The sequence below is a fragment of the Neovison vison genome, chromosome 7 (genome assembly GCF_020171115.1).
Source record: "Neovison vison isolate M4711 chromosome 7, ASM_NN_V1, whole genome shotgun sequence".
In the NCBI taxonomy this organism is placed as follows: Eukaryota; Metazoa; Chordata; class Mammalia; order Carnivora; family Mustelidae; genus Neogale; species Neogale vison.
Window position 1 is genome coordinate 130,762,856 of NC_058097.1, and position 143,965 is coordinate 130,906,820.

The following is a 143,965-nucleotide window of genomic DNA, read 5'->3' on the forward strand; positions in this document are numbered from 1 at the left end:
AACCTGACAAGATGAGGCTCACTGAAAGGAGCCTCTCCCAGAGTCCCACTCCTGTCTCCCTCCCAACCCTGCCCTGCTCCTAACTGGAGGAACCCCCGTGGGAACCGCAGGCTGGCTCCCGGAGCAGAGAGGCCAGCCTGCTGGGCCACAGCTGGCGTGGGAGAGTAAATGTGCTTCTGGAGGGCAAGAGGGAATGCCTGGGGTGTCACCCGTTATCCAGAGTTAAGAAATGGTAGCATCATGTTATTTTTGGTTCTCATTTAAAAATGAATAAATAGAACTCTACAGACAGAAGTCTCCTTGGTCCCAATTCCCCTCCCTCATCAAAGATAGCCAATTTCATAGATTTGGTGTATGCCCTCTGTGTCCACAATCTGTTTTTCTGTTACTTTTATTACATGTATATAAATAAACGTGGGAGAACGTGATTTTGGCATTTTAAGATTTCTATAAATGTTCTTGTGTTGTGTATATAATTCTATGATTTGCTTTTTTCCTTCAACAGTGTGTTTTGAAGATATTTGTTGACTAGTATATATCAATATATTTCATTCATCTTAATTGCTGAATAGTATCCCACTCTATCTGTTCTCCTGCTGATGGATATGTACATTGTTTTCAACATTCACTCTTCAGGGGCACCTGGGTGGCTCAGTCGGTTAAGCGTCTGCCTTCAGTTGAGGTCATGATCCCAAGGTCTGGGATTGAGCCCTGCATTGGACTCCCTGCTCAGTGGGGAGTCTGCTTCTCCCTCTCCTTCTGCCCCTCCCCCTGCTCATGCGCTCGCTCTCTCTCTCTCTCACACATACACATAAATAAAATCTTGAAAAAAACAACAAAACAAAATATTCACTGTTCAAACAGCGCTGCAATGAGCAGCCTTTCTCCCTGGCTCAGAGGGTTTGACTATTCTCGACTTTACTATAAATTGCCCAATTACTCTCCAGGATGGTTGTACTAATTTATATTTTTACCAGCAACATGTAAGAGCTACTATTTCTTATCTTCACCAGCTGTTGGTGTTTGAGATTTTTTAACTTTTGCCAAGAGAATGAGTGTGAAGCGGTACCGTCCCGTCGTTTTAGTTGGCCTTTTCTGGGCCACTAATGAAGGCAAGCATCTCTTCCAGATAATTATTGGCCATTTGGGTTTCCCCTCCTATGACTTGTGTCTCTAGGTCCTTTGCCTACAATTTATTGAATTGTTTCTCTTTTCCTTTATGATTTGTGAGCCCATATGTTTATTGTGATGCTACCTTTTCGCATAAAATGTGACTCGTAACCAAACTCACTAGTTCAGGTTGAGCTTATGTAATCTCTGAATCAGCCTAACATGTACAATCATTCTTCAAGAAAAGGAAAAAGCCAACCAAAGACAAGGTCATATTTGCTCACTTAGGGGATTTTTTTTCCCCCAAAGTACTGGAGATGAACAGGAAAGCGTAGCAAATTCGAAAGGGCTACCCTGAGTGAAGGCTTGCCTTCTCTTCTCCTTGGAGTTGCTGTCCCCTTGAGCCCCGGCTTCAGATGGATTGCATCATGAGATGATATCACTGGTTTTGGCTTTGACTGTTCTGACTTGACAACGTCCTGCCTGATGAATTGATGCTGTCAGGGAAGCAGAAATGCACAGCATTTTAAGCCACGGAAGTATGTAAACTAAATCCCCCAGCTCGTCTCTCTCTGGAACAACTGCCTGAGGACAGGCTTCTTTCTGCAAACATCAGCTCTGATGACAACTTGGACCCAACAGAATGCTGCACCTTGTTTTAGAAAATGCTTTCACAGGCAGCACCATGATTTGGGGGAGGACACAGCCAGGATGTACTTGTGACTGGGGACAGGAGTGGGAGGCCACGCACACATCCAGCCGTTCACCTGTGCAAACTGTCTGCTGCTTCTACTCTGTGGCCCAGTCGCTGACAAGAACCACGGGCACACACCCGTGGATCAGACCCGGAGTCTGCTCTTGAAGAATGCTCGGTGTGACAGCGAGAAATATGTGTAAGCCAGTGGTCAAAATACAATGCAGTGGGGGTGCCTGGGTGGCTCAGTGGGTTAAAGCTTCTGCCTTCTGCTCAGGGCATGATCCCAGGGTTCTAGGATCGAGCCTCATATCGGTCTCTCTGCTCCGCGGGGAGCCTGCTTTCTCCACTCTTTCTGCCTGCCTCTCTGCCTACTTGTGATCTATGTCTGTCAAATAAATAAAATCTTTAAAAAAAAATAAAGTAAAAGAAAAAAAAATAAATAAAGTAAAATGCAGTGTTAGGTGCCATTTAGAGAAACACACCAAGTGTTATGGGATCCTGGAAGAAGGATCGACTAACCCTCCAGCTCCTCCCAGACTCGGTTGTGGAATCATCCTGACCCCATTTCTGGACACCTCCCCCCTCTCTCTACCCTTTTCTCATTACTTGGCATTATCTGCTCCTGGGTTTCTCCCCACAACTGGGCTTTAAACCCAAGTTCAGCACTATTCACATTTTGCACCAGATACATTTTTGATGGGAGAGGGGCTGTCTTGTGCATTGCAGGATGTTTAACAGCATCCCTGGCTTCTGTGCTGTACATGCCAATATCTCACCCCACACACACACACACACACACACACAACATACGCACATGCACACACGCACATACAACACACACCAGCTCTGACAACCCGGAGTGTCTCTGGACATGGCCAGATCTCCCCCGGGGAGCAAAAGTGCCCCAGCTGAGAATCCTGTTTTAAAACCTGGCACAGCAGCATCAATGTTGTCCCCATCTCTGAATTCCCAGGGCCAAGGACATGCCCGGCCCCGTGAACCAAACAGAACTTTGTTTGGAGGGATGTGGAAAGGCCTCTGACATGGATTTTGAAGGCTAAAAAGGAATATTCTGTCACTGCTCTCCTCTAGAACGCTCTGTGATCCTGCGAATGTCTTCCATCTGCCCTTTCCAACACAGCAGCTATCACCACATGTGATCTTTGAGCACTTGAGAATATGTGACCAAGAAACAGAATTTTTAAATTCCCCTTAGTTTTAATTACTTTACATTTAACTTTCAAAAGCCGTCGCTGGCCGGAAGCTGCCATGTTGAACAGCATGGCTCTAAGCACTGACTAGCCCACCACCGCATAAGCGAGTTTGGGTTTGGATAATTTCCCAGATACGCAGAAACATATTTATACTTTAAGTTCCTCTGACCGTGATCCAAGTCTAAAACGATAGAGACTGGAATAAAATGAGTATTACCACGATTCTCTGTATAGGGTGCCCATCGCAAAGCACCCAGGGATACGAAGGCCTCCAACGCAGGTGCTCGTGAAATTCTCAGACCTGCCCAATTCGAAAGCAGCCCATCCATCTGCTTATCCTTCCATATATTTACCCAAATAACACATAGAACCTACCATAGGCTTTCACTGAGATAAAAAAAATATATGCAGAACAGCCAGAGAATCCAATGTTTAAGCAAAAAATGTCAATACTTCGCCAGCCGAGCCAGGATGGAATTCTGTGCGTGGTGTGCCCTGAAGACAGACAGAGGGGAGCTCATAGGTGCCTGAGATGGGGAAAGAAAGCTTGTCAGTGTCGCTGGTGCTGAGTCTTGGAGTTTGAGAGAGAATTAGTAGAGTCTGTTTCCGAAACTTATCTGAACTGCCACCACCAAAAAAAAAATAAAAATAAAAATAAATAAAAATCATCTGGAGGCTTGTTAAAAAATAAGCTCTCAAGCTTCTTCCCCAGAAATCCCTAGCACAGAGCTTAGAGTTTGCACTTTCAGCAAGCACCTCAGGCAAATCTAGGGAACCGGTGTTAGGAGGATACACCCAGTAACTCCTGAGTGCGGAAAGGAACAGTATTGGGTCTTGACAATGATCCCCATGTCTGGCATGTGTCCATATATCACACCTGCAATATAATGGATGGCAGGAATTTGAAAAAGGATATATATTTTTTGTTATCAAAATAAAGATAAGGGGGGAAAATAAAGAAAAATAAAAGAACAAAAGAAAGAGGTACCTGGGTGTTTCAGATGGTTAAGTATCCGCCTTCAGCTCAGGTCATGATCCCAGGGTCCTGTGATTGAGCTCCACATCGGGATCCCTGCTCAGCGGGAAGTCTGCTTGTCCTTCTGCCTCTACTGTTCCCCCTTCTTCTGCTCTCTTGCTCTGTCAAATACATGAATAACATCTTTAAAAAAAAAAAAAAGGAACAAAAGAGAAAGTGAAAGCCATTCCCAATCCCACCATCCAGACTCAAGCATTGTCTGCTATTTCTGCTAAACATATCTCTTATCTTCCTGTTTTTACACACATACACACACACTCACCCACATACTCCCACAAAATTGGAATGATTCTATACCTATTCTGTTTAAATTAGCTTTTTCATTTTCGAGTAATTTTAGATTTAAACAGAAGTTGCAAAGATGGTCACAGAGTTCCCAAATGCCCTGCATCTGATTCTTCATGCCCAGCAGTCCCCACGTTTGTCCCAATGAATGGATTACTATTGATCCATTTCTGTTAACAAAATCCATACTTTATCCAGATTTCCTTATTTAGGTCCCAGTGCCCTTCTTCTGCTGGAGAAGGAAAACACACTAGACTCAGCGATCATGTCCCCTTGGGCCCCTCTTGCCCACCACAGTTTCTCAGCCTTTCCTTGTGTTTTATGAGCCCATCTGTGCTGAGGAATACTGGCCAGACCATTTATGGTGTCCTCTCCCTGGGATTTGTTTGATGTCCTTCTCGTTATTAGCCTGGAGTTTAAAGATGCACATATCCTCAAGCCAGAATTGCCAATTGTTACCATTTTTGTGATATTTGATCCATTTTTTAAAAACAAATGGAAATTAGATCCCTGTTCTGAGCATCCGTTACAGCCCCCAGAACACTCCCAGACTCATGGATGCAACCTTCTTAGACTCCACGTGTGACTGGCCATCTCCACTTTCCCCTTTTCCATTGTGGACACGTGCACCTGCACAACCAGGCAAACTGATGCTATGTTATGTGTATCTCAAAACTTCTCCATGAATGGCGTCATATACGCCTCACTCATGTTTCACCCAGCATCGTTTCTGAGAACCATTCAGGGAGATGTACACAGACCTAGCCAGCACCCCTGTTTTTCAACTTCGTATTCTATAGTGTGACTGCAGGATACGTTACCCATTCCCTCACAGGGCACACGCACCAGAGACTCTGCAGTGCACACGGGGACACAGAACTGCTGGTTTGTACAGTGCGAACCTTCTGCTGTGACCGAAACAGTTCACACTCCAGCAGCAACATTCCCTGCCCCATGTTCCCAGCAACATGTAGTTTGAGCAGACTTTCATGTTTTTTCCCAAACATACAAATGTGAAATTAAATCTCATTGGTATTTTATTTTTAATTTCCCTGATTATTGGTGAACTTGCACATCATCTCACGTATTCATTAGAGTTTGGGTCCGTTCCTGTGAATTGCTTGCTCGCTCTTTCTTTCTTTCTCCCCCCCCCCACCACTTTACTATTGGGTATCTTCTTTTTTGTTTGTTTGTTTTTTAATTAACTTGATAGAATTTTTTTTAACATATTTTAGGGAATAATCCTTTCCTGTTGGATATGTTACAAATTCACGGGGCTAGTCTGTTGTTTCTCTTTCAGCATGACTATTCTCACTTGTCATTCACACAAATAGATGGAAGACCATTCCATGCTCTTGGATCGGAAGAATAAACATTGTTAAAATGTCTATACTGCCTAGAGAAATCTATACTTTTAATGCCATTCCGATCAAAATTCCACCGACATTCTTCAAAGAGCTGGAGCAAATAATCCTAAAATTTGTATGGAATCAGAAGAGACCCCGAATCGCTAAGGAAATGTTGAAAAACAAAAATAAAGCTGGCGGCATCACCTTACCTGATTTCAAGCTTTATTACAAAGCTGTGATCACCAAGACAGCATGGTACTGGCATAAAAACAGACACATAGACCAGTGGAACAGAGTAGAGAGCCCAGATATGGACCCTCAACTCTATGGTCAATTAATCTTTGACAAAACAGGAAAAAATATACAGTGGAAAAGAGACAGTCTCTTCAATAAATGTTGCTGGGAAAACTGGACAGCTATATGTAGAAGAATGAAACTCGACCATTCTCTTACACCGTACACAAAGATCAACTCAAAATGGATAAAAGACCTCAACGTGAGACAGGAATCCATCAGAATCCTAGAGGAGAACATAGGCAGTAATCTCTTTGATATCAGCCACAGCAACTTCTTTCAAGATACGTCTCCAAAGGCAAAGGAAACAAAAGCGAAAATAAACTTCTGGGACTTCATCAAAATCAAAAGCTTCTGCACAGCAAAGGAAACAGTCAAAAAAACAAAGAGGCAACCCACGGAATGGGAGAAGATATTTGCAAATGACAGTACAGACAAAAGGTTGATATCCAGGATCTATAATGAACTCCTCAAACTCAACCCACACAAAACAGACAAACACATCAAAAAATGGGCAGAAGATATGAACAGACACTTCTCCAATCAAGACATACAAATGGCTATCAGACACATGAAAAAATGTTCATCATCATTAGCCCTCAGGGAGATTCAAATTAAAACCACATTGAGATATCACCTTACACCAGTTAGAATGGCCAAAATTAACAAAACAGGAAACAACATGTGTTGGAGAGGATGTGGAGAAAGGGGAACCCTCTTACACTGTTGGTGGGAATGCAAGTTGGTGCAGCTCTTTGGAGAACAGTGTGGAGATTCCTCAAGAAATTAAAAATAGAGTTCCCCTATGACCCTGCAATTGCACTCCTGGGTATTTACCCCAAAGACACAGATGTTGTGAAAAGAAGGGCCATCTGTACCCCAATGTTTATAGCAGCAATGGCCACGGTCGCCAAACTATGGAAAGAACCAAGATGCCCTTCAATGGATGAATGGATAAGGAAGATGTGGTCCATATACACTATGGAGTATTGTGCCTCCATCAGAAAGGATGAATACCCAACTTTTGTAGCAACATGGACGGGACTGGAAGAGATTATGCTGAGTGAAATAAGTCAAGCAGAGAGAGTCAATTATCATATGGTTTCACTTATTTGTGGAGCATAACAAATAGCATGGAGGACAAGGGGCGTTAGAGAGGAGTAGGGAATTTGGGTAAATTGGAAGGGGAGGTGAACCATGAGAGACTATGGACTCTGAAAAACAATCTGAGGGGTTTGAAGTGGCGGGGGGGTGGGAGGTTGGGGGTACCAGGTGGTGGGTATTATAGAGGGCACGGCTTGCATGGAGCACTGGGTGTGGTGAAAAAATAATGAATAATGTTTTTCTGAAAATAAATAAATTGGAAAAAAAAAAGAATGTGATTTTTTTAAAAGATTTTATTTATTTATTTGACAGAGAACACAAGTAGGCAGAGAGGCAGGCAGAGAAAGAGAGAGAGAAGCAGGCTCTGCACTGAGCAGAGAGCTCGATGCAGGGCTCGATCCCAGGACCTAGGCTGAAGGCAGAGGCTTTAACCCGCTGAGCCACCCAGGCGCCCCTCAGAATGTGATGTTTTGATATGGTCAAAATTATTGTTCTTTTCCTGTAGAATTTGTGCTGCTTTGTATATTGCTGAAGAAGTTTTTTTTTCTACCCTAATATCCTAAAAATAGTCCCTGTATTTTCTTCTAGTTGTTACAAGGTTTTATATGTTTTTAATGGGTAGATCTTTAATCTACATGAAATTCCCACTGTCCCCCTTTTATTTCTGCATAAGATGAAGATCTGATTTTCTCTGTATAGGAAGTCCTGCTGCCCAGGACCTTTCATTGAAATCATTCATCCTTTTCTCTCTGACCTGTAATGCCAGCTTCATTAAATGACAGCATTCATAGATGCAGTGACCTGTTTTGGAATTTCTCATCTGTTCAACTGATCTTTTATTGATGGACCAGCCAAAGCCACACTATTGTACTTAGCTTCACAATAAACTCTGATCTCCCGTTAAATAAGCATTCCCTTCTAGTTATTCTTTTTCAGAATTGCGTTAGCTATTTCTGCACTGTTTTCTGCCATGTGATTTTTAAAAACAGCTTTATAAAGTTTTATAGAAAACCATATTAGGGTTTTTATTGGAATTGCATGAGTGTTATAGACTTACCTATGGGAAGATTACCATTCTTACCATAGTGAGTCTTCCTAGTCATGAGACAGTACATTTTTAAAAAACATATATTTTTGATACAGTTTTTTAAATTATCTCAGCAAAAAATTTTACTTTTTTTGTTTTATTGATGCTTGTGCATTGATTACTTTTGTTGCTAGATGAGATTTTTTTCAGTGTCTTTGTGTAAATACTAGCTTATAGGAATGCTATTTGGTTTGGGGATGTCTGGGTGGCTCAGTCTGTTACGTGACTCTTGATTTCAACTCAGGTCATGATCACAAGGTCCTGAGATGGAGTCCTTTGTTGGGCTCTGAGGTGGGCATGGAACCTGCTTGGGATTTTCGCTCTCTCCTTCTCCCCTCTACTTCGCTCACTCTCTCTCTCTCAAAATAAATAATAATAATAATAAACCACTCCATCAAAACAAAGAAAAATCCATTTAACAAAAGATGCTGGGGTAAGGAGCAAGATGGCAGAGGCATAGGAGACCTAAATATCTTCATGTCCCAGGAGTTCAGCTAGATAGTTATCAAACCATTCTGAACACCTACAAACTCAACAGGAGATCAAAGAGAAGAATAGCAATTCTATGAACAGAAAAGTGACCACTTTCTGGAAGGTAGGACATTAAGAGAAGTGAATCTGAAGTGACCGGAAGATAGACCACTGGGCAGCATAGTACTAGAAGCCCTAGCCTCAGCAATCAGACAACAACAACAAAAAAATTAAAGGCATCCAAATCAGCAAAGAAGAAGTCCAACTCTTTGCAGATTATAGGATACTATATGTGGAAAACCCAAAAGACTCCACCCCAAAACTGCTAGAACTTATACAGGAATTCAGTAAAGTCTCAGGATATAAAATCAATGCACGGAATCAGTTGCATTTCTTTACACCAACAACAAGACAGAAGAAAGAGAAATTAAGGAGTCCATCCCACTTACAATTGCGCCCAAAACCATAAGATACCTAGCCAAAGAGGCAAAGAATCTATACTCAGAAAACTATACTCATGAAAGAAATTGAGGAAAACACAAAGAAATGGGAAAATGTTCCATGCTCATGAATTGGAAGAACAAATATTGTGAAAATGTCTATGCTACCTAAAGCAATCTACATATTTAATGCCATCCCTATCAAAATCCTATCCATTTTTTCAAAGACATGAAACAAATAATCCTAAAATTTATATGGAACCAGAAAAGACCTCAAATAGCCAAAGGAATATTGAAAAAGAAAGCCAAAGTTGGTGGCATCACAATCCCAGACTTCAAGCTCTATTACAAAGCTGTCATCATCAAGACAGTATGGTACTGGCACAAAAACAAACACATAGATCAATGGAACAGAATAGAGAGCCCAGAAATAGACCCTCAACTCTATGGTCAACTAATCTTCGACAAAGCAAGAAAGAATGTCCAATGGAAAAAAAGACAGCCTCTTCAACAAATGGTGTTGAGAAAGTTGGACAGCCACATACATAAAAATGAAATTGGACCATTTCCTTACACCCCATATGAAAATAGACTCAAAATGGATGAAGGACCTCAATGTGAGAAAGGAATCCATCAAAATCCTTGAGGAGAACACAGGCAGCAACCTCTTCGACCTCAGCCACAGCAACTTCTTCCTAGGAACATCGCCAAAGGCAAGGGAAGCAAGGGCAAAAATGAACTATTGGGATTTCATCAAGATCAAAAGCTTTTGCACAGCAAAGAAAACAGTCAACAAAACCAAAAGACAACTGACAGAATGGGAGAAGGTATTTGCAAACAACATATCAGATAAAGGGCTAGTATCCCAAATCTATAAAGAGCTTAGCAAACTCAACATCCAAAGAACAAATAATCCAATCAAGAAATGGGCAGAGGACATGAACAGACATTTCTGCAAAGAAGACATCCAGATGGCCAACAGACCCATGAAAATGTGCTCCACATCACTCGGCATCAGGGAAATACAAATCAAAACCACAGTGAGATACCACCTCACACCAGTCAGAATGGCTAAAATCAACAAGTCAGGAAATGACAGATGCAGAGAGGATGCAGAGAAAAGGGAACCCTCCCACACTGTTGGTGGGAATGCAAGCTGGTGCAACCACTCTGGAAAACAGCATGGAGGTTTCTCAAAAAGCCAAAAATAGAGCTACCTTACGACCCAGCAACTGCACTACTGAGTATTTACCCTAAAGAAATAAACATAGTGATCTGAAGGGGCACGTGCACCCTAATGTATATAGCAGCAATGTCCACAATAACCAAACTATGGAAAGAACCCAGATGTCCATCAACAGATGAATGGATAAAGAAGAGGTGGTATATATTTATACAATGGAATACTATTCAGCCATCAAAAACTAGAAATCTTGCCATTTGCAATGACGTGGATGGAACTAGAGGGTATTATGCTTAGCAAAATTGGAGTAAATTGGAGAAAGACAACTATCATATGAACTCCCTGATATGAGGAAGTGGAGATGCAATGTGGGGGGTTTGAGGGGTAAGGAAGGAAAAAGTGAAACAAGATGGGATTGGGAGGGAGACAAACCATAAGAGACTCTTAATGTCACAAAACAAACTAAGGTTTGCTGGGGGGAGAGGGGTAGGGAGAGGTGGTGGGGTTATGGACATTGAAGAGGGTATGTGCTATGGTGAGTGCTGTGAAGTCTGTAAACCTGGCAATTCACAGACCTGTACCCCTGGGGCTAATAATACATTATATGTTTATTTTAAAAATATTTTTAATTTTAAAAAAATAAAAAATAAAAAATAAAGATAGACCACTAGGGGAGAGGCCAGCTCCTGGCAAGCAGTGGAGCAGCAGAGCACAAAGTCAGAACTTTTAGAAGTCTGCTCCACTGAGGGACATCTCTCCAAAGGCTAAGTGGGGGTAGAACACTTCTGGAGACAGTGTGGTCTCAGGTCCCTCAGGGTCACAGAAAGACTGGGGCTGTCTAAGTGTGGCAGAGCTGCCAGGTATCAGAGTGGGGAAGCCGACTACAGAGACGGAGCTGAGGAGTGCACTCTCAGTTCTGGGTTACCTAAAACCGTGATCCAACGGATATTCAGGCCACTGCTCCTTGAGCTGCCACAAGTGGCAGATCCAGGGTCACTCACTTTCTCCTCTAGGAAGAGTGTCGCAGGAGCACGTGGCAAGAATCTGCTGGGCTTGGAAACTTCAAACGGGGCCATACGCCAGTGATAGAAACACTTGGTCACAGGCCGGGTGAGCTTGGAGTGGGGCCAGAGACCAGGGAGATGGGAGTGATTGAGCGCTTTTCTCCAAGGGTGCACTGAGGAGTGGGGCCCCGAGCTCTTGGATCCTCTGGCTGGAGATTGGGAGGCAGCCATTTTCATTTCCGTCCTCCAGAGCTCTACAGAAAGCGTTCAGGGAACAAAAGCTCCCGAGAGTGAACTTGAGCAGAGTACTTAGCCTGGCCCCTGGCAAGGGCAGTGCAATCCCGCCTCCGGCAAAGACATTTGAGAATCACTGCAACAGGCCCCTCCCCCAGAAGATCAGCAAGAACACCCAGCCAAGACCATGTTCACCGATCCATGAGAACTGTGGAACTCCAAAAGAGAAACCCTCCTACACTGATGGTAGGAATGCAAGCTGGTGCAGCCACTCTGGAAAACAAGTATGGAGGTTCCTCAAAAAGTCAAAAATAGAGCTACCTACAACCCAGCTATCACACTACTGGGTATTTACCCTAAAGATACAAATGTAGTGATCCAAAAGGGCATGTGTACCCCAATGTTTATAGCAGCAATGTCCACAATAACCAAACTATGGAAAGAAACTAGATGCCCATCAACACATGAATAAAGAAGATGTGAAACACACACACACACACACACACACACACACACAGGAATATTATGCAGTCATCAAAAAAAAAACCAAAACCTGCCATTTGCAACGACGTGGATGGAACTAGAGGGTATTATGCTAAGTGAAATAAGTCAATCAGAGAAAGACAATTATCATATGATTTCACTGATATGAAGAATTTGAGAGGCAGGGCAGAGAGTTGTGGGGGGAGGGGAGGGAAAAAATGAAATAAGATGGGACTGAGGAGAGAGACAAACCATAAGAGACTCTTAATCTCAGGAAACAAACTGAGGTTTGCTGGAGGTGGGGGTGAGGGATAGGGTGGCTGGGTTATGGACATTAGGGAGGGTATGTGCTATGGTGAGTGTGTGAATTGTGTAAGACTGATGATTCACAGACCTGTACCCCTGAAGCAAATAATACATTATATGTTAATAAAAAATTAATTAATTAATTAATTAAAAAATAAATGGTATGGTAAATAAAAGCAATGGTATTTGTTTTTGAAGGTAGCTTTATATGATCTATATTGTTGAATAATTTTATTAGTTCTGTAGAATTTCTTAGATCTTCCAAATAGACAATTATAGGAGAGCCCAGTGGCTCAGTCAGTTAAGTGTCTGTCTTCAGGCCATGATCTCAGGTTCTGGGATCGAGCCTGGAGTCGGGCTTCCTGCTCAGCAGAGAGTCTGCTTCTCCCTCTCACTCCCCCTCTGCCCTTCCCCCAGCCCTTCTCTCTCTCTCAAATAGTCTTTTAAAAATATATAAATAAATAATCATACCATGAACAAATAATGATTATTTGTCTCTTCCTCTTTTTAACTTATTTTATTTAAATTCAGTTAGTTAACATATCACATATCATTAGTTTCAGATATAGATTTCATTGATTCAACCATTGCCCTTAACACCCAGTGCTCCTCACATCACGTGCACCCTCCAATGCCCATCACTCAGTTACACCACCATTCCCACCTCCTTTCCAGCATGTCTTTTCCCTTTTCATCCATGTTTCTCCATTGCCTTATTGGCTAGAAGTTCTACCACAGTTCTGATAATAAGTATATTATCAGCACGGTAGCAGATATCTTTGTCTTGTTCCTAACCTTCCTAGAAAAGCCTCTAGACACTTATTTTAGGAACTTTGGTAAAATGTATCATGATATGATAGAGATTTTTGTTAGATGTCTTATTTTAAGTCCAGTATGTTCAAGTTCCCTTCTAGTTGTACTTTAAGGATTGTTTTAGTAAATCACAGTTGAGTTGTAAATTTTCCTGAATGCTTGGTAGAAATTACGCAGTGATCCTGTGGATTGCCTCTTTTAATCTGCTCTTGGTGAATGACATTGATAGATTGTCTTGCGTTCAAGCTTCTGTGTGTTCCTGGGATGAACCTTGGTCTTATTTTGAAAACGTATTCTTCCATGCTCCTAAACCAGATCTCAATCTTTTACTTGGAGTTTTTATATCTATGTCTATAAGTGAGGTTGGCATATAGTTTTCTATTTTACACTGTCTTTAACTGGTTTTGGAATCAAATTATATTTTCTCATAAAATAAATTGAATGGCATTTTCTCTTTGTCTACTCTCTGGAATAGTTTGTATAAGATAGGAATTATCTCTTACTAAGTGACTACAGTAATACTCAGCTGTGAATCTTCTGTTTTCTTTTTAGGGAGGACATTTTTTTAACTCTGATGCAATCTCATTATTTTGTTATTTCTGTATTAAAGATAGGTAACACACAGGGCCAAGCCCCTGTTCTAAGCTGTGCATTTCAGCAATTAATTCTTATTTAATCAACACAACAGTCTTATGACCTAGGTCCAATTATTATTCCCATTTTACTTATGAGCAAACTGAGGCAAAAGGGGTTAGCTAGCTTGCTCAAGCTCACATATTAATGGCAGACCCAAAATCAAACCTAAGCAGTCTGGCTGTAGGATCTGTGCTTTTAACCCCTACAAAATTGCATTAATTTACATATTCCTAGAAAACTATACCTTTCTTTCAAAATTTTACAGTTATTGGTATGAGTATTATAATATTCGATGATATTTTAAAATCTCTACTGTACTTTTTAAAAGAAAGATTTATTTAGGGGCATCTGGGTGGCTCACCAGGTTAAGCATCTGCCTTCAACTCTCATGATCAACCTCAAGACTCATGATCTTGGCTCAAATCATGATCCCAGGGTCCTGGAATCAAGCCCCATGTCAAGCTCCCTGCTCATCAAGGAGCCTGCTTCTTCCTCTCTCCTCTGCTTATACTCTCTCTCAAATAAATAAATAAAATCTTTTTTAAAATATTTATTTATTTATTTATTTATTTATTTATTTATTTGAGAGATAATGCGTGCACCCATGAGAGACCACATGCACCCATGCATGAGTGGGGAGAGGGGCAGAGGGAGGAGATAAATCCTTAAGCATACCCTCCACTGAGCACAGAGCCCAACTCAGGGCTCAATCCCAGGACCCTGAGATCATGACTTGAGCCAAGATCATGAGTCAACTGCTTAAACAACTGAGCCACCCAGACACCCCTCTACTGTACATTTTTTATTCCTAATATTATTTTATTCTAGTCTCCAATAATAAGTGAAATATATTCATACATGTATTACATATAGGTGAATTCTGTTTTCAAGTGTGTATGTACCATTCTTATCTGATGTTTCTGTTTACCCTTTTCTTTTTTTCTTTACTCTTCCTCTTCTCTTTTCTTGTCCTTTATTGAATTGATAGTATCATTTATCCTCTTTCTTCCCCTCTATTGATTCAGGGTAATGGGGTATTTATTCTTTTAGAAGATACCCACATGCATTTTAACCTTATCTTCTAATGAAATTCAAAGTTACTATGTCTGACCTCCTTCTTAAGACGAGAAGGACCTGTACATATGTTAACCTCCTGCTACAGACTCTAGTCTCTTTTGTTATGCATGTTGACTTCCAACCTTTTATTAACAGGAACAAGGAACATGTTTTGTTTGTTTCTTAAAACAGAAAAAATAATAGATCTCCAACATAATTTGTTGGTTTCTTTGCTCCTCCTTGCCTTCTTCAATGGGTTTGTTTTCTGTATTGCTGTCCTTCCTGTCTTGCTGAAGCACATTCTGTAGTAGTTCTTCCAGCAAGGGTCTGGGGGCAGTAAACACTTAGGTTATTTGAATTTATCACTCATTCTCCAAAAACCATTTAGCTGTGCACAGAATTCTAGCTTCACTCTTCTTTTCTCTTAAAACTTCAAAGATATTCTATGTTTTCTCACCAATTCTTGCAGTGCGACACTTCCAAACAGTGGATTTGGTTCTTTGCAGGCAGCCTGCAAGACTGCATTTCTTCCCTGAATCTTTTAGGATTTTCCTTTTATTATTGATGTTCCTCAGTTTCATTGCAATGTGTTAAGTATGAAATTTCTTTTTTATCCTACTTGTGGTTTTCTTATTTCACTGTAAGAATGTACATTTCAGGGGTACCTGGGTGGCTCAGTGGGTTAAGCCTCTGCCTTCGTCTCAGGTCATGGTCTCAGGGTCCTGGGATCAAGCCCCACATTGGGTTCTCTGCTCAGCAGGGAGCCTGCTTCCCTCTCTCTCTGTCTGCCTCTCTGCCTACCTGTGATCATTCTCTCTGTCAAATAAACAAATAAAATCTTGAAGAAGAAGAAGAAGAAGAAGAAGAAGAAGAAGAAGGGGGAGGAGGAGAGGAAGAATGTACATTTCAATCCAGAACACTCTTGGGCGTTCACTCTTTGAAAGTTGCTTCTGTCTCCCAACCTGTTCTCTATATTGTCTGTGTCTGGAATTTCCACCAAATGTGTGGTGGGGTGATTCATGTTACAATCTGTGTCTGTCTCTTTGAACAGCATTCTACATGATTTCCCAAAGGCTGCTTTCCAATTTATTAATTCTATGTTCATCTGTTTTTGGTCTTCACAAATCCATTGAGATTTTTATTTCAATGATTCTATTTTTCATTTATAGGATTCTTACCAGGTTCTTTTTCAACCCATCGATTATTTTCCAGAATTATCTGGGAAAAAAAATAGGTTAGTACTTACTTTACATTATGATAAAATCTGGATGGATTTAGAGTTCAATGAAAGGAAATAAAAACAAAAAAGATTTCTCAATCTCTAGATGAGGATAGATTTTCTAGGTTTCAAATCCCAGATTAGCTTTCACAATCTTAAAAAACATAGTGATAATTTTAATATATAAACTTTAAGTATCTGTTGCTAAAGAAGCTGCATAAACAAAATTTAAAACCAGGTAGTAAATTGGGGACATAGTTACAAAAGTATGGCAAGATATTACTGCCTTTAAAATATAACAGACTCTTAGAAGTTGATAAGAAAACATAAACAAAAATACAAATGGCTAAGAAACACTTTCAAATTGTCTTCCATTATTAATAATTAGTAAATAGTAATAAAATAACCCTCTGATATCTGCCACATTATTTTTTAAAGATTTTATTTATTTATTTATTTATTTATCTATTTATCTGAAAGAGAGAGAGAGAAGGAAGAGGAACAGAGGGAGAGAGACAAGCAGATTCTGTGCTGAATATGGAGCCCATCGTGGGGCTCCCAGGATGCTGAGATCTCAGTATGAGCTGAGCTGAAATCAAAGTTGGTTGCTTTATCAACTGAGCCACCCAGACACCCCTACCATACTAATTTTTTGAAGATTTATTTATTTATTTATTTTAGAAAGAGTGAGAGAGAGACAGGGGCAGAGGGAGAGAGCGAGAGAGACTCAAGCCAACTCACCACTGAGCTTGCAGCCCATTGCAGGGCTTGACCCCAGAACCCTGAGATCATGACCCGAGCCAAAATCAAGAGACTGATGCCCAACATACTGAGCCATCCAGGCACCTCTGACATCTACCATATTAAAATAATTTACTTTTAATAAGAATATAAAAAGCTTACTAGGGTACCACTGTGAGAGCATAAAATATGACAGTTTTGAAAATCATTTAACAATATGTACTAAGCAACTTACAAGTATTCTCTCTCTTTTTAAGTATATTAACTTATTAACTTCACTTTTAGGAATCTAACCCAAGGCACCAATTCCAAATACTGAGGAGAAAAAACTTCATGCTGTCGTCTAAATGAGAAATTGGAAACAACCTAGAGGTTTAATAAAGAGGGGAACAAGTAAACTATTACATCTATACAAGAAAATACTACTCATTCCTTAAGATTTATTCTTACACTGTAGTGATCAAAATAGTACGATACTGACACAAAAATGGACACTTAGGTCAGTGGAACAAAATAGAAAGTCCAGAAACAAACCCACAATTAAATGGTTAAATAATCTGATAAAAGGAGGCAAGAACACACTGGGGAAAAGATAGTCTCTTCAACAAGTAGTGTTGGCAAAACTGATCAGCTATATTCAAGAAAATGAAACTTGACCACTTTCTTACACCAAACAGGCAATTAAATGGATAAAGGGCCTAAATGTGAGATCTGGAACCATAAACATCTGAGAAGAGAGCACAGGGAGTGATTTCTCTCACATTGGCCATAGGAACATTTTTCTAGATCTGTCTCCTGAGGTAAGGGAAACAAAAGCAACATCAAATGGGACAACATCAAAATAAAAAGCTGCTGCACAGCAAAGGAAACAACCAATAAAACTAAAAGGCAACCTACAGAATGGGAGAAGATATTCGCAAATGACATACCCAATAAAGGGTTCATATCCAAAAGATATAAAGAACTTATACAACTCAACGCCCAAAAAACAACCTAATAAAAAGATGGGCAGAAGACATGGACAGACATTTCTGCAAAGAAGACATTCAGATGACCAACAGATACATGAAAAGATGCTCAATATCTCTCATCATCAGGGACATGCAAATCAAAACCACATGAGATACAACTTCACACCTGTCAGAATGGCTAAAACCAACAACTCAAGAAATAATAAGAATTGGTGAGGATGTGGAGAAAAAGGACTCCTTGTGCATTGTTGAGAATGCAAATTGGTGCAGCCATTGTGGAAGGCAGCATGGAGTTTCCTCAAAAAGTTAAAAATAGAACTACCATATTATCTAGTAATTGCATTACTGGGTATTTACCAAAGAATAGGAAAACACTAATTTGAAAGGATATATTCATCCCTACATTCATTGCAGCATTAAGATAGCTAACACGTGGAAGCAACTCAAGTGTCCATTGGTAGATGATTGGATAAAAAAGATGCAGTATATTTATGAAATAGAATATTACCCAGCCATAAAAAAGAATGAAATCTTGTCATTTACAACAGCATGGATGGATCGATCAACAGGGTATAATATTAAGCGAAGTCAGTCAGTTAGGGAAAAGCAAATACCACACGGTTTCACTCATATGTGAAACTGAAGAAATAAAACAAAGGCAAACAAAGGCCAAAAAAAAACACAAGCAAACAAAGGCCAAAAAAAGAGTCAAACCAAGAAATAAACTCTTAACTATAGAGAACAGAGGTTGGTGGGAAGGATGGATGAAATAGGTGAAGGAGAATAAGAGTACACTTGTCATGATGAGCACTGAGTTAATGCATAGAATTATTGAATCACAACTGAAATCAATAGAACACTCTGTTAACTATATTAGAATTAAAAATTTTTTAAAGACTCATGTTATAAAAATGTTTTAATAAAATATGAAAATAATCATGCCATATCATATGTGAAAGATGAGCATAGAAAACTATTTATTTTTATAATATAATATAAATATATTTTACAGTATAATATATAATATATAACAGCATATTATAGTTAAATAGTTAAAGCACTAAATGAAAAGTATATATCAGGGGTGCCTGGGTGGCTCAGTGGGTTAGAGCCTCTGCCTTCGGCTCAGGTCATGATCTCAGGGTCCTGGAATCAAGCCCCACAGTGGGCTCTCTGCTTGGCAGGGAGCCTGCTTCCTCCTCTCTCTCTGCCTGCCTCTCTGCCTACTTGTGATCTCCATCAAATAAATAAATAAAATCTTAAAAAAAAAAAAAAAGAAAAGTATATATCAAAGTGTTGCCAGTATATACTTCTAGGGAGTATTTGTACTGATGTTGTTGTTTTTCTACATCATTATACTTTTTTGTAACTTCCAAATATTCCATAATGCATATCTAGTATTTTTATAATGTTTAAATCAAAGATTAAGAAAGCTTTCTCAATAAATTGGAAGGAACTTCACTCAGCCATAAATCATTCAGTTGTACTGGGCCTCTCTCCCTTTGAAATGAGTCCTTATCTCATCTTTCTAGTGGGGCTGTTAAGTTATTCCTGGCCAGCGGACACTGGATCAAATTGAAAGGGAAAAGTGCAGGTTCGTCTGAGCAACAAAACTCAAACATTTGACCATAGTTTTCAAAAAGCAGTTGACATTCCACGTCTGAGATCTTTAAGTGTGTTAGAAATGTTTAAGAATAACTTGTCCCATGGAAAATTGCCAACTCAAAGTCCAATATTTAAAAGGTTGGAAGAGCCCTTCAAACTAATGGGCAGTTCTCAGACTGCCCTGGTTTGGTCAAACAGGAATACTCTGGCAAAGACTGCAATAGGGGATTCCCATGCTGGGCAGAAATGGCCCAAACCCAGTCAGGGGCTATGAGCAGCTGAGATGTGGGGGGAGGGGAGCGCTGGCGGTGGTGGGGTTGGTGACTCATACCTCATCATCAACACTGTGGTCAGTGCTCGCTTCGGCAGCACATATACATCAACACTGTGGTCAATCCCATCAGCCAGCTAAGGGACATTGGAGAGGGGCACCTCTTGGATACCATGGTAATGTATTTAAAGTATGTTCTCCTCAAAGTCTCCTTCTCACCATCAAAATAAAAACAAAATCAAACACCATCTCCATAAAACAACAAGGGGTAGGCTGTTTATATGTAGAGAAAATATTGAGCTTTCCTTTAAATGGGATTGTAGAAGAATTCAGTACCTAGGATGGTTCCTAAGCGCATTACAAGTACCCCTGAGATTTGTTGACTAGCTTGTTATTTGATCCTTTTTTTTTTAGTATAGTTGACACACAATGTTACATTATTTGCAGCTGTCCAACCTAGTGATTTGACGAGTTTATACTTGAGACTAGCTCACCACAAGTAGAGCTGCTATCTGTTTCATTACCTCACTATCACAGTATCATTGACTGCATTCCTTATACTCATTCCATAACTGGAGGCCTATATCTCCTTTTCCACTTTACCCATTTTGCCCACACCCACTCCCAGCAACCATCAGTTTGTTCTCTATATATATAGCTCTGATTCTGGTTTTTGTTTATTTTTTAATTCCATTTATGATAATCATATGGTATTTGTCTTTCTCAGCCTGACTTGCTTTACGTCGCCTAATACCCTCTAGAGCCATCCATGTCGCCTCAAATGACACGACCTCTTCCTTTTTATGGCTATATAATATTCCACTAGGCACCAGTACAGTGCCTTGCCTTCCATTATGTGTATATACCACATTTTTCTTATCCATTTATCTACTGATGGACACTTAGGTTGTTCCCATGGCTATTGTTAATAATGCTGCAATAAACACAGGGGTGCATATACTTTGAGTTAGTGTTTTCGTTTTCCCTGGGTAAATACCCAATAGTGGAATTATCAGATCCTATAGTATTTCTATGATTCTTTTCCTCATTATGAGGCATAATGATAGGCTGTTCTTAATTAAAGCCAGATACTTATTTTTCTAAAAGATTTTATTTATTTGATAAAGAGAGCAAGAGAGCACAAGCAGGGAGAGCAGCAGAAGAGGGAGGAGAAGACTCACCTCTGAGTGGGGAACCCGATGCGGAATTCGATCCCAGGGCCCTGGGATCATGATGGGAGGAAGGCAGATACTCAACTGACTGACCACCCAGGTGCCCCTAAAGTCAGATACTTTAGATTTGATATGTCTAATCCTTATAAAAACCCTACAATTCGGACATTGTTAGGTGTTGTTACAAGTTGATACACTGAAGCTCAGCGAGGTTAAGAACTTGACCAGGTCATACAGCTAGTAAGCAGTGGTTCTGGGTTCAAACCTAGTCCTGCTCCAAACCAGAAGTCTTCAACCCTGGCTAACCATCAGAATCACCAGCAGAAATTTAATATATTCAGATGGTCAGGCTGCCCATCAGACTGATTAAATCACTATTTTTGGAGATGGGCCTAGACACTTGTATTCTTTAAAAAAGCTTTTACGTGTGGGAATTTCTATTGTTTCCAAGGTTGAGCTGCCCTGATTTATACCAACCCCTTCTCTTATTACAGATAGGGTAACTGAGTCTCAGAGCAGGGAGATTATCAGATTCCAAATTCCACAGCTCAAAGTGTCTGAAACAGAGCACAAATGAAGATTTTCCTAATTCCATGTTGCCCTCTTGGCCATTACTTGACCATTCTCCCACTTATCCCTGCTACCACGTGGACAAAGAACCATTTGACGGTTCTTGTCTGCCCCCTGGTGGGCTAACACGGTATGGAGCCACGGTCTTGGGCAGTACTTCACGTGGAAAAGAGGAAGGAGCTCTCCAGACTTCGGTATTGCTAATCTGAACGCCCTGTGTTGATTTATATAAGGCAGCGGCTAGGTCGATGGCATTTTACAAAATCCCTTCACTTGGAAAGAAGGAAACAACAGCATCAAAACAAAAACACAACCACTCTGGACCAGTACAGTGCCTTGCCTCCGAAGACTTTGTAACTCCAACTTGAAATCACATGAGACGCTTCTTCATCCAAGAACTCGGGGAGAAATTTTTAAGTTCTTATAGAATCTGTTATTAAGGCAGTAGGCTGTGGTTCATCTCAGATTCTGGAGTCCAACATACCTGAGGACAAATTCTAGCTCTACAATTTATGGATTTTATAAGCTTTGGTGACCTCCGTGGTTCTCTCTAGTCCTGTTTTATCCCCTATAAAATGGTCATTCTAGCACCTGGTGAATTCAAGTGTTATGGAGAGTAAAGGTCTATGCAAAGCCTTCGGCTCTGGGCCTGCAGGGTCCTAACCTCCACCCTCAAGCCCCACAAAGGGTTTGTATCGCTATCACTGAAACTGACCCATGGTGGGCACCTTTTGACCAGTCCTGGGGAGAGCTCCCGAGGAGGAAACAGTGTTCTCAGGGCCATCTCATGGGATCTCACACCTCAGAGAGAACCTGCCGCCCTCCTCACGCCCCTGCATGAAAGTATTGTTTCCAGAGTCCTGTTCTCATTCCTGGGGCCTTCTCATGTATAAAGGACGAAAAGATAAGAAGCCAGCAAAGGTGACAGAGGGAGACTGAGGGACTGACACAGTAGAAGAGAAACCAGGAGCACATGTCCTCCTAGAGGCCACTGGAGTGTCGAGGGTGGAGGAAATAACCAACCAGGTCAAATGCTGGGATCCCTTAGGAGGGCAAGGCCTGAGAACCGAAAATCCGGTTTGACAAAGCGGAGGTAAAAGCCTTGTTGCCGTAGTGGGTGTGGTGAATTCTGACTGGAGTAAGGAATTTGGTAGATCAGCATCAACTACTCTCTGAGAACTTTTTCTACAAAGAGGAGCAAAGAAATGGGGTCATCACTGAAGGAGGAAGTCGTTTCGTCTTCAAGATGGGAGGAGTAACAGCATAGGAGGGGCGATGGTGCCGGCAATGATCCAGTGTGAGGGAGGAACGGCGGCCGCAGGAGGGAGAAGGAGAATTCCCAGAGCAGGAGCAGGATTTGGTACCCGCAGGAGCAGTGACAGGATTCATTTACAATGACAGGGGTGGAGGGGAGTAGGTGGGGTGGGGAGGTCCACACACAGCTGCCCAGTGGGGGCAGGGGATGGGGCCTGGGCCAGCCCTCTTCTTTTGGAATCCGTTTTCTCAGTGCGGTGGGAGGCAAGGTCATCAATGAGAGCACCGGCTTCTAAGTGAGATCAAGCACCTTCCGGAGAGCAGGAGGTGTGCTCCGGCTCCCAAACAGGACTCAGAGGGTGGTGGTGTGGTTAGTGGGTAAGTCTGTGCTGAAAACCAATCATGGGGTCTGCATGTAACTTCAACTGAAATTCAAACAACAGTAAACACATATGCAATGCTCTGAATTTTATTTTCTAATAACTATTTGAACCACTCTACAAAACATTCTACAATATTATTTAACAAAACATGAGCAAAATTTAAGGTGGGAATTAGACCCCATTTCCCTACCATCAAAAACACCTCCCAAACACTTATTTTCTTAGAGGATATTCAGTTTGTGGAATTACTTACAGACGATGGCACATTTTAATTCCATTTACCAGCATGGGGATTTACCAAAAGCATAAAACTCTTCAAAATAAAACACTACGCATTTCTTTTGAACCACCTCAGATTAAGCTGTGTTGGGTGTTTTTCCAAAAGTTGAAACTAAGTTCAATCTCCTTTCCCCAGTCACAGCCTCGCAGCTGTGGCAGGTCTGTACAAATCCACCCACTCCTCAGACGGCTCCTCTCGGGACGCTCGTAGTTCCCGTCATCACAGGTAGAAGAGAGAGTTCGCTAATTCCAGACTTGGTTCTTTGTGAATGCTCTGTGCTACCAGAAAGGTCAGCTTGTGTGCATATTGACAGGGGGCTGGGATGCTGATTAAGCCCTAAGGAGAAAACATATTGACAGCAATTACGAGGTTTGCCTGTTCTTTTTTTTTTTTTTTTTAAGATTTTGTTTATTTATTTGACAGAGATCACAAGTAGAAAGAGAGGCAGGCAGAGAGAGAGGGAGAAGTGGACCCCCCACTGAGCAGGGAGCCCGATACGGGACTCAATCCCAGGACTCTGAGATCATGACCTGAGCCAAAGGAGAGGCTTAACCCACTGAGCCACCCACGCGCCCCGGTTTGCCTGTTCTGTTAGAGTAATCTGTGTTCCTAAGTTTTATCCTCTGCTAATTCCATACACAGCAGAATGCATTCGCAAGTAAACCGCCTAAACTTAACCAGCAAAGGGCAACCGCACCACAGGGAGCACAGACTCACCAGGCGAGATGGGGTTGGGGGCCCGTCTGGCTCCACAGAGCTGGGAGCTGGGAGCCATCACACTTAGCACTCATCTAAGTTTCCTGTGACTTGAGGCTCCAAAGGGCTCAGAGCAAACCTTGGCTTTGGACTTTGACAGCAGCCCTCGGCTTCGTGCACGGAAACACAGAACAGATGCATCCTTACGTTCCCACCACACACAGTGTCTGAGTTGACTTCAATTTCCTCAACCGCAACTTGGAAATAACACCCTGATTTCCTCCCTAGTGTGCTTAAGACACTGCACAGAATAAGGTCCTCCGGGAATGATAAATACTAGTGCTAGAAGTAATAAATAATAAGGTTAACAGTTACTGCTGCTTCGTTTCTATGACAGACTGGGTTTCTCCTACTGTGGACTCAGGACTCATTCATTCATTCACGCATGCATGCATTCATTCATTCCTCCTTCGGGAAGTCTGGCGTTGTGCTGGGTGAGCTGGGTGACGACCCTGGGTGGGAACACCACGTGTCAGTGTCACACAGCGTCACTCACCGGCCAGTTGTAGTAGAGGTGGCACAGTTTGAAGGTGAGTCTCTGCATGTGGTCGGGCTTCAAGCCATTGTCGTCATAGATGACGTTATAGTGGGTGGGGGTAACTGTTCCCTGGCCAGCTGCCTGACTGATCAGGTAGAAGTCGTACCTGAGCGGAAAACAGGCACGCGTGTGAGAAAAAAAGGCCAACCGAGGAGGCCCAACGTGAAGAACAGGGAGCGAACACTTCGCGGAAAACTGGCTTTCGAACAGCACTTGCCATTCAGGACGTGTGGCCTCGGAGTCCACCACGGTGCCGAGCGGCGGGTTCTGCACCGACCGGTTCCCTTCGGTGAAGAATCGGGGTATGCACTTCTTCCTGACCACGATCACCGACAGCTTGGCGCTTGGAACCAGAAAGGCAGAAAGGGATATGCAGAGAGCCAAAACCAAGCCTGCAGCTTTCTAGTCATCTTTTTTGGTAATTTCTAAATAAATTCATCCTTTCATTAGAAAAACACTGCCAAATGAAGAAAGTAAAAATTATCCCCCACATCAACTCCCCCCAAGATACACAGTTTTCAAAATTAGAGGCTGTTCTTCCTTGTGGCAAGAGTGTGCTATGTCCTGTCACTCTGCTGGTTTCTATCCCTTGAAGGGGACAGGGGAGTATGTTTAGTAAGGCAATGAGCTTCAGCTAGTACCTCTAAAGGAAGACTTTCCAGAATTTTCCATGGAGACAAGATTTCCTTTTTCCATTAGCAATAACCCCCTTATTTCCCCTTCACCCTTCCTCTCAATTCCTGAACAGCAAAGAGACCCACAGGTTCCTCTTATTCCTCAAGTCATCGTTCCTGAATCCTGCAAGACACACACCTGGGGAGGATAGATGGATGGACCAACCGAATGTACATTTGGGCCAGATGTTGAATGACCAGGAATTAAAGTCCGGATTCAGTAAATCTAAGGCCATATCCAAATACTGGCCATCATTCCCAAAGGAACCACTGGGATGCAAAAATTATGGGGAAATTTCACTTTAATCATTTTATTTGAAAAATATATTGTTTCCAATGTAGAAACTTATCAGAGTTGACGTCATACTGAAAGAGAATCCCTTAGCACAGCCGGCTGCTGAATGTACTCCCACTGGCCCTCAACCACATGCTTGTGGTTGGGAGCAGACACAGTCCCCTGAGGTCAATGGGGAGGGACCTGGGCCGTGAGGGTCTGGACGCAGCGGCAGGTGACACTGCCCCTGCCCCAAGCCATTACGTCCTTCCCCCTGGCTGCCCCGTCCTGATGCAGCCAGGTCTCAGCTCCTCCAGAGCTCACGCCTGCACCTTTGGTGTTGATGGTGTTCTGGACAGATGAACGCAGGGCTCTACTTGGAGGAAGGTGCTCCCCAAATATTTTAAGAAGCCAATTTGAGATTATCATCCTCCCCGTTTGTCAGTTCTCGTGTTTTCCCTGCACCTGCCACTTAACGTACTCACTACCACACCCCTGAATCCAGAAGGCTGGTGACGGGGCGAGGCAGCCCAGCTGGCTCTGCCTTCCACTGCTGTCTGTACCTCCCACCCACCTTGCCCGTGTACCAGGGCCTGCACTTGAAAGGGCCTGAGCCCTGGCTGATTTGGGCCTTGAATTTCAAACCACAGCATGTTTAGTCCCGTGGCTTATCAATATGTGTGAAGCGTCTTCCCCCCTACCCGGACGAATCTCTGTGTCAGCCGTGCTGAAGGACACCTGCCTTCCTCTGGGTGCCCCCACCCTCCGCTTCACAGAAGCGCGTCCCAACAATGCTCCAAGCTGCAGGAGAGCGAACCATCGGCTGTACCCACATGATGCAGGCACAGAGCCAACCCTCACTGCGTGAAAAAAGAAGATGCTGGTGTCTATGAATTTTAACACTTCCAATGTGCTGTCACCGCGAGAGTGGGGAACGCACAGCGGTTGCCTACCTGGTATTGGAACTTGCCTCTGTCACACTGCTCAGCAGCTGCGGAACCTCGTATTCAAGCAGGGTCTGCAGCTGGCCATCCCCCACCCCGTCCCGGTACACGACCACCCGCGCAGGCAGGCCACGGTTGTGCCTGTGCCATCTGTTGAGCGCTCCTGCGGAAGGAGTAGTTGGTGAGAAGAGAATGGCTCGTTCAGCGCCTACAAAGAGTAACATCCCCCTAGAGCTCAGGGTTTTAGAGACCACTGTAAAAGAGGGTAATGCCTAGACCTGAGTTGTATCTGCAATAATATAAATAATATAAAAGCGGGTAACTTTAGGGAGACATTCGGCATCTCTGCTCTTGGAGGACTCATAATGGTTTCTATGGCATAACGTATTCTTGAACTTGGCGTGCCTCTTCTGTGACATTTTAATATTCAAGCAATCAACGAAGTCATGCAATAAACAAATTCCCAAAACCAGACGAATACTAATTTGGCTTCTTTGAGTTTTTAAAGGCTATCGATAGATACAGGCTGGATAACTCCATGTCATTTCCTTCCCCAATGAGCGTAAATATGAAGACATAAGGAAAGGATGTGGCTGCTCCTCTGAGAGCATCTCTTACCGTGGACTCACCCAACTGGATTCTAAGTTGCACCGACAATGTGAACTCTGAGAACATCTCCACCCACTCCAACTAGAAACTGCCCCAAGAGCAGAGACCAGACAGTAACTCCTAGCAACAGAAACTTTTCATAACTACTAAAAAAAAAAAAAAAAAAACAAGTTTTGATGTGAGGGCAAAGTAACAAAATACTTATTTTCATGTAGACATTGGGCAACTGCTTCAGAAGAATTTATTTTCTAGGAAATTTTAGTTCAACAGATGATGATCATATAGGTAAGGTCATAACCAACACATATCACCAAATTCACTTTTTTTAGGAAACATTTACAATGTCCCCCTTCGCCCAGAGTTTACGGATGGGAAAAGCACATCAGGAGAGGAAGTGAATTGTACAAGCCGCACCGCGAGGGAGCGCCAAGGCCGGGCACCGACCAGGGCTGGAGAGGAGACGGGAGCACCAGATGTTCCCATCACAGCCCACTACATAGAAGGCACCCTTCCCCGCCTGCCTTCTTCCCCATCTTCTCCTGCTAGGCCGCCCTTCATCTGCCAGCTTCCTATTCTACCCCCGCCCCACAGGCTTCCTTCCTGTTCCTAGACCTCCCACCACTCTGTCACAATCCTTGTTTCTCTGGGGTAGGTTCCTTTGGTATTTTCCCTGCTTGCCAGAGCCACCAGCAGCTAAAAAATGCCCTTCTTCTTGGCTTTCTGTTTATCACACACACAGGACACATGTAGCTTCTCCAGCATCTGTGAGCATGAGTCAGGACGTAGCATTGGAAATCTCTAACCAGGTGACGGTCTACTCGGGCAGGCTTAGGGCACCTGCTGCCCCGGTCTGGTCTGCTATGGGCACACGGACTCTGGGCCAGAGAGAATAGTGCTCTGCTCGGAGCCCACCCACACCACGATCCTTTGAGTACCGGTCATGAAAACTTTCAAGCAATCTGCAACATCTGTCGTCGCTCTCTGGAGGATACAGCGAGAGAACCACCTAAAGTGAGAAGGACACAAAAGTAAACTTCAGATTCAAAATGTCTACCCTAGACATGCATTAGGATTAAGTGAAGAAAAGGAAAACAACCGAAGTGTCTGTCGGTGGGAGAATGGATAAAGATGTGTGTGTGAGCCCGCACGCGCACACACACCCAGAATTCTATTTAGACACAGCAAAGAATAAAGTCTTGCCATCTGTGAAAACATGGAGATGGATCCTGAGGACATTACACTAAGTGAAATATGTCAGGCAGAGAAAGATAAGTACTGTACGTTCTCACTTATACGTGAAATAAAGAAAAAAAAAAAAGCTTCTAGGTATAGGAGGAGACTGGTGATTGCCAGAGGCAGGGGGTGGAAGTGGGGGCACTGGGTGAAGGAGATCGAAGGATACAAACTTCCTGATACAAAATAAGGAAGTCCTGGGGACGTAATAAACAGCTTGGTGAGCACAATTAATAAGACTGTTATTATATATTTAAAAGTTGCTAAAAGAGTAGATCTTGAAAGTCCTCATCACAAGAAAAATGAATGTGATGACTATGTGGTGATATTAACCAGACTCACTGTGGTGATCGTTTTACAATATGTACAAATATCGAATCATCATGCTGAATACTGAAACTGATGTGATGTCTGTCATTAGGCCTCAATCGAAATAAAAAGAAACAGACATTGTGAGTAAAACTTAATGCTCATGATTTTGTATATGCTACATGAGTACATTTAAATTAAGACCCCCCCTTCCCCAAAAGAAATTTGTTGGTAAGAGAAACTGAAGCATGGTACTGGCATCAGATACAGTTGGGTTCAAATCCTGGCTGGCACACTCACCAGCCATGCAAACCTAAGCCTCAGTCTCCTCGTAGGTACTAAGGAAACAAACAAGGCGGTAAGGTAGTTACTACCTCATAAGGTTGTAAAAATTAACTTAGATAATCTATATAAAGGACTTAGCACGGTACTTGGCACAAAATAAGCAATAATAAATATAAACCACTACATTATTGTTTCAAAGGAATTTATTAGTTCAGCAGATCTACTTTCAAAATACTCAAAGATTTCTCAGGCATAAATGTCAACTCCTATCAATGAGCCTTTTGGACTTGAAATCTGAACATGATTAACTTATTTAAATTTCAGAAGAAGTTCTCTTGCTAAAGTTACTAATTAAATAAAAGCACTTGAAAAATGAAGTCATGGCTTAGCGGCAAGTATGCACTGACATTATTATTATATAACCGACAATGACACAATGAGGAATGAGGTTAACAAACGGGAAATCCTTTATCTGCTTCATTAACGAAGTGACAAACAGGATCTCATACAAGCTGGAAGGAATTTGGCACCCCACCGCTACTTTTCCTGTTTCTCGCCATCATAAGTATACACCTGACCACAAATTTAATGGAGTAAACCAAATAGCTTACATCCGGGAATAAAATACGTCATGGTTCCTACAGCCTCAAAACACTCCGTCTCATTGCAAATAGTAAAACGATTCTAAGAACTACAGTTACTTAAGTACCATGACTCTATATTTAATGCGTTACCGCCGAACCTGTTTCTGTTTCCAACAGCTGCATGAACAACTACACCAACCATCTGCAAGTGTCAGTAACAAGAAGCACGTGCTGCGCGTACTGAGCCTGTGGTTTAAGCACTTTATCTCATGTTATTTCCACACACGCCCTATGAAACAGGCATTGCCAACATCCCCACTTTGCAGGTGACTATAGTGAGGTGCAGCAAGCTTAAATAGCCAGACGTCAAACACAGAATAAGTACGTGGCAGATCAGGATACAAATCCAAACAACGTGAAGCCAGAACTTAGCTGCTTGACGTAATGTACGTGAGATTTCTAGTACAGGACCTGAAACAGGGCAGATGTACAGATACGTAAGAATATCCATCATTCATCACTTTGGGAATATGATAGGTATATGAGTGGCAGCTTGTCCTGATGTTTGCATAAATACAGTTTTTCCATAAGGCTACCTGTTAATATTATCAAACACATTTTTATCTGTAAGTATAATTTATGACTAAAGTGTTCACATTTTTTAAAATGAGTGAAGAGGCATCTGGGTGGCTCAGTGGCTTAAGCCTCTGCCTTCAGCTCGGCTCATGATGCCAGAGTCCTGGGATCGAGCCCTGCGTCGGGCTCTCTGCCCAGCGGGGAGCCTGCTTCCCCCTCCCTCTCTGCCTGCCTCTCTGCCTACTTGTGATCCCTCTCTCTCTGTCAAATAAATAAGCAAAACCTTTACAAATAAATTAATTAATTAAATAAAATGAGTGAAGAACACAAACTGTTTCCTGCTCTATGGTTTCTAGCTAAACCACAAACAATAATTAGAGAATATGCTGGGGTAAATTGTAAAAGCACCTGGTGATTCCGGGGTTAGTACTGGCCACAAATCCAACCACCACCATTCCCTTGTTGAACTCATCTTTGCAGACATCAATACCGACCACCATCAGGGACTTTAACTGTAAAAGTAAATTTTTCATGGTTTAACGGAATGGGACATTATTTCCCCAAATGATGATTTAATAAGTTTTTTATTTTAACTGTCCTTAGTTATTAAATTATTTAAGTGAAGCTACATGCCAGCGAGACCAAGGGCCAGAGGAAGCAGCCTATTAAAACAGAAACCAAAGAGACTTAAAGTTGGAGGGATGGCTGTGGTACACACTTTGCTTCAGAGTCTCACTGTAGTGGCTACCATCCTTTGGGGAGATGGACAAGTGCCCGTGGTGACCCAAGAGGCTCAAGGTAACTGGTCCGTCATTTATCCGGGCCTCTGGGCTGCAGGGATCTCAAGGAGAAGTGCATTCCCCATTCTTTAGATTTCTGGAGGACCCCCCCACCTCGCTCCTTGGCTCTGCAGCCCCCAGGAAGCAGCGGGGGCTCCCCACATACATCCTGCTTATAGAAATGGAAGGCAATGGACAACATTCCTTCACTTCTCATCCCCTCCCCTCCTTCCACAGTGGCCAACAGTTAGGGAAAGAGAAGAGGACTTTCTCAGGTCCTGCCACAGTCCAAGATCAGAGGTCTGCCTGAGTCCCGGGGGAGCCTCCTCCAGGGTGTAGAGCTCCTCTGATGGCCAGCAGCTGCTGAAAGCTGATAAAAGCAGAGACCTTGGAGAAGCAGATTTCCTGTGGCAGCAGCAGGGCGGCTCAAGATTGAGACCCTCCAAGTCTCTGCCAGCCCAGCTTCTCAGTCATGAGACGTGCTGCCAACAGCTCACCCGAAGCTCCCGGGCAACAGGAACCACACCTCACCTTCTGGATGGGGTCCTGAGTCATGCCGGAGCCCAGCGCCCACGGACAGACGACAGACCCAACAACCACAACAAACACTTCTGGGATCATGGGAAAATACCTCCCACTTGATGTCATTGTTAAATTAAGGAAAGCATTGAGGGATTGCTAAGAGGAGAAGATTGCTCACAGGGATCTCCACAGCCCACAGCTCGCCTCCCAGTTTGCAGGCCATTTGCATCGCGATCCTGGTGGCAATGCTCATCGCCATTCCCTGTCTGTTCAAGGTCCGTGTGAGGGCGCACTGGCTTGGCACAGGGCAGACGGAGCTCAGGTATTTTTTAATGGAATCATAGTAGCTCTTCTGATAAGAAGGCAGGATACACATTACCTAAAAGACCAAAAAAAAAGCAAGGAAAAGTCACCTTACTTATGTTTAGAAGTAGCTTTACAAAAACTGAGGGGTGGCAGGGTGGCTCAGTCGGTTAAGTGTCTGACTCTTGATTTTGGCTCAGGTCATGATCTCAGGGTCACGAGATCGAGCCCCACGTCAGGCTCTCCCACACCTCGAGCATGTGTGCTCTAATAAACAAACAAACAAACAAGAAATGAGAGGGAGATGAACCATGAGAGACTATGGACTCTGAAAAACAATCTGAGGGGTTTGAAGTGGCGGGGGGGTGGGAGGTTGGGGTACCAGGTGGTGGGTATTATAGAGGGCACAGCTTGCATGGAGCACTGGGTGTGGTGAAAAAATAATGAATACTGTTTTTCTGAAAATAAATAAATTGGAAAAAAAAAAAAAAAGAAATGAGAAGGGGGATTCTCCAAATATCTTGCCCTTAAGTTCTGAAGAAGCAAACACTAACATATCTAAAGTTGTCTCAAATGGCCCTTAACCACTGACAACGGGTCAACGCTGCTTCAGATGCGCTTTCATCAGCCGCCTGCTCCACAGTCCCACTCCAAAGCTACCCATCCCTCTTGGCTTTCACTGCCTCACATCTCTTCAGATTTGATTCTATTAGGCTCCCCAAATTCCCTCCTAACCTAGCTCCTTCCCCAGCTTCCTCCCCACCCCTTGTCAGCCCTTCCTGTGGTTCTCCAGCTCTCACCCCCTCCCTCTGCTCCCCCAGCCTCACCCACACTTAGACCAGGAGGATTAGCTTGCACAGTAGTATTTTTCCCCCACTGGGTACTAGACAACCAAAATAAAAGAAACAAACAACAATATTTTATTGTTGCTATTGTTTACTGTGACCTGAGAGTGGGGATATGGGAGGAGGGAAAATAAGGAGAAAGAAGCTTCAGGTCCCCAGGTATTTTAAAATTCTGCCACCTCTGTCATCGGCCCTATTTCTGATCAGGTGCTTCTCTCCAAAGGGCCTCCCCTGACCTACCTGCATCTCCTTTCCCTCTTGTACTCCTTACTTTCAAAACTGCCAAATTATAGAAAAAATGGGCACTGTCATGATTAGCAGAGGACAAATAAAGTGATTCTTCACCTATAGATCTATTCAAAGTATCATCATGTCAAGGGATAAAATTATTTACATTTAATTACATAAAATAGGGGAATACATTTGTCAGAACAGTCCTAAGAGGAGTCTTCCTTCCTTCCATCCTATGAATTTGGGACCAAGCAAGGCAGGTGATAGAACAAGACAGTGGTCCAGCGGGGACGGGGACCAAAAGAAGGTGGGAGACAAGTGAGACTGGTGGTCACAGGGGATGGAGGCACAGGTGATACGTGAACAGCAGGAGCCGTGCTTCCCCCCAGAGAAGGGACTTACAAATACAGATGTGGGGGACACTTCCCTGTGCTGCTGGTTTGGAACTGGAGGTGTGAACACGTTTAACATGTGCATAGACACACATAGATGTATGTGTGTATGTATCTACAGTCGACCCTTGAACAACATGGGTTTAAACTGTCCGAGTCCGTGTCTATGCAGATTTTTGGATAAGTATAGTCCAGTATCATAAATGTAGCTCCTCTTCCTTACGGTTTTTTTTTTTCCTTACGGTTTTAATAACATTTTCTTTTCTCTAGTTTACTTTATAGTAAGAATATAGTATATGGTATATACAAAATACAAAATACCTGTTAATCAACTACGTTATAAGGCTTCCAGTCAATAATCAGCTAAGGAATTAAATTTGGTGGGAGTCAAGTTGTATGGAGATTTTTGGCTGTGCAGGGGTCTGTACCCCTAATCCCCACACTGTTCAAGGGTCAACTGCATCTGAGAACATAAATGTAGACCCACACTACACATATTCCTAGTTTTACCCATTGAGAAAACCGGGAAGCAGTGACACCCCAGTAACAAATGAGCACACCCAGTTGCCAGATTTTGATTTCTAAATACTGTTCTCTACCAAAAGGCATCATAGCTCACTGGAGAAATATCTAATTCCACAGCGGGCAGCAGAATTTCAAGATTAATTTGGAATATCTTATTGTGCCAGACAGTAAGGAAATGTCCCCCCAAAGATGGGGATATGTCAAAAAGACACAGAAGCCAATCTGAATGGGTCTTCCACTAACAAAATCAGGAACGATTTCAGCATCAAAATAGATAACAGTAGTAATAGACTGTAAGCTGGTAATAAAATAGGAAACTATGAATCCATAAGGATTTAAACAAATAAACAAAGAAATGGGGACAAGAGAAAGCTCTTCATTGTAACATAATGCTACCTACTAAATGTAGAAGGAAATACAATGCTACATACTAAATGTATAAATTAGAAAGCCACCATTTGGCAAACACCATAGTGATAATGGGTTCAGATTAAGAATTATCAATGGATTCTGAAACTAGCAGGTAAAAGTTTGATGAGAAACAGGATATTTACATACTCTCAAAGTATCTTGCTGCAAAACAAAAACAAAACCACCTGAAAATTACAAAGCAAACTGTAGACGTAAACAGAGAAACCTGGCAGATAGCACCTTAATTAATGGGGTACCTCCCAGGAAGACATATTAAGATCATTGGGATCATTGCTTGATACTCCTGCTGAAAGTGCATAACCTGAATTGAATTATAAGGAAACATCAGACAAACCCAAATTGAGGGGCATTATATAAAGTAACTGATCTATACTCTTCAAAGTTGGAAGGTCATCAAAACTATGGAACTATTTCATTAAAAGAGAGCTACCCTAATGACCCAGCAATCACACTACTGGGTATTTACCCTAAAGATACAAACGTAGTGATCCGAAGGGGCACGTGCACCCAAATGTTTATAGCAACAATGTCTACAACAGCCAAACTATGGAAAGTACCTAGATGTCCATCAACAGATGAATGGATAAAGAAGATGTGGTATGATGGAATGCTATGCAGCCATCAAAAGAAATGAAATCTTGCCATTTTGCGATGACATGGATGGAACTAGAGGGTATCATCCTGAGCAGAATAAGTCAATCAGAGAAAGACAATTATCATATGATCTCCCTGATATGAGGAATTTGAGAGGCAACGTGGGGGGGTTGGAGGGTAGGGAAGGAAAAAATGAAACAAGATGGGATCGGGAGGGAGACAAACCATAAGTGACTCTTAATCTCACAAAACAAACAGGGTTGCTGGGGGGAGGTGGGTAGGGAGAAGGTGGTGGGGTTATGGACACTGGGGAGGGTATGTGCTGTGGTGAGTGCTATAAGTGTGTAAACCTGGCGATTCACAGACTTATACCCCTGGGGCTAATGATACATTATATGTTAATAAAAAATTTAAAAAAATTTTTTTAAACTATGGAACTATTTCAGATTGAAAGAGGGTCCAAAGAGACAGCACGACCAAGTGCAATGCATCAGATCCTTTTACTAGAGAGGACATATTTCGAGGACAGATGGAGAAATGTGAAGGGAGTCTGTGGATTAGCTGGTCTTACTGTTTCCTGATTTTTATGGTTGTCCTATGGTTCTGTAGGAGAATGACCCTGTTTGTAGAGAACATGCACTGAAGTACTCAAGGACAATGGGGCATCAGATCTGTAACCTACTCTCAAATGGTTCAGGAAAAAAGAGGACAGACAGATAGATAGATATAGGAAGGAAGGAAACAATAAAGAAAAATATGATAAAATGTCAACTGGAGGATCTGGGTGACCGGTATATGACAGTTCTTTGTAGTATTCTTATGATCTGTTTTTATTTTATTTTTAACGAAAAGAAATACTCGTAGGGTTAGAATTCCTTTTGTTCAATATATCATCCTTATGGGCCTTTTTTGTGTCTGACTAGAAGAGAAGCAGACATGGCCAAGTTGCTTTGCGGGAAATACAGAGAGGGATGCTGGGAGCCTGGATGCATACATTGAACAGGTAAGACACTGCGGTGCAGCGAGAGGTGGGGCCTGGGAGAAGAGGAAGCATTTCCAAGAAATAGGGATGGCTGAGAGATTTCTCAGAACAAGGATTAACTTGTTAATCCAATTTTAACGTGTCTGCAGTGTTGGGGTATGCTCTAGTAATGCCTTGGTCCCAAACCCTCCGCCAAGTCAACTCACCCATGCACATGCGCAGTGCTCTGGGAAATGAGGCCGCTGTGGGAGCCGACGCAGTGCACGGGGAATGGCGCTCGTGAAAGAGGTGAGAATCTGGCGGCAGCAGCCATAGGCGACGCGGCAAAACCTAAACCCTCCAAGAACCCACTGAAACACTGGGGGCCCCAGCATTTATGGGATACGATGGGAGTCACTTTATCTTAAATCTTAAATAAATATGTAGACATCCAAGAGGATAAGATAGAGGTACAAACAAGTATTTTAAAATTAACATTAGAGGGTCCTGGGTGGCTAAGTCGTTGAGCATCTGCCTTCGGCTCAGGTCATGATCCCAGGGTCCTGGGAGCTAAAGGCCCCACATCAGGCTCCCTGCTTGCCGGGAAGCCTGCTTTTCCCTCTCTCACTCCCCCTGCTTGTGTTCCCTCTCTCTGTGTCTCTTCCTGTCAAACAAAATCTTTTTTTAAAAATTAAAATTAAAATTAACGTTAGAAATATGAAAAGGAAATTAAATGCTGATTAAAATTCTAAGATTAATACTTTCTTGGGTTCTTGGGGAAATGCACAGCCATTTGCAAACATATTATAGGAGAATGTGCTCACATTCCTTCTTCCAAGGAAAGAAGACTATTAGATATAAAGAAAAAAATAAAAATTACACATCAAAACAAAAATTATCCTATACTTACCAACTGAACATTAGGATCAACGTGTCTCTGTAGAGCGCTAAGGAATGCAGCTGGATTTTCTTGTACTTTGATGCTACATAAAAAGATTAATTTTGAGGATATATAGTTCCCTTTTTAGTAACACATAATCATATAGAGTTAAAAATAATACAGATTTTTATAATCTCACTACAAGACAACACCAAAACACTTACTAATCATTTTTTATTAGCTTAGAAAATAGTCTGGTGGAAACTGCGAATTTCTCAGCTGTATATATCCCTACAGTTAAAAATTCCATAGTCCAAAATGAGGTTGAACATGAGGTTTTGAAAGCACAAGTCTCAATACTAAGCATCTGAAACTGGTTTGAGTTAACCTGGGATTAAGGTTTCTTTAATACTGAATCCCCACAAGAACCTTAAAAGTCTCAAAAACATCAGAGGAGTGAGACCAGGCTATTCAGCTAATCTGAATGGTTCCGACTAAAAGATTATTATTTTCCTCAGTGACTGCTCATTTGGAGCCTGGACTATTTAGCCTGTACCAGTCAGTCAGCAAGTAGGTATCTGTTCTGTGCTCACATTATGTTAGGAGCCAGACGCCGTAGAAGTAATTCCCACACAGAGGACTTCACAGATTGTCTATGTAGAATCAGCTTCTGAGAGGCGGACAGGCTGGATGGTCCTAATGCCCAGCGGCCTTTTCAGCCTTGCCCAGCAGGTGGCAGGACCCCGGTTCCCTGTTCACTGATTCTAACTGAGCACCAGGGATGGCCCACAGCTTGGTTAAAACAACTAAACGTCCCTGACTTTTCCAAATCAATCTCTTGCGCACGCAGACTCAGCCTCCATCTACTATCCATTCTTTCCAAACTCATCAGGCAAATGTTTCAGATAGGAGGAACTAGGCATATAAATCCAACAACCAAAGGGCCCCTGGGGGGCTCAGTCATCTAAACACCCAGCTCTTGATTTCCGCTCAGGTCATGACCTCAGGGTTGTGAGATCGAGCCCCACATTGGGCTCCATGCTAGACAAGGACCCTACTTAAGATTCTCTCTCTCTCTCTCCTCCACCCCAAAATAAATAAATAAAAATAAAACATAAATGGAAAAGATAAAAGAATGAAATAAAATATGGGCTTTCAGGGCCCCTGGGTGGCTCAATCATTAAGCGTCTGTCTTTGGCTCAGGTCATGATCCCAGGCTCCTGGGATCTAGCCCCGCATCGGGCTCACTCCTCTGCGGGAGGCCCGCTTCTCCCTCTCCACTCCCCTTGCTTGTGTTTCCTCTCTCGCTGTGTCTCTGTCAAATAACTTTAAAAAATCTTTTTAAAAATAAAATTAAATTAAATTTTAAAAAGGGCTTTCAAATAAAACAGGCTAAGAAAAGAACACGGCACAAGCTTGTGCACGGAATTCATATAAGAAAGAGCTTGCACTGTCACCCCAGGGTCTGTGACTGGGGCTTCTTTCATTCATCTTTTCCTGCTTTTTTAGCTCCTAGGTTAGGAGAAATTAGAGCAGGTGAAACTGAAACCAGACGATTTGTTAACCGATGTGATAAGAGGACCATTCTAACTACAGTGTAAAATGAGACTTTGGGGCCATCAGTGGTTTTCAACAATGCTTGCACTGCTGATGCAATTAATTAGTAACCGCTTGTTTAACGAATAACTTCCCACCTTGCCAATTAGGACATTTGGCCCTTCACTATTGCAGCAGTAAAAAGAAGTAGGCATTCCTCCTTATGAACCGTACGAAGCTCAATAAAATGAGGCATGACCAACTCGATTGCTTTCCTAAAAGCAAACAAGATCCGATTCTGAGTAACTGGATATGTAGGGATCCCTTACTAAACTGAGAGCATATGCCATATGCTCATCCCCAGCAAATGGCACAGCCTCTAGTATACAGGAGACACTCAATAAATGTTCAAAGAATAATGCCCTTGGTTTTATCAGAGAACTATCTAAATAATCTTGGGTTACAGTAACAGAATCAAAAAAGCCTATTTCGGATCTATTTTTACATTAAAATTTTTTAGGGTGTATTTATTTAAGAGAAAGTGGGTGAGGTGGAAGGGCAGAGGGATAGAGAGAGAAACTCAAGCAGGCTCCATGCCCAGTGCAGAGCCTGATGCAGGGCTCGATCTCATGACCCTGAAATGATGACCTGAGCCAAAAGTCAGATGCTTACCCAACCATACTACCCAGGCGCCCCTCTTTCTTATGTTAAATTTTAAAACATAAAATCTATTAAATAAGTCAGGAAATGCAACTTTTATATCTTTCAATATCCTGTTTCCTGTTAAGTTTTATAAATAACTGATATGAAATAATAAAGGGGGAAAAAAGTTAATGGATTTATTAAGGATTTATGGCTCAACTAGTACTGAAAAGATCTTGGGGGTAATGAGACCATTGCCTAAAGCACTGTGAAAGCAGTTGTATAAAAACCAACATAAAATTTGTTTTAACTGTATAAAACTTCAGTCACTACAAAATCTATCTACTTATAACTTTTTTGTTAGTACAAGAAAACTATTTTCTCGGTATTAGGAAACTTTACTGAGCTAAAGCTTTTGTAGCTACATCAGCCATCCTTTCTGATCTTTAAACCAAATTAATAGATGAAAACAGCTGGGACAATTTTCCGTGTATTCTCACGTTTTGGGGTAGTCCACATTAAATCCCATGGAACTTCCAACTCTTCTCAAGCAGTGCAGAAAATCCTCGGTCACTTTTTCATCTCTGTTGCTGCATATAATCAGCCATTTATTCAAAGACCGTGCACTTAAAATCTTGCAATTTCGCATATCCTTGGACCACTCAGCAGCAGACCCAGGCTGACACTGAGAAAAATAATGATCATGAAAGGGTTGAGCGCATTTATTCACAGAGCAGCTAAACAAAAGTCGTGCAAAGATGGTCCACATTCGTCATAAGAGACCTATTTAGTACAGTTTGCTATTCACAGACTTAGAACACTGATCCAAGCACTGCACATCTGCACAGAGTACATGGGCCTCCTGGAAGGGGAGGCATCTGAGCATCACCGCAGGCCAGCCAGTCCCTGGCTGCAGAGAGCTGGGCAAGTCGCTTTACCTCGAACTGCTGCTGTGTGCAAAGAAAGGTGTCTCATTCAAAGATCTCCAGGTTCCCTTCCAGCTCTAAGATCGATGGTCTTTAATATGAATGCTGTAGGCCAGTGGGCTGTCTGACTCGGTCTCCTAAGGCAGAAAGCTATCTGAAGGGGAAAATGCTGACTACTCATACTCCAGGGCATCCAACTACAGCTCACAAACGCTACGGGGCAGTTAAGAACATGCATCACGCCCCAGGACGCCGTCAACGCTCACTAGCCACGACCACCGCTAGGGGGCACCTTCTCCCATTTTAGTGCCCCTTCTAAGAAAAACCAATTTCCACACTAAAGAAACGCAACAAAAAAGCTCTGAGAAATGATTTTGCTTACAGAGATGAGACAGACCATGTTAAATATTTATAACCTGCTTCATATGTGGAACTGACCTTCTCTCTACTGACTCCTGACTAAAATCTTAATGGGGACCTACTTTTTGTACTTTACACACTTTGGTTCTGTCTTGTTTTTAAAAGTAGTTTTCCCTCAGCTTCTCCAGTGAGGGTTTTGGTAACTTGGATAGATGACAGAAAAGAAATGCTGAAAAATTCCCGTGCCACCAGCACAAAACTTCCATTTCTCAGTTACATTCATTTAAACATTTTGCCTGAGAAAAATGAGAAGAGGGCCTTTAAAAATAAAATATGTAACTGGCTTTAAAAATGAGCAAAACTATGGGAAAAGCAGAAAAATAATGCACCATTTTGCATAAAATAGGTTCATTTCTTCAACTGAAGCCTGAAAGAGAAGTGTCTCTTCAGGTTTCAGAAAGCCCCTCTAACTAAGTGCTGTGTGGCTGGGGACAGGCTCTGGGCACATTCCTTCATGTTGATGCCAAATGAGCAGCATTTTACTTGGAGGAAAAGAAAGAACCCCGGTATCAGAAAACGTAGCCTATGGAATTACCTCTCACCAGTTAAAACATTTTCTCAGGTACTATGAAGTGAGTATGTGAGTGTGAGTGTGTGTGTATGTGTGTGAGAGAGAGAGAGAGAAAGACATACGAGAGTACTATAACACCTAATAACAAGTGGGCATATTTTAATTGTCATAGCCTGAAATACACATTTTCTAATGCACCTTTAAATGAGAAACCAAACCACACTGACCTAAATCACGTCCAGTGGGTGCTGATAAGTACTCGCAAGTATACTCAGATTGAAAAGGAAAACAGAGGGGACTTCAAGGTTTAGGACAAAGGGAGGACATGGATATGGACATAGAGAAACCAAATGACTATTATAAGCCCACTAGTCACCCCTGCATATGATCACACACACATATTCAAGTAAACACTTTTAAATGAAAAATAGAATCATAGTACTTACTACAAGGTCTTGCATTAATAATTTTTCTGAAGGCAAAACCCGCCCAGTCAGAGACATCTGGCATCCAAAATGCAGCCCCCAGGTCTCCAGCTCAAAACGAGCATCCTTGTTTCTGTTGATAGAGTTGAGTTTTAAATCATTAATAATTTTCTAAAGAATTCTGATCATTAGAGAGAGAAATATAACTTACTGAATTGTTCAAAGACTAATTTATCTTTTTAGGATTCCAGACTTCTATTTCTACTCACCATTTTCCCCCCCTCAAACAAATGATGGGAACAACCAAACCCATTTGGGACACGCAGAGATGAAGAAGGTTTCTGGTGTGGCACCCTGGTCAGCAAAATGGGCCTGTGAGCCGGACAGACCTTGGTTTAACTCCTAGTGCTGACATTTCACAATATGTGACCTTGAATAAGACTCAAACTTTTTATTATATGTGCTGCCGAAGCGAGCAAAAGACTCAAATTTTTTAAACCTACGGTTTCCTTATTGGTAAAATATAGGGATAATAAGCCTAGCAGCCTCCGAGGGTTGATGTTAAAGATCAAGCTGACGTGGAAACCACTACCACAGAACCTGGCACATGCTATGTGCTCAAAAAAGATGAGCCATTTCTCCCAATAATACACATGTTAATAAAGAGACATTATGGAGCCTCTGCGTGTGGAGATGTCTTCTGTGAATATCTGAACTGGTTGGCCTAGGAGTGGATGAAAGATGATAGAGGAAGGGAACATACACACTTGGGCTTTGGAAGGTTCACAGGATAGACGGCAGGAGGAAGATCGTGAGGAGAGTATTAGTGTCATCAGTAATCACAGCTTTATATTTGTATGGTACTTTCAGATTAGAACTAGTAAACCCTAATCGTAGTTGATGTGTGATCTCCTTGGATTATGATACATGGTCATCTCTAGTAAGCACTAAATTCCCTGAGGAGAGCAAGCATGCTGACTTTGCCTCCAGGCCTTCGACATGGCAGCCGGCACAAGGGGAGCCAGGCCCTCATGAGAAAGACGGATGAGACTCGTGCTTTACCTTGCAAAGCTTCCCCTCTCTCTTTAGGGGAGCTCAAACCTCCTTACACAGGCTCTCTGCAACAGCTCATTATTTCCACCTAGTAATGCTCTGTCTGGTCTGGTCACATGGAATACTTTGAATTAATTATTTGGCTTCAGATACTATCAGCTCAAAATGAGATGGGTGAAGTAATTGCCAATCAAGAAACTGGCTCCTGAAGCCGATGGGATTCCTGAAAGATGGCAAAAAGAGGCATCTGGGACAGTAATCCACAGCCCAGAATAAGGGGAGAGAAGCATCTCCAGGAGGTGTAAGTCTGAGGGATATCCAGGATAAATGACGTGAAGTGTAGCCTTAAAAGGGAAAACTATGAGAGTACAAGCGTAACAGAAATGCACATTTACCCTACAGAAATGTTCAAGAAAAAACACATTACAAAACACGATATACAGTACTTTGCTATTTTCCTAAAAAGAACATGATTATATGCAATTGAAAATATCAGAGACAATATACACCATTCAATTATGATTCATTCATGCATGAAATAAATGTTTACTGAGTGTGCACACACATGCATTTCTTTTCTGTTTGCAGAAATTTCCAAGTTCATTCTCCAAATTTTTTATCTTTAAAGAATAAAAGACCATTCTGCAATGTTGTCCAGCAGAAGTATAAACCATCCACATATATAAGTTTTAAGTTTTCTAATAGCCGCATTAAAGACAGTAAAAATTGCCAAGTAAAACTATTTTGAAAATGTATGTCCTTTAGCCCAATAAATTCAAAATGTGATCATTTCAAGATGTGGCAGTAGCCGCGTTCCAAATGCCCTGCTGTCGTGAGGCTACAGCCCTGGACAGCAACGTCTTCATAGGTCAGAGGGGAGAAACGGGAGCCGCTCGTTACTGGCATTCCAGGTGACAGCAAACTGTCAGAATGAGGACAGGAATGCAGTGTGAGGGTAGACCGGCTAAACCAAAGGGCACAAAGGTATTCCTAAGTTTAAAGATTGCACAGTAGAATCTTTCTAACGATGAGTGTGCTGAGGCCACCATATTAAGATCTGAACATTCTCAATCTCGAATATGGGGAGGGGGGTCTGCTGTGGTTCTGTTTTCTGTTTTTATAATCTCCAACCCTTTCCTTCATTCAAATGTTTATCCAAAACCTCCATGTATTAAACAGATGAGAGGAGGGTCATCTGGTTGAAGCTGGATGGTACTTCGGCCCGCGTAGCCTCCAAACTCCTCCCCTCCAACCACCCCCCCACCCCCGTCTGTGATCCCTGAGGCATCAGGGATGAATGTCTGTCTCTGGACCACACAACCCAAAGGTGCCTTGCCCTGAGTCAACAGCAAAGAGACATTCCATCAAGGAACGAGACATTCTGTAGACCATCCAATTCCATAAACCAGGCCTGAGGCAGGATACACTCTGGCCCAGTACCTCTGAATGTCGTCAGCGAGTCTGGCCAGGCGCTGCTGCCTTCCCATAGGGCTGAGACGCGTTTCTCCAGCCACGGCCTTCATCAGCTGGAAATCAGAGGTTGCCTGGCGGGTCAGCCCTATTAATGGAAGTGAAAACAAAGGGGAAAATGAACAGCATGCAATGTAACCCAGCCCAGCTCTGCCAGATTTTAAGCTTTGCACCTAAATTGACTCGGATCTAGCCTATGGATAGCATTGTCCCCCCAAAATGCAAGCCCTTCATGTCATTCTAAATTTTCTAGCAACCACGTTTTGAAAAGCCAAAAACAGGGGCAGCTGGGTGGCTCAGTGGGTTAAGCATTCGACTCCTGCTCAGGTCATGATCCCAGGGTTGTGAGATGGAGCCCCAGCCCAGCTCTCTGTGAGTCTGCTTGAGACTCCCTTCCTCTCCCTTTGCCCCCCCTTGCTTGCTCTCTCCCTCTAAAATACATTGATCTGTTTTTTAAAAAGCCAAAAAAATGAAGTAATTCGAATAGTATATATTACTTAATTCAATGTATCCAAAATGTTATCAATTCAACATGTGACCAATATTAAAAAAATTTTAATTTTTTGATTTTAATTTTTTAATAATTTGATTTTCCCTGTTTTCTCACACTAAGTCTTAGAAACCCAAGGTGTTTTTTACACTCACAGCCTGTCTCTAGCTGGCCCCTCAGTTGCACTAGCCACATTTCCAGGGCTCAGTAATTCTATATGGCCAGTGGCTGCCAAATGGGACTGTGCAGATCTAGAGTATGAGAACGCCATTAAGAATGAGCAGCGTCCCTCCCTTCAAGAATTATATCCTTACTGATTTTTCTAACTGTGAAATAAATATATACCCATTGTAACTGATAACAAAATGTAAAAGGTGGAAAGTCCTCCTTGCTTAGTCCCGCCCTGTTAATCAAATGAACATGATTAAAAGTGCTCGTATTCTACTGTATGGTGAGAATTCCCTTCTAGAACTCACGTAGAAGGAAAACAAGGGTCATTTTGGCATCACACAAACGATGTACCTGAAGAAAATCAAAGTCCTATTGCGTCCCACACTAATGAAGCTCAAAAATGCTGGAGAGAAGCTTGGTTTAATATGATCCAGCAATTCCACTACTAGGCATTTACCCCAAGAAAACGAAAACACTAATTCAAAAAGATACATGCACCCCTATGTTTACTGCAGTATTCTTTACAATAGCCAAGATATGGAAGCAGCCCAAGCGTCCATCAATAGACCAATGGATAAAGATGATGGGGGTGTAGATATATATATATATATATATATACACACACATACACATATATATACATGCACATACACACACACATACATACACACAATGGAATATTATCAGCCATAAAAAAGAATGCAATATTGCCATCTGTAACAACATGGATGGATCTAGATAGTAGAATGTCAAATGAATTAAGTCAGAATGAGAAAAACAACTAACATATGATTTCACTCATATGTAGAATTTAAGAAGTAAAACAAACAAACAAAGAAAAAAAGAGACAAACAGAAGTACAGACTCCTAAATTAAAGAACAAACCGGTGGACGCCAGAGGGGAGTTGCGGGGGTGGGGGTGAGCGAGGTGAAGGGGACTAAGAGCCCACCCATCGGGATGAGCACTGAGGAATGTACAGAATTGCTGAACCACCATATTGTACACCTGAAACTAATACAACACTGTACAGTAACTGCACGGGAATTAAAAAGATAAATAAATTTTAAAAAAGAATATTCAGGCACAGGGACAGCTAACGCAAAGGCAGTGAGGTAAGAGTACACGCGGTATTACCATTGGTAAACTAGTCTGGATTAGAAAACTTTGACCTTGAGAGTTTATCTCTTGTTAAGTTACTAGCAGCTCTAGAGTCTGTCCCAAATAAAGTAATTTGGACCGGTTCTTTGACTACTCCCTTTTAGCTCACTCTAATTAGATAACACCACTGTAAAGTTTTCTGGTTCTGGTTTCAATTAACTCCCTTGAATCCTTTCGCTCATTCTGAGATGAGAAGGATCATAAAAAAGAAATTAAGATCTGAAGTTGAACAGGTAAAAGTTTAAATCCCAAATTCTGAGGTGCCTGGGTGGCTTAGGCTGTTACCGTCTACCTTCAGCTCAGGTTGTGACGCGGCAGTCCAGAGTTCAAGCCCCACTTCAGGCTCCCTGCTCAGCAGAGAGTCGGCTTCTCCCTCTCCCTCTGCCCCTCCTCCCATTCAGGTCTCTCTCTCCTGCTCACTCTCCCTCTCCTTTTGCCTCTCCCCCTGCTCCTTCTCTCTCGCCCACTTACTCTCTCTTTCAAATAAATAAATAAAATCTTATTAAAAATCTTAAATTCTGCCTATTAAAAGACATGGGACTAAGAGCAAGCTGCAAGCTTCGGCTCCCTTGACTATTAAATGGGGGCAATAAGAATTATACCTAAATCACAGAGATGTCCATAAAGATTACATGGAAGTTAAATAGAATAGTGTGTCTCAAAGTAATAATAATAATTGGGGAAGTAAGAAACTTTGGGAGCTGAAGGAGAGGTCTATGACCTTGATGGTGATGATGGTTTTTTAAGTGTGCAGTTAACTCAAACTCATCCACTGGTATTCATTAAATATGTACAGCTTGTACCTGATTTTTTTTTCTTTACTAAGTACACTCCACACCCAGTGTGGAGCGTGGAGCCCAACATGGGGCTCAAACTCACAACCCCGAGAACATGACCTGAGCCAGTATCAAGTCGCTTCACCCTGAATGAGCCATCCAGGTGCCCCTAAATATGTAGAGCTTTGGTCATGTCAATCATTACCTCAACTAAGCGGTCTAAAATACATAAATAAAAAAGTAAAGACTGCACATAAAAAAAGAGAGGCTGGGGCCTGGGTGGCTCAGTGGGTTAAAGCCTCTGCCTTTGGCTCAGGTCATGATCTCAGGGACCTGGGATCGAGCCCGGCATCGGGCTCTCTGCGCAGCGGGGAGTCTGCTTCCTCCCTCTCTCTCTGCCTGCCTCTCTGCCTACTTGTGATCTCTGTCTGTCAAATAAATAAATAAAATCTTTAAAAAAAAAAAAGAGAGAGAGAGAGGCTTAGTTTCAGGAAAATCTCTGGGGGCCTATTTTATGTTGAAGTAACAAAGGGAATACATGAGCTAAGGAAAACATACAACTCTTCCTATGCCAAGCAATTCCCAAAGCGCTCTCTATCTTCCCACTTTGTCCAACACACATGGCTTCATGGGTCCACCCTGCACAGGTCAGATGAACGCTCCAGTCCCCGAGAGCTGGGGGAGGTCCCGCCTTCTGCCGAGTATGTCTGAAGCCTGGGAGCACGAGCCTGACTGACAGACTGTAAAGCATAAAGGTTACCTGTTAGAAAGCAGAGCTCGGGGATCAGGTGGGCCACCCGGGCCTCAGTGCTGTCATTTCTCTTGCTTTTCAGCAGACTCACAAGCACTGGCTGGTTTAGGTCAGATATAGTAATATCATATTGCTACAGAGTGCGAGATGAAGGAGGGAAAAGTTACTATGAAACACTGGAAAATGAGCATCCTCACTTAAAACCAACAAGCTCATCCCAAAATGAACAGATGAGCCAATCTTTTTAATAAAGACACCAAAAAGTCCCCACCAATCCTTATGGTTCCCCCACTCATTTCTATTTCCTGCCAAGGACTCATCTTTTCCTTTCTCAGGGTCTGTTTTATGATTTTAATTATTAGCCTTTATAATGCAACACTTTAAAAAAAGAAAAAAGATTTGTTCATTGTTTCATCCAGAGTCCAAATCGTCTCCAGCCACCTCCACACATTAACAGGCCCCCCTGGAGCTGAGTCAGTGTCATTATTTCCACCACTGATGACCAGCGCAGCAGCTGCTCCGGGCATAACCAGTGTGCTCATTCGGAAAATATCTACACACAGATTGGAGGCGACGGTTACATAACTCAGACTCCAGAGATCCCCCAAAAGCAGGACGGTCCCTGATTTCCAGGACTGCCTGACGTTAGTAGGGAAGCAGCTCTAAAGTTTGACGAATGGAAATCTGATCCCTGGCTTGTCGTCTTCATTGAACTGGGACACTGAGGAAGTTCTCACCTTTCCACAGGTACGAAATGGGGTGGGGGGGCAGTTGCTCAGAGGCATCTGCCGTAAACCACCAAGCACGCTGTCTGGTTTATGAGTCCTCCGCAATGGTCCACCCCATCCCTCCCCCTTTCCCTGCCTAAGCTGGAATTTCAAACATTCTCACCTGGCCAAAAGTTCATTTCCTTTCCAACGGCAAAGGTCCCAATTAACACTCCAGTATAGCTCACTCAACACTAATGACAGAACAACTGGAATTATAATTTACAAAATGTCTGGGCACTGTGTGATGCTGACATCAATAATTACAATTAAGGAAGTGAGAAACAAGAGTTTCCCTATTCAATAAGTACTTCTAGTCATTAAAATGAAAAACAATTTGGGAAATTGCAGTTTGAAGGGCTAATTGTCACTAATGCTCCAGATAAAAAGCTTGAGGAAGTCTTCGTAGAAGGAGAATTTTTATATGCGATGTCTTTAATTCAGTACATAGCTCATGTTTGTGATGTGCCAGGAGCTGCCGTGGACACAAGTATGAGAGGCACAGCCCCTACCTTACACCCAACTACACATCCACAAAGCAAAGAAAATGAGAAGCACCAATAAGGATATGCTAAGCACTTGCATTTTTCCTCATTTAATCTTAACAACACACCTACGAGTCAGACACTATCACCATCCCCTCCACAGATGAGGAAACCTACAAGAAATTAAACAATTTTCCCAAGGTCCCATAACTGGAAATTAGCACAGCCAGCATTTATCCCATAAGATTTGGCAACCTCTGTGTGTTATACCATTTAGTACTAGGTGCCTGGGGCGGGAGGTGGGGGTGGGGTATGGTGGTGGCAGTGAAACAATTTAAGGCTGATAAGGCTTCATGAAGGAGGCAGAATCCAACAGAACACCTTGAAGAAAATACAGGAGTACGAGGAGTCCCAGGCAGCAAAGCTGGGACATGTTCCAGGAAGAGGGTATTGTATTTATCTGTGACATGGCCAAGAATTCTGCCCCTTAACCTGTGGCATAGAGTAAACCTTACTCTCTCCCTTGCCCTAATTGTCTTAGCATTTGAAAATGCTTTTCACGAGATAAAACAGGGAAATATAAAGGCTAATATCAAGAAGACCACTGTGAGAGCTGGTTACATAGCAATTTTAGTGTTCCTTCCCTGAGACAGAGAGGAAAACATTCTAGAATTGGCACAATTCCTTTCTTTTTCTCCCTAATTACAATAAATATGCAGTAAACCACAATTCATTACAAAGACAGTGAGTGGGATTTTACCACGATTCCCTTCTCAGAATATCACAGATCCTAAAAATACCTCTGTTCAAGGAACACACTTACTCAGGCAAGAAAAACCTCAAATGTTCAACAAACTTGGTGTTTAATAAACAAACACTTATGGAGCATATCATGCACAAGACGCTTTGGTAAGCACTATTCATCTCGGGTTAGCCAAACGCCATCCCTGTTCTACAAGGAAGACATTCTAGAAGCAATGTGTGTTGCGTGGAACAAATGCTCAGAGAACGGCTAGCTCTCCTGTGGCTGTGACAGGAAGTGGGGTCAGAGAGGGCTTCACTGATGAGGCGACAGCTGACTTCGAAGCTAGGGTTTTAGCTGGTGCTGAAAGGGAAAAGCGCAGCGTGGATTTGTGCGGACGTCTAGCGAACATGAGCAAAGGCTGAGAAATGCTTAGCAGCCGCGAGTGGATGCAGGGACGGCAGCATGGGGTGCCTGGTGGCAAGGTGGGGAGCCGTGAAGCTGAAAGATGAGAGGAGATGAAAGGGTGTGACGCTAGAGAGGAAGAAGGGGAGGCTGGGAAAAGAGGGGCAGGGTCTCCTCCACGTGTCCCGAGCTCGCCACATGCAGGTACCGGGCTGAGAGGTCTGTAGACACGCTCACCTCACTCCGTGCTCATACCGCACCACGAAGGCAGATCAATGGCTCCCCTTTACATAGGACACTCCAAGTTCAGTGTTTTGCTCAAGGTCACGGGGCAAAGCCGGGACTACCTCACTCCACAGTCAATGCACTTAACCACCTTCCTGGGCAGTATTTCAGGAGGATCTCTCTGGTGGCAGTGAGGATGGTGGGTCACAGTGAAGATGGCTGGGGCAGGGACACCTTAAAGGGGTGACCCAAATCCCCCAGATGGGAATCTGTGAGGTGTCCTGCATTCCCGTAGGAATGCAGGGGTGGGGGGCCGGGTTCCAGGGAGAATCCAAGTGCAGAGGGGGAAGGGTTCATGTCGGTGACGAGTGAAAGAGCAGGTGAGGGTAAGAAGAGGAAGGCAGCAAGGGGCTGAATTCCCAAGGAGAAGTGGGAGTGGGGAAGACACGCATTCAGCACGCGTGATGCTATTCTGAGATCCCTGTGGGTCATCCATGCAAACGTGGTCTGAAACTGGAGATGAGTCTGTAATTTGAGAATGAGGGCAAGGAAAAGGTAGTCCATTTGCGAGGTCTCAAGATAAGAAGATCAGATCCCTCAGGAGGGAGCTAGGGTGGGTAACCGCATTTAACACGTGGGGAAAAGAAAGGGGAAACAGCTAAGGAGGCTGAGACAAGAACAAAACCTGGGGGAGAGGGGTGAGCCCCCCAGTCAAGGAAGGGAACAGCTCCAGGCAGGGCTCGCTGGTGTCAAGGGCCACCAAAAGCCCTTCAGAATAAGAACGGCAGCTGAATTTGACCTTCAGAGAGCTATTTCCATAGCAGCAGAGCAAATGCCAGACTACCGAGGTTTCAGGGAGGAAGAACAGGAGAGGTGCTTGCAGCGAGTGAAGATGACCTTCCAAAGGAATCAGCTAAAGAGAGAAAAAAAAAACCTTGGCTTAAAGGTGTAGAAAGGAAGAGTTCATGCTATGTGTTTGTTGTTTCCGAAAACATCTGTGAGATTTTGGAGACTGAAATATGATTATATGTCAAAGAGAAGGAGCCTCTGGAAGGAACTGTGGATGGAAGCTGGGGCAAAGGTCATGGAGAAGGCGCTGAATCCAGCTCCTGAAGGAGTCGACTCCATCAGCAAATGTCAGTGTACCTGCTCCGTGCAAGGTGCTGGGCTAGCCCTGGGTATCCGGAAATAGAGAGCTCCAAGTTCAGGAGGGAAGAGAGACTGTTCACATCCTGCCCATCACAATGTGATGCCGCTAAATGCAGAAAGGGACCCCTGGGGAGAGCACCAGGAGGTCGCTAAGAGCGGACAGCTGAGCCCAGGAGGGAAGAGTGGTGCGAAGGGGAGTAACTGACAGAAGGAACCTCAAACAAAGGGGAAACACGGCAGAACACACAAAGGAAGCAAAGTGGTGAGAGAGGAGGCTCAGGAAAGGGAGCGCCAGATCATAATGGGCACTAAGGGGCACTGCCGGGGAGTTCAGATCCAGCGCCTGAGGCACTAGAGAGCCACAGAAATATTTTAAGCCAAGAAGTGATATTATCAGCTATGCTTTGAAGGGAAATGCCCCAGGCTACAGGAGGAAGGGCAACAGGAGACAGGAGGAAGGTCTGAGCCAAGCCAGGGAAGGTGGGGATGGAGGGGAAGGGACAAGTCGAAGAATGGTGTCAGAAACAGACTCAGCCTGACGGTTCGGGAGACTTGTTTGATTGGGAAAGGACTAGGGAGACTTCTCTGAGCTAAGAGGAAGGGAGATAAGAGTAGAGTAAAAAAATCCAACCTGTTTATAGTAATCCACGTAGGTGACCTCAGTGCCGTCCTTCTTCCGAAAGGTGTGTGTGGGCTTCACCGACCAGTCAATGTCATCGATGCGATAGGTTTTGTTATTGTATCTGGGAAATGCAAGGAATCTTTCAACGTTTTCCCCAAATCATGCAAGACAAAGTGGCTATTTCACTACAGTTATAATTCAAAGTATTAGACTCCTAACTTTCAGAAATTACAATAGTAATACACGAATAGTCTTTTTTTTTCCCCCTAATGATCAGCTTTTATCTGAGAAGAGCATTCATTAACTCTTCAGAATACAGGAAAACCTCCATATTTCAACAAAACTGGTGAGAAAGTCATTAGACCACAATCTTTCTCACTGAGAGACACTCTAACATCACTATAAATTATTCCTAGAAGTTCAAAGGCTGAAGCATTGCTCAAAACTTTCCCATCAGCTTCTGGTGTCATTCAATTTTTTAGCTCCCAGATAGCTGTTCTGATAAAAAGCACCCAAACAGGGTAGGCTGGGTGGCTCAATCGGGTAAGGGTCCACCTCTTGATCTCGGCTCAGGTCATGATCTCAGGGTCCTAGGATCGAGCCCCACATCAGGATCTGCGCTCAGTGGAGAGTCTGCTTGGGGATTCTCTCTCTCCATGTCCCTTTCCCCCACCCTGCCGCACTTCAGTTCTTTCTCTCTTAAATGAATAAATCAATCTAGAAAGAAAGAAAGAAAAGAAAAGGAATGAAAAGAAAGAAAAGAAAGATACCCAAAAAAGGCTGATGAACCATGCAACCCAAGTACCCCACTCAATCTCCCATCTAGGCCTGGCTCTTAGTGGAACTGCCAAGGAGATTGGTTAAAATCCTTCCAAGCTCTCTCTCCTCTGCAGCTCTGTGTGGCATGTAGTGTCTTCACATGCTGCCCCAGCCCTGGGGCAGAAACCTCCTTGTCAGGTTTCTCTTGGGCTCTTGGTACTTTGCAAGGTTACTTTGCAACAGTGTGATGCACTAATTCGCGATGATCATGACAGGAGGCTAGGAGGACAGGAGGCTAATTCAACCAGTCCTACCTCCCAGCTGTATACCCCAGAAAAACAACATTAAGTGGCAATTCCAAGCCAGATTGGGAGAAGGCTAGCATGTCCTCTAAAAGAATGATCTGCGGACTAACAGCAGTACACGGTGACTTTCTGGTACTCAGGAATTAACCTAATTTGTGTTTAATTCAGTTCAATTTGCACTGTGGGCAAATTATATGTAGAAGAGTCTAGGGACTGGAAAGGTCTCAGCCTTAAAGATCTCATACTCTCCCAGATAAGAGGGGCTGTGGACCTAATGTTCTCTCCTGGTGATGTGATGAAACAAAATAAAGTGGCTGTGAAGAGCCGGCTGTAAGCAGCGTGCCACCGGGCACAGCACAGGGGAGGGAACGGGGTATTTTAATGGAGTGGCCGGATGAAGGCTGCAGAAAAGCAGTACTGTTGGAGCTGCGTTTTGTCAAGGAGAAACTTGAAAGTCAAAATTCAGGGTTGAAAATCCAGGCAGAGCTACTGAAGCAGCCAAATGCAAACTACCGGGGGTGGGGGAGGGGTGCAGCAAGTGGTAACGCAGGACCCTGTCCTATGGCAGAGGCTCCCCGAAGGCTGCTCCAGAAGTCCCAACCCCAGTCAACCCAGCACAGCCACATCTACACAGGTGGGTAAACTGAACAGATCTCAGGACGCAGCCCTGATGCTATTCCTGTTCCCAGAAGGCAGAAAGAATGCAATCCCTAGGGAAAAGCTTTCTGAATGCAGGCTTTTACCTTGTGAGGACAATGAGCCCAAGCAGCTGTTTTTCACACATCTGGGTAAAGCAGGACATACCAGTTTCCTGGCAGATGCCAGCCATGAATTCTAGAACAGTCTCATTCCGGAGTACTTTATAACTCACGTCAGCAGTAAACAGGAGCCTGCTTTCAAACTGTGACACAGAAATAGCAAACCCAGGCCAAAGGGACAACCTTCAAGTAAATAAATATAGAAAAATACGTATTTGAAATGTCATATCATGAAACAACCATTTTTAAATGCTGATTTTACATTCCAACTTTCTAGATTTTATGAAACTACTTTTCTTCAGTCTGATTCCTTCTAGTTGCTGATTAAAACATTAGCTATTTCTAGCTGGAGTGCCTTTTGAACATACATTTATGAGAATTACATGCCACCGAGGAGGAGGAATTTACCTTGGCACTACTGACATTTTGGACTGGATCTGTTCTATCCCAGAATGAAAACCTCTGGGTTCAGAAAAGCACACAGACTCGATGGCCTAGAGAGTGTTGAGACCTCATGAGAGTAAGCAATCACCTAGATGGTATCACGTACAAGGACACAAGGGACACTGTAGCAGAGGCTGTGGCTCCCGTCCATATTTAGGGCTATGACGGACCGAAGTCCTGCCTAAGGAAAACTTAACAAAAATGACATGAAAGAAAGAGCAAATATTTTTTTAAGAACTGCTTCAGTTTATTTTGTGGACTTCCTTCACGGTGCTCCTGAGCCAGCCTTCAGGACAAACATATGTCCTGTGCCAACTCCAGCTCACAAGAGCTTCTTGTCCACGGCAGGGGACATGTGACAAGAACGGACAGGATGCTTTACACAGACCGCTGTGCCACACTGACTTACCATACGGAAACCCAACCATGTCCCCCCTACCTGGCACAAGGCGAAACAGCCTGCCCCCTCGTTTTCTACCTTTCCCACTCCTGCCTGCGTTTACATATCTGTCTTTGGGTTACCAACTGCCTCTCTGTCTTTAGCTTGACCGCATATCTGGGAGAGCTAACAACCCACTCTAGACACAGCTGATGACCTAACCTGAAATACCTCCTTCCCATTTAGAGCGGAAATTCCAGTTTCATGTAGCTGACTTGTTTGTCTGACCTCTGCTTACCCAATGTCAACCACACTGGCTGTGCTAACTAACTTCCTGTCGGCAAGAAAACGGCTTCAACGACATGGTGTGTCACCATCCTGCTTACTCTGCCTTCATTATTACTTGTCACACGCAGAAAACGCAGTTTCTGGATTCCTTCTAGGATCGATGATAATGATCTAGCACGCTAATAGAAGAAAACGGGCTGCTAGCTTCACACTGACGTTCTCCATTCTATAAAAAACTTGAAAATTTTAAAAATCCTTATTTTTCATAACACACAGTCTCTCACAGGAGGGCATAATGTGTAATATTGCATCGTAAATTACGTTCTTCACATTATAACAATTTCAGGGTAACAGAAAATATAAATAAACGTACTTGTGCTGGGGAATTTCCACGGGCTCAGAAGGCTTATAGAAGTTCCGTCCAATTTGGTACATGGCCAACTTTTTTAAGATCCTGCAAGTATACATTTTTTTTTTTTAATCTCTGGTCAACATCAGTTAGTAACAGTACAATTCTAAGTTTGTCCCCACGCTGAATATATGATAAAAATATGTCAGAACTATAGAGCTCTCATTCTTCTGGCACTGGAGGGTTTAGATGCTAAATATACCTATGAGTGTGTATATATAAGAACTATGACTTCTTTCTATTTGAGAATGATAACTGAAATTATTTTTGTCTGTTTCCACTTAACTGCAATGATAAATATGTGGTCACAATATGACTGTGGTTGTAACATTCTCGTTAGCATGGAGGGGATAAGGCAAGCCATGTTTGAGGGTTTTCTGGCCTCTTCCCTGTTTTGAGATGGGAGGCTGTTTCTTTTTTTTTTTTTTTTTAAGATTTTATTTATTTATTTGACAGAGAGATCACAAGCAGGCAGAGAGGCAGGCAGAGAGAGAAGGGGAAGCAGGCTCCCTTGCTGAGCAGACAGCCGGATGCAGGGTTCTATCCCAGGACTCTGAGATCATGACCTAAGCGGAAGGAAGAGGCTTAACCCACTGAGCCACCCAGGCGCCCCTGGGAGGCTGTTTCTAATGAGGCTACATAGCATTGCTGCCTCCAGCCACTAAGCCTGGCCACCTCTGGAACAGGACACGTCACCGATCTGAGGCTGCCCATTGCATGGGGGAAGTGTAAGCCTTTCAGGTCAGGAAACAGGTTACAACTGCAGGATTTGGGCTATGAAATGTCATTGAGCCTCAGCCTCCAACACTGAATACCATCCAAAGCTATTTAGCAAGACGTCTGACTAGAATTAAGAAATAACATATCTGGTGGTGGGGGTGGATTCCTTTTGTGTATCCCACCCAGCAAAACCCAAACTCTCTGTCCAGAGGCCATTATTAAGCAAAGCACTGGCTCCGAAGTTTTTGAACATATCACCTTGCTGGTCCAACCAGGAGTGTGGAAAATACTGGTTTACAAGTCTCTGTGTTCCCACTTGTCATCCAGGAAATGTGCTAAAAATGAGAATTTCGGGCCCCACTCTTGAAATTCTCTTTACTAGGTCGAGTGAGGGGCCAAGAAATCCACATTTCATGGAGATCCACCCAACAACCCCCGAGATGACCCCCAAAAGGCAAATGACCCTCACATCACTTAGAAGGGCACTGGACAGTGATGTCACAACCCTCCTTCTGCCCCAGGGGTTCGCATGGCAGGGGGCTGAGGGGGAAGGGAGAGCAGAGAGCAGCGGGTGATGTTGGAGAATAACAGATCTTTCATGACAAACCCAGACATCCCTGATTTTTCAGCCTGGGTGGGAGGGCCGGAGAGGGTTCAGAAAAAGAAGGGAGAGAAAAGGCAGTCCCACCCCACCCTACCCCACTCCAGCCCTGCCACCTCTGAGACCCCACAGCCCTTGAGCTCGTTGTCCCAACTCAGCACTGGATGACGAGGCGGCAGCCAGTGAGAGGCTGCGAGGGACCGCGGGGCCCATCACCGCACAGCTACAGGAAAGCACGAGACTTGTACCAAATGGCATCGCTAGCCTCAACTAAAGTGCTGTGGGAGGCGCCTCACTTTCGGAAGATGATGCTGAAGACCTGGGTGCACACGGGGGAACTTGCCGGCAGCTCCCCTGTCAGAGTGAGAGTCATCCGCACAGTGTCGCCTCTGGAAGTTTCACTGGACAGTTCGGTGACCTGGGAAAAGAGGTACTTAATGTGCACGCTAGGTCACCCTCAAGTGTGAAGAATCAGAGACAACACAGCCGTCACAATTTAATATGTATTAACAAACAGAACTGCAGGTGTTAGCATGTAATAATCAGAACTGCAGGTGTTAGCATGTAATAATCAGAACTGCAGGTGTTAGCTTGTAATAATCTAATCACACTGCACTTGCAGGGTTTTCCTAGCTTGCTAATCCTAAAAAAGCAACACTTCTCTCTCCTTTCTTTTTTGTTTTTTTTTTTAAGGATTTTATTTATTAATTTGAGAGAGCAAGAGAGCGAGCACAAGCAGGGGGAATGGCAGGCAGAGGCAGAGGGAGAAGCAGGCTCCCTGCTGAGCAGGGAGCCCCACCCAGGGCTGGATTCAAGAACTCTGGGATCAAGACCTGAGCCCAAGGCAGTCAACTGAGCCACCCAGGCATCCCTCTCCTAACTTCTTTTCTTTTTTTTTTTTTTAAGATTTTATTTATTTATTTGACAGAGAGATCACAAGTAGGCAGAGAGGCAGGCAGAGAGAGAGGAGGAAGCAGGCTCCCCGCTGAGCAGAGAGCCTGATGCGGGACTCGATCCCAGGACCCTGAGATCATGACCTGAGCCAAAGGCAGCAGCTTAACCCACTGAGCCACCCAGGCGCCCCACCTCTCTAACTTCTTAATGGAGAATCAAAATCAGACTTAGGATACAGAGACTTGATCCAAAGATAAAGTGTTTCTTGACCTCATTTAGCTGAGGTAGGGGAGCAGGTCACAAGTTACTTCGAGAGTCTGATAAAAGTTATAGGCATTATCCCTTGAAAACTGCACATATGTATATACCACAATGATGTACCCATTTTCAGGTGGTTCACTGACACCCAGAAGCCTATTAGTGGACTGTCCAGCCCACCCTGGGTTCATGGATTCCAGAGGCCTCTCAAAAGTTTATTCATAAACAGAAAAGCAGAGGGGCACCGAAGTGGCTCAGTTGGTTCAGCAACTGACTCTTTTTTTTTAAAGACTTTACTTATTTATTTGGCAGAGAGAGATCACAAACAGGCGGAGAGGCAGGCAGAGAGAGAGAGAAGGAAGCAGGCTCCCGGCTGAGCAGAGAGCCCGATGTGGGGCTCGATGCGGGGCTCGATCCCAGGACCCTGGGATCATGACCTGAGCTGAAGGCAGCGGCTTAACCCACTGAGCCACCCAGGCGCCCCAGCAACTGACTCTTAATTTTGACTCAGGTCATGATCCCAGGGTCCTGGGAAGGAGCCCCAAGTCGGACTCCATGCTCAGTGGGGAGTCCTCTTGAGGAATCTTTCACCTCTCCCTCTGCCCTTCGCCCCACTTGCACACGGGGGGGGGGACATTCTCTGTGTGTCAAGTACATAAAATAAATCCTTTATTAAAAAACAGAAATGCAGAAAAGAAAGGTAAGGACAGGGAATTTGTAAGAGGGTAAGTAAACATGGGGAAGAAATCAGCAGACATTAAAACACACAGGGAATCTACTAACTTTTGAAAGGTCTAGAGAAATTTGTATGTTTCTTATAATCGGAAACAGTGTTCTAACAATAGAACAATTGCATGAACAGGTTTCTATACCAGCTACCCAACGAAATACAAAGTTTGCCAGACCAGACAGGACTTGGTACAGGCTTTTGGAATAAAAGAGTGATCAAATCAGACAATAAAAATCAACGACCAAGGACTTTTTAGGAAGGTAAGGAATCAGAAGAGGCCAATTCATTAGCCAGTATTTTATCTCTACTTTCTGTAGCTACAGTGTACTCGTAATCGCTTTCAGGCTGAACCAGAAATGTAGGGCAGGAATGGCTCATTGCATGGACACAGACAGACGGGTCCTTCCACGGGGGGTGAAGTATTCCACTAAGGTGATTTCTTACTCATCTTGTGAGAAGTCGGAGGTAGGAGAGCTGTAGAAGAGCTCATCAACACCTGGGAGAAGTCTAGCAGGCAAAAGAGGTGAGATGCTTTCAAACTGCTGTGGGGATTTCAGGACAAAGGCTTCAGACACCAAAGGACATTGGGCTGAGGGGCAGGCAGGCAGGTGGCAGCAGAGGTCTCCCCTCACACTGCCCTCCAGGAACTGCATGCCTAAGAGCCATCTAAGCAAACTGTCGGTGCTCCCTGCACCTCCCCCCACCCAGACACCAACTGCTCTTGGGTTCCTGTGTTCTTGCCCACGCCCTCCAGGCTTCCTGTCCCAGGCTGCGTCAGAGTGTGCTTTCACTTCTCAACCCAGCAGCCACCTCATGCTCGTCTGGTTGGCAGGACTTAGCACGTCTACACCAACAACGTCTTTCATCTGTTTCCGCTGCTCCAGTTACTTACCACAGGGCTTAGGAGGACATGATTGGGAATTGGACAAACCCACGTCCTCCGCCTCCTGCAGCCCGTGTGACACAGAGCAAGCCACTTCAATTCCTTAAGACCTTTCCCCATCTTTAAAATAGGAGGAAGTCTCGCCTAAGTCCCAGTGTTGTGAAGATTAAATGGGATAATTCACTGATCTCATCTTTATCCCACAGCACACGCACGCAGGAAGGTTAAATAAATTGCAGGGCTTTGTCCCTTGATTCAAGCCCCTTTGACTCCTGCCCAGATGACTCCAGTGGCTCTTTATTAATCTTTCCATTTTCCCCTGTCAACCATCCAGCAGGATGTGATCAGAGTAAATGTAACCTAGCAGAGATCTCATGGAAACACTCTCTCTGAGGCTTCAGTGCTCTGTGGAGGACGGTCCCTATCCCCCAGCAGGACATTTAAGATTCTCCCTACCTTTGGAGCTACAACTTCATTCCTTCCTAGCTAAACCTGAACAATCAGAAGTTTCTAAAATATGCCCCTCCCCCCCCAGCCTTCTATCACTGCACCTTTGCTCCTCCCCTTCCTCTTGTCTGGGGATCCCTCCTCTCCCCGTCATCCCCTTCACTGACCCAAATCCCGACCGAGGAGCCAGTATCAGCTCCCACTGAAGTATCCTGCTGGTCAGGATCTTGCCTTTGGTCAAGCTCTGTAGGAAGACCTTTGACAAGATACTTAACCTCTAAGGCTGGAGAGGTGTTGAGAGGATTAAGTGAGAGCCTGGAAGAGAAACGTAATCTTGAACCATATTCGTTTGTAAATAACCTTGCACTGTAGGAAATAACTTTCCTACTAAGTGGAAATGATTTGACGCAAGCCATGTTTTATCTGTCGTTGTTTCCTCAATGATGCCAGCACCTTGAAATCACACCGCAGGCTCTCTGTAAGGGCAGAATGAATGCTAGGCGTGGCAGCTAGATGTGACCAGTGAAAGCAGGCCACATGGTGGCCACAGATCCACAGATGGGGTCTGCAAGACAGCGGAAGGCCAGGAAGCAGCCGACTAGGACTTCTAGAACCGCACACTGGGGGGCTGTGATGAATGCATGAGTGCAGGGTCTCTCTCAACAAAAACAGGGATCCTACAATGTGTGCAGAAGACGGACGGGAATGCAGGATTAAGTCTGAGTCACTGTGAAGACCAGAATAAAAAGGTGAGCACAGTAACATGTTTGTTGTGACACTATTTCTGTTCTTTCTATCTCACCATCACTGGGTAGGCAGGCCATAGGGTGATAAGATATAAGACAATACTTTTTTGTTAAAACCTGGAAAATAAAGTCAACAACCCTGATTTGTGTCACAACTTTTCTTTTTAATATTTATTTATTTATTTGAGAGAGAGGGAACGCACAGAAAAAGAGGCAGGTTCTCTGCTGAGCAGGGGCTCGATCCAGGCACTCTGGGATCATGACCTGAGCCAAAGGCAGTCACTTAACTCACTGAGCCATCCAAGTGACCCATGATCTAACCGTGTTTTTACTCACCTGCCTCTTCATTAGATACTATGCCTAAGGTGCATACTACATGCTCATTTTGAATGAGAAACAAATAATATGTTTATTCTGAGCATCTGTAGAGTAAAATTTCTCCATTTTGGTTAGATACAATCGAAGAAAGCTGGACCACTCATGGTGAGTGTGGGGGGGGTATAATATTAACATATTTAATTCACTGTTACTACAGATGTATCAACAAGAACAAGATAATCCTTAATGATAACAATACACTCGAAATACAGCATTTAAGTACAAGAGGCACCATACTAGCATGCTATCGATGTCTGGTCATAGGACAAAACCCTGAAGGATCAATAAGGACTTACGATGAATTAAAATGTTTCTAAATTTATAGATCCAGATTTTCCAAGCCTCTGAATTTTAAGCCTATGGTATGATTTTTTAATTCCATATACAGAGAAAATAATCACTCAAGCAGCTCGTATAAATCTTAGACTCTCATAAAAAGATAAAGGCCCCAAGAGTGCTCAAGAACGCATTTCTTGAGGAAATTCACAGAGATTTATATGGAGTCTAGAAATTTAAATTTATGCCTTGGTACCATCCTGTCCAAAATGTTGAACTAAAGGATTAAGGTTTCTCAGGGATAGAAACATAAAGTTTTAATTCGATGCTCTACTTTAATTTTTTATAAAGACACTGGTTCTTTTTTCCTTGTAGTCATTTAAAAGTGCCTTAGGACATATATGATAAAAGCATCAAAAACAGTATATTTTAGGACTGAAAATGCTGAACATACAAAAACATGGATAAAGGAATATGAATCATGCGACCGCCGTAACCAGTGATCACACCATTAAAAAAATCCTTAGAATTGATATCAATAACTCATATTTCGTATGATCAAAGAAATGACAGCTTTCAAATTAGAGATTGATATAAAATTATTTAGACACACAGGTACAACTGTGCAGGAGCAAAAGAACAAATTTAAGGCTCTGAAGCCATAGGCTAAATGGTGTTTGTTGAAGTCTTGCCTGTTTTGGGAAAAGTTTAAAAAGGAGGCCCATTTCAAGGACACTTTGCAAAAAAAAAAAAAAAAAAAAAAATCGCAGTTTTAGGCAGTGTTTGTAATACAGCTCTTATTTTTTAAATGCCACATCATCAGCTTCTTAATTAAGAAATCAATTACTGATGAGATCTTAATTAGGAAGTCTTTTTGCTCTCAGGCATGGGACCAGAACAGAGTAAAGGAGTGAGACACTCATTCCAACTGTAATGACAATCGACTAACCTCTTAACTATACTCGGGTGAGTGTAAGTATATTCATGTGTGTAGGTGTAAAAAGTAACCATACTATACCTTTGCTTCCAGCTTTTGTGAGAGGAAAAGGACGACGCCATCAAATGCTTTTGCTTTGTTGGAAAGTACCTTATGACTGTAAAGCAAAGCAATTCTCAGCCTTCTAGATTCTATATCTGGAACATAGGCCACATGATACTGGTAGAGCTGCCAGTCCAGGGGCAGATCTAAACTAAAGAGATTTGTGACCAGTTTCACAGGTACTCCACTGGAACCTGAGAAGACAAATAAAAAACATCTTTTTTTCACGAAAATAAAATCACACCTTGTTAATATTAATTATACCATTTAAGATTTTTACTCACCTGTGCATTGTTGTTGCTGTAAAGCAAGGATTCTGGTTCAGTGACACAAGACAAGCTTTCATAACCTACAGCCCAGTAAACTTATGGAATCCTACACACACACATTCAGGAATTAAGAAGGGATCATGTGATCATGTGTAAAGCAGGCCTCATAAGAACCTAAGAGAAGATACTGACATTCTTTTTTTTTTTTTTTAAGATTTTATTTATTTATTTGACAGACAGAGATCACAAGTAGGCAGAGAGGCAGGCAGAGAGAGAGAGGAGGAAGCAGGCTCCCTGCTGAGCAGAGAGCCTGATGCGGGACTCGATCCCAGGCCCCTGAGATCATGACCTGAGCCGAAGGCAGCAGCTTAACCCACTGAGCCACTCAGGCGCCCAGATACTGACATTCTTGTCGTAGGATTTCTTCCAGAGCCTGCCTTCCAGCTCTGCGTCTGTGCAACGCAAATTGGCTCAAGCAGTATTTTTAGATGCTGCTCTGAAATTATGTTGCTCTTAGATTATAAAGACACTGTCCAGTTCTTACCATGAGCACAACCCCCAACCCCCTGGAAATCAAGACAATCAAAAGTTACTCATCCTTCTGACAATACTGAAATAGTTCAATCAGGGAAAAGTGGAAGGCCCTTTTGAGGGGAGAACGGGGGAAGGAAAGAAATTATCTTTTATGCATAATACATCTTTTATGCATGAAAACAGACAAGGCCTCTGGGCTTCTTTTCTGCAGACATGGGTAAGCGTCCAGAAATTCCAGCCCTTCAGAATTTTTTATTCACCTCTTCAAAGTGTATCAGACACATTCAGAGATGGCCTCATTATATTGGTTGTTCAGTGCTCAAGATGGCATCAGATCCCTCTAGGACAGAATCTAGGAGGGCACAAGACTTCTCCTTGTAGGGAATCATCCACTGTTTGTCTTATAGAAAGGAATTCTATTAGATGGGCGCTATTTTGCTTCCTTTCATGAAGGAAGTGGAAACATGAGCTCCCAAGGTGGTAAAGAAAAAGAGCATCATGTGTGCATTGGTATTTCCTCAGTTTCTATGTATGGTAGATATCTGTTAGGAGCAAGTGATTCTTACGCTATTTTAATTAAAGAAAAGCTTTCTTTTGTTCTCCTGTAGCTTGGGAAAAGGTAGTATATTTTAGCTACTCATATTCATGGACAAAGAGAAGTCATCCTAGAATGTCAGATCTGGCAAGACCCTTGGATATTACCTACACCACTGTTTATACACTGTAATTATGACCCATTAGAGCTGAAGTTATGACAACATATGACATGACCCAACACATCTTATGAAATGACTAGAATGCAACAGAATTGACCAGAGTGCCTTGTACATAGTAAGGGCAAGCATTTTTCATGAAACTTGGCTCCCATTTTTTGTGGTACTGTGTGTATGCTAGATAACAATGTATCTACTCCTTAATTTTTTGCATGGTTGTAAAAAGCTTGAAGAAAACTGATCTGCATCAGGGAGTCTTTCCCAACTTTTGGGAGGGTGTCACAAAGCCTTTCAAGAATCTATTGAAAACACCTAACTTCCTGAAGATGCATAGGCCCATAATTCTGGGTGTAATTTCAGGGGTGACTTTGAAAAATGGTTAAAAATTCCAAAAACTGACTAGATCTTTCTTTTTACAACTGAAGTACAGAGACATTATTGTTTCCCATAGGAAAACTGTTGGAAAAGAAACAGAGCCTATCCTTCAACCCCTACGCCAAGTGTAAGGAGAAAATCTTTTCAAAGAGTGACATGCTTAGGGGAAATATTCTTACCTCTATTAATAAAGGAGAGAATTAAGGCTAAAACAACTAGTGTCTAAATAATGCTTTAAATATAACAGACATTCAATAAATGTTTTTTAAGTCAATATATAAACTCGTTTATTTTAGATCTAGAAATTAAAATTCCTTAAGCATGATTTGGTAACATTTAAAAAGTAAGTAAACACGATTACTCCGTACCTCTTTTGCAATCTCTCACATGGGCCAATTTCTCTCTGGTACAGACACTCAGGTCCTTGAAGTCCCGTCTGATTTTCCCACCTCTTTCAGTGAAAGTACATCCAGCATCACCAGAAGATACAACATCTTGACCTAAAATGTGAAGAGAATGCCATGACATCTCATGTTTCATTCTAGTGATGCTGTTTACAACTACTATGTCAAAACTGAGTCTCTAACCGAAGCTCAGATTTTTGTGGCTTTAATGAAAACCAACCCACGCTGCTGAAAATAATCGTGACTATTTAGAAGTTTTCAGCCTAAAACCTGAAAACCGTAAAGGAAGCGTGATATGTGTTGTTAGAAAGAACATACCACAAGTTAACTCTACCTCATAATGTTTATGTCTAGTCTGATTCTCCTCTTTGTTAAGGAGAAAAAGGCCCATCCCCTATGCCCTCCTCCACACACAGGTATGGAGGGCGGCTGTCCCCTCTTCAGCTCTTGCATAACCCCCTGAACACTGAGAGATAAAGACTGTCCACACCAACTTCTTTACGCACTGGGGCTGAATCTGCTACGTCTCTCAGTCATGAGAAGAGAACTCCAAGAACACTGCTGTCAGTTTCTGTGCTAGTTCATTCCTTCGAAAATGAAAGCCAGCATTTCACCTTGGGGCACGTTACTTACTGTTAGGTTCTGGCAAATGTGAAAGGAAAATCTGTTTCCAAATGAACATTTTCTCTTTAAACAAGTATAGAGATGTTGTTTGTTGAGGTATGATGTGGCACGTTGAAGATAATGTGAAAATAGGAAAGTACAGAGTATTACTACAAAGCAAGGGTAGTAGTAGTATTACTACGAAGTAATAGTATGACCAATCTCTAGGACTCTGACCACCCTTTAATACAGCCACCGCAACCCCCTCAAATGACATTATCGCTGGCTCAAAACCGCGGCTCATACCGTTTCTGTGGAGTCTGAGTCTCCCAGGAAAATCACATTTATTTAATTTTTAAAAAGGTTTAAAAATTATTCGTACTATATTATCCATATCATTCACTGCTCTTGATTTCAAAATGTTAGGTGGTTTATAAAAAATCAATCTACCATAAGATGGTAGTTACCAGAGGGTGCCTGGTGGCTCAGTTATTAAGCATCTGCTTCCAGCTTAGGCCATGATCCCAAGATCCTGGGATTGAGCACCACATCAGGCTCCCTGCTCAGTGGAGAGCCTGCTTCTCCCTATCCCTCTGCCCCTCCCACTGCTCGTGCTCTCTCTAGCTGGCTCTCTCTCAAATAAATAAATAAAATCTTAAAAAAAAGAGAGAGAGAGAGAGATGGTAGCTGCCAGGGGTTCGAGGGAGGACAGAATGGGGAGTTAATTTTTAATGAGTACCGGGTTTCAGTTTTGTAAGATCAAAAAAAGTCCTAGAGGCGCCTGGGTGGCTCAGTGGGTTAAGCCACTGCCTTTGGCTCGGGTCATGATCTCAGGATCCTGGGATCGAGTCCTGCATCGGGCTCTCTGCTCAGCAGGGAGCCTGCTTCCCCCTCTCTCTCTGCCTGCCTCTCTGCCTACTTGTGATCTCTCTCTGCCAAATAAATAAATAAAATCTTTTAAAAAAGTCCTAGAGATGATGGTGGTGATGACTGCACAATGATGTGAGTGTTCTTAATGCCAAGGAGTATGCAACTGAAAACGGCTAAAATGCAAAATTTTACATTATGTATATTTTGCCACAATTTTTAAAAATAATCAAATAAAAAATTCTATGTCTGAGCCTTGCTAGTCACAAGAATGTTCATCAGGCGTGGAAAGGAAGTACCAAGAGCAGCTGGGCAGTGGATGGCACGACCTGATAACCCCCAGGACAGGTGTTCTGTGCGACCAAGTGCACTTCCTAGAGCTCAGAGCACACAGGCTACTTGCGGGAGCTAGAAAATCCCTAGTGAATAGACAGCCGAGAAGCAGATGATGGTGGAGGGACTGATGATCAGGAGTCTGGGAGACCCTAAGTGCTTAGAACTAACATCACATAACTTCATAGTCCGAGCAAGGGAGGCAGCTAACAGGTTTCAGCCATGGCTACTGGGTGAATTATGTGTTCCCCAAATTTACTTGTTGAAGATCTAAATCCTCATATCTCAGAATGTGACTGTATTTGAGACAGAGTTTTTAGTAAGGTAATTAAGCTAAAATAATGTCATTAGCATGAGCCCTAATGCAATATGACTGTGTCCTTTTAAGAAGAGGTAAAGTCACAGACAAATACAGAAGGAAGACCATGTGAAGACACAGGGAGAAGACAGCCCTCTACGAGCCCTAGAGAGAGGCCTCAGAAGAAACCAACTCTGCGGACACCTTAATCTTGGACTTCGAGCCTTCAGAATTATGAAACACCACACTTCTATCATTTAAGCCCCCAAGTCTATAGCACTTTGTCATGGCAGCCCTAGCAAACTAGGGTATGGGGCATACCACCCCACACCGTGATAGCGGCAACTTGCGGTAGCCCGTGGACAAGTACCCTGAGTCCCAGTCTGGATTTGCAGTGAAGACGGCTACCATCAAATGGTGGGAAAAAAGAAGAGAATATAGCAGCTGGGGTGGTAGATTTCTACCATCCCTTCAGGATGGGGCACGGACACTTCTGTGTCATAAAGAACTTCTGAACATTTTTCAGAATTATTCAATGAACAGAAAAAAACAGAAGACTGGATTCCTGGCACCTGTGGATGCCCAAGTGCCAAGGAGCATCAGGAAATTCAGTGGCAGACTGTGTCTTGGGATCCCAAAGAAACCGAACACACACAGGGGATCCTCTGAGAAGAGGTAAATGGGATGCCAGAGAAGTGAGCCTGCTGTGGTAAAGCCTAGCAATCACTCCAGTTCCATTCAGATGGGATGGGATGGGATGGGGTACAGGGGAGGGCAGATCAAACTGCACTTACAACTCTGGGACTTCCTGCTTGTTCCCACGAAGCTACTGGTAGAAGATGCTTCATTGTTGCCAGTATCAACAGATGTAGGCTAAAATGGGGTGGGGGGAGCAGAGAAAAGCTTGGTTAGATTTAAGATGTTAAGTCATAAACCAAAAGGTTATCACAAAATAAGAAGTGTATCATGTCCTACGTCTTCAATAACTAATGTTAACGAATGTCAGCTAATGCTAACTAATGTCCCTAAAATGCTAGAGAAGATGAGAAGACACTGTTCGTTCTAGAAAAAAAAGGATAAAGACCAGCTATAGTGTTCCCCATTTATCAAACTTTGGTTTTGACTGTGAGCCAAATAGGAGGTAGAAAGAGGCAGAGCTGGGATTCTCAAGCGCAGAGAGCTCATCAGAGGGCAGGTGGTGGAGATGAACACGGACCTCATGCTTCCACTCCCTCCCACAATGGGGCTCCAATGTAAACACACTTATAGCAAGAAAACAAATTGAGCCCAGAGGACCTGGACACCAGCTCAGGTGATGACTCTTTTGAATAAATGGGTCCCAAATTTGTTTATGAAATAGGCCAAGGGAACCATTGATATTTCCTCTTTTCACAGTAACTACTTCTGTTCACTCAATAAGTATATGTTGGCCTGCTAAGAAAGGCACGAAGTCAAGGGAAAACAATGACATGAAAGTGAAGGCACAACGAGCACACTTGAGAATTCTGGTCTAAAAGACTGCTCCAAATACTAGTAGGTCCACGTAACATCCGTCAAAAGTTGCTGATTCACCGGCCAGTTTAATCTAATCTTGCCTAAATGTAACCAAGAGCCCGATCCACGCCGGTTGGTCAAGAAACAGCGACTGAATCTAAACCACATCTGTGTCTGAGATTACTTATGCAGGCGTAGGAATTAGACAAATCATATTAGCTCATATGCCCTACAATGGTACAACAGTTTTTACCAAGAGACTTAAAACTGAGTTAAGTAATTAAACTCTCAGAAAGCAGAAGGAATGAGGCACTTGCCTCCAATCTTCAGTACTCTTCACTGGCCAAAAATATCTACATGACTCTCTTACCGGGATAAGCACCCCACCCCCCGGGAAGGGAAAAATATGAGAAACCCTGGAAGGACCCGAAGTCCAGCGGGAAGATACCCCACTCCTTCCCAGCAGAGCTGAGGAGGTAAAAGCAGAGGAAGGCGGTGTGCATGAAGGCCACCGAGGAGGAGAGCGCGAGGCCCTGTTGGACACGAGTCCTACACACCGATGGTGATGACGACCGTGACCGCGATGGCGGGGCACGGGTGCGACCGGCTTCCGCCGCGCTGGGGCTGCGGGCCATGCCTCTGGCCCTCACGCGGGCGCGGCCACTCATGTTCCCACCGAGCGCAGGGGTACCCTCCAGGCAGCAAGGTCTCAAGAAGAGTATTTTCCCCTCCGACTCCGAGGGCAGGAGACACGGCGGAGGCCCACGCGTGGGTGGAGGGGCCCGCACTGCCTGCTGCGATCCCGCCTGCTCCGGGGAGCACGTGACCGGGGGCGGGGCGGAGCCCCGACTTCCCTTGACTCGCCATCCCCCACCCCCTCCAAATTTGGCATCTTCCAACACACTGGGTTTTGCCCACGCTATGCCTGGAAGGTTGCATCAGACTCACTTTACTCCGGTGGTCTTCTCTGCTCACTAGTGTGGCCAAGCACCTTTTCTGTGCGTAATACCTGCAGAGCTTTCCATTCTCTGAACTGTTACTTCTGTTTCTATTTTAAGAATTGGGTTTCTCGTGTTTTTCTTTTGATTTGCAAGAAATTTTATCTTTTTTTTTTTTTTTAACATCGTAAATATCTACTCCCAATCTATCCCCTGTCATTTTTTAACTAGGAAGTCCTTTATCTAACCCAAATCCTTCATTTTGGTGTTGTCAAACCTACCTGGCTTGTACTTTGGGGGTCTTTTCAAAAGAACGTTTACCCGGCCCTAAGTTTACAAGGACATTATATGATATTTTATTTTATTGACTTTATAAATTCATTTTTCACATATTATCTTTTATCTTTCAGGAGTATATAAACTCGAGTTTAGAATATGTTTTCCTCTTCTCAGACAAGAAAAGATAGTTATGAGCCCCGGTAACTGTGTCCACACATGAAAAGGGCTGCTGGTAAGAACAGTGTGTTGACTGAGGCATTCAAATCATATTAGCACCTTCACAGGTATGGGCAAGGGTGAGGAATTCACTTCACAAGCCCCTACAGAGTGAGGTTCTTTAAAGATTCTATTTATTTATTTTATTTTAAAGAGAGAGAGAGCAGGGAGAAGGACAGAGGGAGGAGGGAGAAAATTTCAAGCTGACTCCACAATGACTTCAGAGCCTAACTCTGGGTTCAATCTCATAATCCTGAGATCATGACCCGAGCTGAAACTAAGAGTTGGTCACTTAACTAAGCCACCCAGGTACCCCCAGAGTGAGGGTTTTTAAACCCTGTAGCAGTTTTTCAATAATTGTACAGATGCTCTGATTCTCTTTCTCTCAAAAGGCCAAGCCTAATTCCCTCCCATTAAGCATGGGCTTCTCTTAGTGACTTTCTTCTAACAAATAGAATGTGACTGAGATGATGGTTGTGTCTTCTGTGAGTAGGTCATGGAAGATACACTGTAGCTTCCCCTTGCTCTGTCTTTCTTAAACCACTTACTCTGGGGGCTGTCAGCAGCCATAGCCTGAGGACACTCAAGCAACCTTAGAAGGAGATTTTTAGGGTGAGAAACCGGAGGCCTCATGTCAGCAACCAGCACAACTTGCCAGAAAAATGAATCTCATCAAACTTCTCGTCAGAAACCAAGCAAGCTAGAAGACAAAAGCGTCACAGTTTCTGAAGTGTTCAAATAAGAAAAACAGCAACTCAGAATTCTAAAGCCAGCAAATATACCTTCAAAATGAGGGTGCAATAAAGGCTTTCTCAGAGAAACAGAATTCAGAGCCAGCGGATCCATACAATAAAAAATGTAAAAGGAAATTCTTTAAGCTAAAGAAGTATGAGAGTGTAGAGAAACTTGGATCTATATAAAGACATGAAGAGTGCAGCAATAAATAAATGTAAAATAAAATCTTTTTTTTACATTTTTACTTTCTCTAAAAGATAACAATCCAAAGCCAAAAATAGTAGCAATGTGTTGTTCCATATATATATATATAGTTACATATAGCATGTGTAAAAATAAAATGTATGCCAATAGCCAAGGACAGGATGACTTGGGAATACATTATTATAAGGTAACACTATTCAGGAAGCACTATAACAGTATTTGAAGGTAGACTTTAATTAGTTATTGATATATTAATAAACCTTAGGGTATTCAATAAAGAATTATAAGGACAATTATAAATACATAATAAGTCAATTATGGAGGTAAAATAGGATCCTAAAAAATGTTTAATTAACCTGAGAAGGCAAAAAAAAACCCATGGAATAGAAAACACCTAGCCATATGGTAGATTTTGATCCAACCTTATCAATAATTATACTAAATATAAGTGGTCTAAATGTGACAATTAAAAGGCAAGCTATATGCTGTCTACAAAAAGCCTGTTTTAAATATCACACATAGGTTAAAAGAATGGAAAAAAGATATGCCATGTGAATCCTAACTAAAAGAAAAATGGAGTACCTGTACTACTATCTGTTATGGGTGAATCAAGTCCCCTATATTCATATGTTGACATCTTAGTCCTAAGTACCTTAGAATGTGATCTGATTTAAAGATTAGCTCTTTATGGAAGTAATCATGGTAAGGCGAGGTCATTGTGGTAGGGCCTACTCCAGTATGACTGGGGTCCTTGTAAAAAGGGAAAAGTTAAAAGAGACACATAAAGAGAAAGATGATGTGGAGAGACAGAAGGAGAAGGTGGGTATCTACAAGCCAACAAGAGATCCTGGATCAGATTTTTCCCTTACAGCCCTTAGAAGGAACCAACCCCTGCCCACACCTTGACTTTGGACTTCTATCCTTCAGAGCTGTGGTACTTTATTACAGTAGCCCTAGCAAACTTGTATACTGTTAGACAGAGTAGACTTTGAAAAAAAGAATATTATCAGGGATGAAAAGGGAAAACTTAAAATGACATTAAGAACATTCAACAACAACAGAATGTAGTTCTTTTCAAGTGTATCTGGGACATTAACCAAGAGGACCATATGCTGAGCTATAAAACAAACTTTAAAGGATTAAAAAAATAGAAATCATACAACATATATTCTGTGACCAATGTAAGACTCAATTAGAAAATGAAAACTGAAATATTTCCCAAAGATTTCATGTATTTAGAAATTTTATACACACTTGTAAATAATCCCTGGGTCAAAGAAGAAGTTTCAAAAGAATCTCTTTTTAATGATCTTATTTATTTATTTGAGAGAAAGAGAGTGTGCATGAGTCAGGGGGAGGGCAGAAGCAGACTCCCCACTGAGCAGGGAGCCTGATGTGGGGCTCCATCTCAGGACCCTGAGATCATGACTTGAGCTGAAAGCAGATGCTTAACCGAATGAGCCACCCAGATGCCTCAAGAATTTTTAAATTAGGACCAACTTAAACATATGCAAATTTGGGGGATATAGCTAAAGGAGTGTTTAGAGAAAAATTCATAGCATTAAACACTTTTTTAAAAGAGAAAGTTATCAAATCAGTAGTCTAAAAACTTCCATCTTAGGAATCTAGAAAAAGAACAAAGTACACTGAAAGCAAGAAGAAAGGGAATAATGAGGATGAAAGCAGAAATAGACACACAAATACAATAAATGGGTATTTGTCAAATTTTAAAGGCAACTCAATGAAGAAAGGATCATTTTTTCAACGAATGGTGCTGGAATGATTTGTTATTTGCAAACAAGGGAAAATCTACCCATACCTCACACTTTGTATAAAAATTAATTCAAAATGAATGTAGACTCAAATGTAAAATGTGCAACTATGAAACTGCCAGAAATTAGGTATAAAAGAAAGTATTTATGATCTTTGATTAGACAAAGCTCTTATATGCACTACAAAAAGTACTATCTATGTAAGAACAAAATGATTTGACTTTAACAAAACTATACACTTGCTCTGGGTAAGGTGCGGTAAGGACAATGAAAAGGATATACTTGTAAGTCACATTCTGATAAGGACTTTTTCCCAGAAGATATACAAAATTCTCAATATTGAACAGTGAGAAAAACAATTTTTAAAATGGGCTACGATGCTTGGGTGGCTCAGTGGGTTCAGCATCTGCCTTTGGCTCAAGTCTTGATCCCAGCGTCTAGGATCGAGTCTCACATCAGGCTCTTTGCTCAGGGAAGAGCCTGCTTCTGCCTCTGCCCCTCCTCCCCACTCATGCGCTCTCTCTGACAAATAAATAATCTTTAAATTGATTAATTAACTAATTAAACATGCAATTAATTAATTAATTAATTACAGATTCAAATGGGCAAAAGATCTGAATAGACGCTTCACCAAAGAGGTAGAAACAGCACCAAAAAAATATGTGGGAGGCAACACATCATATGGAAAATACTCCATGTCATTAGCCATAAGGGAAGTGCAAATTAAAACCGTGGTGTGATCCTTTTACACACCTAGTGCAGTATCTAAAACAAAACAAAACAGAAAACACCCCCAAAGCTGACAGTACCAAATGCTGGCAATAACACAGAGCAACTGGAACTCTCATGCATGTTGGTGTGAGTGTAAAATGATACAACCACTTCGGAAAACAGTTTGGCAGTGTCACATAGATTTAAACGTGTACTTACACTATAACCTAGCAACCCCACGCTCACTGATCTAAGAGAACTGAACACTTACATTCACGTAAGTTGCTGTTCTTGTAGCTGTAATAGTTATCATCAGCAACTGGGAGTGGTCCAGATGTCCTTCAAAAGGTGAATGGACAAGCAAACTGTGCTACATCTATTACTCATCAGTGAAAGGAATGAAATACTGGTGGTCACAACAAGGTAAATGAATCTCAAATACATGTTGCTAAGTGTTAGTAGCCAAACTCAAAGGGTGACACTTTGAAGAACTCTACTTCCATGACATTTTAGAAAAGACAAACGAGAAGGATGGAGAACAGATCATTGCCAAGTTGGGATATAACTTGATGAAATTTATGGGAGATGGAACTCTGCCATGTGATGACTATGGTAATGGACATACCCTCTAGGATTTGCGAAAACCCAATGAATATATCATGAAGATTAATTTTTTTCCTCTATATAAATAAAGAAGAGAGTAAGTAAGCTAAATATACCAGTTTAATGACAAAGATGGTCTGGCTAGATAAAGAAAAAAAAAACAGTACAAGCTTTTTAAAGGATACATTTTAAATACTCGGATGCAGTAGGTTGAAAAGAAGGGGAGTTAAAAAGATACCATGAAAAGCGAACCAGAAAAGAGCTGGAAATGCTCTCTTACTGTCTGAGAAGGTAGACTTAAGGCAAGAAGAATTATGACATATTATAATACATTACTGGCCACATAATAAGGACAATGTCAGTTTAATAGAAAGATACAACCCTTTAGTGTTCATCCAATCATTTAGCCTCTAAATATAGAAACACAGAAATCCATTCTCATGGATTTGTGTCTGGGGTTTAACCTGCATCTATAAAAGGGTTTGCCATGTGATATGTCATTCAAAATTCAGTATTTAGGAGCCCAGTGGCCTGACTGTTCAGCAGCTCCATCAGTGAAGGCCCACAAGACTGTGTGTGTCAGTCCATGTCAGCTTGTGTGCTCCGTGGCCAGTCAGGTAACTGCACAGAGTCTCCAACGCCGTGGGCTGTCAGCTCTCACCTTCCAAGCATGGATGGCTGCAGCATTCCTTTGGAGGTGCCACAATGGAACGGGCTTCCTTCTCAGGTGGCACGTCTGTTGTCACATCCCTCGGTGGCCAGGGATTTGGGAAAGCAGTGATGGGCACATGGGTTGCCCATCATCCCTTGGTGCAGATTGCTAAGGCCTCTTCATCTAGGCTTGGCCTTCAGGTAGACGTGCCATTTCCATTTCATGTGGGAGCTTTTGTAGCTTTTGTGACTTTGGTTCAGAGAAGACCTCAAGTGGGATGAGACGTCGTAACTTTTCCTTGGGCTTGGTCATTGTTATTCGCTAGGATTCGATTACACCTTGTCTCAAGGGGCTTACACTCCTCAGAGGTAGCGTATAAGACAGATCCCACAAAATAGCGGGGGCCTGTCACTGACAAAGGCTATAAACAGCCGTCAGTTTGATGAGAGACGCCCGTAACTTCACAGTCCTGAGGAGGATGGAGGACAAAGGCAGAACCTGCTTCAGATTTAACTGAACCACTTCTAGGGCCGCTGTCCAGATTTTGCTGCATTTTTGGTGAATTCGTTCAGAAAATGTGGGGAAATTCTCAGGTATGTAATTTGTGGTCTCCAGCACTAGAGAAGCAATGACATGGGAGCATCCCTTGTCATTGTGGATGGCATGAAGTCAGGGATTCCTCTGGGGAGTTTGTGTGTCCAGACCGCAGGCCTCACCTTATTTCTGTTTGAGAAAACTGAATAGTGCCTACCTAGATCCATTTTAGTCTCTGGAAATCAAAAGATGGCCTAGGGCCTTCTCTCCCCAAAACGCTCTTGCAAGGTGGGTCTTCTGATAATGGCAGTACAAAGAGGCAGAGCAAATCTCCCCACAGAAGGCAATTATGAAAACTGGACACAAATATTCAAAACAAATATTTGAAGTCACTGAAAAAGAAACACAGGCAGGTCAAAACACGAGAAACACTTTGATCTTGAATTACTTAAATCTTGAACCAAATGGGTAGGAGCTGCAAGTTGTCACCTTCTTACCTATGGGCATGTTCTCCTAACTCTTTTGCTCTCTTTTCTTGTCTCACTCTCTCCTTCTCTTTGACTATTGATAACTGCAGCCCCCGTGGCTCAAGAAGGCAGATGATGGCATTCACAGTGCAGAGTAATTGGAAGTTTAGAGGGAAAACTATGAAAGTGAGGGGCACCTGGGTGGCTCAGTGGGTTAAGCCTCTGCCTTCGGCTTGGGTCATGATCCCAGGGTCCTGGGATCAAGCCCCGCATCGGGCTCTCTGCTCAGCAGGGAGCCTCTCTCTCTGCCTGCCTCTCTGCCTACTTGTGATCTCTGTCTGTCAAATAAATAAATAAAATCTTAAAAAAAAAAACAAAACTATGAAAGCGAGGGAGCAGCAGAAGTATTGAGATCCCAAAGACAGGCTGCAACAAAATCTCTGGTTGACGCTGAACTGTGTGTGTGGTCGTGGGACCCTCAAGAGAAACTGCTGAAAACACAGTGAGAACCAGACAGATCCTGGTGAATTCTGCAAGTCCACACTTCAACTGATGAATTCTTCCGTTACCACAAAGCTTAGGCAGCAGAAAGCAAAAACCTTACTGTTTTGAGGTTTCTAAGGTCAGAACGTGTGGTTGGGGTCCATCTGGAAATTTTGAGGAAATACCAAGAATAAGGTGACCATAGAGACAGTGAGGGCCAAGAACAAGGCGACCACAGAGGCAGTGAGGCCAAAATGGGAGTAGAAACTGTTGAAATCCTTGGTTGGCCACTAAATTACACAGATGTAGGGATAGATCCTTGCTCAAGATTCAGGATAAAAATGCAGCAACTGGATACTCGAAAATGGAGTTGACCCACCAACCGTCGTCGCACATGGCAGGGGTTCCCATTTCACAGTGTGGTCCAGGCAGGTCAACCACTTTCTAGGAAAAAAAATAAAGGCAATCCTAAGAGAAATAAAATAGGTTCCAGATTTGCTAAAACATATCTCTGATGCCCACTTTTAAATTAAATATTATCAGATACGCAAAGAAAGAGAAATATGTGACCATAACAAGAAAGTCAACAGAAATGTATTCCCAGAAAAAAAAAGTATTCCCAGCATGTCCCAATATTGGATTCAGCATTCAAAGACTCCCACGTGGATCTAAGAAATTCAAAGAATTGAATGAAAACATGTTGAAGGAATTAACAGAAATCTTGGTATTAAAGAGTGAACAGGCAGGAAATCTGAATGAAGAAATGAAAAGTATAAAAAGTACCAAATAAAAATTCTCAAATTGAAATAAAAATTCAGTGGACGAGCACAAAAGATGATCTTGGGAAAGCAGTGAGGTTGAATAGAAGTCCACAGAAATTACCCAATCCAAAACAAAACACACACACACACACACACACACACACACACCCCAGAGAGAAAAAGGGAATGAAAAATAAATCCTTAGAAATCCATGGAAGAATACATAAAAGGCAATAATAGGCAATAGACAATCATTCAGAGTTCAAAAATAAGGAGGAAGGAAAAGAGCAGAAAAAAGTTTGAAGAAATCACATTTATAAGGCCCCAATTTTAACACACAGACCCAAGATGCTCAATACACCGAAAGAGACCACCAAGAAGACCACCCAGGCACATCTCTCTTCAACTTATGGAAACCAAGGATAGGGAAAAAAAATCTGGAAAGCAGCAGGAGATAATAATACCTTATGTATAGGGTGTGGTAGTTTGAAAATGTTTGCAAACTCTAATTTTACTCCTCTCCAGGGGTCCAACTACTTCCTTTCCTCTTGGGTGTGGGTTGTACTCAGTGACTCACTTCTAATGAATAAAGTGGATGCCATGTTGCGTGACTTTAGAGACTGGGTCATAAAAGGGTCTGTGGTCTTTTGCTCTCTTCTTTTTGCTCCTGTGTTTTCAAAGAAGCCACACGCCATGTCATAAAGATGCAGTCAAAGGCCAGGGCTTCCAGCTAAGAAGCCAGCAAGGAACCAAAGCTTCCAGCCAACAGCCCCATGTGTGAGCTTGAGCACACATCCATTAGCCCTGGTCAAGCCCCCTCATCATTGCAATTCCAGCCAACCTGTTAATAGTAACCCAATGAGAAGCCTCTAGCCAGAAATACCCAGCTAGACTGTTCTTAGAATTCAGACCCTCAGAAATGGATTGAGACAATAAATGTTCACTGTTTCAAGTTGTTCTTCTTTTTTATAAATAGCTTGTTACACAGTAGTAGGTAACTATTACAGGATTTGGTGTCTGGGAATGGGGCACTGTTGCAAAAAAAAATTAAAATGAGGTCGTAGCTTTGGAATCAGGCAGTACTTTGACTTCAAAGTCAGAGGCTGGACTTTGAAGAGAGTTTTTAGGAGAACTAGATTTACATAAATACCCCAAGTTTTCAGTAAAAGGTGAAAAGATAGTATAAGTGAAAGGAGTCCCGGAGAGCCCTAAAATTCTTCTGTGACTAAAGACTCGGGGCAGGACTGGGAAACACAAATACAGCTATGGGATGGGTGTAGGATAACCATTAGAGAAACTTCCCAGAGAAAGCAGGCTGAGACACTTGTGCGGCTGGTAACATACGCCATCCTTCATGGAACAAGATGGATCCCTAAACATGCAAAACTAAGATCCTAAGTGTGCCAAGAGCCTCTGGTCCAGGGCTGGGGGATGTCTAGGCTCTCCTTGTCCAGTCTTCTCTCTGGGCTCTCACATGGTGTTTTCTTCCCTCAGGAAAAAAGGAAGGGGCTTGATGCTCAGCGGCAAGTGAGTTTGGGTCAGGAGGTTGATCCCTGAGACCCTTACACCCATGGTCAGGGTAAGGTGGGGGAGGCTCGCCCACCCCATGGTTCCTTCTTTAGTTACCGCTCTGAGGTTGGACCACATCCCATTATTGTTCTAATCCAGGCAGTGACAGTGCCTAGGGCTCTGATGTGTGTCTAGGGTTCCTAAAGGTGAGACCCTGGAGGGCCCGGGGTATGGGAGGGGTTGGGACAGAGGGGACACAATGGTGTCATGGAGATTCTATTGAGTGGGACATTTTGGGCATTTAATGGACTGCTGAGCATGTCTACACTTGTGTGACTGGGCTGCCTGGGTAGCTCAATCATTTAAGCATCTGCCTTCAGGTTAGGTCATGATCCCGGAATCCTGGGATCGAGCCCAGCATCAGGCTGGGCTCTCTGCTCAGCGGGAAGCCTGCTTCTACCTCTGCTCTCCCTGGTCGGGTGCATTAGCACGTTCTCTCTTCCTCTCTCTCTGACAAATAAATAAATAATTCTTAAAAACAAAAACAAAACCCTTGTTGACCAACCTGAATTCGTTCGTGATTACTTTTTCCTACAGTATGAGACAGCTGCCTTGTGTCAGGCTGGTGATGCAAGATTTGTTCCTACTCCCAGCACATGACTTCCATATCCCCTGGCTTCTCTTTTTGCCACTGGCATCTGGACATGTCTGTGTTCCTATTAGCACGATGCAAGGAGCTAGGGAGACTGGCCCACCCCTGACCACGAGGACCCCCTCCCCATATTGACCTGCATGTTTCTTCCCTCATCAGCTTTCTGGTTCCAGCAGAAGAAAAGCTATTCTGTCTCCCTCCCTGTTTTTACTTCCTGTCCCACTAAATAGCCATGTCCTACTTCCCTATTTAAAATAAAAATCCATTGGGTGCCTGGGTGGCTCAGCTGTTTAAGTGACTGCCCTCAGCTCAAGTCATAACACTGGAGTCCCAGGATTGAGCCCTGCTTTGGGCTTTCTGCTCAGTGGGGAGTCTGCTTCTCCCTTGACCTTCCCCTCTCATGTGCTCTCTCTCATTCTCTCTCTCAAATAAATAAATAAAATCCTTAAAAAATAAAATAAAGGTCTGGATAGGAGTTTCTTTTTTCTACTTCTTATTACATGGGGTTGATGGGTTAATAAAGGAGAAGATTCATAAAGTTTGAGACAGGAGGTAAGGGGAAGCACTGAGAACCTTCCAGAATCTGCATGTTGGAAGTGCTGTGTTGCCAGTGGGGACAGGAGAGGCTGAAGGGAGCCCTAGCATGGACTAGGCCATGGACGAGGCTGAGTGGGCTTTCACCACGGTCACTCTTGGGCAGGGTGATCTTCTCTGCTCCTTCATCCTTGTCCCTCCAGTAGAACCTTGTCCCACTAGGACCTGTGATCAGAAGGACTAGGACATCATGGGGATCTTGTCCTGTTTCTAGGACCCTGAGAAGCAAGAGATTCATGTAGCTCGGTCAGCCTATGTTCAGGCCTGGGTCCAGCCCTCAGCCCCTCTTTGTGTCTTTATATTTTGCTTCTGTGGGTTCTTTTGGATTCTGCCTCTTCTTTTTCCTGTGTAGAGTTCTGGCCTCAATTCCTCTGGGCTTCCCCCATCTCTCACAGCAGGAGGAGTCATTCTGCCTGTGATTGTTCTTACCAATCCCAGGGAACCCCTGCCCACAGGCCTCTTGTAGCTTCAAGAGACTCATTTTCACATTCATCCAGGTCTTGCCTTCCTTCCAGGGCTAAGTCCTGGGTTATTTGTTCCATTTTTACCAACTTTTTTTTTAAAGAATCAGATTCTGGAATTAGTAGAAAGGAGGGATCCAACAGTTTTCATCTTAATTGAATTCCTCTTGGGTTGCTACCTTCTCGGCAGCTTGCCCCCTTCCTCTGCCCTTCCCTCCAGTTATTCAAATGCTGGCTCTCATGCAAACTCATGGAATTTTTTTTTTCTTAAGATTTTATGTATTCAGCAGAGAGAGAGAGAAAGAGAACACAAGGAAGGGATAAGCAAACTCCCCACTGAACAGGGAGCCTGATGTGGGGCTTGATCCCAGGATCCTGGAATCATGACCTGAGCCAAAGGTAGATGCTTAAGCGACTGAGCTAGCCAGGGGCCCAAACTCATGGGTTTATAAGAAAGAGTTTAATTTAGATTCACAGTTGGTTAGAAAATAGGACCCATAACCTAGGGTCATCTTTTCTGAAGAAAGAAATGTAATCCTGTGTGGTGCAAGAGGTTTGGTGTGTAGGGAGGAGCCTAACAGAGGGAAGGAAAGCAGCACTTTGAAGGCAAAGTGAGTGAATGGGTGCTGTGGCTGCCACAAAACAGCATTTGGCCTAAAGGTCACATTAATAAAGATATTATCTCTAGAGCAGGGAGGTGTTCTATACTGATTATTCATTCAACTGATATTTGTTGTCTGGCAGATATATGACAGACTCTCTGATGTAGGAAACCTCAGTGGAAAAAAACAAAACAGGTAAACACTGCCAGCCTTGTGGAACATAAGTTCTATCGCTGAGGGGCAATTTTGGCAGAGCCCTCAGAGTGGTGATAGGACTTGAGTTCACACTTCAGTGTTATTTTTTTTCCTGTGAACAAAAAGTCAAGAGAGTGATACATGTTGTTTTCTCTATCAGAGTACAGCCAGGTGGAAGATTTAGGAAGAAATTATCTGCTCAACATAAAGAAAATCTCTGAGTGGCCAAGAGAGTGGATCTTAAATGTACTCACCACAAAAAAAGAAATGGTAATGATGTATCTTGCAGGTGTAGTTAACCTTGGGACAGCGATCATTTTGCAATATATAAGTATATCAAATCAACAGGTGTACATTTTTTTTTTACACCTGTTGATTTGATATACTTATATATTGCAAAATGATCGCTGTCCCATCTGAAACTTATCCAATGTTCTATGTCAACTGCATCTCAATAAAACTGAAAAACAAATCTCTGAAACCCTGCTGAGACTATATCTTACATGAATTTCTCTTTTCAGTTCTTGGTGTGAACAACAGATTCCAAGTTGTTCTAATTGAGTTGAAAGAAAGAGAGAGAGAGAGAGAAACAAAGGAAGGAAGGAAGAAAGAAGGGGGGGTGGTTAGGGAAAGGAAGGAAGGAAGAAGGAAAGAAGGCATGCATACATACATATACACATCCTGTTTTATTTCAGGAACACCACAGAACAGGCTTGAGGCTACACAGCTGGGAACAGAATCCAGAATCACACCCTATGGGGTTCCAAATTTCTAAGAAGCCCTTGGTGCTGAACACAAACGTCATTGTCCACAGCACTGACTCCTGGGATGCCGGACACTAGAGCTGATGGTAAGGTTTGCTGACCACGTGCCAGTCTCTGATTCAGGACCACCAGAATGCTGGAACTTCGTGCTCTCTTCAACACAAGAATGTTTGGGAAGGTGAGTTTTCCTCTCTTAGGGAGGAAAGTGGGCTCTGCTTCCTACCTAGATTGTCAGTGTGGGATTCTAATGTGGAAGCAGGGTACAGGTTCCAGAACTGGAACTTGGAGGTAGGCAATAGAAAAAAGAATGGTCAATTCTAATTTTGGGAGTAATGATCTGAGATCTAGAACCTGATCTGGTACACTGTAGGCACTTTGGTGTGACTGGATGAATGAGCGACTAACAAATGACATCTTTCAACTTATTCCCTTGATAGTCTCTTATGGGGTCCCCTCTTTTGTCCACTCTGGTTTACACTCACAAATAAGTGAGTGGCAAATAAGCTGAATGATGAAACGATTACTCAGAATCTCCTTGCCTTTGTTGCTAAGATTAAAAAAACAAGATCTGTAAGATTTCAGAGAATAGTATATATATACACTGATTATTTATATTAACTTTTTATTTCTCTTTATGTGCACATATTTCTGGAGAGAGTATCCATAACACATCAGTTTCTATGTGGTCCTGGCAAAAGTCTAAAAAGAATTTCTTGTTTAGAAGTTATCCTACTCATCTCTGGCCCATGAAGAGCAGATCCACTGACATGATATAAATGCTCTTTTTTTGGGGGGGAGGATAATTAACAGTCTGGGACAAGATAAGGTAGAGGTTTAGTTGCTCATACACACTTTCAATTCCCGTCTGTATCTTGATAACAAATAGTTCACAAACCAGCACTGGCTTACTACTAAAGACACAAAGTAGCTTGTATTCCAGGACCTGTCCTGGTCCCAGATGAAAGAACAGGAGTGAAAAAATAGAGTGGGGAAAAAAAGAATAGGAGTGAAAAATAGTGAAAAAAATAAATGGGATTCCATGTCTAGTAACACAGTTGACTTGATTTTTAAGTTGCCTCTTCCATGAAAAATAATTGATAAAATGTAAAAAAATAAAAAAGTACAGTACAACTATCAAGAGAATAATCATTTGGCCCAAAAACATAAATGTGGGCAATAATCCAGAGAGAACAGTTGGCTTTAACCTTAGGGCATTTGCCAAATCTAGAAAAATCTTAGCTGTGGTTTTCTCAGGCTCATGAGTTGTAACAGACGGGAAATGATGCCCAGAGCTTATTCATGTGGGGAGCATGTGAGATATCCCCTCCCTGAAAATCTGAGAAAGCAAAATTCATTTTCTCAGAATAAGAGTGAAACAAAATAAAATCTTCTCTACCCTCTAATAGAAGAGTTTTTTTAAGAAAATTTCATTTGAGACAGAAAAAAAAAAAAGGAGCAAACAACTGTTTTGGGGGGATTTGCAATCATGAGCTAACCCATCTGTCATTTATAGTCTAAATTTGCTTTACTATTTGCGCCAAAATAACCCCAAGCAATGGTTTCATTTTATAGTGGCCCTGGATTTGTGATAACCCAAAAATTGGAAGAAAGAAACAAAAATTCCTAGAGAAATCTATATTTAACCTAGGTGTCAAAGAATTTACACAAAAAAATTCATAACAAAAAAGAGCAACTTACAGCAAAAAATGAATAAGTACAAATAGGAAAAAAAAAACTAGGAGAATCAGCATAAGGAAAATTTAGTAAAAAGAAACCCATAAAAATTCAATATTGAGGGGCACCTGGGTGGCCCAGTGGGTTAAAGCCTCTGTCTCCGGCTTGGGTCATGATCCCAGGGTTCTGGGATCGAACCCGCACCTGGCTTTCTGCTCAGCAGGGAGCCTGCTTCCTCCTCTCTCTCTCTGCCTGCCCCTCTGCCTACTTGTGATCTGTCTGCCAAATAAATAAAAACAAAATCTTTTTTAAAAATTTCAATATTGAAATTGTGAGACACAGAACATAACATAATCAAAATTCTATATAAATATGTAACATAATACATATTATAGATGATAAAAAGAAAAAAAAACTTTAAAATGCCTGTAATAAAAATGACAAAAAAGCTACCTGGAAAATAATTCAGGGGTGCCTGGATGGCTCAGCTGTTTGGGCATCTGCTTTTGGGTCAGGTGGTAATCTCAGGGTCCTGGGATTGAGCGCCACATCAGGATTCCTGCTCAGCAGGGAGTCAGCTTCTCCCTCTGCCTCTGCCCCTCTCTCCACTATGCTCACTTGCTCTCTCTCTCTCAAATAAAAAAATAATTTAAAAAAATAAAATAATTCAGAAACATAATAAAATACCATTAAATAATTTAAAATTATAGTATAAAACATCTACTTAATAAAAAAGGAGTCAGTAAAAGATGAAGGAAAGTACACAAGAAACAGAACACAAAAGGTAAAATAGCATCATAAATTCAACTGTATCAGTATTCACATTAAATGTAAATATAGGGCACCTGGGTGGCTCAGTGGGTTAAGCCGCTGCCTTCGGCTCAGGTCATGATCTCAGAGTCCTGGGATCGAGTCCCGCATCAGGCTCTCTGCTCAGCAGGGAGCCTGCTTCCTTCTCTCTCTGCCTGCCTCTCTGCCTACTTGTGATCTCTCTCTGTCAAATAAATAAATAAAATCTTTTTAAAAAATGTAAATATTAATTAAACAAAGTGAATCAAAGTGTACATTGTAAGACTGAAAACCAAACAAGAACCAACTATGCTGTCTATAGCAGACACACTTCAGATTAAATTACAAATAGATTAAAGTTAAAGGGATGGGAAAAGACATCCCACACAAAAAGCAACTGTAAAAAAAAAGCTGGAGTGGACAAAAGAGACTTTTAAAAAAATATGCATAGGGATAATGGAGACATTCTATACTGATAAAAGGATTAATCCACCAGAAAAATAAAATAATTACAAACACATATGCATCTAATGACCAAGTACCAAATACATGAAAACAAAACTGACAGAAATTAAGAGAGAAATAGACAATATAAGCACAATAGTTGGAGACTTCAAAATCCCACTTTCGATAATGGAGAAGACAAGTATGTTGAAGATCAACAATAACAAAAAAAGAGGACAGGAATAATAAATGAACCAACAGGATAAACTAACAGTCATTTACAAAACACTTCACCCAACAATAGCAGAATATACATTCTTCTCAAATGCATACAGGACATTCATTCTTCAGGATAAACCTTTGCTAGGCCACAAACCTCTAAAAATTAAAATGATAGAAATGATACAAAGTATGTTCTCTTATCACAGTGGCATGGAATTAGAAATTTATCTGTAACTGAAAGAAATTCAAGAAACTCACAAATATGTGGAAATTAAACAACATATTTCTATGAAACCAGGGTCAAAGAAGACATCAAAAGAAAAATAGATGGGGCGCCTGGGTGGCTCAGTGGGTTAAGCCGCTGCCTTCGGCTCAGGTCATGATCTCAGGGTCCTGGGATTGAGTCCCGCATTGGGCTCTCTGCTCAGCAGGGAGCCTGCTTCCCTCTCTCTCTCTCTGCCTGCCTCTCCATCTACTTGTGATTTCTCTCTGTCAAATAAATAAATAAAATCTTTAAAAAAAAAAAAAAGGAAATTAGAAAATACTTGAGATTAATGAAAATGAAAACACAACATAGCAAATTTTATGGGATGCTACTAAAACACTGCTGAAGGGAAATTTGTAGCTGTAAATGTATGCATTAAAAAAAGGGAAACAGGGGCACCTGGGTGGCTCAGTGGTTCAAGCTTCTGCCTTAGCTCAGGTCATGATCCCAGAGTCCTGGGATCGAGCCTAGCATCTGGCTCTCTGCTCAGCAGGGAAGCTGCACCCCCACCCCCCCACCCCTTCCGCCTCTCAGCCTACTTGTGATCTCTGTCTCTCTCTCTCTCTCCCTCTCTCTCTCTCTCTCTCTCTCTGTCAAATAAATAAATAAAATATTTAAAAAAGAGAGAGAGAGAGAGAAATATATCTTACTGTATGGTGACTAACATAACATAATAAAAAATAATAAAATAATAAAATAAACATCTCAAAACAATTACCTAAACTTTCACCTTACATCAAAGGAAAAAAAGAAGCTAACTAAACCAGAAATAAGCACAAAGAAGGAAAAAGTAAGGTTAGAGGGGAAATTAATGAAATAAAGGGAATATACAAGCAATACATGAAATTTATTAAATCAAACTTGGCCCTTTGAGAGAGCAACAAAACTAACAAGTCTTCACCTAGACTCACAGAGAGAGAGAAGGAGGAAGGAAGGAAGGAGGGAAAGAAGGAAGGGAAGCAGAGAGAGAGGGAGGGAGGAAGGAAGAGAGAGAAGACAAATTACTAGGTTCAACAATAAAAGAGGGAACATTATGACTAACCACAGAGAAATAAAGAGATTTATAAAAGAATATTATGAACAATTATTTGCCAAGAAATTAGATAACTTAGACAAAATAGACAAATTCATAGAAAGATGAAGTACTAAACTCACTTGAGGCGGTATGAATATATCTATAACAAGATAAAAGATTGAACCAATCAGTAACCAAAAACTATCCTCTCCCCCGCCCCCCCCAAAAAGCCTAGGATAAATAGCTTCACTGATGAACTCTACCAAATATTTAAAGAATTAATAATGATTATTTACAAACAACTTCCAAAAAGAAGAGGAGGGAACACTATCCAACTCGTTCTATGAGGAGTATTAATCAGACACCAAAACCAGACAAAGATATCACAAGGATAGAAAAGCCAATACCTGAGTAAAGACACAGAAATACTCAAGAAAATATAGCAAATTAAACCCAGCAACAAATAAAAAGAAATATACATATAACTAAGTGGAATTTATTCCAGGAATGCAAAATTGGTTTAACATCCAAAAAATCAATTAACATAATATAGCATATTAATAAAATAAATAATATAATAAAATAATAAAAAAGAAAAACCCATGCTTACCTCAACAGATGGAAAAAATACAGTATTTGATAAAATCTGGAACCCTTTTATGACAAAACACACTCAACAAACTAATAGTAGAAGGAAATTTTCCCAATCTGATTAAGGGCTTTTATGAGAAATACTATAGCAAGCATTATACTTCATGGCAAAACACTGGTTATTGGGGCACCTGGGTGGCTCAGTGGGTTAAAGTCTCTGCCTTCGGCTCAGGTCATGATCTCAGGGTCCTGGGATTGAGCCCCAGATTGAGCAGGGAGCCTGCTTCCTCCTCACGCTCTCTGCCTGCCTCTCTGCCTACTTGGGATCTCTGCCTGTCAAATAAATAAATAAAATCTTTAAAAAAAAATTCTGGATAATTTCCTCCTAAGATCAGCAATAAGACAGTTACTTCACTTAAAGCCTGGTTCAACATTCTAGTTTTCATCATTTTACAGACCCTTTCTTTTTTTTTTTTAATTTTTTCAATTTATTTATTTTCAGAAAAACAGTATTCATTATTTTTTCACCACACCCAGTGCTCCCTGCAATCCGTGCCCTCTATAATACCCACCACCTGGTACACCAACCTCCCACCCCCCACCTGCCACTTCAAACCCCTCAGATTGTTTTTCAGAGTCCATAGTCTCTCGTGATTCACCTCCCCTTCCAATTTACCCCAACTCCCTTCTCCTCTCTAACACCCCTTGTCCTCCATGATATTTGTTATGCTCCACAAATAAGTGAAACCATATGATAATTGACTCTCTCTGCTTGACTTATTTCACTCAGCATAATCTCTTCCAGTCCCGTCCATGTTGCTACAAAAGTTGGGTATTCATCCTTTCTGATGGAAGCACAATACTCCATAGTGTATATGGACCACATCTTCCTTATCCATTCGTCTGTTGAAGGGCATCTTGGTTCTTTCCATAGTTTGGTGACCGTGGCCATTGCTGCTATAAACATTGGGGTACAGATGGCCCTTCTTTTCACGACATCTGTATCCTTGGGGTAAATACCCAGGAGTGCAATTGCAGGGTCATAGGGAAGCTCTATTTTTAATTTCTTGAGGAATCTCCACACTGTTCTCCAAAGAGGCTGCACCAACTTGCATTCCCACCAACAGTGTAAGAGGGTTCCCCTTTCTCCACATCCTCTCCAACACATGTTGTTTCCTGTTTTGTTAATTTTGGCCATTCTAACTGGTGTAAGGTGATATCTCAATGTGGTTTTAATTTGAATCTCCCTGAGGGCTAATGATGATGAACATTTTTTCATGTGTCTGATAGCCATTTGTATGTCTTGATTGGAGAAGTGTCTGTTCATATCTTCTGCCCATTTTTTGATATGTTTGCCTGTTTCATGTGTGTTGAGTTTGAGGAGTTCATTATAGATCCTGGATATCAACCTTTTATCTGTACTGTCATTTGCAAATACCTTCTCCCATTCCGTGTGTTGCCTCTTTATTTTTTTGAGTGTTTCCTTTGCTGTGCAGAAGCTTTTGATTTTGATGAAGTCCCAAAAGTTTATTTTCGCTTTTGTTTCCTTTGCCTTTGGAGACATATCTTGAAAGAAGTTGCTGTGGCTGATATCGAAGAGATTACTGCCTATGTTCTCCTCTAGAATTCTGATGGATTCCTGTCTCACGTTGAGGCCTTTTATCCATTTTGAGTTTATCTTTGTGTACAGTGTAAGAAAATGGTCGAGTTTCATTCTTCTACATATAGCTGCTCAGTTTTCCCAGCACCATTTATTGAAGAGACCCTTTCTTTACATGCTCTCAAAATTGTACCCTGGGCACCTGGGTGACTCAGTTGGTTAAGCAACTGCCTTCGGCTTGGGTCATGATCCTGGAGTCCCGGCATCGGGTTCCACGTCAGGCCCTCTGCTCATCAGGGAGCCGGCTTCTCCCTCTGCCCCTTGCCCCTTTTGTGCTCGTGTTCTCTCTCTCTCTCTCTCTCTCTCTATCAAATGAATGAAATCTTTTAAAACAAACAAACAACTAAGTGTACCCTGAGTGAGGGCCTCACCAGTGGGTTTTGGTACCATAGTCTGTGGGACTCCTCAATCAGAGAATCCTGGGAACTTTTCTTCTCCACTCCCCTGACCCTGTGGTACAAAAGGCTTTGGGTTCCCAGCTGGAAGTTGAACAAAGGGCCCAGGCCCTTTGGTGACTCTTTAACTTGATTAATTGGCCTGTTGCCCCAGGGTATTACTGGTCTAGTTTCCTCATTGCAATCCCTGCCTTTTAACTTCCTGAGTTTCTCCAAACAGGGGTAAATAGAGTAGACTTGTTTGGGGCCTTTTAATGTTGGAAGAGCAGTAGGGAGTCCCTTTGTCCCACCCAACATTAGGTAGTGCTGTATTAAATTGTTTTAACCCCACAGATATCCATTTTATTCATCCTATTTTTTTTTAATTTACTTATTTATTTTAGCAATCCCTTCAACCCAAGGTGGGGCTTGAACTCAGGACCCTTGATATCAAGGGTCACATGCTCCTCCAACTGAGGCACCTTAAGATTCCCACCCTGAGGGGATGAGTTGAGTCTCCTGACCTACCCCTTTCAGTTTCCTCTTTGTTTCCCTCCGATCAGTACTTGGCTTTATTCGCTTTGTTTCTTAGTAACTGTTCTAAAACGTCCACCACTAGGCAAGGAGAAAGTTCCTGAATCACAGTGGAGCTTCACTGAGGGAGATTCATCAAAAGGGGGATGAGCTTTTAAGAGTGCACCCCAAATCTAGCAGGGTTTGTCTGCTTTATCTGTTTTATACAGTGGTATCTCACACTAAGTCTTCTTAAAAACTAGACTCTCCTCCTTAAAAAAAAAAAACAGGTGTGAGACTTAGTCTCTTTCTTTACTTTTGAGCAAGAAGCTACTTAAGGACTCATACACAAGCTGGAAGATTTAGAATGGCAATATTCCATCTCCCAGCACTCAAGACCGTGCACTGTGAAAACAAGTGGCCTTCGAGTCCAAGAGCATCAACCCCAGCTCAGCAGCGATGAGATGTGCAGCCCTAAGCAAGTAAGTGGCCGCTTTGTTATCTGCAAAATGGGGATCATAAAAGTTGACTCACAGGGTGTGTTGTGATTGTGAAATGCAGACTCTCAGAGATGTAGGAAAGTATCCGGCTTAGATGGCTACATAACAGGTTCAGTAAAATTCACCTTCTCTTTGCTGCTTTGCCCCCTTAGGGCAACCCCCACCTACTCTCCCTGCAAAAGGAATTTCTTTCCTATTCTGTGGTGCAAAACCTGTTTTCTCTTTGGGCTCCAGGAAAGACAAAAGATGCTGGGTATCATCCTGAACATCCTGAGCCCTCAGGTGCTATAGAAAATTATTTTATTTATTGTGTTACTTGTCCACTTTCCGTTCCCTCCATATGGTTCCACCAAGAGAACTTGAACTTCGTATGCTTGATACTTTATCCCCAGCAACTACTCTGGTCCCGGCGCCTCACAAAATTATTTGTTAGATGATTGAAGATGCTTGAAGACCAGGAGGAAACTCCCCATCGCTTTTTCTTCTCTGATTAATACTGTCCCATTGCTTCACTTTTTTTGTTGTTGTTGTAAAGAATTTGCATTCCAACTCTTTAACCTTGTTTCCCAAATGACTCAGCAATTTTGGCACGTATGTGTCAAGTTTTTTCCAGCGAGATAAACGCAACACCAGGCAAAGTGGGTGCAAGGCAAGATTTATTAAAAACGCTCTCTGGCAAAGTTTCAGGGCTCAGGAGAAGGGGAGCCAGGAAAGTTGCGCCGGGAGGAGGTGGGCACCCTCCGGCGAGGTTCCGTGTCTCTGGAAAGCAGAGTGGCTGAAGTCGCGCCCAAGGTAGGGAGGAGGGGGCTTTTAAGGGGTCTTGGGGCAAGCTCAGGGGTCTTTTGGCAAGTTTCCCTTATTCGGATATCCCGCCTGCTCGTCGGGATCCCATTGGTCCACAGGAGCCCGGGGCAGCGGTCTCAGATTCCTGCTTGGGCCTTTGTTCTCCTGTCCAAGCTCAGGTCTTGTGGTGGGAACTTTAGCCATCGTTAGTAGCCTTTCCTGCCAGCCCAACAGTATGAAAGCAGATTACTAACATAAGACAAAAAATCATTCACTCTCGCGCGTTATGACACACGGAAAGCTGTATCTTGCTTACTTAGTTCAACTTGCTCACTGCTCAGAGTCTAGTCCAGGACTAGCATACATAATAAATAAAGCAAGACATTACACCCATAATCCCAGAAGAATGTAAATGGAATTTCAAGCAGAACAGCAGGTCTGCCAAAACTGATGTCTAAATAATTGTGGTTTCTGGTTTATGATGTATGCTACATGCTTATGGAATTACTAGGCCATAAAGGACCTTGTTAAACCTTTAGAGAAGGAATTGTATATGACTAATTTCCAAGAGTACTCTATAATATTTTCAATTATTTTATTTATTATGAAATCATAAAAAAAAGTTTAGAACTTTATTACTCATTCTAGAGGACTGCTGGCAAGTAAAATGCTTTCAACTAGAATAAGGCAGATGTAATGAGCAGAGAAATTCGTTTCTTTTTCCAAGAGGAATTTATCTGTTAAGACTGGTAGAAAGAGTAAATACAATACGGTAAGGTATAAAAAGAAAGAAGCAAATGGATCTGTTATTGAAATTTTTACGACTGTATCTGCCTTACTAAGGATTCTTTGTTCAGATATGTATGGAGCATGATAAACAGCAGCTCACTTAAAAGTGTGACTCGGGGCGCCTGGGTGGCTCAGTGGGTTATGCCGCTGCCTTCGGCTCAAATCATGATCTCAGGGTCTTGGGATCGAGTCCCGCATCGGGCTCTCTGCTCGGCAGGGAGCCTGCTTCCTCCTCTCTCTCTCTCTGCCTGCCTCTCTGCCTACTTGTGATCTCTGTCAAATAAATAAATAAAATCTTTAAAAAAAAAAAAAAAGTGTGACTCAGAGAGGCGCCTGGGGGGCTCAGTGGATTAAAGCCTCTGCCTTCAGCTCAGGTCATATTCTTGGGGTCCTGGGATAGAGCCCTACATCTGGCTCTCTGCTCAACGGGGAACCTGCACCCCTTTCCCCCTCTCTGCCTGCCTCTCTGCCTACTTGTGATCTCTGTCAAATAAATAAATAAAAATCTTTTAATAAAATAAAATAAAAGTGTGACTCAGAAAATAGTGCAGGCAAAGTGTTTATGCCCTGAAGACTCAAACAGATACACGGCTAAGTGAAAATAAAGTAAGTAGTCTATCGTCAGTCTCGCTGATTTGCTTTACAGAATAAGAATTCAAGGGACGGGGGTGCCTGGGTGGCTCAGCGGTTAAAGCCTCTGCCTTCGGCTCGGGTCATGATCCCAGAGTCCTGGGATCAAGCCCCGCGTCGTGCTCTCTGCTCAGCAGGGAGCCTGCTTCCTCCTCTCTCTGCCTGCCTCTCTGCCTACTTGTGATCTCTCTCTCTCTCTCTGTCAAATAAATAAATAAAATCTTTAAAAAAAAAAAATTCAAGGGACGCCTGGGTGGCTCAGTTGGTTAAGCGGCTGCCTTCAGCTCAGGTCATGATCCCAGAGTCCTGGGATCGAGTCCCACATCGGGCTCCTTGCTCGGCAGGGAGCCTGCTTCTCCCTCTGCCTCTGCCTGCCTCTCTGTCTGCCTGTGCTCGCTTGCTCGCTCTCCCTCTCTCTCTGGCAAATAAATAAATAAAATCTTAAAAAAAAAAAAAAACAAGAATTCAAGAGCAAAGCTGCCAGTACTATATGAACTAATGATCTTAATACCATATCAGTCCTTCTCAATAAATGAATAACAGGACTTGCCTGGTTATTAGGGAGTTGTCTACTAAGTGTCCTGCCCCAGACAGTGGTGCTGACTTAAAGCCAAGAATGGTCCCACACAGAGCTGTTGGCCCACAGGCCATGTTTGTCAGGAGTATCTTGAACCATCTTCTTTCCAGTACATCAAGAAAAAGGACAGGATTGTCAGACCTTTAAATAACAACAACAAAGAGGAAGAATGTAGTTGTAGTTTTAAGGCAACAATAAAATTATTTCTTGGGGCATCCACATGGCTCAGTCAGTTAAGCCTCTGACTCTTGATTTCAACTCTGGTCAAGATCTCAGGGTCAGGGTCATGATACTGAGCCCCATATCAGACTCTGCGCTGGGCATGGAGACTGCTTAAGATTCCCTCTCTCACTTTGCCTCTTCCTCTCCGCCACCCCACTTGCATGCTTTTTCTCTCACTCTCTCAAAATAATAATAATATTATTATTTTTATTATTATTTCTACTTATTTTTAAAAACCTGGGAGATTATGAATAAGTGGTAACGGTTCGAGGGACAAACTTAAAGAACCCACCTCTTAAAATATGATCCAACAATTGAGTCCCTTAGTATTTACCCAAAGGAGTTGAACACTTACATTCTCAAAAGCTGTATATGGATGTTTATCGCAGTCTTACTCATACTCATAATTGGCAAAACTCAGAAGCAATCAAGATATCCTTTGGTAGGTGAGTGGATAGAGACACCATGGTCTATCCAGACAATGGAATATTATTCTGTGTAAAAAGAATTGGACTCTCAAGCCATTAAAAAACGTAGAAGAGGGGCGCCTGTGTGGCTCAGTGGGTTAAGCCGCTGCCTTCGGCTCAGGTCATGATCCCAGGGTCCTGGGATCGAGTCCCGCATCGGGCTCTCTGCTCAGCAGGGAGCCTGCTTCCCTCTCTCTCTCTCTGCCTGCCTCTCTCTCTGTCTACTTGTGATCTCTGTCTGTTAAATAAACAAATAAAATCTTAAAAAAAAAAAAGTAGAAGAATCTTAAATGCGTATTAGTAAATGAAAGAAGCCAATCTGAAAAGGCTAATACTGTGTGATTCTGACCATATGATATTATAGAAAGCCAAACTATGGAGACCGTAGAAAGATCAGCGGTTGCCGGGAGCTTGAGGGATGGGGGCTGAAGAGGTGAAGCACAGAGGATTTTTAAGGCAGTGAAACTATTCTGTATGAAACTGTAATGGTGCATACACATCATTAGACATTTGTCCAGATGCATAAAATGTACAACACCAGAAGTGAACCCTAATGTAAACAGATTGGGTGATTATCAGTGTATCAGTGCAGGCTCATCAGTTGCAACAAATGTATCACTCTGGTGGGGGATATTGATAATGAGGGTGAGGGGACATCTGGGAAATCTCTGTACTTTCCTCTCAATTTTGCTGTGAAACTAAAACTGCTCTAAATCAGAAAGTTGGGGCACCTGGGTGGCTCAGTCATTAAGTGTCTGCCTTCAGCTCAGGTCAGGATCTCAAGGTCCTGGGATCAAGCCCCATGTGGGACTCTGCTCAGCGGGAAGTCTGCTTCTCCCTCTCTCTCTCTCCCTCTGCTCTCTCTCTCTCTCTTTCTAAAATAAATAAATAAAATCTTTTTTTTTTTAAAAGATTTTATTTATTTATTTGACAGAGAGAGATCACAAGTAGACGGAGAGGCAGGCAGAGAGAGAGAGGGAAGCAGGCTCCCGGCTGAGCAGAGAGCCCGATGCGGGACTCGATCCCAGGACCCCGAGATCATGACCTGAGCCGAAGGCAGTGGCTTAACCCACTGAGCCACCCAGGCGCCCAAATAAATAAAATCTTTAAAAAAAAACTAAAATAGAAAGTCTGTCAAACACACACACACACACACACACACACAAAGGTAAAGTTTAGCACGTATACAGAATATGCAAAGATGTAATGGAATGCTCTTCAGCAATAAAAAGGAACTATTTAAATAAAATAAGATGAAATCAGAGGGAGACAAACCATAAAAGACTCTTAACTCTAGGAAACAAACTGAGGGTTGCTGGGGGGGGGAGAGGGTGGAGGTTTAGGGTTACTGGGTGATGGGCATTAAGGAGGGCATGTGATGGAATGAGCAGTAGGTGTTGTATGCAACTGATGAAGCCCCAAACTCGACCTCTGCAACTAATAATACAGTATATGTTAATTAATTGAATTGAATAAAATAAATTTTTTTAAGATTTTATTTATTTATTTGAAATGAGGAGAGAGAGAGCATGATGGGGGGAAGGTCAGAGGGAGAAGCAGATTCTGCATGAAGCTGGGAGCCCGATGTGGGACTCGATCCGGGGACCCTGGGATTATGACCCAAGCCAAAGGCAGTCTCCCAACCAACTGAACCACACAGGCACTCGAGTCTAAATAAAATTTTTAAAATAATTACTGATCCATGCAATAATATTGAAGTGGGCCAAATGCATTATGCTAAGCCAAAGAAGCCAGATTGAAAGTCTCCCTAGTGCTTAGTTTTATTTATGATGTTTTAGCAAAAAGCAAAATATGGCAATAGAGAACAGATCAGGGGTTGCTAAAACCAGGTGGGGTGGGTGGGACTGTGCCCAAAGAGGCAGAAGGAAAATGTAGGGAATGACGGAACTTGACCGCAAGACTTGTTTCATGGATCCTGGAGGGGCACCGGCAGTGCCGCGCCATCAGAATCACTGGAGTGAATTACCTGAACTAACTACATTTCGTTAGATTTCAGACATGCAAATGAGCCCAGGGAAGTGAACATCTAAGGGCTATCTGCTCAGAAATCTGTAAAACGAGGAAGCAGCCGCAAAGGCAGGCCATGGCTCCTCTTTGACATTTGCTCCGGTCAAACCAAAAGGAAGTCTTTGATGGTTCTCTCCCCTTTTTGGAAACAATCCAAAATTCTTAGCTTCATTTATAAGACTTTTCGCAATCAGATCCTTATTTGCTCTCTAGAATGGTCTCTAGCCCCCTCACATCCCTCCTGCCCCAGTATGCCCTTGTCGTCTTGTCCAGGATGACACAGTATTCCTCTAACTCACCTTATTCTCTCCTACTTACAGGATCTGCCTATTCTAGTTCCTCCTAAATACATCGCTTCGAAAGTGTGCTGGTAACTCCTCTTTGTACTTAAGGACTCACTCAAACATCTCGAAATCAAGGGACACTTTCCATGATCTCTGCTCACTCTCAGCAGCCAAGCAGAGGTTGACAGCCCTCATCTGGGCTCCCATTATGCTTCACACATTCCGGTGCTCGGATTCTAATCAGGCCACTGAAAATCATTGCTTCATTTGTGTCTGCTTCTAGCCTGTCATCTCCTTTTTTTCACCTCTGTGCCTAGAGTCTGGCGTGATACCTATTACGTGAAAATATGTTTTGATTACATGAATGGCTGAGTGGATGGATGTGGTGGATGAATGACGGCTGGATACATCAATAAAAGCTATAAAATAAGTACGTAAATGTATATTTCTCTATTTTCTCATTCATCAGTAAATCTGATGGACTGATTTTGGCTTTCTAGTTATCCCACCACCACTCCCTGTTTTCAGATATGAAATGCATACCGACCAAGTTAGATTATAATAGCTGCAGAAAATAGTACATACCAGGTTGGAGGGGACGTACATATTTTAACATTGCTTGGCTGTGGCTGTGAAAGGCAGCACCTTTCAGGAAATACAAGTCTCATGGCTTAGACAACGTCAAGATGACCAGCAAATCAGACAGTTACTATGTACTGTTCCAGTTTGATCATGGTTCTATAGGCCCACCTTTAATCTCAAAAGTAGCATCAAATAGCTAAAATACAACTGTAATCTTCCTCCTCTGCATTGAGGAAAAGGAGAAGTGGCAGGGAATGGGCAGAAAAGGACACTATGCTCTACTTAGATAATTAACAGGGACAGAGAGCTAGGCTTAGATGAATGAAGCAAAATGAATAAATTAAATAATCATGCATGAGGGAAAAATCTAATAATTAAAAAATACTTATAAGGGGCACCTGGGTGGCTCAGTGGGTTAAGGCCTCTGCCTTTGGCTCAGGTCATGATCCTGGGGTCCTGGAACTGAGCCCCACATCCGGCTCTCTGCCCAGGAGGAAGCCTGCTTCCTCCTCTCTCTCTGCCTGCTTCTCCGTCTACTTGGGATCTCTGTCAAGTAAATAAATAAAATCTTAAAAAAAAAATACTTTAAAAATGTACTTTTGGCATAACAATGCTTTCTCCCAGATACTCTTAAACTTAATAAGTTGGTACAATATGCAATTCAAGTAATAACAAGTGATTATGATAAATATGCATATAATATGGTATGAAATGCAAAGCAACCAATTGTCAGGCTGTAGTGTTAAAACACTATTGAAGGTCAGTGCAGTGATTCTGAGTTCTGCTAACTAGAACTATTGCCCTCATTTGTTCATAGCTTCTAGTTATTTGTGTTTGCCTACAGTTTAAATAATACAAAATTATTAATAATAGAAACCTAATTCTAGAACAAAGACGCCTGAGATATGAACATAAATCCAGAGCTATGACTCTAGGACAAATAGCTGATATTTAAGAGCTAAACAACATTCTAGTGTCACAGTTTTAGAGAAGTTTTAGATTTCATGTAGGAAATCCATAAATCCATACCACCTCAAAATGCATACTGAGATAAAATTCTATAGACTGCTGTTAAATCCCTTTGCAAATCTTTTTTATACTGTTATTCAAGTTTTTCAGATTTAATCCAAGAGAGCATCTCCTGAACACAGTAAACCCTTAATCCCTAAACTTCTGGTTCTCTAAAAGCAAAGAAATAATCAAAGCACCAGTGGGCAGCTCAGCAACATCTCTCTGGCCCCCAACACACACATACCCTTCTTCTTTCCATTCACTCATCGCCAAAAGGATTTTGTCCAGCTTGAATTGGGGAATGTACCACAGATGGCAGAAACCTATGGTAGCTTTTTAAAATCCAGTATTAGGAAATGGGATGAATGTGCATTCATGACAAAATATTGTAAATTGGGGGATCTGGGAAAATCTAGAGCCATGGTTACGGTGAATTGGGAGCTGAAATCAATGCTCTCTTCAGCTACACGCTGCTTGAGGGCCAGCACTATTTCTTCATGTGGCCAGTATTCACTGTCATTCCATCACTGAGAATGCAGAGAGCTAGAAAGCTAGTGTCATGAGGAACCTGGCACCAGAGGGACCAGTCGAGAAGACCAGTTGTGTTTTCCAGCCTCTCTCACAAGACCTGGAATCTTCTCTAGCTCTAACCAACCTCCTCCCTCTCGGGACTGGGCATGGGATGGAGATCTGCTTTAAATCACATGGACCAAAAACATCTTAACCAGCTAGGTTGCAGTTACCCGTCTGGCCCTTCGTCCTGTCCACCTGGAGACTCTTGTACTTAGTCCAGAAGATCACAACTGCTGTTAGCTTGTATCAGCCCTCACCACGAGGTCTCCAGGCTCTAGGAGATACTATAGTAAGGATTGTTGGCACGCAACCAAAGGCCTTGCTTCTAGTGAGTGAGTTGGCAAAACTAATCTAACCAAATGTCTTTCCAAATGCCCAGCCATGGAAATTCCAGCAAGCTTCCTGGGAAGCCAGTGCTAAATATATCCCCATGTCCCACATGGACAGTACTTAAGAAGATTGCCCGCATCAGTAGCTGAGGACTAGTGAAACTCAAGTGAACTAACCAGGACAGAGGGGCCTACATCACAGTCACTACAAGAATTAGACTTAGTGAAAAGCAGGATACTAGAGTAAAAGAAAAATTTGGAACCAAACAGAGCCAGAATCTGGGCTCAGGTACTGTCTTCATAAATGATTAACCAGTTTGATTCTCAGTTTTCTTATCTCTAAAATAGGGTTAATGATGGCGTTTGTCAGCTAATACCTCCAAACCCTAAAACAAGAAACATTATCTCACAGATTCTGTGGGTCAGGAATGCAGGTGTGGTGCACCTGGGGGCCTCTGACTTACAGTCTCTCCTGATGTTGCCCTTAAAGTGGTAGCGGGGTGTGAGGACACATCTGAAAGCTCGACTTGGAAAGAACTGCTTCCAAGCTCACTCATCTGGTTGGCAGGACTCAGTTGCTCTTGAGCTGGTGGACTGAAGGCAACTTACATGAATTTCCCACAGGCCTTCACGCCCTGTCAGCTGGCTTCTCTCAGAGCCAGCAGGCTAGAAAGCTAGAACGGGCTCCCAAGACCGAAAACCAAACTATTAGTAACCATATTTCAAAGTTTCAGCCTTACTTTTTGGCTATATTGTATTCGTTAGAAATGAGTCCCTAAAGGGGCACCAGGTAGCTCAGTCCATTGTGCATCCAATACTTGATTTCAGCTCAGGTCATGATCTCAGGGTCATGGGTTCACCCTCCACCCCCACCTTAGAGATTCTGCTTGTTCCTCTCCTTCTGACCCTACTTCTGCTCTTCCTTTCTCAAATAAATGGATAAATAAATGGATAAATAAAATTTCGGGGAAAAAAAAAAAGAATTGAGTCTATAAATCCAGACCACACAGGGGTGTGGATACCAGCGGTGAGGGGCCAATGAGCATCATCTTAGAGGCTGTCTACCACAATGGCTTCAATGTAAATGGGAAAAATATATGGAAAGCACCATGTGTTTAGTAGGAGTCTATAAATATTAGTGAATTTCTGGCAAACAGTTCCTATTTAAAAGCCACAAATTTGTACCTCTGGAAGAAGAAGCCATGATAAATTATTAGATAAGATTCATTTTTATCTAGACTTGATCACAAAGATAACTGTGTTTAGTTGTATCTCATACTAAGTTTCAGGTAGTGCAACAGAAATTTCTGAAATGTTTACCTGCTGAGAAAAAATCAGTGGGTAGGGGAAGCTGTTCCTAGTTGCTAGGAGAGCAAAATCCCTATAGAGATTAGTCATTTTGAAGGTGGTACTTCCTAATGACATTTATTTTTAACTGTAGGATTAATGAAAATAATCAGGTAGGTAAGTGTTGACACCAGAAGTAAGTGTATTTTGGGGGAAGAACATCAAAAAGACTTAGTCTGTGATCTCACCAGAAATGTGTGTTAATGGGGCGCCTGGGTGGCTCAGTGGATTGAGAGGCCAACTCTTGATTTTGGTTCAGGTCATGACCTCAGGGTTGTGAGATGGAGCCTTGAGTCAGGCTCTGCACTCAGCATGGAGCCTGCTTGAGATTCTCTCTCCTTCTCCCTCTGCCCCTTCCCCTGCTTGTGTTCTCTCAAAATAAACAAATAAAATCTTTTTTTTTTTCTTTAAGAAATGTTCATGAAGTACTGAATATCCCATTTCTCTCCCCTCTTAAAAACAAGTCAGATTAAAATGTTTAGCACTCATGGTCTAACAGGGCAATGTTTTTTAGTATATTTAGATAAAATTCCGTATATTTTAAAAACATGAATTCGAGGGGCACCTGGGTGGCTCAGTGATTAAAGCCTCTGCCTTCGGCTCAGGTCGTGATCCCAGAGTCCTGGGATCGAGCTCCGCATCAGGCTCTCTGCTCAGCAGGGAGCCTGCTCCCCACTCTCTATCTGCCTGCCTCTCTGCCTACTTGTGATCTCTGTCTGCCAAATAAATAAATAAAATCTTAAACAAACAAACATGAATTCGAGGGGTGCCTGGGTGGCTCAGTTTGTTGGGCATTTGACTCTTAATTTTGGCTCAGGTCATGATCTCCGGGTCCTGGGATCGAGCCTCATGTAGGGGAAGAGAGTCCGCTTAAGGATTCTCTCTCCCTCTCTTTCTCTGTCCTTCTGCCCTCCCCCCTACTCACACACACACACACACACACACACACACACACTCTCTCTCTCTCTCTAAAATAAATAAACCTTAAAAAAAAAAAAACCATGAATTAAAAGATGTCAAAAATCCAATCCTATACCCCTTACTTGAAATAGTTTTGTCACCGTGTTCCCCATGAAACTAGTAAGTCCGTCCAATGTACCGAGTCTCTTATTTCCCTCAGGCTCTTTTTCAAAGGAGTCATTCGGTGATTATGGCTACATTAAAAAAATAATAAATTTCTCTACAAGTAGATACTGAGTACACTTGAAGTATGCCAACAAGGAATTAAAAAAACAAAAACAGGAAGAAAACAAAACAAACAGAAACCTGCAACAAAAGTGGGTTTTGCAGGATAAAAAAGAAGCATTCACAAGAGTTCAAGAATCTCTTGTAATGAAATCAGGGGACAGTTTTCTGTATCGGCTGAAATGTTAGTGTACTCCTTGTTAAGGTCCTGACTTTCCCTGTCAGTGAGTTCAGACTTCTTGATTTCACTTCTCGTGTGCCAACAGATGCTGTATTTCAAGGTGGAACAAAGCTTGCCTTTCAGAACAGTGCACCAAATGGAGAGTTTACTCTAGTCCCTCATTCTCTGTGCATCTGTTCCTCCTTGGTCCTGTCTCTTTACATGTCAGTTACTGCTTATCTTCCCCCTCCTTCTTTTCTATTTGCTCTTCTCACTTGCTCTTCAAACACTTCTCACTCGTTTACTTCAATGTCTTTGCTTTTTCCTTTGTTCTCTGCACTCCCCACGTATGATCACCAGCTGTCCTACTTTCTGGGGCACCCTCCTTTGCACTCATTTATTATTCACTATTGAGTCCTCACTTTTGAATCCCCTTTTCTTATCATGCCTGCTCCTACTCTCCACTGTTCATCATCAGTTTTCACAATCTACTGAAATGAGCACATCAGTGTGTGTGTGTGTGTGTGTGTTTATGTTGGAGAAAGGAATGCAGAGAAAACATTTGATGTTTTTCCCTTTTCAATCATTTAAGCATCAGCTGTTAAAAAGGATGCCTCTGGGGGCGCCTGGGTGGCTCAGTGGGTTAAAGCCTCTGCCTTGGGCTCAGGTCATGATCCCATCGTGGGGGGGGGGTCTCTGCTCAGCAGGGAGCCTGCTTCCTCCTCTCTCTCTCTGCCTGCCTCTCGGCCTGCTTGTGATCTCTCTCTGTCCAAAAAAAAAAAAAAAAAAAAAAAAGGATGCCTCTGCCCACCATCCTGTTCCCAGTCTTTATTCTATCTCTTTTTAAATGGCATTATTCAGCTTACCGAACAGGAGTGTGTTGGAGCACTTAGTAAAATAAATTGGAATGAGAGAAAGGAAAACCCTACTTATGTTCTTGGGGACAAGTCACCAGGTTCAAGTCAAGAAGCCAGGCAAGAAAGAAAAGAGGACGAGCTGAATTAGACCTGGCACATCTCGGAAGAGAAAACCATCACATTTTAGTGACTAATCCAGGACTGATGACCTTACAGAAACCCCCTCAACCAAAAAACACCCCACATGTCCCGGTTGCACACGTCAGTGCCTGGGGGATAGACATTATAAACAAGGAGTCGCTTTCCATCTCTACACTTTAATCATTTTACCAAAATAATCTGAACACGCATACATAAATACTTTGTTATAAGAATGTGCAGCATAAAAAGTCCCTAAGATACATCCAAAAATGACTTGAAGCACATTAAATGCGATTATTCACCATACTAATTACCAAGAACTTGGCTCCCTTCCCTTATATCCAAGGCAGGTGACACTTGGATATATGTGTGTGGGTCATATATATAGATCCATGTTTTAACGCTACACCAGTCTCCCTTTCTGCTGCCTGATTTTCTGCTGCCTGACTTTCTGCCAGTTTACTGCTGCTGGGCAGGAAGTCATTTTCATACTGTAAGAAAGGCTCATGGGGAGGTGGATTAGTTCTTAAGCCCTGGGGTGCCAGTCGATAGAATGATGGCAAGTGAAACTAGGAGGTCCCCCCAAAAGACGTCCAGCCCCCTCACTTTGCAGTTCAAGTGACAGAGGCTCAAAGGGGTTTGACCTGTGATACGCACAGCTGGTTCTGCCACTATGACCGTAACCTTAGGCACGTCTGGACTCCTTCCTTTGTACAATGGACTGGTGATAGTCACAGCAAACATCTTCCAGGTGCTTCCTATGTGCCAGACACTAAACCAAGGACTTTAAGTGTCTGATCTAATTATTCCAACACTTCCATAAACTATAGATGATTACCTTCAATTAGAGATGGGACTATCAAAACACTCAAGGCTTAGATGATGTACCCAAGATAAGACAATTAGGAAATGTTGCAAGGCTGATCTGAAACCCAGGAATATTTGCCTCCAAAATCCCTCCATTCCAATTCTTAAATCCCTTCTAAGAAATACCCATCAGGTGGGTTCCCAAATTCCTTCTATGGCTGAAGTCTTGCACAGCATTGACAAACCACGGCCAAAACCAGGCCCCTCCATCTGTTTAGTATTGGCAAAGGCTGCTTTTGCCCTTACATCAGCAGAGTTTAGCAGCAGCAGAGACTGGATGGCCTCCAAAGCCAGCAATAATTACTCTGGCCCTTTACAGAGGGTTTGCTCATCCCGTTCTAGAATTTTGAAGATCTAGAGTGTCCTGTAACTCTGTAGCACTTTACTGAGTACAATGCACTTTGGGCCACATAATCACATTTAATACTCATTTTGCACAGACATTCATGCTTTATAAAGGAGGAAGCTAAAGCTCAGAGAGTTTAAGTAACCTGCCAAATCAGAACCACGCACCCAGTTTCTGACTCCAAATTGCCAACTCTTCCCACGAAGCCACCCTGTCCTCTCTAAGCTACTGCTTGAAAGCAAGTCATACTGCCTTCCCTATCCCAGTATCGTTCCAGGTGCGCTCACGTCGTTAGAGTCATCCAGTACCAAAGATATGAAATTTGTAAATTTTTTGAAAGAAAAGTTTATGCCTGAAAGAGATGGCATGACAATCACAGAAAAGACATTTTATAATATATACGATGCACTTATATGCATTCTGGATATGAATTTTAACCTACTCAATTTAAGAGTATGAAAAACAATATAAAAAGAGCGACTGCTCTATTTCTTACTCTGACAAGATCGGTCTAAAAAATACTGTTCCTTCTATACCCAGAATTTGCACGTAAGTAAAAATTCAAGTATACCTTCCTTCTGCAAAATATTTAATAAATATGGTCAGTTTTAAATAGACTTACCACCAAGAAAAGCATGGTAAAATAATAGTTACTCATGTAGCTATGTAATTTGATAATTTTTTTTTTCAAAGAAAGCATAGGTGCTTCCTCCTACTCTGAAAATGCAAGTTCAATCTAAGTAACAATGGTGATTCTTGAAATCATATAGTTTAGCTTTAGGGATACATTTGAAATACAGTATGAGGCCCCTTTTGATTTCAGATATATCCTGAAATATATGTTGAGAATTGTAGACATACAAACACATAAGGAGGAACCCTGAAATCACTGCAAAAAAAAAAAAAAAAAGGCAAAGAAAAAATTTGTCTTTTGTCAACTGACTGCCATGTGTTAGGCACCTTTATTTATTTTACTTCCACAAATCCTCACGATGAGCTGTGAAGTATTGTCCTCCTCCATTTTTCAGATAAGGAATCTGAGGTTCAAGGTTATTACTAATTTGCAGAGGTCACACAGCTGGAATCAAATCTAAGCCAGATTACCTCCAAAATCCACTCTCCCGGTGCCCCATGTAGATTCCCCATAACACCAGTACCTCATAAATACTCATTTTCAAGAGAAGAATTTTTCTGGGCACCAGAGTGGCTTAGTCCGTTCAGCATCTGACTTTAGCTCAGGTCATGATCTGAGTCTGCTTCTCCCTCTCCCTGTGACCCTCCACCCACTCGTGCTCACACTCGTGTGTGCTCTCCCTCCCTCAAATAAACAAAGTATTTTTTTAGAAGAATAAAATTTTGGGGATGCCTGGGTGGCTCCGTTGGTTAAGCCGCTGCCTTCAGCTCAGGTCATGATCCCGGGATCCTAGGATTGAGTCCCATATCGGGCTCCTTGCTCAGCAGGGAGCCTGCTTCTCTCGCTGCCTCTGCCTGCCTCTCTGCCTGCTTGTGTGTACTCTCTGGCAAATAAATAAAATCTAAAAAAAAAAAAAATAGAATTTTGACTTTTTCTTTATTGGCTAGCTGATAATTTGTAATGCCACCCACACTATTTAAATAAGGAAATTTTTTTTTTAAGATTTTATTTATTTATTTGACAGAAATCACAAGTAGACAGGCAGGCAGAGAGAGAGAGGGAAGCAGGCTCCCTGCTGAGCAGAGAGCCGATGCGGGACTCGATCCCAGGACTCTGAGATCATGACCTGAGCCGAAGGCAGCGGCTTAACCCACTGAGCCACCCAGGCGCCCCTAAATAAGGAAATTTTATCGGTGGGCTTTAATTTTTTTTTTTAAGATTTTATTTATTTATATGACAGAGAGACACCGCGAGAGAGGGAACACAAGCATCGGGAGAGGGAAAAGCAGGCACCCCACCAAGCAGGGAGCCCGATCCAGGCCAGATTCCAGGACCCCAGGACCACGTCGGGGACCATGACCAGAGACCGGAGCTGAAGGCAGACACCCAACCATCTGAGCCACCCAGGAACCCCTTTACTCTCTCCTTTCAAGGGAAAGAAGAACTGAAGCGGTTGGATTTTAGGGAGCTTTTCAAGTGAGTCTGCAACAAATGCAGAGACAGTACTTAACTCTGTGATTCAGCTAATTGTCCTAATCAAGTGCACAATTGCTGTTTACGGGCGGAACTTTATATAAACCTGATTAATCTTGTACCACACCCATAATAATCAGTCACTGAGGGTCATTATAATAAATCGAGGATTTCTTTATATTGTATCTGTATTAGATAATGGATGTTAGCTGAACGTATTGCAGTAACCATCACACATTTTATGTAAACCAACCATCATGCTCTATGCCTTCAACGTATACAGTGACATGTGCTAATTATTTCTTAATATAACTGGGAGAAAATAATAAATCTAGGACAAAAAGAAACCATTGTTTGAGGCTGTAAATCAACTGGCTTTCTAGTTATTGACCTATGGCCTGTATTACATTAAAGAATGTCATTCTAAACAAATAGGTTCTGCCAACTGATTTATCAAAGTTAATTACTTACTTGTTGGCAGTGGCAATTCTAGGAGACTTTAAAGAACCTTCCTTGCCTTACACATTTTTGTGTCTTTCCTGGCACCAGCAGCCCAGTGTTTGGCACAGAGCAGGCACATGTGGACGCCTACTAAGTAAGCTATTCATTCACAACTTTCCAAGGCAATACATGTATTTTCAAAGTTGGCCCCAGGACACCGCGTCAAGGTCACTAGAAAGGGAAGGATGCACTTGACTACCATGCAGACCAGGAGGGGAACCTGCTGGCCCTAAGGAAAGTTGCAGATTTGGATTTTAACAAAACCCAAAGCTTGCTGCAGAAACTAATTTAGTTCCACTCCCTAGCAACTAAACATTTTACCAAAAACTGACTGGAAGGGGAAAAAAAACTAGTATTAACAGACACTTTTTTCCACTTCCATGATTCCATAATGCAGTACAATCTTTCCTTGTTCTGCAAACAGGTAATATTAGCATCCCTGGAGGACTGATGGTCCTGCTGAAAATTTGGTCCAGTGAAATAGATGAGAACAAGTAATTTTGTGGAAAGTGACACCTTGGCTTCCTTCTCCTCTGTTTGTAAACACAGGCTGGTTTTCTGGAAAGAGGGGAGAGGTTGCTTCCACTTTATTTTCACATCTGTAATTTCAATACACTTCTTAAAAATTTTAAGTTATAGAAAAACATAGACACAGAGGAAATAAGTTAGATGATCATTCACATTGCAAAGGGATTCTCCATAGGGCTGCATTAAATACTGAACTCTCCTAAAGCAGTGATTGGGACTTGATCTAAAAGCAGTTTTCCAAAAATACATTTCAAAAATACATTTGTAAAAGTGAGGTATACCTATAGATTCATCTGAACTCTCCTTCAAGGACAATCTAGCATCTTCTTTGCATTCAGAGAGCAGGGGAATAAAAAGGACTTGTTAAGGAACAGTCAATGGATGTTTGAGTGACCCTCCTTCTCAACTTCCTTCTTCTTAGGAGATGAGGCTTTTCAGAATTTCAACAAAGAGGACCCACTGGTGGCCTAGTCCTATCACTGTTCCACAACAAGGCGCCTTCTTAAACCCCGGGCTTGCTGCACACTGGCGCAGTGAAACGGGAGTGTGGATCTGGAGTCCACACAGACCACAACTACAGCCTGGGGCCGATGAGGAAAGCCAGAGCAACTAACTCAATGGCTTCCGGTAGAGAAGCTATTTTTTCCCCTCTGCACCAGTTACACAGTAAGGAAGGGCTCCCTTCACAGGTGAACACTGATGCCCATGGACAGCAGACAGAGCCCAACTGCTGTTTATGCAAAAACCCCATGAGAACCAGGAATCCTTCCCACCCAGTCTTTGCGCTGAGTAATATTGATTGGCCATATGGAAACTACCATTTCCCCATAGAGTACAAATGGGTGTTTGGAAAACTCCGTCCCATGATTCAGGAGTCCAGGAGATGCACAGCTGAGGCTCAAAAAGCTGCCGATCTGACCTCCCCAGGGATACACGCACAGGAGAGCCGCCTCACCGCTCAAACCAGCGAGCCAAGTTGCGTATGCTCTTGGGCCGGTCCCTGGCGGTCTGCACAGCCTGGCAGGCCCTGCACCAGGGCTCGTCCCAGAAGGAAGTGATGTGCACAGCGTAGCTCCGGCGCCAGTTGAAGTAGCGACGGTAGACTGCCGGGTTTCGGTCGAGGAAGAGCAGGTAGGCAGCCAGGGAGGAGGCACTAGGGAAGTCATCCACGTGGATGAAGGCACCGCGGGGCACGAAGCGCTCGTAGTTGGCACGGTCGGGTCCCAGCACCACCGGCACGGTCCCGGCCAGCAGCGCGTTGCGCCAGAACTTCTCGGTGATGTAATCGAGGTGCTGCGAGTTCTCGAAGGCCAGGTAGAACTTGTAGCGGGCCACCGTGTGCAGGAGACCGGCGTCCGGCACCGGCCGCCCAGGCCCGCTGCGGCCAAACACGTCCACCGCCACGTGCTGGCTCAGCTGGTGGTAGTAGCGGACCCGCGCCTGGCGCTCGTCCCAGTTGCTCACCACCCAGGACACCAGCCCCCGTTTCCGGGCGAGCGGCGGGCCCAGGCCCGGGGGCTGGTCGCTGGGATGGTTCCTGGGGTAGAGGTAGCCGTAAGGCACGAAGACGTCCGAGTCGGCCCGGTAGGAGAGGGTCCAGTTGAAGAGGTTACCCGCCAGGCTGCGCAAGCCGGGGGAGTGGGAGGGCGACTCGAAGTTCATCCACACCCAGCGCTGGCCCGGGGGCCTGAGGCCCGAGGTGGCCACGGCTTCGGCCGCGGCCGCCGCCTCGTCGTCCAACACCCGCAACTCCAGCTCCTCCGTCCAGCGCGCCTGGACGCCCCAGGGCGGGGGCCAGTCGGGGGGGCCCTTCACGAGGTCCCGGTGGTGGAAGAGCACCGCCTGGGCCTCCGCATAGGCCGCTCGGTCGGTGAGCAGGCGGCAGCCGGTGATGTTGAAGCGCAGCCAGCAGTCCGGGGGCCGCCGCGCGCCGCTGTCGCGCCCCGCAAAGGGTTCCCACCACAGCAGCACGCCCACCGGCCGCGGCGGGGCGGGGGACGCCCAGGGCAGCGGCGGCAGCCGAGTCCAGCAGGAGTAGGCGGCCAGAGCGGTGCACAGCAGGCCGGCGGCCAGCGCCGAAGCGCCCCGCGGAAGCCCCCGGCCTCGGCGCCGCCCGAAGCCCCGACCCGCCGCCTGGCCCCACGGCGCCCCCATGGCGCGCGCAGGCACCGCCGCCGCCTGTCGCCCCGCGTCCGCCGGCGGAGAGCGGCGGAGCCAGCTCTCATGCTGCCGCTGCGGCTCCAGCCGTCGTTGCCGCTCGCCGCTGCCCCTGGGGCGGGAGAGGGCGGTCCCGGAATCCCGAGGCTGGCGGGTCTGGCTCTCCTCTCCGCGAGTTCCCGCAGGGCGCGCCGCCTGGGCGAGGTGAGCCGGCCAGGCAGCCCAGCTGGGCGCCGCCCCGTCCCTCCCCTCCACCGTGCCCCCAGCCCGACCCGCGCGGCCGCCGCGGGCCCTTCCTGCCGCGCCTCCGCCCGCCCCCACCCCGTCCGGGACGCCCGGACGCCCCGCCGCGCGGCCCAGGCCGCTCACCCGCTCGCCGGGATCCCGCCTCCGGGGGTCCTGGGCCTTTCTGCGCGCGCCCAGCACCCTGGCCTCGAGCCGGGGCCTGCCCGCGGCTCTCTCCCAGCTGCGCCCCCGCTTTCAGTCGCGGTGGCCTGTACCCTCGCCTTGCAGAGGGGGGACTCGGTTCATCGCTGGGCGCGTGCGGAGAGCTCCAGAGCAGGCGCGGGTTCCTGGGGAAGGAGGGCCAGGGGTGCCGAGACCCCGGGAAGGCGGGGACGGAAGATCGGGTGCTCTTCCTTCCTCACCGCCCTGCTGTGGCCAGCGACGCCTGCCGGAGGGAGGGAGCCCGAGAGGCCGCGGGGACGTGCGGGCTGAGGCGCGGCCACCGTGGCGGTGACCCGCGGAGACCGGCCGGCAGCGCGACCCACAGAGCTGTAGTGCATTTTGTGAAACCAAGTTTCCAGGGAGGATAGTTAAACCCTGCTGTCCCAAGAACGTTTCCTTTGCCTGCCTCTCGAGGAGAGGATCGGAGGAATAAAATATTTTCTGAGCAATCGAAACATTCTTTTCCCTCCCTCCGCCTCGAAATACTTCTGACTGCTAGCCCATAGCATTCTTGGTATGGGGCTAGGAGGACTCACAAGCCGAAAATAAAGGTATGGCCATTGTGGCCTTTGTGCTCAAGGCACTTCCTGCCTATTAAGTGAAAGGAATGAACAGCACTATTCTTTTGACTAAGCACGGAAGAAACAACCGAATTTCTGTACTCATGAAGATCACGCAGAACACTCTGGACTGTAAAATGATGGCCAGGATAATTACTACAGCACCCAAGTTTAGGATATAAAAGATAAGGATCTCAAATCCTCCTGCATCAATGAGTCACAACCCAGGCATCCACTTCTACAGTCACTTGAGCAGTTTTTTCCCCTACAGTTTGAATTTGGATTTCTGGGTTTAGACCCAAAACTTAGGCCTTCACTTAAGTTATTAAACTCTTATTCAGTGAAATTCCAATAGGCCATAGGTGGGCTGCTGATCTCTAAGGAGAGGCGGCAGCTGGGAGAGAACTTTTAGTAGAACACAGCTGTGCATGGTGGTTCCCCCAGCCCAGTGTCGTATTAAGTTATAGGATGTTAGAGGAGAAATAGATTTGCTGAGAATGGGGCCAGCCCGTTAGGTGTAATTGATGCTATGCATACAGAAGATAAACCTGGATTTGCCATTAGAATTTCCTGGGAAGTACTTTCTCATTAAAAGTGAGGTACAGATTGTAGGGGCACCTAAGTGGCACAGTGGGTTAAGGGTCAGACTCCTGGTTTGAGCTCAGGGTTGTGATTTCAGGGCTTTGAGATCCAGCACTCCCTTCACACACACCCCCCCCACACCCAGATGGGCTCTGGGCTCAGCTGGGAGTCTGCTAAGACTGTATCTCCCTCTCCCTCTGCCCCCTACCCCCCCACAAATAAACAGTAAATATTTTTTTAAAAATCAAGCACAGATTGTAAAAGCTTCTATAAAGATGGCTTCATGTGCCTTGCCTCCTGGCCCACAGTGACAGTTTTGACTGTACCCATCAACCTAGTGACAGTTTCCTACACACTAAAACCTTACTTGTGTGTTTTGCTTTTTTAATTTCACAGAATCATTTTCAAGCTACTTAAGCCAATTTGTCACTGAAATTAGGAATTTCACTTCCACTCTTACACTTTTAATTAAAAAACAAAAAAAACAGGGCACCTGGGTGGCTCAGTCAGTTAAGTGTCTGCCTTCAGATCAGGTCATGATCCCAGCGTCCTGGGGAGAGCTTGTCCCTCTCCCGCTCTCCCTGCTTGTGTTCTCTCACTTTCTTATTCTGTCAAATTCTGTTGTCAGAGTCATCTCAAGAACATCAATTTCCATGGTCTCTACTTATTTTGGTAGTGTGAAGGATACAACTGTTTAGTCTTATCTTGATGTTAAGGGAAGGGATAGAAGAGGGTATAGTTGGATTGATAAAAACCCATCATGACTTCTCTACAACCGAGTGATTCATTTACTCCCTGGGTCATGGTTTGTTCTCATTTTAAAGGAATAGAGTATTCTTATTTATTTATTTATTTATTTAAATAGTTGGGAAGCTGGAATAAAAAATACTATTTCTACATTCAAGAATCTGAAACAGAGGGAAGGAATCCTAGACGGCTTTGAGAAGGTGGCTCCTGGAGTAATTAGGGACCATTGAAAGCAGGAATTAGGCTGAAATGTCAGTGTAAACAGAAGGGGCAGCATACCAATGGCCAGACAGTGAGGATGAGGATGGTTGGTTAGAAGTCACTATGGTTGAGTTTGGCTAAGGAGATGGGGGTTTTAGCCTGAAGGCTGGAGAGAGTCTTCAAAAGGCTTTAACAAAGCAAGGGAGCAATATAATGGGATTAGTATTTGTACAAGCTCATTGTGAGGGGTGGTGAGTATATGGAAGTTGACATAAGGTAGGCTTTGGTGTGCTAGCCCTGTTTAATTGACATACGCACTGGTTAATGGGTGTGTTCTATTGAGTAAATTCATTAAACTGTAGACTTACATATGTATCTTTGTGTCTGTATCTTATACTTTAGTAAAATGTTTTGGGTTTGGGGTTTTTGTTGTTGTTTTTTTTTTTAGTTAAAAAAAATCATTCTTAGATTCCTAGATAGCTAGGAGGCCAGGCCTTTTCCTCAAGAAGCCTTCCCATATGCACAAATCTAGGGTAGATTCCATGACCCTCCTATATGCTCCCATATATACGTCTCCCAGAATACCGTGGGGGCAGGGATCACATTTCATTCATAACTCCATCCCTAGCACAGAACCAGGCATGGAGTAGTATCCATCATCTCAATGAATTCTTGCTGAATGAATGAGGGCATGTATTGCTGAAATAATCTGTTGGTATCTTTCTTGGTATCTTACAACAATCTGTTGGTATCTTACACCCTAGAAAGGGTGTAAGTATCAGGAAAAAATGGCTATATGAATTATTTGCTGTGACATTAAGAAGCCCCTTAAGCTTTCAGGGGTAAATGCTACACATGAATCAGAACCTTGAGGACAAGCATCAAAAACTCCATCAAATTAGCAGGACTCCCATTGGCCTGACCTGGACCAAGTGCTCATTCTTGAAACAATCACTAAGGTCAGGAGACTCTTGAGATCCTCTTCTGGAGCTACTGGACAGGTTTATCTAAACCTCTTGGACTAACAATAGGGGAGGGTAGTTCCCCGAAGTAAAAGATAAGAGTGCTGTTATCTGAAGATGGGAGAGTTGGTGAGCAGGCCAAAACAACATATCTACTAGCCATACAAAAAGAATTGTCATTATAAATGAACTCTAAATCACCTTGGAATTTTAAGAATTCCAAAAAAATGGAGAATTCTTGGATTTGTCTTAATTTGGTAACAATAAACAAAAATTTCTTGTAGATTTAGAGCCCTTTTAGTTTCCACAGAATGTTCCATAGGAGGAATGGCTTTCAGTTGCAAGCTTGGAGACAAGGTCAGGTATAAAGGGCTTTGGGCCCCTGAGGATTGCTAAAGCAAGGTAGAAGAGGGGTCCGTAATTCAAGGTGCATGTTCTCTAGCTGAATGAGTCTTCACTTCCCCATGTGTCCAAGGATGATCTATTCAGTTCCAGAATTTAGTATCAGAATTCTCTGAGGCCAAAGCCAAAGACAACTCCAGTTGCTAAAAGTCTAATTCATTCTTTGCTCTTCCTCAGGGAAATGTTAATTGTAAGCTCTCCTGGTTCTCCTCACCAGAGACATTTTGATGAAGGGTAGTTGGAAGAAAGGCAGGCATGGACAATGGGTCCCCACGCTAAGAGGAAACACCCTTAAGGATTTTCTACCACCCCAGGAAGGAGCCCTCCACCCTTAGATGACAAAACCCAATGAGGTGACATGCACGGAGGCTTGATCAGATGAAAACAGCCCACCAACAAACCCATAAAAACCCCTGGACTTAGAAATGCCAGTGGTGGCACGCCTGGTGGCTCAGTGGGTTAAGCATCTGTCTTCAGCTCAGGTCATGATCCCAGGGTCCTGGGGTCAAGCCCCACATCAGGCTTCCTGCTCAGTGGGGAGTCTGCTTCTCTTTCTCCCTCTGCTGTTCTCCCTGCTTGTGCACTTTCTCTCTTTCAACCTCAAATAAATAAAATCTTCAAAAATTATTTTTAAAAAGCTCCAGCGGCAACCCTCTCTAATCCCCTCTGTCTTTTTTTTTTTTAAGGAGTTTATTTATTTATTTGTCAGAGAGAGAGAAGAAGAGCAAAAGCGAGCACAGGCAGACAGAGAGGAAGGCTGAGGCAGAGGGAGAATCAGGCTCCCTGCCAAGCAAGGAGCCTGATGTGGGACTCGATCCCAGGATGCTGGGATCATGACCTGAGCTGAAGGCAGCCGCTTAACTGACTGAGCCACCCAGGTGTCCGTAATCCCCTCTGTCTTTAGGGGGCTTTATACTACCACTCAATAAACCTTGCTGCCCACCACTCTGTCTGGTCTGCCTTTTCATTCTTCTAAGTGGCCAAGAACTGAGGAAACTGAAAGAAAAGAAATGGTATTGTCCCTAATGACTGATACTTTTTGGGAACCGAGGAGCACATTTTGACTGCCTTGGGCTACCAGCTGTTAGCTGGGCCCCATGAGGCTGCCCTCAGATGGGTTGCTATTTGTGGTTGGATCTGAGATTTCTGTGGCTGAACATTGACCTGCTGAGTATACGTTCCTTTTTTTTTTTTTTTTTTTAACTTGAAGAGACAAAAGGTCAATTCAGAGTCCCTCCCTGGATTATGTACTTACCGAGGAATGGGCTGCTGTCCACAAGCGGGTGTGGTTGGAAAGGCTAACACGGATGCAAATAGGTGGAGATTGTTTCCTTTGCAAGGTACAATATTTCAACTGTGCATAATGGGGCAGTTGAGTGTGGAAATGGTTGTTAGTTCAAAATTATAAGAATTACATGGGGTGCCTTGGTGCCTTAGTCATTAAGCATCTGCCTTCCAGGTCCTGATCTCAGAGTCCTGAGATCAAGCCCCTCATGGGTCTCTGCTCGGCAGGAAGCCTGCTTCTCCCTTTCCCACCCCCACACCCCGCTTGTGTTCCCTCTCTCGCTGCCTCTTTCTCTGTCAAATAAATAATATCGTTAAAAAATTATAAGCATTACATAAATTCAATAACAATCCACAATTTATGGTTTGTTGCCCTATTCAATCATGAGTAGAAAAACCAAAACCAACTTACAAGGTCTTTCCTTTTAATCCAAGTGCAATAATCTCCTGGCCCTGAAAGACATTGTTAGGAATAGTCAATATGAGAACTTACTATATGTACTTAAGGTGTTTACTCTTTATGCACTCTAGTTCTTCTTAGACACTTACCTGACTGCAAGGTAATACAAAGAGTTTGGATATTCAGAAAAATGAACATAGTGAAATTTTAATTGAAGTCAGAAATATTTACATGATTCTTTAAATATTTGGGGCACCTGGGTGGCTCAGTGGGTTAAGCTTCTGCCTTCGGCTCCGGTCATGGTCTCAGGATCCTGGCATCGAGCCCCACCTCAGGCTCTCTGCTCAGCAGGGAGTGTGCTTCCCCCCCACCCCCGTCTCTCTGCCTGCCTCTCTGCCTACTTGTGATCTCTCTCTCTGTCAAATAAATAAATAAAATCTTTTTTTAAAAATTAAATAAGTAAATAAATAAATATTTGGAAGATTTACCTTTTCATTTTTCCTGTTAAATGACTCTCCTAAAATAGAGATTATTTGTAGTCACATGTGAAAGTTATAGAATATAAAATGTACACAAAAAATTATTTTGACATGGAAATAAATATTTTAATATCACAGTGTGTAGCACCTGGTACATATGAGATGTTTAATAAGTATTTGTGAAATAAATGAATAGGTAAATGAGTGGATGAATGAATGAACATCACACTTAATTTTACATTTCATGACACACGTAGGAAACAATACCATTTTTACAGTCATGAAGACTGTGCAAAAGACTCTGGACTCTAGGGACTCCTGACTAGCTCAGTTGGTGGATTGCATGACTTGATCTCGGGGTTGTGAGTTCGAACCCCAGGTCCGGTGTAAAGAAAACGTAAAAGATAAATAATATAGCACAAGCGTAGAGTAAATATTATAGGCATCATACTGGCCTCCCCCAATCCCCTTCAGGTTCACCAGCGCTGTCCTATTTCCAACCCAAGAGTACTTGGGTCTTTAGTCAAGTGAGTTAGGACAAATCCTACAGTTTCAGAAACTCAAACATCTCTGAACTGGGTTTACTGTGGGAGCTGACCCACGTTAGTACTTACGTGTGGCTATACTCAAGGCAACCAGACCCTTATTGGGGACCAGACGTTAACTCAGGGAGGCACCCCAACCCTCTGCAGATTGAAGAAGGGTTCCTGACTACCTGCCCCTCCTCCCTATCTTGTCCTTACCCTACTTCTCACATAGCCCCAGTGCATACTTCATGAAAAAAAATGGAGAGAAGATGCATTTTTTTCCTAAAAGTCAGGTAATTCTGCCTTGATCAGTCAATACCCCTCAAGCAGCCCATTAAAACAGAACGGGGGTCAGAGTGGGTTCCATCCCATCCATTCCTGTGAGTCTACCCCTAAAAAAGGGTTTGAGGCACTTGCAATATTAAGAAATACTTGTTGGGTGAAAGCGAACTACATCAGTGACATACAAATGATTTTGGAGAAGTGTGGGAAAGGAAGGGTAAAGTGGATGTTGCTCAGAGGGCAAGGCAAGAAAAATTCCTGAAGAAGTAAGATAGCCAAATTTTCATGATTCCAGGTCAAGCTTCCTGTGGCCAAATACACCACAGCCCAGAAGTCTTGCATGACACCAAAGGGTGAAATCACATCAGTAATGCTGGTTATAATGGGAATATTTTAAGCAGTTCCGGAAAGAACCTTTCGTCCTACACTTGGTGACGTTCAGTGCAATGCCACAAACATTTGGTCTTGGGAGAAAGAGAGACAGGTGAAAAAGCACGACCCCAACTATCTAACCACACCACATACCACTGGGCTCAGCATCAAAAGGAAGCTTCCTTCTCCAGTGAGCTCATTGTGCAAAGACCTCATTTCCTGGATCATCCAAGACAGCAAGGAAATACCAGCGACTCTTAGAGAAGAGAGATTAGATGTGAGTGAAAGTGGTAGATGCTGCCTGACCCCCTGTTCACAGAGCCCCCAGTTCCTTCCTTCCACCACGGAACAGCTCTTTTGCCTCTCAGCTCCCCTGAAGCTTTCTAGCCCATTTCCCCATCCACGGTTTGAAAATGAGTGATGGGGGCGGCACCTCGGAGGCTCAGTGTGTTAAGCCTCTGCCTTCAGCTCAGGTCATGATCTCACAGTCCTGGGATCGAGTCCCGCATCAGACTCTCTGCTCAGCGGGGAGCCTGCTTCCTCCCTCTCTGCCTGTCTCTCTGCCTACTTGTGATCTCTCTCTGCCAAATAAATAAATAAAATATTTAAAAAAAAAAGAAAAAGAAAAAGAGTGATGGGGATTGTTGTCTGAAGATTTTGATATGACAGCCCCAGGATTTGCTGTGTTCCTTTGAAAGATGAAATACTTTAGTTTTTCTTTACTTGGATATACTTCGGCATGATAGCTTTGTCATTGACAGCTTGTAGAGTTATGGGTTTGTTTGTTTGTTTGTTTGTTTGTTTGTTTGTTTTTTCCAAACAATACAGGACTGAGAATTGTCCTATATTAACAGTTAAAGGCTACATTAGGGTCAGACCTTGTTTGGGCTTATAAAACTTACAAAAGGGGGCGTCTGGGTGGCTCAGTTAGTTAAGCATCTGCCTTCGGCTCAGGTCATGATTTCAGGGTCCTGGGACTGAGTCCTGCATCGGGCTCCCTGCTCAGCAAACGGACAAATATTTCTGTCCTTGGAGGACACGCTAGCTATCCCACTAAATCCACCCTGTTGAATCACAGTTTTAGAGCAAGTCTGGACTTAAAGAACAAGTCCAGACTTAAAGCAAGTCCAAACCTAAAGAGTTCAAAGACTGATATCAGAACCTGAGATGTGTTGGTCTTCAGTAACCCTGCCCATTGGCTTCTAGAACAATTAACCTCAATTGCCTTTTGCCACCTCTGCATGAATCAAGGGACTTGGTCAGACTGGAAGTATCTTTTAGGCTGCCTGTCTTTACAACTCTCTCCTCTCCACGTAGAATTCATTAGACAAAGTTTATCAGGCTGTCAAGGAAGTTTTTCAAGTGAAAGGAAAGCCCGTTTCCATTGGGGAAAGCGAGTACCTCCACAAGGTAATTTCTGCTGTCCCTCTCTCTTAGTTACAGAGATGTGGAATTATAAACCAGAGGGAAGCTGTTTAGCCCACACACACGTGCTCCAACCAAGCACTATAATTAGGCCAGGCAAAACTAAAACCATTGTATTAGTAAGGGTTCTTTTAGTTACAGTGATAATGACTCACTAGAGGCAGCTTTAGACCAGAAAAAAAGGCAGGGTGGGGGACATAATTTAAGTTCATGTGAGAACTGAGCCTCATAGAAACCCCCCCTTTTTTAACACTTATTTACTTATTTATTTGTTATTTTTATTTTTAACTAGGTTTCATTGCACGCCCAGTATGAACCCCGACGAGGGACTCGAACTCCCAACCCTGGGATCATAGACTGGAACTGAAATCAAGAGTCAGTGGCCCAACCGCCAGGGCCACCCAGGTGCCCCAAGACCCTCTTTGTTTTATAAAAGGTTTTACGAAAGATAGTAAAAAAGCTAATTAAGTTAAACAATTATTTGGCAGAATGTTCCTGAAATGATAATAAGGGTCTTAACCCTTCTGTGAGGCCAAAGCCCCCTCCCCCCTCCACTGAGGGACAGTCTCCAGCAACGTCCTCCACCATCAGCATTTGCTAGGCTCTCATCTGTCATTCACTGGCAGCTCAGGCCTTGGCATCTCTACCCAAGGCTGGCCCAGGAGAGACTGCTCACTTGGACATAATTACTATCACATGAGTCGTGGGTCTAGAGTCCAAGAGGAGGACTGCAGCTAGCCCTCTGGGCAAGGAACGCTGTTGGAGTGCTGGACCTGCTTCATTTTCTTCTTCACAGCCCTGCTCGCACCCTCCTAGAACAGCCTTCTGTATTGCTCCACGTCTCTTGGTAGAATATAGTATTCCCTAGTTCCAGAATTCTCTAGCAGCAGAGTCTGATGGGCAGATTTTGAATTTTGAATCTTTGGCAGCAAGAATCCAACTGGGACATCTTGGGCTTTGTCTGCCCTGGTGAAATTAGCTGTGGCCTAGACCAGAACCCTGAGTGGTGGTGGTCAGTGGATTGGGGGGGCGGGCAGAGAATTAGGGATAGGGTAGTGGGCGGTTCTTGGAGGAAGGAACATCTTTATGAGCTGAATACTTCTAGAGAGGGGGTCTAATTCCTATGTTTGCTTTGTTTTGTTTTTTTTTTTAAAGATTTTATTCATTTATTTGTCAGAGAGAGAGCACAAGCAGGGGGAGCAGCAGGCAGAGCAGGCAGAGGGAGAAGGAGAAGCAGGCTCCCCGCTGAGCAGGAAGCCCAATGTGGGACTCAATCCCCAGACCTTGGGATCATGATTTGAGCTGAAGGCAGTTACTTAACTAACTGAGCCACCCAGGCATTCCTGCTTTGTTTTTCAGTAAATAAACACTACCAAGGAAGGAATATCCTCAACCCTCCTATTATCTCCATGAATAAATCTTTCCTTCTATCTAAAGTAAATACCTGAAAAGAACTTGTTATGAAAAACTAAAACTTTAAACATACAAAAAAGTAGAAATAAGAGGGTGAACCCCCAATTCCCTTCAAGATTCAACAATTGTTAAGCTCTCCCACATGTGCTTGTTGTATAAGGGCCTATTCAGCCAGAGCGGCCCCACCCCGGTTGAACTGCCATTTTGTTGTTTATGCAGTAAAACTTAAATTGACCCTGCACCCCCACCCCCGCAGGGGAACTTACTTAAAAACAAGTCCCAGAAACCAGTACCAGGTAACAAAGTCCAAGTACAAGGGTGGGTCAGGCCAGGTGGAGGTATTCAGTCAGAGGGGGGGCATACTGTCTCCTAGCTACCAAGGAGTATGGGCCCCGCCCTTTGGGCACCTTTTGGGCACCAATTCTGACCAAGGTGTTAGGCTGGTTCAAACGTCAACCAGGTTAATTTGTAATTCAGTTGGTCACCTAGCATGACTGTGCAGCTTTCTCTGTGTGTTACAATTTCATTGGCCACCTGTGCATGGCCAAGCCCAACCACATGGCCTTTGCTCTATAAAAGCTAGTCTGTGAAACAGAAAGAGGTCGCCCTCTCTGTAAGGGGCGGACCCGACCAGTCCGTTTGACGGTTGGTTTGATTCTTGATGCTTGGCACGAAATAAAGCTTTGCTTGACTTTCGCTTTGTATCAGTCTCTCTCCTTTAATCACGGACCCATTATTGGAGGACCCAACATTGGGGGTCCCACACTTGTAACCCCCTTGCTTTTATTTCTGATTTGTTTTAAAATAAATCCTCTAAGTTATGTCAGTTTACTCCTATATAATTCAGCATTCATCTTAAAAATATATAGACATTCTCTTACATAACCACAATGCTATTATCAGACTACAAATGTGACAAAAAGTTTTTTAGACTCTTTCTAAAACAGCCCAGTTTTTTTAAATTAAATGTTTAAAATTAAAGTTAAAATTTTCTCAGTTGCCTCCAAGTTATCTTTTTTAGCAGGCATTGTTTGAATCACTTATGTAAACGAGGTCTGAACATTGCATTTTGTTGTTGAATCTGTTCAGTCTCTCTTTATCTCAAGTAGTCCCCCACGACGACGTTTAAACCTGCATAATTAATTGACTTGCACAGAAACTGGGTCAGCTGTTCTGTGCTGTGTTGCACATTCTGGTCTTGCCTTTGCCTCCCTGTGGTGTCATTTAACTTGTTCCCCATCTCCACACTTCCTATGAAACGAAGCTACCTGTGGCTTGAGTACACGCCACTCTTTTGATAAGGATATTCCTCGAAGGCTGTACACTTCATGGTATGTCACACTGGGTGGCACAGGAGGCCTCAGTTGTACTTGTATGGTGTTAAGATTGTTAAAAACAAACCACAACAAGCCCAACATGGAGTCGCTTGTGTCTGAGCCCCACATCAGCAACCAAGACTTCACATTGAACCTCATTGCAGTGTCTGCCTCTCCCAGGAATGTGACCTGCAGCCACTTGATCCAGAATTAGCTGGATCAGTACCAGCGAGGTCATCTGCCTGATAGATCCCACCACCCCCCACCCCACCAGCAGTAGGCCCTTGTCGCCCTCGACCCGCAAGGACGACAAGAAGCCCCGGTTCAGATGTATCTTCTCTCTCTTTATTTCCGCAAGCCTACACACTTATATACATTTACATGACCAATCAGTGAGCAGGGTGACCAATAAGGGGCCAAACAATGGGGAGAGCCAATGAGAGTCCTGTTACTATGCTGATTAAATTGAAACAGCCAATGACTATGTCCTCCTTTAGGCAAGCTTCACCAGAAAGTTCGTTGTTTACTTGCAGCATATTTTGCTGGCAGTGAGCCAAGCGCCATCTTGTAATGGCGGGGACTTTCCTGGCCGGAGGCGGTCCCCGACAGGCCCTAAGGTACTTGTAATGTGATAGTCAATAACAACAGCAACAAACCCTTCTTACTGCATAATTTTTATCTTTACAAATATTTTAGTTGTAAAACAAATAATATGTTAATAAGAGAAACTAGTGGATACATTTCTTTAAAAGTAAGATGAAAATTCTGTCTTTCCAAAAAATGTTGTCCCATCTTGGGCAACTAATAGTTTTCCCAATCATTTTGACTTTTTATTTTCTACTTCTAACCTTATCATCTGTGCGGCTCCCAGATATTTTTGCCATGACTCCTTGGCTAAATTGGGAAGTGGGATGCAAGCCCTATGACATCAAGTTATCCTACAGAAACTTCTTCAGGCTGAACTTAGAAAATTCAAGGACTTCTTGGACCAGAAGCATATAAAATGAAAACTAAAAATGAACAAGCTGCAAACTTGTCTAGGAAAAAAGAATTTGTTTTAAAATTTCTGATCTTAGAAGGGACACTTTTAGTATATTTCATCAAGTATGAAAATGGGGGGCCTGGCTGGCTCAGTTGGAGCACACAACTGGATCTCAAGGTTGTACGTTCAAACCCCACATTGGTGTAGAGATTACATAAAGATAAAATCTTAAAGAAAAGTATTAAAATGGCTATTGATTTAAGATGGCTATACATTTTTCTCACTTTGAAAAAATGTCCTTTAACTATGGTTTTCAAAGAGTTTTTATTTTAATAAAATGCTTACCGAATTAAAACAAAAGCTGTATCATATAATCATTTTTTAATAATTTTTTATTTTTTTAAGATTCTATTTGAGAGAAAGAGAGAGTGTGTGCAAGCAGGAGGAGGGGCAGAGGGAGATGGAGAAGTGGACTCCTGATGATCCCAGCACCCCAAGACTGTGACCTGAACCAAAGGCAGATGCTTAACCAACTGGGCCACTCAGGCAACCCTCATATAATAATTTGTTAAAACATCCCCATATTTGGCATTTAGATGGTCTCAGTTATTCACTATTATACATAATGCTGGCATGAAAAACCCTGTACAGGAATCCATTTGGGAAGATGTGCATTGGGGCAATGAAGAACAGAACTAACCCCCAAAAGAATCAGGGCCCCAAAGTAGAATAAGGATAGAAACCCCCGCAAGGAAACGGAGCCACGTGACCAATCCTTGTTGGTCAGCCGCTGATCAGGAAGTGGGGGGCTCAAACAGAGCACCAGGCCGCAAGGGAGATAAACAAGGTGAGTTTGTTTATTGGTTAGAAGTAGAGTGGAAATGAGGAAGGAAATCCCTGTGTATGAGTTTGAAAGCCACACTGGGAGTTAAGTGCAAACAAGACGTCATTTCAACAGATGAAAAAAAGTTGTACTCCCTACCCACTATACTTTTGGTGTCGTATCCTAATAAACATGCAAAAAACACCTTTTTTAGAATTTTTAGAAGGTTGAGATTTTAGATTTATAAGAATAGTGAAGGCTTTACCCAATGCCAGGGGGTTTGGGGTGTTATATTTCTTGACTAATTTAAAATTTAGTCTGTCCGATTTTAGCCACTGGCCCACAGCACCATTTTTTTTTTTTTTGAATTTTTTATTTATTTGTCAGAGAGAGAGGGAAAGAGAGCGAGCACAGGCAGACAGAATGGCAGGCAGAGACAGAGGGAGAAGCAGGCTCCCTGCCGAGCAAGGAGCCCGATATGGGACTCGATCCCAGGATGCTGGGATCATGACCTGAGCTGAAGGCAGCTGCTTAACCAACTGAGCCACCCAGGCATCCCAACACAGCACCATTTTTTAAGTAGCCAGTAGTGAGAGAGTTCCATAAACGTGGTGGCTGGAACTGGTTGACATGTAGGATCTCTTGTAGTGTGCTTTTATTAACTGGAAATTTTTATATTAAATCTGGAAAGGTTTGAATCTTGACTCAAGAGATTATTGACTATTTCACAGTGTAAATATTTTTAAGTAGGGAAGGGACATACCTAGTCAACAAATGTTTGTTGACTTGATTTGATTTATTACATTAACACTGAGAAATGAACTTGAGAAATGAGAACTGAAAAAAGTTTTAAGATGAACTTAGCCTAGAAAGGAAGGAAAATGAAAGGTATAAAATTGGGATAAAGGGAAAAAGAATTTTTTAAGAGGACATGAGTAATTATTACAACATTTATGTATAAAATGAAAAACTGAAAAAACCTAAATGTCCAAACAATAGAGGGATAGACACAAAAATTTAGGATCTATGATTTTTAAATGTAATTACATAAAGTTATATTTTAGAAAACACTAATTTGAAAAGATCTACACACTCCTTGTTTATTGCAGAATTATTTACAATAACCAAGATACAGAAGCAACCTAAGTGTCCATTGACAGATGAATGGATAAAGAAGATGTGGTGTGTATATATACAATGAAGTATTACTCGGTCATAAAGAAGAATGAGATCTTGTCATTGTGACAACGGAGATGGACCTAGAGGATATTATGTTAAGTAAAATAAATTAGAGAAGACAAATACTGTATGATTTCACTTTTATGTGGAATCTAAAAAAGAAATAAACAAAGCAAAAATAAACCTGTAAATACAGAGAACAAACGGGTGGTTGCCGGAGGGGAGGATGGGCAAAATGGGTGAAGGGGAATGGGAGGTAGAGGCTTCTAGTTATGGAATAAATAAGCAACAGAGTGAAAGGTACAGCATAGAAAATACAGCCAGTGGTATTGTAACACTGTTGCATTGTGACAGATGGTAGCTACATTGGTAGTGAGCATAGCATAACCTGTAGAGTTGTCCAATCACTGTTCTATACACCTGAAACTAATGTAACATTGTGTACCAACTCTACTCCAACCCCCCCACCAAAAAAGTTCTATTTTAATGAATGGGAAGTTGTATGATGTTACCTTAAAAGGAATAATAAATGTATATATTTCACAGAGTGATTTCAAACATGTAAAATAAAACATGCACAGGAAAAAAGAATAAAAACATCAATGTGTTATCAGTGGTTATTTCTGGGAATTAAATTTTAGATATTTTTCTCTTTATATTTCTTTGTTTTCCAGCTTTTCTATACTTGCACATATATTACTTTTGACAAGGGGTAGGGGAGAATTTTTCCCCCTCTTTCCTTTTAACCTCTTTTTAGCTCCATAGTATGAGTAAAACCCTTTTTTAGATCTCCATAAATTTCTTGGCTCCCTACTATTCAGTGGACAGATTCTAGAGAAATGATGAGCTCTACCAAAACTAGCACTGAAATGGTTGTCTCTGAGTTAGAGACTTTTCATCCACATTATTCTTTTACTAATTTATTTGTAAATAAATACATTTATAAATAAACTGTTGTTTTAATTAAGTAGGCTCCACACCCAACCTTGAACTCGAACTCACAACCCTGAGAGCAAGAGTTGAATGCTCTACCGACTAAGCCAGCCAGGCACCTGTTTTGTTTTGTTTTGTTTTGTTTTGTTTTTTTCAGTGGATGAACATAATTATACTATAGTGAAGGGTTAAGGTTTATAATGCTTACCTTCAAGTAAAGACTCAATAAACATGCCTTCATTTTTATCATGTTTCACATATTTAATAAAATAACCTAACTAGAAACCCAGTGTATTTCAAATGTGCCAACTAAAGGTAAGTATAATATTCTTCTTCACTGTTTCCAGATGCTTAGCAAATTTTGCCACTAGTCTTTCCTTGCCTTGGATTAATTTATAGATCGGAATTAATTACCAACAATAAGAATATAGATTTTTTTATACATCTTAAACTGTGAAACAAGCTTGGGTTCTCTGTTTTTCAGACATCAGGTGGAGGAAGTGTCTTCTTGATGGAAAAAACATATTCATCTTATCCTAGAGTAAAGAAAATAGTGAAAAAAAATCAGTAAATTTTTACTTTAGTGAAATGCTCTTTAATCCCAATCCCATTTTAATCTAAATTTGACTTAATGTTCCCAACAGTACTTCATCTGGTAGAGCAGAATATAACAACCACACCCATGTGATCCAGGTAACTAAAGAACCCACTGCTCAGTCTTCCAGACCCTCATTGCTCAGAGTACAGTGTCCCAACCAATAACACTGGCATCACCTGGGAGCTGGTTAGAAATGCAGAATCCTAGGGGCTCCTGGGTGGCTCAGTTGGTCAAGCATCCAGCTCTTGATTTCAGCTCAGGTCCTGAACTCGTGGATTGTGAGATCAAGTCCTGTGTCAGGCTCCACACTTAGCAGGGAGTCTGCTTGAGGGTCTCCCTCCCTCTTGCCCTTCGACCTTCCCCCACTTGTATACCTGTGATGTGCACATGCTCTCTCCAATAAGTAAATAGAGCTTTAACAAAAAATGCAAAACCCTGGACCCTATACGACACCTACTGTATCAGAATCTGAATTTTAATAAGATTCCATGTCATTTACAGACACACAAAAGTTTGAGAAATACTTGGATAGATAACTTCTTTAGTTATTGTATTATATGCCACAGAACAAGAAGGAGATGACAGAAGGAAAGAAATAAAACTTACTAGTATGATGAAGACAGTGGTTGCTTCGCAGTCTCTTAAGAGAAACATGTTTTAGAACTAAAATTAGATGATTATGATTCTAAATTTTAAATTATTTAAAATGTAAATTTTAAATAATGTGTCTTAAATGTCATAACTACAAGAGTCCTAACTACAATGAAGAGTCATAACTACATTGTCATAACTACAATGACCATGCTATTCATGAGAAAGAGGGGAAAAAAGCTCAAGTGAATAGGAAAAAGATGGCCTGAGGACTGGCTGAGTTATCTAAAGGAAGTATATCTTATCGAAGTTCCTGGAGCTATGGTAATCTATGGAAAATCTGTCTTTGAAAGAATCAGTTCTAAGGTGTATGTACAATATATGCAACTTTTCACGACTGACACACTAAGATCAATAGGTTCCATTGCTTTTCCCTCTATTGTTTACATTCTGTTTCATTTAGCAGACTCGGGTAGGGAAAGCCTTAAAATTTCTGGGGAGGGAGAGATTTATGTGGGTCAGCAGCAAGACAACTCTGAAGGTATAGTAGGCATCCAACATACGCTCCCTGGTTCATCATTCATTGGTCATTCTCACGACAACAAGTGACGGAGTACCTGCTGGGCCAGGCAGGTACTACAGGCCATGCTACATTCATGGTGGTGAGTGAAAGAGACACAGTTCATGCTTGCCTGGAGTTTCTTATCGTTATGAATTACTGCTGATCCATGTTGTAAAATCCTCTGTGGAATGTGTTCATCTACGATATTTCTGTGCCTCTCATCTACCTTTTTTATTGATAACGAGAGAAGTCTAATTCTTCGTTATCAGTCTGATTCATGTAGATTGATCAGTTGTGATTGGTATAGCATATGGTAGGAGTTCATACAGCAAAATGCAGCTGATAACTAACAGGTACGAAGCTAAGATATATAACCATAGCAGTTATATATTATAACATGATCACTGTTGGGGCACCTGGGTGGCTCAGTCGGTTAAGTGTCCCACTCTTGGTTTCAGCTCAGGTCATGATCTCAGGGTCGTGAGATCAAGCCCTGTGTCAGCCCCATGCTGTGTGTGGAGTCTGCTTAAGATTCTCTCTTCCCTTCTCCCTAGCCCCCACCACTCACACGCATATGTTCTCTCTCTCTCAAAAAAAAGTTTATAACATGATCACTGTAAGTGCTTGACATGGGCTGTAGATAGAGGCCTGGAGGCTGCTAAGAAGGTTCTGTGGGTGAGTAAAAATGAGTGGGAGCAATGAACAAGTCTCTCCTACACTGTATGGCTGAAAATAATGCAATTATGGTCAAAGTCAAACACACATTTTTAAAAAATCATATGTTCCCACCTGATGAATTCAGTCATCAACTGGACTTTAATGTCTTCACATGAAGGTAATTTGTTCTTCAAACCAGTTTTATAATATGGCATTTAGAAAATCATTCATTTTAAAAATAAATAGCTTTGGGAGTTTTCTTGGATTGATGGATTTACACACTATAATTAGAACCTGACAAATTGGGTGGAAAGTTGAAATAAACAGCCCCCAATGGGCAAGAGGCCCAGACTTGAGTTGAATCAACCATTGCTTTGGGACACTGCTCTCTTTGTGAATTTTGAGTTTAGTCGTCTCCCAGGATCATTCTAACCCCACGTCCCCTCAGCCCTGGCCTTTGTGTGGGTTTAACTACCACCCCCACTGGTTCTACCCTTGTTGTCCAGTAACTAGAAGTTACTGGAAGTTAAGAGAATCATCTCAGAAGCCAGCGGGACACAGGTTTGTTGTTCTGCCCTCACCACCTCCTAGACACAGGATCTTGAGTAATGTAATGTTTCTGTGCCTCAGTTTCCTCACTGGGAAAATGAAGATTAAAACTCCCATCTTATGCGATCATGTGAATTACATAGCTACATGAAACACTGAGCATTGTGCGTGGCACATGGTAAATGGTGGCTTCTACTACTTTATCATAGACTCCAAATCTCCATACTGGTTCCTTTTTGCTACATGAATCCCTCTGGTAACAAATTTTTGTTTTGTTTTGTTTTCTTTCTTTCACCATGTTACTCAGTCTCTCAGTGACTATATTTTCTCCCTACTGAATTCAGATCTTAGAGGCTGCCTCCCAGGAGACCCTTCTCCTTTGTGGCACGTTTTCTGTGCTCTCACCCCACTCTAGGTTCAACAGACCCCCCAACTCTTGGGCACAGTTTGGCTCATAGAGGCAATCATAGCAGTGGTTAAAAGCCTCTGGAGACCTGGCTGTCTGGGTTCCGATCTCAGAAGGTCCACTCATGGGCTGAGTGGCTCTCAGTCAATTATCCAGCCTTGCTGTGCCTCCATTTCCTAATCTAAAAAACTGAATTCTACCTGTTTCACGTGATTCTTGTTAAGATTAAAGCGAAGGTTATACATGAAGAATCTAGAAAAATAAGTGTAATACAGCATTTGCTATTACGAGTCAATTCTTGGGTGAAATTACCCAACCGTGGCATTTACCCACTTCTCTCTTCTCATGCGAGGGTGACCTCCCAATTGCAGAACTAGTTTTAGGATTCATATGCCCTATTTCAGGTCCCTAGGGTATCCGGACACTGCTGGTGTTTCCATGCCAAGACACCCACGTTCTCCACATTCTACCACCAATTTCCAGGCAAACACTGGTTATGATAGCGAGGAGTGAGTAATATTTTGTTCCAACCTTTATGTCTGTGAGGACCAGTGAATCGGGCCCAGCTGGGTGGCCTTTACGTTAAATAGGGAAAAACTCAGGGAGCCAGGCAAAGGAGTTGCCTGATTCTTTCTTAATTCCCTTATCTCCCTTTCCTCATTTCCACCGTGAAGCAAAGATCTGGATAAAAGGGGACAGTGCAAGATTCCTCCCAACCCAGGCTGGCTTTGTGCCAGAAAGTGCACCCAGGCTGGCTATGTGCCAGAAAGGCTTCGTGCATAAAAAGTAAAGAGTCGAGTGTAACTCAAGAGTATGAACTTCTATTGTATCCATGGGGGAATTTGCCCAGCTTAACTATTAACTGTTTAAGTTCTGTAATGGGGTAGTGTGGCTAAGCCAAAAGTAACTCAGGAGAAGCAAATCAAAATAAGATTGTATTTCAGGGTGCCTGGGGGGCTCTGTCAGTTAAGGCTCTGCCTTCATCTCAGGTCATGATCTCAGGGTCCTGGGATCAAGCCTCGAGTCAGGCTCTCGGCTCAGTGGGGAGTCTGCTTCTCCTTCTCTGTCTGTGCCCTCTCTCAAACAAATAAATAAAATCTTAAAAAAAAAAAAAAAAGGTGGGGGGTGTGCCTCGGTAGCTTAGTCTTTTAAGCATCTGCGTTCAGCTCAGGTCATGATCCCAGGATCCTGGGATCGAGTTCTGCTTCAGTCTGCCTGCTCAGTGGGAAGCCTGCTTCTTCCCATCCCGCTCCCCCTGCTTGTGTTCCCTCTCTCGCTGTGTCTCTCTCTGTCAAAGAAATAAATAAAATCTTAAAAAAAAAAAAAAAGATTGCATCTTGATTGAAAACTTGAAATAGGGGCACCTGGGTGGCTCAGTTGGTTAAGCGACTGCCTTCGGCTCAGGTCATGATCCTGGAGTCCTGGGATAGAGTCCCACATCAGACTCCCTGCTCGGCCGGGAGTCTGCTTCTCCCGCTGACCTCTCTCCTCTCATGCTCGCTCGCTCTCTCTCTCTCAAATAAATAAATAAAATCATTTAAAAATTAAAAAAAAAAAAAGAAAACTTGAAATAAAGCATCCACCACTGAGCTGTGAGCTAATCAGCACACTTGGGGCTTTCAGCAGAAGTCAAGAGTATCAGGATCTTACTTCTCAGCCCTCCGTGCCTTGAATAGTACTTGGCTTGCGGCAGCAAACTGTTTCTGCTCGGCGGTCCCAGCTTCAAGCCTCCCACCGGGAGATTCCTTTTAATGCTCCAAATCCCTTCCAGGGCCACTGTCAATATTTTCAGAAGCAAGATGACAATTATTAGCTGGGTTTCTTTTTAGTACATCTTTTAGAAGTATTTACTTGGTGATTATCTTTGCAGTCATTTGGTTGGAGCTTAATTTTGTTTGATTAATCAAACTACCCAAGGTCTTTAACATTTGTTTCATCTCTTATTCCAGGTCATTCAATTATTCTCATAGGCAGTTAAACCTCTACAGTGCTAGTAGATCATTTAGCTGGCCCCTGAAGACAGAGGTGAGAAGTCAATATAGAAACACATACACCGACACACAAAAGGATTGAAAATAGACTAGTTAATACAGACACTTCATGGGGTCTGCCCTATCTGATTCTGATTTAATTCATCCAAATACAAATATCCAAAGATAATATAGCCCAAAGTTACCATATTAATTTAGTAAATACTTTCAACAATCTTCTAAAAAATTGACCTAGATGCTACTTAATCGCCCCTTGAATGAAAACAACAAGCTCACTGGAAACACCATAGACTAATATTCCAGATGCAATGTCTACTCACTGATACAAAGCAAATCGTCATCTTAACTCCTGATGCCATTTAGTAAGTACTGTCTTAGTGATCTGATTTGCACCAAAGTGTCCTCCGTATCTTAAAAGCACTTGAGAGTCAGTCAACAAGCTTCTGGTGAAAATCTGTCTTGTAAAAAACAGTGACCCAGCTCAAGTAAGGTTATTCAAGTTAGTTAAATATGTTGTTTTTACCATCTGAAGCTGCAAATTATAATGCCCAAATAATATCCACAGATCCGAGGTTGCCTACTGATATTCACGCTAACGTCTGATTCTTCACTAAAGATTCTGGACCCTGTAGTGATTAGGGGCACGGTGTTTGGGTTTAGAAGGAATCTGGGTTTCTGTCTTTGCTTCATCACCTGCCAGTAGTATGGCTTTGGATAAGTTAGTGAACCCAATGTGTCTCTGTTTCCTCAGCTTTGAAATGGGGATAATATCTAGCTCGAAGAATTATTACAGGATTTGGATGAAATAGATTTACAGTTCTTTGCACTCAGTAAATGGTAGCTATTATTTTTACAAGGACAATGATTTTCCTGTCCCAAGCATGGACTCAGATTCTGTTTCGATGAGCTGATTCACCACGTGGAATGTCAATACTTGCCTCTCCCTCCCCACTCCTGAATGAAGTAGCTGAAAGTATCTGGCCAAGCTTGTTTCTTCACCCACCCTCAAAGACCTTCAAGGAAGACTCCACAATCTCCTTCTGTCAAAACCTTACAAAGTTTGGGGGATGCCTGGGAGGCTCAGTTGGTTAAGCAGCTGCCTTTGGCTCAGGTCATGATCCCAGGGTCCTGGGATCGAGTCCCACATTGGGCTCCTTGTTCGGCAGGGAGCCTGCTTCTCCCTCTGCCTCTCTGTCTGCCTGTGCTCGCTCGCTCTCTCTCCCTCTGTCTCTGACAAATAAATAAATAAATAAACAAACAACAACAACAACAAAAACCTTACAAAGTTTAAGCTGTTCCTTGTATCTAACCCAAATCTTTCCCCACCCTTCCAGTCAGTTTCCTCCTCTTCTATCCTGTCTAGAGACAGGAAAGAGCTGCTCTCCAGCCTCTGGATGAGAGACTCTCAGATTTAGGAGTCCACGGATGTTTATGAAATGCCTCCTTTGTATACCTCCCGGTAAGAAACCAAGGAAGTGGATTTAGATTTGTTCCACATTAAGAGATGTCCTGGCAAATGGAAAACAGTTCAAGTTCAGGAGGCAGAACTATGTATAAAAACCACATTAAATTAGAAAAATTATACTAATCTAATCAAGTTGTGCGCTTTCTGATGCAATCTGGAATCCAGGAGTATCTGGAAGTTTACAACTTAATAGGGAAAATACCTCAAATGTAAATGCAGATGCTCAGAAATGGGTGAGAAAAATAAAAGCAAAATGTAGTTAAGAATAATATTTACTGTACTCAGGATTAGAGGCTGCTAGAAAAAACAATGCTACTTTGATTTCATATGATGTTAGGGTGAAGAAGTTACAGGAGGTGATATGTTCCATTGGAGAAAAAGAGGTCTAGAAAGAAGAACAAATGTCCTTGGAAACACCTTTTTTTTTTTTTTTTTTTTTTTTTAAGAGAAATCCAACTTCCTCTGGACATGCACATTCCAGGCGGAAGAAGGAAGACAAAGAAGGGAGGCCAGCCAGGGAGGCCACAGTGTTGGCACACAACCTGAAAAGGAAAGGGCGGCAGGACGAGAGAGAAGCTAAGAGAATGGAATTAAATCCCTTCCGGAAGCTCAGAATCTTCTGTGTAAGCACCGTTTGTGATACGCCCCACCTGGCTGGGGACCTTCATGCCGATGGGTAACAGAATGGGCAGCCAGCCAGGGCAGCCTAAGCCAACTCCAGTCCCTGCTGCCATGTGCGAATGACGATTTGGCTGTCAATCTTTCTTGCTCGGCCTCCTCTCCATCTTCACCCAAGATAATCTAGAAATCTAGAATCATTTGTAAAAAGTCCTCATTTTTTAAACGTTGACAACTGGTTCCTTTATTTAAAAAATGTAATGCGGAACAAATAAAAATATCTATATGATTGCAAGATGAGCCTGTATAGGGGTCAACTATTTGGGATCCTGAATCAAACTAAGATACCCCCGACAGCCTAATTAAATACAAGTCACGGTGATCTGGAGTGGGTATGGAGGATGGCTCTGCGGTTTTGGACTTGGCCATCATGCCACGTCATGCATCTGGATGGGTCATATACAGGGAGGAGTAAGTTGAGGAGAGGTATGAGTTTCATTTTGGTCATGTTGATCTTGAGTACTTATGGGACATCCAGTAAGGGAAGCTGAGCCTGGACACACAGACTTCAACAGGGACCATCACAGTGAGGTAGTGGTAGAAACAAGGGGAATAGCCAAGATGATCCAGGGAGAGCCAGTGGAACAAGATTAGAAGACTGTAGGCAACACCATGGTAAACATGAGTATTTGGGAAGGAGGGTGAGTGAAACAAATTTCTCAAAGGAGAATAAGAAGAAATATCCAGGGAAGAGAAGAATAAGGACATTTCAGTGTCAAGGAATTTGAGGAAAAAACAAGGTGTAAGGAGAGAACCATCAATTATGTCAAGTGGTGCAGAAATCTCAGGCCAGCCAAGGACAGAACAGGACCATGGGATTTGGTCAAAATACATCACTAGAAACACTATAGTGGGTAAAAAGTCAATGGAATTTGAGATCAGACCTTAGTTTGGAATCTGGTTTTGCCACTTACTTAATGTATAACCTTGGACAGTAAAAACCTCTCAAAATCTCAGTTTACACATCCGTAAAAAGGGGGGGGTTGTCATAATACCTATATCACACGGCTTTCATGAGGATTTGTAGTAAGCAAAATAAAGACCCTGTCCTCATGCAGCTTATGTTCTTGTGGGACAGATAGTCAATAAAGAATATACAGACACGGGGCGCCTAGGTGGCTCAATGGGTTAAAGCCTATGCCTTCGGCTCAGGGCATGATCCCAGGGTCCTGGGATCGAGCCCCACATCAGGCTCTCTGCTCAGCAGGGAGCCTGCTTCCCCTTCTCTCTCTGCCTGCCTCTCTGCCTACTTGTGATCTCTATCTGTCAAATAAATAAATAAAATCTTTATAAAAAAAAAGAATTTACAGACACATATGTAACTTCAGGAGGTGATTTTAAAAAAGCAGAAAGAAGAAAGTTGTATAAAAGATTAGAGAGTAATTGAGAGAGTAGGTAGTTTCTACTTTAACCTGGTAGAGAGGTTACTTCTGAGAAGGTGGCATTTCTGCTGAAACTTGAAGGAAGAGGGAAAAAGACAGATGATGGTCTAGGGGAAGTGGAAAGTTTCTGAAGTGAAAATGGGTTTGGCATGTTCCAGAACATCAAGGAAAGCCGTATGGCTAAAGTGAAGTGCGAAAGTGTGGGAGCTGAGTTCAGAAAGGTGAGCAGACCATACAAGGGGCTTGAAATCTAGCCTAAGAATTGTAAGGAGCCATTGGAGGGTCTTGAACATGGAGGTGGTAGACGATGACTTATGTTGTAAGAGATCCTTTTGGGTTCTCTACTGTGGGGACAGCAGTAGAAGGTGCTAGAGGAAGCTACTACTGAGCTTGTAAGAGATGATGGCGGCTTGGACAAGGCATTAGTTGGGCAGCTTTGCAATGTATTTCCATTCAGATTCAACAGGATGAGCTGAGGACTGGATCTGAAGTATGAAGATTTGACTTTCAAGTGTTTGGTGTAAGCAACAGAGTGAATGGTGATGCCATTTCCTGAGATGAGGAAAAGCTGTTGAAGAGTGGCAGAGAATAAGAGTTCCATTCTGGACATGTGCAGTACAAGAGACCTAGCAGACACACAGGTGGGGAGTTAAAGAGGCTTTTGGGATTCGACAGGGAAAGCAGAGGCTAGAGATAGAAATTTTAGAGTCATTAGCACACAGGACTAGATGTGATCCCTCAGGGAGTGAATATAGGTGGAGAGAAGGGCCTATGACTAAGCTTCGAAAAGTTTAGAGGTGAGGAGGAGAGAGAGCCAGCAAAGACGATGGGGAGTCGTACCAGCAAAACCGAGAGGCTGAACCATGCTGACCTCCAGGCTAAAGTGCTCCCAAAGGGAAGGAGTAAACAATTATGTCAGAGGATACAGAGAAGTTGAGTTTGATGAGTTTCTGGATTGTATTAGACTCTCAAGATCATTGGATTTGACCTTCAAGAGAAGGTCATTCACCATCTGGAAAAGAATGGTTTCATGGAAAAGAACAGGCTCATGGAAACCAAAGCCTATTTGCAATGGGTGAAGGAGTACACAAGAAGTGGAGAAGTGGAGACGATGGGTCTAGTGTACTTACCCTTAACATCCAGGAAGCGAGGCTGTCGGAGCCGTTCGAGTCCCTAAAAGTTTTATGCAGAATTCTGCATGTATGTGACAAGCTGTGTTCCCCAGAAAGAGAAGCCCCAGCTCTCAGCGTATATGAAGCCCCAGCTCTCAGCATATATTTAAAGGAGTATGTCACAAGAAAATCCTGCAATAGAAAGTTCAGTGGCTAGCCCAGAGCTGCCAATGCCCGGAGAGTAAGCAGAAGGCATGGCACCCCCTCTAGAAGCTGGATTCCTGTTGTAGCCAAGCGCACGGGGCGTCCAGCTATTTTAATTTTTTTTTTAAGAACACAAAAAGCAAAACAAATTAGTAGCTTGTTTTCCATAAGTAAAGCCCCTTTAAAATTTAACCTTCCAGAATCCACTCTCAGCTTTGAAGGATTTTCTAGGCTAGAAGAGCACCTCTGTGCGACCTCTGGTGGAGATTATGAGAACACAGCCCAAGCATTTCCATTTTACATGAAGGACATTTAAAAAGGTTGCTTAGAAAAATGGATTTTTATAATCACTTAGATTATCTCACAATTAAATGCATCCAATAAGAATAATACATCATCTAACTGTTATATAAGTTATAAAATTTTTAAGTGTATAAATGAAACTAACCCCAGAAGAGAATAGTATGAGACTTAAAATTTTTTCTAACCACTAGGGGAATAGTGGCTCAGTCCTTTAAGCCTCTGACTCTTGACTTCAGTATGGGTTTTGGTCTCAGGGTTGTGAGTTCAAGTCCTGCATTGGACTCCACAACGTGGAGCCTATTTAAAAAAAAAAAAGAGTCTGTGAGGGATTCTGGGCTTTTAGAGCATGTCTTTTCTCAAATGAACTATCAATGCCTAGAGAGATAACCCATAAACTATATGTATATACAGTAAAATCCTTGGATGATTTGACCTATGTAAATGACTTTGATTCTTCTGGTTCAGTGATCTTCAAATCGAGTCCCTGGGCCATCAGCCTCAAAACCTACTGGAAACTTGGTAGAAATGCAAATTGCTGACCCCCTACCCAGGAATTACTAAGCCAGGAACTCTAGAGATGGGTACCAGCAGCCTGCTTTGAACAGATTCAGGGGTAATTCTGATGAAATCTAAACTCTGGGAGCCACTGTTCTTGGTCACACTCATATTGATAAAGATTGAAGATGTTACTGTGCTTTTCTTGGAAAAAATTCTACTTCTCATTAAATAGAAATAACTCCGCCAAAAATGTGGGACAGCAATGTAGATACTGATACTTGGGCAATTTTTTTGTAAAAATAAGCTTATTTGGACACAGGCAAAATAAGTGTGAAATTAGTTCAAGAATTTCCCAAGGATCCATTTTTCTTTTGATAGCCATGGTTTTGTAATAAATAAAATAATCACTCTACCATTAAATGGGTAATTTCGTATTCATTTCATAAGTACACTTTGTCTGTCACAGAGATTACCTGCAGGTGGATTTTTAATGTGGCATTCATCTCTTTTAATATAAAGTTCTTCTTCTAGTACTTCCTTAATTCTCTTATGTGGCTCAGAATACAAGAATTTCTTCCCTGTAAACACATTAATAAAATTGATTATTTATCATAAATATTATGCCAAATATTCCATTATACCTACATGAGTCATTTTTTCTTAAAAAGATACATGCATCCATACAAACAGCAGCTGATTCACCCTAAGACTCTATTTTGAAAAGATACCTTTTTGGTTCTTTTGGGACCTTATACTTTCACATAATTCCTGAACTTTTGTGGTTAAGTTTCAGCACCTCTTTTAGGTGTTAGAAAGAAATATAGGGAGTTTTCTTCCTTAGCTTCAAGAAAACTCAATTATTCGATAAATCCTTATTAAAGACCTACTCAGTGCCAGGCATTGGGCTAGGGGCAGAGGACAAGCAATGAATAAGACAGATACGCCTATGGAGCTTACAATCCAGCTACATAACACAGGACAACCTCAGTCTTATTTAATCATCATTTTGAGAGGTAAATGTGAGCTGTAGTAGCGAATTGCTTATGGACATATGACTTTTTCCTAGCCTCTAAGCCTGGCCCTGTAGGACATCACTGCTACTGTAGAGGACCAGCTTATTTGTTCTAAGTACCTTAGCAATATCTCGCTCCATCGTTGGCCCTTCTGTCCTTTCCCACACCAAGGCCTATGTACATTCTATTTTGTGCCTGAACTGCCTTTCTCCTAATATTTTTGCCTGGGTAACTTCTACTCAAATTTCAAGTGTAGGCTTAAAGCTCAGTTCTTTGGGGATGCTTTCCCTGATTGTACAATGTACCTGGATACTTTTTTTGCATAGGACTCTCCTCTTTTCTTTCATTTATTGCGATTTATAAATGGCTTCATTTGCTTTATATGCCCCTATTTATGTAACTATTATTTGAATCTATGTCTTCCTTATCAGACCATAAATACCATATAGCAGGGAAGTTTTCTGTTCAGCTCATCAGAATCCTAGGACAGAATCTGGTGAATGCAGTCTTGTGAATGTCAGGGAACCAGTATTTCTAATCTTGGTACTCAAAAGCTCAGTGCAAGGAACCATGGAAAACCTAACCAACCCAACATGTTAGCTATTTCAGATGTGATCATTTTTCCCAGACTAACCAATAAAGAACACAGGTGAATAGATTTGACTTGTGTATGGACTGGCCCAAACAGGGTAAGAGACCACTGCCTCTGGTTGTGGTCCTGGGTCACTCCTGGTCATGAAGACTCAAACACACGCTCAGATATGAACAAGGTAGAATTAAATACTTTCTGCCTCTCATTTTTGTTTCCCAAAACTTAGGAGTCATATGAATGTAAGGTGGGAGTTAGCTTTGATTGTAAGATAGAAAAGGGTTTAAGAAACATGGCTAAGAGGGAAGAAAATTCTGTCATAGTTCAGTAGAACAGATGAGATCGCCTGCTCTAAGTTCAGTCTCTTGACGAATTTCAGCCCTGCTGCTACAAGAATTTACAGAGGAAATCACTAAAGGTTTTGAGGAACTGAGAAAAATTAGAACAGCAAAGAGCTTAGTATAGGCAAATATTCCCCATTCCAAAAAGGAAAGAAAAAAGGATGGAATTGAGGAAGGAAGGAGAGAAGGAAGGAAGAGAGAGAGGAAGGAAGGCAAGAAAAGTAAGGAGAGAAGAGGGGAAAAAAGAAAAAACTTCTACAAACTCTAACATAGCAGCCTATGTTGATCTTCACCAACATTTTGAGTGGGTTAGCCAACAGATGGCTTGTGAGTATAGCTAATGAGGAACAGTAATTACTAAGTGTTGAGAACTACTAAGAACAATATTATTCCAGATTAAACTGTTTTCTTTTGTTAAGAGCTGGTAATTACTGCTGTAATCTATTGAATGCTACTATACATATATTATTAGCATATTACATTTATTATTTCTCTTTCTCAAAATGACTCTATGGGCATGTATAATTATTCCTATTCTATAGTTGAGCAAGTAACTCTCAGAAATCACAAAACTATTCATACAAATTAAAAGTCATGCCTACCTAACTCTCCCCAACCCAAGGTACTAAACTAGCCAGACTGGGAAGTTGTCGTAGCCACAGTGTAGCTGCATCTCAGCAAGGCATTTGATAAAGTGTATTTGTGGGAGGCAGAATGCCCACCCTGAGGATGCTGAATGACAGATCAGGGACTTCCAGAGACAATCCTCGGAACTGTTGGAACTTCTACCTAGTTTGCTGATTTGGATATAAGGAGGAGCTGCCTACCCACTGATTGCGAGAATGGCACAGACTTGCTGAATGGCAAACTCAGGAGTCAAAGGGCTGCTTCTATACCTGGGATGAAGTGCTAAAATTCATGGAATGGTACTGATGGGGATAAATATAATGACTTGCATTTAAAGATGAAACAAATTTACTGCATAAATAAGAGAAAAAGCCTGGATCTAATGTTTTCAGTTGGACAACAGGGGAAAGAGAAACTAAGGATGACATAGACTGCTTTTGTTATATGTATTTATAATACAGTGTGCCTGCCAAAACAGCTCATTGATTCTGGGTCCATTTAATAGAAGTAGAAATTTTAGATCAAGGGAGGTTATAGTCCCAGCACACTATCCTAAACTGATCACACCTAGAATACTCGATTCAGTGATTTAATAAACTGGAGAATGTTGGAAGAGGTTAGCCAGCATGGGGAGAGTGCTACAAAGTATTTTAAAAATGACTCTGAAGGCTATGAAAAATTCGGTGGCTGTTCAAATAGCTACTTTCATATAATTTAAGGATGTTTTACCGAGAAAGGACCACATTTCATCTGTGTATATTTCAGGTCATATCTGATTAGAGACTAGAAGCTACAGAGAGACAGAAGACTGTCTGATGTCAAAAACATTTGACCATCGAACGGGTACTTCATGTGGGTGTGGGTGGGTACTCAGGCTAAGTCCGGAAAAGGAGGTTCTCTGGGGGGATGAGGCACCAGTGCTTTATGCCCCAACCCTGACTTTCTGAGGTTCTCAAAGTTTAGACACATGCCTTAATTCATCACTCACTACTCCGCAACTAGCCCAATGCCTGGCATGCAGTGAGGACTCAGTATTTGCTGAATTAATGAGTTATGATCAATCCCACCTGTAGGACCTCACAGGACTAAAAAACCTCTCATTTCCAGCATCTTTAACGAGAAAATTCCCAGACAGAATTTGAAGTCAGAGTAAGGATGCCCTTAAATATACTGAATATGTAAATATACTGGATTTCCTTGTTCTAGGTAAGGCCTCTGCTATGCTGTTGGTAACCAAAGGAATGAGGAGGTATCCTGATCATATTGGGACAGTGCTGAGGGAGAGGCTCTTTCTCTAGGAGACACTGGTTCTGCAGCTCTTTAATGAGGTGTCCCGGGAGCAGGGTGTGTGGCCCCCTGAGGCAGAGGAGCTGAGCCACTTCAGCCCCCCTCCCTCCTGGGGTCTGCGGAGCTCCTGCTGCAAGCTGAGGTGGGTCTCTAGAGAGGCAATCAAGAAGAGCCAGAAACTGCTGGCATTCCTCTTTGTCCTACTTATTACTTTCCCCATCATCATTCCTTAGCCCTTCCTGAAAACCCGCAGAGCACAGGAGACTGTGAAATATAAATTCATGGCACAGTATGGCTGGGCACCGAGGCCTGGAGCGGACTCAAGCTTCCGCCCTCTTGGTTGTGACTCTGGGCGAGAACTGCCTTCAATCACTTGACCATCCTTTGTGTGTTTTGCAGGAAGGTAACCGGTGTTAAGAAATAACCGGTAGGGGCGCCTGGGTGGCTCAGTGGGTTAAGCCGCTGCCTTTGGCTCAGGTCATGATCTCAGGGTGCTGGGATCGATCCCGCATCGGGCTCTCTGCTTAGCAGGGAGCCAGCTTCCCTTCCTCTCCTGCCTCTCTGCCTACTTGTGATCTCTCTCTGTCAAATAAATAAAATCTTAACAAACAAATAAACAAGAAGCTGGTAACTGTGAGATTTTACAGGTATCAGGTGTCATAACTGATGAACTGAGAGTCCCAGACAGGTGAGGTATAGTTTTAAGTCCTTCTCCAGCACTGACTGAGTCCCTGGAGGCAAGTCATTTCCACTAGCCTCGACCTCAGTTTCCTGGTCTGTAAAATGAAGGAACTGGCAAAAAAAAAAAAAAAAAGATCCACGTTGTTTATCTCTCTCTGCGTATGTATATATATCCACATTACAAACGCTTATACATTTTATATTTTATTATATATAAATTTCAAATTTTATATCGTACAGATATTTACAACTACATTCACACGTTTTTCTTTCAATACCCTCCAGGCCGATGCCACTCTATCAGGCTGGAGGCCTACCTGGGCTCAGGTAGCCTTTTGCGAAGGCCCTTCAGCCCTTCAGCCCGTCGCACTCCCGATCGCCCCTCCTGGTTCCCCTTTCCCGCGTTCCACGCGTCCCGCGTCCCCGCGGGCAGAGTGCGCGAGCGGAGGGGAACTCACACTGTCCGCAGGGGTCCTGGGGGCCAACCCCGCCGCCGCCGCCGCCGCCGCCGCCGCCGCCGGGCTCCCCGCGCGCCCCGCGCCCCAGCCCCGCGGGCTGCAGAGGCTGCTCCCCGTCACGGCCCGCCTCCGGCGCCGCCACCGCGGTCACCACCGCCGCTTCCTCCCGTCTCATGCCGCGGGGACCTTGCTCGAAGCCGGGGGCCCGCTGGCCTTCTCTGCTCCGCCGCGGGCTGCCTGGGAACGCCCGGCGTCGCGGGTTGCCGTAGCGACCGCAGATCCTCGCTTCCCCAGACGCTCTCCGCTCGCCTCCCCCAAGGGTCCCGCGCGCCCAGGACTGCGGTGAAGTTACGCGGCTGCCGTCACCTCCCAACCAACACAGCCTAATCTCATGGTTGTTTCTCACCCCAGCGTCGCAGGAGTTGCTTTCCGATTCCCGGGCGGGGAACCCGAGATTCCGAAAAGCTAAGGAGATGACCCGAGGTCGCAGGGCCCAAGAACAGCTTGCCACCCCGCACAGGTAGGGGTGGGTGAGGGCAGGCACCAGACAGGTGAGTTCCAGGTGAGGTCGCTAGTCCCACGCAGCGCTGCGTTCGTGTCCCGCTCCCTGCTACTCACAACGAGATCCAATAAATGAATGCTGAGGTCCCAAACTTTTGGATTACGTTGTTTTTAAACAACTCTTATTTTCAAGCACTTTTGGTATTCACGAGCTATTTCAATCTATATATAATGACTAATTTCACAGAGGAGAAAAATCAAATTCAGAAAAGTTTGATTTGAGTAGCAAGTGGGAAAATCTACAGCTTTAGTTGGAGCATGACGTTGCTGTTGTTCTCTTTTTGCCATCATTAAAAAGTAAATTAGGGCGTGTTATTAATTTCCTGAAGGCCACGTGTGCATTATTTTACAGAGTCGTAGCTCTACAAACTCATAACCAAATAGAGGGGACCCCATATGCCTCCATTTCATCCCAGAAGCAACCACTTTCACCCCAAGAGGGTGAAATTTACAACCACGTAATGAAATGTTTACTTTGATGTTTTATGTTTTTCAGTCTTAGGTATCATATGTTGACTTCCTACTTTGAAAGAAAAGAATTTAGCGCTCCTTCATTATCCTCACCTCACGTGTACTTACTGCCCCCTTCAAACTCCTAATATAATATAAATATTACTACCACTATGTGAACTCTAGTCATAGCGGAGCTATGTAATATCCTATGGTCACTTTTCCTGTCTGCATAACCTTTTAACTTTCTGGAGTTAATAACTGTCTGGGTTTTTAATTTGCATGTCTTTTAATGTTCTTATCACTAATGAATTCCCGAACCCTTCCTCCTTGCTTATATGTCTCTCTTCCTTATATTCCTGTCTTATATGTCTATTAATATATTAAAAATGGGAGGAATTCTGCCAATTTTATCTTTTTTTAGAAAGTCCTGGGCTGGCGTGCCTGGATGGCTCAGTTCTGTCAGTTAAGCGTGAGTCTCCTGGTTTCAGCTCATGTCATGATCTCAGGGTGGTGAGAATGAGCCCCCCAAGGGGCTCTGCACTCATGGTGGAGTCTACTTCAGATTCTCTCTCCCTCTGCCCCTCCAGCTTGTGCATTCTCTCCAACCTGCCCTCTCTTAAATAAATTTAAAAAACAAAACAAAACAAAGAAACAACTTGCTGGGCTGGTCGCTCTCTAGACCTGTGATTGTACAGCTGCTGTCTGGGGATTATTTCCCTCTGCAACCATGGCTCTCTCATGCATGGGATCCCTAGATTTGTGTATCCATTTTTTTCTCTTTCTTGGTATACTTACATTTTTGGTGAAGTCTAGCCCCATTGACAAATGGTATATGGGAGTGTCTTTATTTTACTCTCTACTATGGAAGTTGGGCTGGGTAAATAACTTTAGATTGGAAATGATTTTTCCTCAAAATTTTAAGATCATTGTACCACTGTCTTTGGGCATCCCATGTTACCCTAGAGAATTCTGCTGCCATTCTAGTCCTTGCCCCTGGTTCAGGCCTCTTTTTCTTTTTTCCTTTCTAGAAAGGTGGAGGATCATCTCTTTGTCCTCATTGTTCTCAAATTTCCCAAGGATACATCTCAATATGCATAAGTTTTTCATCTATTTTGCTGAACACTCAACAGATCATTTCAATCTAGAATTCATGTCCTTTGGTTTAGAGAACTTGCCTTAAATTATTTTATTGTAATTTCTTTGTTTTCTCTGTTCTTTCTGGAACTCCTGTTATTTGTATGTTAGAGTTTTGATTTGTCCTATAATATTCTGACTTATTTTTCCTATCTTATGTCTATTTTGACACTATTTTCTAGGAGAATTCAATGATGTATTTCATTTCCAATGTTCTTTTCTCCTTGTACAACTGCTGCTTCTGCCAAATTACCTATTCCTAATTGTTTTGGTCTCAGTAGCTTTCTTCAATCTTCAGGGGCTCCTTGACAGTCTTGCCTTATGTAGCATGGAAAATATGAATCTGTGTATATGGTGGGGGTTATTAACTGGGGTTTTTGCTGATGGGTGATCTGCCGTATATTCAGTTATGGAATCCCTGATGTCAGTATTATAAGTTCTTATCTCTTCAACTGCTCTGATTCTCCATGGAGTGAATCTTCTAGTCTCCCTGCTGGAGAGTGTCAGTCTGGTGTCAGTGCCCTGGGAAGTGAGTGGGAGAGGTCAATTCAGGGTTCAACATGGGATGTTGATATTCATGAAATCAGGATGTAAATATTCATGAAATCCCCCTGTTCAGTATGGTGGTCCTGCCCTCAGCTGTGCTTTCTACCTTCCGGACCTCTTTTTGGCTTCCTCCTAGAGAATTAATCCCAATCTTCCACTGGGGTGGGATTCCGTCATCTAGCTGCTCAGAATGGGGAAATTGGGAGTCTAAATGCTTTTTAAATTTGTGGTGAAATACACATAAAATTTATCCATTTATAAGCATACAATTCAATGGAATTAAGTATACTCACAGTGTTATACGGCCATTACCACTCTCCATTTCTAGAATGTTTTCATTATCCCAAAAAGAAAATCTATACCCATTAAACAATAAGTCCCCATTTCCCCCTCTCCTAATCTCTGATAATAACCTCTATTCTAGTTCCTGTCTCTATGAATTTGACTGCTTTAGGCTCCCCATGTAAGTGGAATCATATGGTATTTTATGCTTTGTGTCTGGCTTATTTCACTTAGCATAATTTTTTAGGACTTATTTATTTATTTGAGAAAGAAAGAGAGAGAGAGAGAGAGAGAGTGGGGAAGGGGCAGAGGGAGAGAATCTTTCAAACAGACTCCCCCCGAGCACAAAGCTGGACATGGAGCTCGGTCCGACAACCCATGACATCATGACTTGAGCCAAAACCAAGAGCTGATGCCTAACAGACAGAGCCACCCAGGCACTCCACTTAGCACAATGTTTTTAAAGTTCAGCTATGTTATAGCATATAAGAACTGCATTCTTTTTTGGGCGCCTGGGTGGCTCAGTGGGTTAAGCCGCTGCCTTCGGCTCAGGTCATGATCTCAGGGTTCTGGGATCGAGTCCCACATCGGGCTCTCTGCTCGGCAGGGAGCCTGCTTCCCTCTCTCTCTCTCTCTCTGCCTGCCTCTCCATCTACTTGTGATCTCTCTCTGTCAAATAAACAAATGAAATCTTTAAAAAAAAAAAAAAGAACTGCATTCTTTTTTAAGGTTGAATAGTATTCCATTGTATGGATATACCAAATTTTCTTATTCATCTATTGATGGATGTTTGGGTTGTTCCCACCTTTGCCAGGTTCCAATAATGCCACAATGAGCACTGACATACAAGTTATCTATTTGTGTTTCTGCTTTCAATTCTTTTGAGTTCATATTTTTTAAAATGGAATTGCTGGATCATATGCCAATTCCATGTTTAACTTTTTAAGGAACCATCAAACTTTTTCAAGTGGTTACACCATTTTATATTCCCAACAGCAATGTACAAGGGTTCCAGTTTCTCTAAATTCCTACCAACACTGGTTACTTTCCTTTTTTTAAAAAAAATTAATAATAATTGCCAGCTATCCTAGTTAGTGTGAAGTGGGTATCTCTTTGTGGTTTTGATTTGCATTTCTCCAATGACCAGTGATGTTGATCATCTTTTCATATGTTTATAAGACATCTGTATATCTTCTTTGAAGAGATATCTATTCAAGAATGCTTTTTGGGTTCTTTGTTGTTGTTGAGTTGTAGGAGTTCTTTATATATTTTGAATATTAATATCTTATCAGTTGTATGACTTGTAAATATTTTCTCCTATTCCATGGGCTGCCTTTTCATTTTATTGATAATGTCCTTTGATTTTAAAAAGGTTTAATTTTGACATAGTCCCATTTATGTTTTTTCGTTTAATGTATACCTTTGGTATCACATCCAAGAAACCATTGCCAAATCCAACATTATGAAGATCCCCCCATATACTAGCTTCTTCTTCTAAGAGTTTTATAGTTTTACTCTTATATTTAAGTCTTTGACCATTTTGAGTTTATTTTGAATTAACATTACAGTGTGATGTAGGAGTCCAACTTTATTCTTTTGCATGTGGATATTCAGTTTTCCCAGCACCATTTGTTGAAAAGACTATATTTTCCTCCATTGAATTGGATTGACACCCCTGTTCAGCGAGAAGCCTGCTTCTCCATCTCCCACTTCCCCTGCTTGTGTTCTCTCTCTCACTGTGTCTCTCTCTGTCAAATAAATCTTTTTTAAAAAAAGAAATATAATTGATTTCTTGTATATTGATTTTATATCCTGGAGTGTTGCTGAACTCATAAGTCTTTTTTTTTTTTTGAGATTTTATTTATTTATTTGACAGAGAGAGATCACAAGTAGGCAGAGAGGCAGGCAGAGAGAGAGGAAGGGAAGCAGGCTCCCTGCTGAGCAGAGAGCCTGATGCGGGACTCGATCCCAAAACCCTGAGATCATGACCTGAGCCGAAGGCAGTGGCTTAACCCACTGAGCCACCCAGGTGCCCCAGAACTCATAAGTCTTAATAGTTTTTTCAGTGAATTCCTTATGATTTTCTATATATAAGAGCATATTGTCTGCATATAGTGATACTTTCAATTATTTTTCAATCTGGATGCCTTTTGTTTTATTTTCTTGCCTTTTTGCCCTGGCTAGAACCTCCAGTACAATGTTTAATAGAAGCAGTGAGAACAAACTTATCTTAACTTGATCTTAGATGGAAACCATTCAGTCTTCCACTACTATGTATGTTAGTTTTGGGGTTTTATAGATGTCATTTATCAAGTTGAAAAAGTTCTCTTCTATTCCTAATCTGTTGAGTGTTTTTATCATGAAGGTTAGCAATAATTCTTTTTTTAAAAATTATTTTAGTTGTTGCTTTAGTGTTTACAGTATGTGTCTTCAACTTTTCATGCACTACCTTCAAGAGATATAGCTTAAAAAACATATAGTTTGAGAAACTTCCATTTCTCCCCTCAGCCATTATATAATTGTCAACATATATTTTACTTTTAGATGTCATAAATTCTGTAAAAGTTAACATTGTTATTTAAATAGTC

General features: G+C 42.8%; 3 protein-coding genes across 4 annotated transcripts; all 3 read right to left on the reverse strand.

Annotated features, from left to right (window-relative positions):
* Positions 1 to 23,461: 23,461 nt before the first annotated feature.
* On the reverse strand, positions 23,462 to 68,111 carry PIWIL4 (piwi like RNA-mediated gene silencing 4). The gene is made up of 20 exons (XM_044260699.1): positions 68,001 to 68,111; positions 66,738 to 66,822; positions 63,813 to 63,938; positions 61,533 to 61,747; positions 56,199 to 56,320; positions 54,546 to 54,626; positions 53,047 to 53,244; positions 51,249 to 51,360; positions 46,854 to 46,977; positions 43,468 to 43,585; positions 40,996 to 41,107; positions 39,193 to 39,377; positions 36,545 to 36,617; positions 31,530 to 31,730; positions 30,459 to 30,562; positions 27,999 to 28,069; positions 26,464 to 26,617; positions 24,780 to 24,905; positions 24,521 to 24,668; positions 23,462 to 23,604 (listed from the first exon to the last, which is right to left on the reverse strand). The coding sequence occupies exons 1-20, from the start codon at positions 68,109 to 68,111 to the stop codon at positions 23,488 to 23,490; spliced, it is 2,583 nt and encodes an 860-aa protein (XP_044116634.1). The 3' UTR covers positions 23,462 to 23,487.
* Positions 68,112 to 104,980: 36,869 nt separating this feature from the next.
* FUT4 (fucosyltransferase 4) lies at positions 104,981 to 107,304 on the reverse strand. The gene has a single exon (XM_044258294.1). The coding sequence runs from the start codon at positions 107,088 to 107,090 to the stop codon at positions 105,888 to 105,890; it is 1,203 nt and encodes a 400-aa protein (XP_044114229.1). The 5' UTR covers positions 107,091 to 107,304; the 3' UTR covers positions 104,981 to 105,887.
* A 15,210-nt stretch (positions 107,305 to 122,514) lies between these two features.
* Positions 122,515 to 138,576, reverse strand: C7H11orf97 (chromosome 7 C11orf97 homolog). 2 transcript variants are annotated; one of them, XM_044260701.1, is made up of 4 exons: positions 138,402 to 138,576; positions 133,879 to 133,983; positions 127,423 to 127,548; positions 122,515 to 122,945 (listed from the first exon to the last, which is right to left on the reverse strand). In XM_044260701.1, the coding sequence occupies exons 1-4, from the start codon at positions 138,574 to 138,576 to the stop codon at positions 122,941 to 122,943; spliced, it is 411 nt and encodes a 136-aa protein (XP_044116636.1). In that variant the 3' UTR covers positions 122,515 to 122,940. The 2 variants fall into 2 exon arrangements, with proteins under 2 accessions (XP_044116636.1, XP_044116635.1); XM_044260700.1 differs by lacking the exon at positions 122,515 to 122,945 and having other exon boundaries at positions 127,331 to 127,548.
* Between the last annotated feature and the right edge of the window lie 5,389 nt (positions 138,577 to 143,965).

Bases quoted from the DNA above. Each gene is read 5' to 3' on its own strand.
- C7H11orf97 (XM_044260700.1), bottom strand. From the start codon at position 138,576: ATGAGACGGGAGGAAGCGGCGGTGGTGACCGCGGTGGCGGCGCCGGAG. The intron at 133,984-138,401 runs GTGAGTTCCCCT...ATGTGTTTACAG, and splicing joins CCAGGACCCCTGCGGACAGT to GGAAGAAATTCTTGTATTCT. The intron at 127,549-133,878 runs GTAATCTCTGTG...AAATATTGACAG, and splicing joins CATTAAAAATCCACCTGCAG to TGGCCCTGGAAGGGATTTGG.
- PIWIL4 (XM_044260699.1), bottom strand. From the start codon at position 68,111: ATGAGTGGCCGCGCCCGCGTGAGGGCCAGAGGCATGGCCCGCAGCCCC. The intron at 39,378-40,995 runs GTAAGTACTATG...TATTTTTCTCAG, and splicing joins TATTAATGCAAGACCTTGTA to TGTCAGCCTGGGTCTGCTGC. The intron at 31,731-36,544 runs GTAAGTATAGGA...TTGGTCTTTTAG, and splicing joins TTGATCCTAATGTTCAGTTG to GTAATGTGTATCCTGCCTTC.
- FUT4 (XM_044258294.1), bottom strand. From the start codon at position 107,090: ATGGGGGCGCCGTGGGGCCAGGCGGCGGGTCGGGGCTTCGGGCGGCGC.